This window comes from Macrotis lagotis, chromosome 3 (genome assembly GCF_037893015.1).
Source record: "Macrotis lagotis isolate mMagLag1 chromosome 3, bilby.v1.9.chrom.fasta, whole genome shotgun sequence".
NCBI lineage: Eukaryota > Metazoa > Chordata > Mammalia > Peramelemorphia > Peramelidae > Macrotis > Macrotis lagotis.
Window position 1 is genome coordinate 165,086,385 of NC_133660.1, and position 144,179 is coordinate 165,230,563.

General features: G+C 36.9%; 1 protein-coding gene across 7 annotated transcripts; it reads left to right on the forward strand.

Annotated features, from left to right (window-relative positions):
• The first annotated feature begins 24,742 nt into the window (after window positions 1–24,742).
• USP46 (ubiquitin specific peptidase 46) lies at window positions 24,743–98,908 on the forward strand. Of its 7 annotated transcripts, none has more exons than XM_074229443.1 (10): window positions 25,200–27,418; window positions 35,346–35,601; window positions 48,083–48,163; window positions 52,028–52,241; window positions 56,067–56,296; window positions 74,571–74,647; window positions 81,318–81,401; window positions 85,958–86,155; window positions 88,779–88,857; window positions 91,265–98,906. In XM_074229443.1, the coding sequence occupies exons 2-10, from the start codon at window positions 35,599–35,601 to the stop codon at window positions 91,364–91,366; spliced, it is 1,068 nt and encodes a 355-aa protein (XP_074085544.1). In that variant the 5' UTR covers window positions 25,200–27,418; window positions 35,346–35,598; the 3' UTR covers window positions 91,367–98,906. The 7 variants fall into 7 exon arrangements, with proteins under 7 accessions (XP_074085540.1, XP_074085546.1, XP_074085547.1 ...); XM_074229444.1 differs by lacking the exon at window positions 25,200–27,418 and adding an exon at window positions 27,425–27,959; XM_074229439.1 differs by lacking the exons at window positions 25,200–27,418; window positions 35,346–35,601 and adding an exon at window positions 24,743–24,854.
• Window positions 98,909–144,179: the final 45,271 nt, after the last annotated feature.

The window sequence follows — 144,179 nt, forward strand, 5'->3', positions numbered from 1 at the left end:
ATAAAATCAGCAATCTCCCTGAGTTCTATTCTTTGTCTGAAGGATTTGTTTTCCTCAGAGAGCTTTCTTATCTCCTTTTCCATCTGGCCAGTTCCTCAATAACTTTTTGAACTGTTTTATTCATTTGACCTATGCTGATTTTTAACATGTTATTTTCTTCAGCATTTTTTTGGATCTCCTTGACTAAGCTGATGACTTCATTTTCATGTTTTTCCTGCTTCTCTCTCATTTCTTTTCCCAATTTTTCCTCTATCTCCCTCACTTGATTTTCAAAGTCTTTTTTGAGCTCTGTCATGACCTGAGCCCAATTTCTGTTTTTCTTGGAGTCTTTAGATGCAGGAGCTTGTACCTCCTCACCTTCAGATTTAGTGTTTTGATCCTTCTTGGGATCACAGGCAAAGTATTTCTCAGTGGTGTTCCTCTTTTTTCTCTGCTTACTCATTTTCCCAGCCTGAGCCTGGTTTTGGGGTGCTTCCTGAGCTTTTGGGACACCCCCACAAGGATCTCAGTGTGTGAGGCTTTGTCCTCCTTCCTGGTCTGTCAATGATCATAAGTGCCCCCCCCCCCCCCACCATGGGGCTGAGGTAAGGGGGGCATGCTGTTCTCTGGGGGGGCCTAGACTGCCATCAGGATCTAAATGTGGTCAGAACCCCAGAGTCCTGTTCCAGGGGCAGAGAACAGAGCTCGGCAGTCTGTCTCTTCACTCCCCTCCCTAGGTTCAATGGGCTTGGCCTGAGGGCTCCTGCTTACTGACTCTGCCTGCTTCTGGTTCCTGGATCTGGGCTGCTGTGACCACACTGCTCACTGTGTGCTCTGAGGGCTGGGCTTCATGTGCTCGCTCTGGTAGAGGTCCCCTGCTGTTCCCCCAAGTTGTGCTTGGTGCTCCCCAGAGTGTAGATCATGAAACTGCCCCCACTGTTGTAAGCCACGGCTCCCAGTGCCCTGGGGCTGCCTCTGGGAGGCTGAAGTTCCTTTGCCGGGCCACTCGTCTGGTGGGCCACTCCTCTGATCCCGTGGAGCCGAGCCTCTCCACTCTTTTCCAGATTACCTTGGGTTAGAGAATTGCCTCACTGGATCCCTCTGTGGGTTCTGTCTCTTGAAAATGTAGTTAGAGTCCTTAGTTTATAAGTTTTGCTCCATAGCAACTGAGAGAAGGTCCTTTCCTGTCATCATCTTGGCTCTGCCCCTTCTTACCATTTTCAATAAAATTTCTCTATCTTTTCAATGTCTTTAGAAAAAATTCTTCATCTAGTGATCTGTCTTCTGGTAATGAGTCTTTCTGTACTTTGCTGAGTTAATCCTCAGACAGGAAACACTGAAATCAAGCCTTTCATAATATCTTAAAATTATAGATTTAGAACTGAAAGGGAGAATGCAGATCATCTGTTCTGATGTGTTCATTTTATTGACAAGGAAAGTGAGGCTCAGAGAAGTAAAGGTCCTTTTCCGAAGTCACACAGATAATAAGTTGCAGAACCTGAATGCAAAACCAGATCCCTTGACTCCAAATATCACTTACCTTTGCCCCACATTGCTTCTCAATATGGTAGAATTTGTCAAGGCTTTTGCTTTACTGGAATAGCCTTCAACAACTCAGGTTCACTTCTTTTCCTTGATGGGGGACTAGGGTAGTATTTTGTGGGAGAGAATTAAATATAAAACTAAAATAATAATAATCTAAGGGTCAAATAAATTTAGATCAGAGGAACCTAGAAATGGAAAAGAAATTACATCCTTTCCCTCAAACCTATTACCCCTTAATTTTGACTTATTGTAATACTTCAGAATTTGTTGCATTTTTTAAAAAGTGTCATTGAAGAGAACAGAAGGAAGTTCATGACAAAACATAGACAAGTTTTGGTACTGTAATGTTGACCTTACTGTATACTTTAAGAAACAAAAGTCAAACTATATGATGGGGATTTGTGCTTTCATGTGTAATTCCTGTAGAAATACCTATTTTGTTGGTGTCTGTCAGGTATCAAAAAGAAAGAAAATAAAATTCGGGTTATTTGATTTCATCAGTGCTGGCACTTCTGTCATTGACAGAAATCATATACACATCTTTGTAGGTAACAATGAGTTGTTGGGTCCCAAAAAATTTTGTCCCTTGTCAACCTTCCTTAAATCTGAAGTATGAATGGCATTACATTGTTAGATCCATACTTGAAGCTTTTCCATCTTAGTTTAACCTGCCAGAGCTTTTATATATTGGTAATAGCCTTTGAGATTCCGGTGTCACTTTCATGTCACAATAAGACATCTGAGTAGTAACTCAATGGAGGAATAAGTTGACTGAGTTATCTATGAAGACAAGTAACAAATCCTGTTTAGTTCTTGCCAGTGTATTAGGGTAAGGGATGATACAGGAAAAATGAGGATGAAAGAAGAAGGGTGGTCTCTCCAGTGAATGAAAGATGTCAATAGTGACAATTTAGTGTATTTTCTATTCTAAACAGTTATCTTTTCCACTCCAAGTGGAATAGTTTGCTGCTGTTGTTGGTTTAGTTTTGGTTTTTGCCTGTAGAAATATTGTTATTCATTTTTCATTAATGTGACAATTACTTGTAGCAAATGTGACAATTACCTGTAGCAAAAAGGAATATTTTAAATCTATGGCTTGCTTACATTTTTTGCTGAGTTAGACATCTGTATGTTGTAGTTCCCTTAGTGCTGAATAGGCTCCTTAATTATGGAAGCCAATGAATATTTTTTATTGGGTAATGCCCTAGAAAAGCTAGATAACACAAATGAGTGAGGTTATCCAACCAGAAGCAAAAGCTGATTCAGTTAATTCTGTTGCACAGAGCTATTAATTTACATAGAGAATACAGTTTTGTCAAATTTAAATAAGCAATAACCTAGAAAATGGAGGGGCTTTATTGTCAGCAAAGTGCCTACTTAGGATATTTCAAAAGCATCAAACATATTTTAAATGTTAATCTGATGGAATTGGGTTTTCAAAAGTATCATTGGTATGCCTATAAAAATTAAGCCCATTTTATTTAGTCATCCTCTTAAAATATACCAGTTAGATAAAATACTTATAACAAGCTGTGGAAATCAAAGAACAAATGTGGAAAACAGTAATTGTCTTAGAGAAATTGAAAAGAATAGTTCTGAGGTATCTCCCCAATAAGGATTTGAGTTCCTTCTTTCCCCCTTCTTTTCCCTTCTTTCCCTCTTATCAAAGCTTTTAAAAGCAAAATTATTTTTGCATGGATGGGCTTCAAATTATAGTTCATGATAGAAAATTTTGCTTTTAAGTTTTGAGGAAACTTAGAATATATTTACCTCAGGAAAAAAAATACAAAGTTCTATTTAGTTTACAAAACTGATGAAATGCAAAGCTTTTAAAATATAAGATGGCAGAAAACAGTTATAATTCACTGAAATGGGAAAAAGCCAATAAAACTGAATTAGAAATTTGTAAGAGTGTATTTGAATGTTCAATGAATGAAGAATTCTGCTTAATGAAAAGCTTGCATCAGAGTAAAATGAGAATATAGATTTTTTGGTTATTCTAAATGAATCTTATGAACACTTTTAAATAGTTCTTATGTCAAATGTAATTTTTTACAAAAAACTTGTGATTTTTCCTTTTATCTAAAAATATTTATCACTAGCACAATTCTAATGTCTACCAGTCACATAATTAAATAAATACATTTGGAAAAGTGAAACAAAGAGGGCAAAGGTTAAAAAGAAGGTATGTATATCTAATTTTTAAAAAATTACCTAAGACAGAATAAAGTGAACTAAAGGCAGTGAAAATGGAAGAATTGGAAGGACAATGTGAGTATGACATCCATAAGTGTCTATCCCCTTCTTCACTTAATGATGATAGTAGCAGTTTGAAGAGTACTTCAGTCAACAGGAATGGGAATGGATCATTCTATCACATGGTTTCCATGGAAGCTAATGAAGGCAGTGATAGCATGAGGACTATCCCTATACCTGATGTGGATTTGGTTTTGATCAGTTAGGTAAACTAGAAATTAGCATCTGAAGAAACAATGTGATGTTTAAATGTACAAGATTATAATTAAATTCTTTTTCTAGATTCACTGCTAGAAATGAAATGCCTTATTCGTGGATCTCCAGTTTTGACTGTGTGCCTATTTCTGAAGGTACATTCTGCTTGCCTTCTTTGCACTTCAACCAAACTTTATCAAAGATGAACTTCCTTAGCATCCTTCTTTCCTATGAGAAGTTAGGGTTCTCCTATTTTACTTTTTCTCCTACAAGGCAATAAAGATGTCTCTCAGACTTGATTGTTCATGGCTCAAGATATCTCTGGTAGCCTCTCTGTAGCATCTAACCACATTGATTTGGCTTCTTTGTCACAAAGGCAAAAAAGGTTCATTTTTTTCTGGAGTTAGGCCCTTTCAGACTTACAATTGTTCCAGAACTATGGAGTCACTATACCCTGTCAAGCTGACCAGGAAAATTTCCACTTGAAGATAAAGGGAGTCTTTCTACCCAATTTAAGGGTTGGAGTATACTGGTTTTGAATATCTTTTCTGCAAAGTAAGCCTTCATATGTTAATTGATGTATCACCTATGAATGCCTAATTTTGGCCTGACATGGAAGCTGAACAGATGCTTAATCCAATGCTAAGAATTCCTGAGAAACGAAAAAGCTATACTATGGAGCCTCCATCTGGGACTTCAAAATATAAAATAAAAGAAAGGAAGGAGTGTTGGAAAAGATAGCTCCAGGTGTCAACCTATAAGTGGCACCATAATCCCAAGACAGCTTGATTGCTCTCTTGAATTGACCTAGGGTGGTAGCAATATCAGAGTAGAAAAGGGATTGTTAGAAAGAGGAAACTGATTGACCTTGGCAACAGAATGGATGTGGGCGGGGGGGATGAAAAAGAGTGAAGAATCAAGGGTAACCCATAGATTGGAAGTGCCTGGGAGGATGGCAGTGCCCTCAATAATAATAGGGGGTTAGGAAGATGGAAGCTTTTGAAGTTGGCAAGAGGAAATATAAGTAAAAGAGTGAGGATGATAGAGGGAGGAATAGGATGGAAAAGATAGAATGGATTGGAATCAATTATACAAGTAGATTGGTTTGCCTTGGCAAGAAGTCACTGAGTTGTGTAAGGAATGGGAAAGCAACAGTCAATTGGTTGAGTACCTATGGGACTTTGGAAAAACATGCAAAATTTAGGGGATTTCTTTGTTCTAGTCAGAATCCAATTCTCTGATGAAACTTGTACTAGCCTATCTAATTGCAGTTTGGTCAATATCCCTAGCTAGGGAATGGAGAAAATAATAATTTTGGATTAGATTAACAAAAAAATTTTTAAATGATGATCTTTTGTCAAGGGAATAAATTATAAGTATAGAGAATCACAGATTTTTAGAAATGAAAAGGTTCTTGGCAATTGCCTAGTCCTTGTCCTTTATGTGAGGAGCTAAAGAGCAAGTGAGTTTAGTAAAAGTTTCAAAGTCATATAGTTATAATTATTAGGGAATTTAATATTAGAATGCAGGTCTCCTTACTGAACCATTTTCTCTTTACCTTCCCCCTCTTTTCACTATTGTATGAATAGTGCTTTAATTATGTTCTTTCAATCATACTAGGATTTTTTTCCTTTATATAAATGTTCTTACATTTAAATTTTTTCCCTTTTAATGTTTTATCTAAATTTTCCAGAGTATATTATTATTTTCTGTCATTTTACTACCTGATTTCTACCTTAAAAATGACAGTTCACTAGGAATAATTTGAGCTTCAGTCAAAGGAAATTCAGGATTAATATGCCTAGCTAAATCATAATTAGGATTTTTTTTCTATTCCTGGGCAATTGAGTTGGTCAGATTGCTTGAAGGTATGCCAGATAGCATTTTGGCAGAATACTAAATTCTGGATGTGACAGTCCTTACTTTTCATTGTAAAATTCTTCTGCAAAGTATACCATAAAGTAGATAATATTTTCCTACAGAAAAAATGTTCTTATTGGGAAAGGAAGAATAAAATTCTTAAACAAGATTTTGAATCTAATGAATCATAAATAGGATTAATGATTCACTATAAAAGTACAGAAACTATAACTATAATTATGTTAATTTTAAAGAGTAAAAATATGCTATTAAAGTACTATGAAATGGGCATAAATGATATATATATATATATATATATATACATTAATTATGTGAGAAACCCTAATGTACTATACTAAACTATCCATAGGAAACAAACTTGCTTTCATCTGAAATCTTTTCCTTTCTCTCTCCTTGCTTTTTGGGCTCTTACTGAGACCTGGCTTCCTCCCCAAAACACAGCTTCCCTGACCTTCTTTCCCATAAAAGGTTGTACTTTCACTGCTTGAGATGGGGAAAGGTAGAATAGTCTTTTGCTACCTCTTGCGCCTTCCAGATTTTCCTCTGCTACCATCACTCAGTAATGCCTTCACCTTTCAGATTCACTCAATCCATATCCACCCTCAGTTAAAATTCTTGTAAATTCTCTGCCCTCCTGGACACTTCCCTTTTTTCCTCAGTTAAGTTCAGTCCTTGGTTCAATGACTTTATTTTTCTTCCCAACTCCTACCCTCATACTAGGGGACTTCAGGATACATATTGGCATTCTTTCTATCAGCCTGACCTCACAGTTTCTCAGTTTATTCATTTCACGTGTTCTGTTCGTCCATCCCACCTCAGTCATACACGATGATGGTCATGCCCTTTATCTTACTGCCACTCACAAAGACACCAGTTCCATGTTCATGAACTCTGAAATTCCCTTATATGATCACAATATCTTGTTAGTCTTCCTCTCTTTTGTCTTGCTGTTCTTTTTCAATATCATGACCTCAATCTCACAAGCTACTTTCTTTTTTCCCCCATTTTACTCCATGTTATTTCCAGATATACCCCTAGTATTTATCTATAACTCCTTTCCTTCCCCTTTCAAATTCAGGTTTTACTAGTTGTGCCATTTAATCTATGCCTCAGTTATCTTCCCTATAAAATGGGAATATCTTCCAGGGTGGTTATGAAGATCAAATGAGATGATATTTGTCAAATGTTAGAACAGTGTCTGGTATATAGATGCTAAATGAATACTTGTTCCCCCGCCCTCTTTCTTCCTCTTTTACAGTTTCCTATATGTTACATGCTTCTACTGGATAATAACAAGATGTTTCATCAGTATCTGAAACTCATTCTGCCCAAAACTGAACTCATTATTTTTTCCCCCAAATCTTCCCTTTTTGTTAACTTCCTTGTTACTAGGGAGGATATCATCATTCTCTCAGTCACCTAGGTTGAAACCTGTGTCTTCATTTATTTCTCACTTTTTTATCTCACCCCATATCCAATCTGTTGTCAAGTCCTGTCAATTCTACCTTCATGACATCTTTCCAATAGATCCTTTTCTCTCTCTGATACTGCCACTGCCATGGTCCAGTCCCTCATCAATTCCTGCCTGGACTATTGAAAAAACTTGATAGTTGTTCTCCCAATGTTAAAGTTTGTCTAGGTCAAAACTTTAGCAATTAGAGTAACTTACTATCTCCAGGATCAAATGCAAAATACGTTTTTTAGATTTTAAAAGCTCTCTCTAATCTAATTCCTACCTTACTAGTTTTCTTATACCTTATGTTTCCCCTTTACTATCTACTCTGTGGTCTAGGGACCATTCCATTTTTCAGCTCTGGGTATTTTCACTTGTTATTCCCCCATGGCTGGATCTCTTTCTTTCCTCATCTCTGTTTGCTAACTTTTCTGACTTCCTTCAAATAGCATCAAGAAAACTTTGCTGAGTTCCCTTCATGCCTTCCCCTGTTGTTTATCTCGTTTGTTTTGTATATATTTTGTTTGTACATAGTTGTTTGCATGTTATCTTCTACCAGTAAACTCTGAAAGCAGGGACTAGGGTTTTGAGTTTTATTTTGGTTTTTTTTTTGCCTTTCTTTGTATACTCACAGCTTAACACAGTGCCTTGCATATAGTAGAGACTTAATAAGTGCTTTTTTAACTAATATGTTGGAACACAATACTCCAGACTTTCTGAGGGCAATCAAAATTCCAAAACACATTATTCTTGAGAATGATAGAAGATAAAGCTTTAGCACCATCTTATCTTATTTTAAGACAAGATTAATAGTATCCATATAACCTAAGGTTGGTACATTAGACTCTCATAGAACATAACCATCATGTGGTACTTAGTATTGAGGCAATACAGTGGATCCTGTACTGAGATTCAAGTCAGGAAGTCCTGCATTCAAATCCAACTTTGGACAGTACTAACTCTGTAACTCTAGGCAAGTCATTTAACTTTGCTTTAATTTCTTCATCTAAAATGGAGACAATATACTTTTTCTTACATATTTTTTTCTTAAATTCTATAAGGAAAGATAAACTTTCCTTACAGAATGAGTATGAAGATTTAATGAGATATGTGTAAAGTATTTTACTATGGTTAGCTTTTGTCATTATTGTTTATTCAAAAGGATGCATATGCCCTCTCATTAAAGGTCCAATAGAAATGAATAATATTCTTTTTTTTTTTTTTTTTTTTTTAGTTTTTGCAAGGCAATGGGGTTAAGTGGCTTGCCCAAGGCCACACACCTAGGTAATTATTAAGTGTCTGAGGCTGGATTTGAACTCAGGTACTCCTGACTCCAAGGCCAGTGCTCTATCCACTGTGCCACCTAGCTGCCCCAATAATATTATTCTTCTAAGGAGATTCTATATTTTGGATGAGAGATATCAAATTTCTCTATATTTTTCCTTGTGGTAATTTTAACTGTTTGTTTTTAATTTATTTATTTATTTTCACATTACTACAATAGTCTTGTTGTAAAAGTAAACATAATTCTCAAAGATAGAAAGATTTGAAGAAAAAAAAGTGAGATGAAAAGTAAAGCGAGAAGAAAAACAACCTGTATTTCCATTTGTGTTCAGTTATCTGGGATGGATTGCACACTTTATCATAAGTCCATCTGAGAAGTTGCTTCAATATTTTTTCCCCACAACTGCTATTACTAACTGTATTTCCTTCTTTCTTATTCCTCTCCACCTCTTTATCTTCCTTTATCCTACCCCATACAGAAGTATGTTGTATCTGACTACTCTCTCTCTCTCAAATCTTCCCTCTCTTCTATAACCTACACTCCCCCCTCTCCCATCCCCTTTCTTCCATCCCTTTCTTCTCTTTTTTCCTCTAGGATAAGATAGATTTCTATATACTATTCAGTGTGGATGTTATTTCCTCTATGAGCCACTTCTAATGAGAATGAAGCCTTACTCCTTTCCCCTTGCCTTCCTCTTCAGTTATTTTTTCCAATGAGATATTTCACATTTTCTTCTAGTTTTTCATTATTTTGGTTCTGTTATATTGTTTCATCAGCTTCCCTTAGCACCATTCCACATTTGAAGGAATCATTTTCTCCAGAAAGCTTTTTTATTCTCCTTTTCCAACTAGTCAATTTTGCTCTTTAAGGTTTTCATTCTCCATTGACCTTTTGGACTGCTTTTTCCATTTGACCTAAACTGTTTTTTTTAAGAAGTAATTTTCTCCAGTATTTTTTATATCTCCTTTCACTCCATTGCAAAAGCTTTTCCTTGCCTGTTTTACATGAAATATCTTAGCCCATTCTACCTCTCCTTTTCCTCTCACCCAGTGCATTCCTTTCTCACCCATTGACACCATCTTCATAATATATTATACCTTCATATTCAGTTCCTTCCTTTACCTTGCCTATATATACTCCAACTACCCTAATAAATGAGAAGGTTCATATTAGTTATCAGCATCATCTTCCCATGCAGGAATACATGCAGTTCATCATCATTAAATCCCTCATTATTTACCCTTCTCACTCACTGTCTCTATGCTTCACCTGAGTCCTATACTTGAAGATCAAACTTTCTGATCAACTCTGTTGTTTCAACAGGAAAGTTTGAAAGTTCCCTATTTCACTGAATGTTCATCTTTTCCCCTGAAGGAGGATATTCAGTTTTGCTGGGTAGTTGATTCTCAGTTGTAATCCAAGCTCTTTTGCCTTTTAGAATATCAAATTACAAGCCCTATGAGCCCTTAATGTAGTTGCTGTTAAATCCTGGGTAATCCTGACTATAGCCCCATATTTGAATTGTTTCTTTCTGGCAGCTTGTAATATTTTCTCTTTGACTTGGGAATTCTGAAATTTGTCCACAATATTCCTGGAAGTTTTTATTTTTGGATTTCTTTTAGGAAGTGATTGGTAGATTCTCTTAGTTTCTATTTTCCCCTCTGGCTTCAAGGATATCAGGGCAATGTTCCTGGAGAATTTCCTGAAAATTGCTGCTAGGCTCTTTTCCTGGTCATGACTTTCAGGTGGACCAATAATTTTTAAATTATCTTTTCTGAATCTGTTTTTCAGGTCAGTTGTTTTTCCAATGAGATTTTTCACATTTTCTTCTAGTTTTTCACTCTTTTGGTTCTATCATTTCTTGATTTCTCACAGTCACTAGCTTCCCTTAGCTCCATTCCACATTTGAAGGAATTATTTTTCTCCTGAGAGTTTGTTTTATCTCCTTTTCCAACTGGTCAATTATGCCATTTAGGGTTTTTGTCCCCCATTGACCTGTTGGACTGCTTTTTCCATTTGACCTAAACAGATTTTTAAGAAATTATTTTCGGGTGGCTAGGTGGCACAGTGGATAGAGCACTGGCCCTGGAGTCAGGAGTACCTGAGTTCAATTCCGGCCTCAGACACTTAATAATTACCTAGCTGTGTGGACTTGGGCAAGCCACTTAACCCCATTTCCTTGCAAAAACTAAAAAAAAAAATTATTTTCTTTAGTATTTTTTTTGTATCTCCTACACCAAGCTGCTGACTTGATTTTCCTGCATTGCTCTTATTTCTCTTCCCAATTTTTTTCTATCTCCCTTACTTGATTTTAAAAATTACTTTTGAGCTCTTCCCTAGCCTGAGATCAATTCCTATTTTACTTGGAGACTTTGGATACAGAAGCTTTAACTTTTCATCTTCTGAATATATATTTTGATCCTCCATGGGACTATAATTGTCTATGATCAGATTCATTTTTCTCTGTTTGCTCATTTCCCCAGTCTATGATTTGATTTTAACACATTTTTCCCAATCTTTTGAGGGGGGTTTTGGGGATACCTCCCTCCCCCTGTAAGGACCTCAATTCCTTCAAGATCTTATGAGAGGATCTGACTACTCTCCTGGCCTGTGGATGATCACAGCATGCCCTCTTCCCTGGAGGGACCCTGTTCCACTATGGCAGTATGGGACCCCAGACTGAGACCTAGATCTGAGTTTGGGCAAAGCATCAAAGTCCTGCCCCAGAGACAACAGAGAGACCTCTGCAGTCTTCCCTGACCCACTTACCTTTCATGCATTGAGAATTCTGGAAGCAGCTGCTGAGTGATTCCTCAGGCCTGCTCTGGTTCCCAGGATGGGGCTATACTGAGGCCCGGCTGGTCTGGGTCCATGTTCACTCTGGTGGGGAAGAATTTTCACACTGACCTTCTAACTTGTCCTTAGTGATCCTGGGTTGAGCAGTCTGAAAACTGCTCCTGCTGCCATTGACTCAGGTGCCCCCAGGGACCCAAGCACCCTGTAGACTGTTCCTGGAAGGTTGGACCTGGTGGCCCAGGCTCTGCTGTGGCACTTTCTAACTCCTGTGGAAAGTTGTCTTGGGCCAGAAAATTATTTCACTCAGTCTATCTGTGGGTTCTGTCATTCTAAAATTTGGATAGAGTCATAATTTGAAAGCATTTGGTGGGATCTAGGGAAGAGTTTCTGGGAATTCCTGCCTCCATTCCATTATCTTGGCCCTGCCCCCCCTGAAATCTCCATATTATTAAAAATTTAGGAAACTTTTATGATTCAAAAACATTTCCAGCAGAATGGTTTGAAGGCACTTTTCTCATTCAGTTTCTACTTCTAGATTAAATACAATATTCCTGTCTTCCATAGGATTGCTCTTTTTCAGCTACAATAAACTACCTTAGAGGATTCCAAATTTTATACTGGATTTCATTGTGAAATTTTTTTTCTCAACCATTAGGAAAAGGAGCATGATGAGCCTTGCAATTAGGGCATTGATACAAAATCCACTTGGGATGTCTAAAGTCCATGAGTCAAGATGGAGAAAGAATACTGAGATATACAGATCTGAGTCTCTGATTCTTTCCTCCCTTCCTCCAAATGATTCCTTCTCAGAGGCTTAGTTGAAATACTTTCTTCTCTCTGCTTTCTCAAATCTTCCAGGTTCTGAATTAGCTCCTTGGTTTTATGCAAACCCCCCATGGTATTATCAAATTTCTTCATCCAATTGAACTTGCTTCCTGTAATATAATCACTCCAGTTGATCAAGGACTTTCTCTAAATTAATCTGAAAGCCATGATTGACTGATTAAGACATTCTCATTTGATTAAGGTATTAACAGAATTTTGTCATTTACTTTAGGTGGGGTGAAGTAATTTGCTTGATACAGACATTCAACTCCTACCCTTACAACTAGTTATATCTGGTGCTTTCCTGTCCCACCTCCAACTGCCATCCCTCATCTGGTGATTATCAAATGTTGTACATCTGTTAGTACATTGGATGAAACTGAAATATAGTATGAAGCAAGGAAGAATATATGGCTCACATTCAAAACATATATTCTTTTTTCTTTGACCATATTATAGAAGCACTCTCACATCATCTGTTACCACCATTTCCGTTTGGCATTTAACAGGTCATGAGTTGGCATAAATTGGGCAATGTGAGTTGAGCAGTGTTTTTTTGTGTGTTTCATTTGAAGGTTGGGTAATTTTATGTTTTACCCAGTTGTATTATCAGTCATAAAATACCACATTTTTTCTTACTGCCTTTAGCCTGTAGGGTAATTTAAATTATATTCCAGATTCAGAAATTTCTGCTTTTTCTTTAATAGTTTTTTTTTTTTAGGTTTTTGTAAGGCAAACAGGGCTAAGTGGCTTGCCCAAGGCCACACAGCTAGGTAATTATTAAGTGTCTGAGACTGGATTTGAACCCAGGTACTCCTGACTCCAAGGCTGGTGCTTTATCCACTATGCCACCTAGCCACCCCTCTTTAATAGAGTTTTAACAAACATCTTTAGGAAAAAATGCTACATTATATCATTATAATGTACTTTTTTAGTTTGAATTGCACATCTACTCTAGTAAATGGATTTTTGGTATTTATTAGGAGACTACAATGCTTGACACTTCAAGCATAACATTTGTATACTTAGTCCTCCATAAAAGTGCTGATCAGATTCTGGAAATGTTATTACTATTTATTTATTGACTATAAACTAAGCCTTTTGAGTAATAAGACCTCCCTAAAAGTACATACTTTTTAAAAAAGCAAACTTGCAGATATTCTTGCCAACAAGATTCATTGCCCATTCTGCAAACTAACATCTTTAGCACTGACATACATTCTGGGAGAGGAACAGGCAACTACAATGATGCGTCCTTTTATTCCTTCATTGGAGGAGGATACTTGGCTAGCAGGTAGCCATCAAATTCCCTGCTTAATGAATACTTGTTCATTAACATGTGGCACAATGAATACATGGCATTCCCTGCCAGGGGATTAGCACCTATTTTTCTTTCATTTGCTTGTTTTTTATCTTATCATTATGGCATAAAGCTGATTCTAGAAGAGTATTCTCTTTGTCTTCTTTTAGGAGCTACAGTATAGGGTAGATAGAATTGACTCCTCTTTAAACTTCAGATAGTTCACAAAACTAATGTTTACGATTTAAATTTTTTTTTTTTACTTGGTTTGGTACCACTTTAGGGAAGGTCACAGACAGAATTTTTGTATGAGACCATTAGCTTTGCTCTGTCCAGGGCCATAAACTAAAGTTACATCTCAATCAATATTGAATTCCATTCAATAAGCTTGCATTAGGCATCTATTGTGAGTGAAGCATTGGAGATATAAAGACAAAAATAAAAAAACAGTCCCTGCCCTGTAGGACCTCATTCTACTGGGAGACACAATTTGTAAACTCAATTTATTGTTGAAAACAGGTAAAAAGAAGGTAATTTTAGGGAACAGATAACTTCAGAATTTCATTTTTGTCCTTTCATCTCCAATGTCTATCATGTAATAGGTGTTGAAAGAATGGATGAATGAACTGTGGAAGGAGAAATCAAGAAAAGTTTTTTGTGGGAATTGGCAACAGAGCTTACACATGAAGGAGGGAACTAGGAATTCTCCAAAGCCAAAGTGAGACTAGACTACAATGTCATATAGAGGGGACAATCTGCAGCAAAGTACAGAGATAGGAAATGGATTGTTAAGTTTGCAGAAAAGCAAGCAGACCTGTTTTTCTGGAATATCGTGTGGACAAAGTGGATTGATGTAAATAAATCTGGAGAGGCAGGTGGGACTCAGAATGTAGAAAATCTTTCTTGTATGTATAAATGTGTATTATATATATATATATACATATAACTTATATCTATATATCTATATGTATATATGCACACACATATATCTGTATATCTATATTCCATTATAATAGAATTGGAACATCACAAATAGAACCATAAGACATTAAATATTAGATGGCCACTGGAAGGAACCTTAGAGATTCTCCAGTCTGACCTCTTATTTTATACATAGGATAACTGAAGGGATCTGCCTAAGGTAACTTAGGGAGGGTTTGGTGTAGAACCCAAGTCTCCTGACTCACAAACCACATGATTCCCATATGTATCTTTCTAAAACTCAGTGGTACATCATAGCTGTTAAAAATCCATTACCTATACCAGAAAAACAACCCAAAGATAATTGTGAGTTGCTGGTGATATCTTCATATGTAAAAAATATCATATCACATGACTAGCACAACTTGTGTGCTTGCAAAGATAATGAAGTATCTTTCCTTGACAAGTTGTTTTTCATTTATTTATTTATTTGGTTTTTGCAAGGCAAAGGGATTGCCCAAGGTCACATAGCTAGGTAATTATTAAGTTTCTGGGGCCAGATTTGAACTTAGGTACTCCTGACTCCAGCATCAGTACTCTGTCCAGTGCACCACCTAGCACCCCTTGACAATTTATTTTATTTATTTATTTTTAAGATTTAGCTATTGGGTTTTATATTGTTACAATAGTCTTGCTATAAAAGCAAACATAATTCCCCCTCTCCCTCACAAAGATGGAGAAACCTCAAGAAAAATAAAGTGAGAGAGAAAAAAGTATACTTCAGTCTGTATTCAGATGCCATAAGCTCTGTCTCTGAGATGGATCACATTCTTTATCATAAGTCCATCAGAGAAGTTGCTTCAATATTTTTTCCCACAGTTGTTATTGCTAACTGTATTTCCTTCCAGCCTATTCCTCCCACCCCTTTTATTCTATTCTCTCTCTCCTTTCACCCTGTCCCTTCTCTAAAGTGTGATGTATCCAACTACCTTCTCCCATGATCTTCCTTCTCTTTTATCACCTACCCCCCACCCTGGCCCATCCCCTGTCCCCTTTCTCTCATCTCTTTCCTCAGGGCAATTTTCCTGGAGAATTTCTTGAAAAATGAAATCAAGTCTCTTTTCCTGCTCATGACTTTCAGGTAGCCCAATAATTTTAAAATTATTTCTTCTGGATCAGTTTTCTAGGTCAGGTGTTTTTCCACTTAGATATTTCACATTTTCTTCTAGCTTTTCACTCTTTTGTTTCTTTTTTATTGTTTTGTGATTTTTCATAAAGTCATCAGCTTCCCTAATCTCCACTTTACATTTGAAATAATTACTTTTTTCAGAAAGTTTTTTTTTAACCTCCTGGTCAATTCTTCTTTTTTCAGGTATTCTCCCCATTAATCTTTTGGTCTGCTTTTCCCATTTGACCTAAACTGGTTTTTAAGAAGTTATTTTCTTTAATATTTTTAAGTATCTCTATCACCAAGCTGCTGATTTGGTTTTCATGATTTTCCTGCATTGCTCTCATTTCTCTTCTCAATTTTTCCTCTACCTCTCTTGCTTGATTTTCAAAATCTTTTTTTTTCTAAAAAAACAAACAAAAAAACCCCAAATCTTTTTTTTTTGAGCTCTTCCATAACTTGAGCCCAATTCATATTTTTTTGAAGGCTTTGAATACAGAACTTCTGTCTTAAAGTAATTGTTCATGGTTAGATTCTTTTTCTTCAGTTGTTTGCTTATTTCCCCAACCTATGCCCTGATTTTTAACTCTTTGTTAAGTGAGATTCTGCTTTCAGGGTGGAGGATGCACTTTCCCAAGTTTTTGAGGGTTTTTTTGGACACTATTCTCAGGACTTCAATTCCTTCAAGGTCTAATGAGAGGCTCTGACTGCTTTCTGAGCCTGTGCTCTGGTCTGTGGATGACCAAGAGCACTCCCCTCTGTCCTGGAGCTGTGAGGAGGGTCACTACTCCACTATGGTAGTATGGGGCCCCAAGCTGAGACTTGGATCTGAGTATGGGAAAAGCAACAGAGTCCTGCCCCAGTGAAAGCAGAGAGACCTCTGTATTCTCCCCAACCCCTTTATTTTCCTTGGGCTTAGCACTCTGGAAGTAGCTGCCTAGTGGCTCTAAAAGCTTGCTTCTCATTCCCAGGATGGTGATATGCCCAACTGGGCTCCACACTAACTCTGGTGTAGCAGAGTTTTCCCACTGACCTTCCAAGATGTCCTTGGCAATCCCTGGGTTGAGAGGTCTGGAAACTGTCCCCACTGCCAAGGACCTAAGCACCCCCTGCCTGGGCTTTGCTTTGGCCCTTTCCAACCTGGTGGAACAGACACTTCCTGCAGATCTTCCAAGTTGTCTTGGGCTGGAAAAGTTTTTCACTCAGTCTTTCTGTTGGTTTTGCTAGTCTAAAATTTGCTTAGTCATAATTTTTAGGTATATGGAGTGATCTAGGGGAAAGTTTATTGCAATTCCTGCCTCTGCTCCACCATCCTGGCTTTGCCTCTTGACAAGACTACATACTTAAAAACCTTGTTCTACTAGGAAGACAAGTAGCAAAAATGAGAGATGACAAGTGCTGTCTGTTTCTTTTCCAGATAGGGTCATAGATCAATTTTGAGTTATGCATTTTTTAAGATCTTATTTCATATATATATATGCCACACTCCCACATATTTTGGAATTTAACTATGAGATATATATTGCATACAAATCTTTGCATATAGCATATTCACAATTAATCATAACTTCTGGAAATTAAAAACAAGCCCCAAGTCTCAGAGTTCAAATCTAGGTAGAACTTATTTATTTGTTTACATTTGCATGGAGAAAAAAAAGTGAGGCAGATAACCTCATTCTTGTCTTACTTTAATCTTGTAGTCTTAGTAGGTTGATACTCATTTCTCTAGCAAGTTATATTTCAAGGAAATAACAAAAGAAGCCTTCAAGTAGCCAGATGGTACAGATGAGCCTATCTCATTTCTAACTGTTATCTTAGTATCACTTGTGACATAAACCAATGATCAAGATGAGATTAAAAGGAAATCAAGAGCTTGGTATGGACCTCCTAACAAAAGTAATTTATTACTTTTGGAGTTAGAAACAATTCTCTCTATTTTGCTGTAGAATGAAAACATAAAGTTAAGTAAGATAAACACAGTTCTTTGGAGGAACAATGACCCTTTTAATATTTGTTGCATTTTGCCAACCTATAGATTTTTAAAAATTTTTTTTGAATCCATGTATTTATAGTTATAATTTTGTAAAATCTTTAGTGGACTAAATCTTTAATGATTGTCTATAAAAAAAAGACAAATTGTGTATGTTACTGGGGCAGAGAAATGGAGGGAAAAAAGATGGGAGAGTATGAGACATGATGTGCCATGGTTTGGTTTATAGATAACTTGCCTTGGTTTCAAGAACTAGATTCAAATCCTGCCTCTCTCAAAATACTAGCTATATTGGTCATTCACATGGTCTTTTAGTGAGATTATAAAGTTACTATAAATCTCTATATTACAGGAGCTATTGGTCAGTATTTGCAGGAATTCCTTACATGGATCAAATTTTATGTCTGAATTTTAACTTTCACTGTCATTTTGTTTTTCCTGGTAAATCCCTAGTAGGAATCAGAGACAAATCACAACAAGCTCATTCTAGGTTTTTTTGGGGTTTTTTTTCCATTCTCTAGGGGTTGTCTTAGGGCCAATGCACCTTAATATTACCACTCTAAACCTTGGGAAGTTTCAATAAAATGTAATGAAAAATGACCTTCAAAATAATTTCAATGATATAAGATACTCCTTTTTTTTGAATAAAGACTAAATTCTGTGGTCATAATATTCTACTAATATGGCAGGGAAATGGATATTTTAAGGAAGGGTTTTTTTTATAATAATGATTAAAAACTAAAATTTAGCTGGAAATTTTAGTAGAATACTTCATTCCTTTCTAATTCAATGAGTTTACTCTTTCAAGTATACCCTTAAAGAAATAATGAAAAACATCATTCCCAACATAAATCCTATGGCTATGATGTGTTACTATAATAGAACTTGTCATGTCAGTAAATTAACTGCCATTAAACTGAAGTAACTAGTACCTTAGGAATTGTTTGAACCAGTTTTAGGACTGTTGAAAGACAAGAATAGTAGGCTTGATGCTTATACTAATTTTAGCCTTGGCCAATTGACTTTGTCAATTTATTGTTCATGTGCCAAGAAATGATTGTAAATGGAATATATATGTTTTTTTCATTATTACCTCTTCCATTGATTCCATTGTACTAACTGGGAAGTTTACTCTCTTGCTTTCTCTTCTATGTGTACTTTTCAATTTGATGCTAAAGGCAAGTATTTGAAATTATAGACACTACAGTTGAAATATTATTCCTGCCATTATTTTTAATATTATTACTAATGCAATTAATTTTGGTCTTCCGGGATCCTGACTCTTCCTACTGGTGCTATATACATTTGTGGGAAAGTGTTCCTCTGGTTTATGGCATAAATATAAATGTATGTATACACATATATGCAGGAACATGCATATGTTTGCATATATGTGTAAATATGTATATAAGTTTGTATATATGAAACATTTTTAAACCAAGACAGCATTTAACAATGTTCAGGACATGAGACAGTCAGACACCTAGACTTAGAGCTTCACATTACCATTGACCAATCAAGGCCTTCTCACATTATTCTTTAGTAATTGAAATAAAACTACTAAGGAAAAGAAAATTTTATTCATTTTATATCATAATTATTCAGGGTCTTACTGGGTAAGGAATCAGAACAACTATGTTTTCATTCCAGTGCTGCCATTAACTAGCTCTGTGACCAGGACAAGTCACTTAACCTTTTGGCTTCAATTTTCTCTTCTGTAAAATGAAGAGGCTGAACTAGATAATCTCTAAGATCCCTAACACTAAGAACCAGAATTCTCGTATGTTATGATTCCATAATGAATATCTGTTAGCAGCATCAAGTCCAGTGAACATTTCCATTGTCTATATATCTTCTGATGTTTTATATATTTAAATAGGAATCAAAGGACTCGAGAGGATTTATTGGCAGGATTGTACTTCAAAATAGTTCAGAGAAATTGCAGTTTACCCTTCAAAATTCTCAATGAAAATAAAAACATATTTCAGTAATTCTTAAGTAAATGCATTCATGGTTTTTGATGGTTCCCTTTTACATTAATGCTATTTACTTCACAATCATTATTTTATGCCTTATGGCACATGAATCACTTATAAGCAGTCACACTGATTATATTACCATATTGGGAATTGTTTTTAATAGACAAAAGCAAAGAACTGACATTGTACTAATTATATCAAGTATAGTATTATTATAGTATTATGACAAACTCAAATTCCTAGGAATTCAAAAGGACTTGCTCTATGAATATAGGAAGCAATAAAAAAAATGCATACTGACTATGTGTGTGTGTTTGCCAATTCGAAATCCCCGCTCTATTGAGAACCTGCTACTTCATGTTTGGAATGTAAAGGACAAATAACAGAAGTAATAGGGTATATATTTTAGTTTTTTCAGTATCTTACATTTATAGGATGTATAGTTCAGGTAACAGAACAATGGAATATGAGGTTTTGCTCCTTTCAAACTTGGATTATTCAATGAGTAATATATAAGTTGAATTTTAAAGAAGTCTTTATGATGAGTAAAAAAAAGTTCAATAACTTAAGGGAATTATAGGGTGGATAGTCATAGATTGGCTGAAGGATTACTCATCTCCTTGATGATTTTTAAAAAATAACAGCAGGTTCTGAGAAAAGAAGCATCTCTGGAAGTTGAGGTCATCTAGGTACTTAGAATGCAGTTCTAGAGAGCAAATCATTCTTCACATCTCTTTAAAAATGCATCTGAGGGGAGAATGATTTTCTTTTTCTCTTCCTTTGGCAATGGAATCTTGCAGCAGAAGCACCTAGCCATAAGACACCTGACCCAGTGCTGGATCCAAGAGTGTAGTTTTGGGGAGGAGCAAGCCCACAGATGACAGCAGAGTGACTTGCTTAGCACATATCATACCCAAGGAAAGTAATGTGAGGAGTTTCTAAGGTATAAGTGGCTTTTGATGATCTATTCCTTACATTCCTTACATGTGTGATTTTCTATTAATATACTCTTATAAGTAAGTGCTGATTCTTCCTACCAGTACTATATACATTTGTGGGAAAGTCTTCCTCTGGTTTATGGCAGAAATGTTTTGTAATACTTTTCCATTTCAATAGATGTTTTTATTTTGAATTAATTCTTTGAACTTGGTGACATATTTCAAGTCCTCATGAGCTATAGTTTTAGGAGTATGGACCCACAAAGTATCTTGAGCATTGAGTAGTTGTTCTCTTGAAGACCCAAAATATGAGAGTGAGTATTCCTAGAAGGGGTACTACCCTTAGATTCTGAGCAATAGCCTGTTGAATTAGTTTACAAATATATAGTGCATATTTACACATGTATGTATTCATGTGTGCATGTATAAGTATGTATATAAATATTTGCACTTTTTTTGGCCAGATCTGTAACTTTTTTTATTATAAACAATTCCTGATGTGTAAACATGTTCTAATGCACACCAGCATACATTTTGCTATGTAAAGGCTTACAGAGTTGCTCAGGGGCATGGAGAGATTAAATTATTTGTCATAGATCACATAAGTTAATATGTTCCAGAGAGACTTGAACCCATGTCTGAATTTGGGAAATTGTTCAGCACAGTTTTTTCAACAATTCTAAACTGTCTGCTAGTACAGAAGTCTCTCTTTTTAAAATACCAATATCCTCCCATTGGATATGGATATGGCTATGAGTCATAGAACACCACCATGATCTTGGAAGAATGAAAATTATGAATCATTCAGCATATTACCATTGATAACTCGGCCGTGATGAGTTGTATAAAAGGCAACAGCAAGAATTGGAAATGTCTGCTCACGTTGTGAGAAAATGAGAGATAACAGAACCAAAGAAATCGTTCTAATACATAAGATAGATTGATCTTCAAGCTTTGAAGAAAGCTATGGTCAGGAATCACAGAGGATGAGAAAGAAAAGGTGGCTTGTTATCTACTTTGCCTAGACCCAATTTTGAATCTTTAGACATGCTATTGTTTTCTAGGTTTCCTGAGAGAAGATATGATATAATACAAAGAGAACTGGATGTAGAGTTAGGAAACTCTACATCTAAGTCAGTTCTGCCACTTTGCCAAAGATATTTTCCCATTTGAGGATGGGCACGTCAGACTTCATTTCCTATCTAATTGAGTTTCGAATAGGGAAATGTTCTGTAAACTGATATAGAAATATAAATTACTTGTATCTATCTCAGAGGCTTGTTATGAAGATTACATGAGATCACATGCATCAAGTATCATAAAGAGAAGTCAGGACAGCAATGATGACAATGCATATGACACACTTTGCTCTGAGCTCTGCCAGGACCTCCCCATTACTTCAAAGCTTTACATTCCTATCTCCTCCTTAGAGTCCTCCTTTGTAGTGAAGTGAGTGGCTTCTTCTCCCATTCAAGACTCTGGCTTCAAAGCTATATCATTGCTGGCTAATCTCTGCTACATTGTAAAAATGCAGTTAATTATTCATGACCCTGGAGAGGTCGGTTGTGCTCTATTGATTTGTTGTACATCTCTTGGCTTGAATTTCCTTCTATTTGTCCATATTGATGATGTTTGTTTTAGCCATTAAGCTTTTAGAAGGCCACTGAACATAGTCATTTTACTTGCTTTTATAGAACTCAGTGATATGATGCCATACCATATGGAATAGAAACTTAATGATTATATTATTATATTTTCTAACTTTGACACACACATATATGTATACACATACACAAATATATATGCTATTTGGGTCCATGAATTTTGCAGTCTTTTGAGCTAACACTTGGAAAGAAAATTAAATTCTGATGGAGAGAGAATTTTAAATGTTAACCTAATGTGAATTTTGTCTGTACTGTGAGAATTTGGATCATATATTGAGAAACACCTTCAGAGATGTTAAGAATAGTTAATATTTCAAGTAATCTCCTAACCTATTCTATTCCTGAAATATTTTTGAAATGTAGAGCAAACCCAACATTCCAAATAACTAATAGACTATAGCTGCTAGATAGTAAGAAGTTGAATTGAATTTAGTTTCTTTTGCTTCAGTGCTTAATCATAGGTACACTACTGATACAACAGAAGCTAGGGAAAGAGGACATTTTAGTCTGCTTTGTTTTAAGTTTTCATAGTGGACATTTTTAACTTTGTTCCTTTCTCCTAATATCACCATCACAGACATAGTGCTGGAAGGAATGTTATCAATTAAGGGCAGCTAGATGTGGCAACATAGTCAGATAGTCCAGTCTTGGCAAGTCACTTAACCCTGATTGCTTCACATCCAGGGCCATCTCCAATTATCCTGATTTGGCCATTGGACTCAGATGACTCCTGATGAGAAAGTGAAGTTCTGGGACTTGGCATAGCACCCCCTCACTCAAATCCAATTCATGTGCATGCCCTAGTATTACTTTCCTGATGTTATGGTCTTTGTGAAGGAAAGACAAACATCAGCATTATCATTTAGTCCAGCTCCTTTCAGTCACATGATTCTTCAGCTTTATAAGTGGCAGAGACAAGATTTGAACTAGGGTCTTTTGACTCAAAAGTCAATAGAACCAAGCTGCCATTAAATTACTTGGTTTATGTATGGTCTGTAGTTCTGATTTCATATGGCCTTAATTTGAGATTTGGGGTAGGCCTACAACACTCCATAGAGATCAAAACCCTCCTACAAATCTTCCAGCAACTGAATGTGGGAATGGTTGACTGAACATAGCAGGCACTTAATAAATTAACTGTAAAAATACTCATTAGTTCATGTTGAGATCCCTAGAGGCAAGCATTTTTATTTCTCAAAGCCAGGGAGAGAAATAGGATTCTTTGGGCTTTATTCTGATGTTGCTGTTGTGTTTTGGGGAGGGGTGGTGGTGATGGAACCGTTGTTAAATATTTGCCCAGAACTCCCATTTGTTAATGACATGGATATATAATGGTTGGGCATATTATTTCTGGCCTCTGCCCAAACCCAGATTTCTCTTTCCTGCCAGGTCCTTTTATCCAACCAACTAGTCAGCCCCAGGGGTTGAGAAGCTTCCTGACCACTCCCAAGTCTTGACCCTATTTTGCTTTCTCTAATATTCAATGATGCCATCTGGCAGAAAGACTAAGGGGAAACTTAAACATATACCTCTGGCCCTCTTTTCCCATCCTCCTCTCTCCCCAAAAGGAGGAATGCATTGGACTCACAATCAGCCCCAAGGGCCATACTTTCACTTTGTGTGTGTGTGTGTGTGTGTGTGTGTGTGTGTGTTGGGTGAGGGGGCAGGATTCTTTAGTCTTCTCTCTTTCATCTCCCCCTCAGGTGCCAGGCTGAAGCAACAACAGAGAATTCCCCTCTGCTGCCGGGCACCCGATTGGCTGAGTGGGCAGCTTCCCCTCAGTCCGCTAGGCTGGGTTGGTGCCAGCCTATGCCAATTAGTGGTGTTGCCCCCTTCCTCCCCGGCGGCACTTGTCAAAGTCCATCCCCTGGCGATGAGCCGAAATGGAGAGAACAGCAGCTAGGACCAAGCAGAGGCGGCGGCGAAGGAGGAGGAGGAGGAGGAGGAAGATGTTAGGGGTCTGGCGCTGCCACCGCAGCTTCTGAAAGCCGGGAGTTTTTCGAGTCCGGAAGGAAAGTCCATCGCCTCCCCTCTCCCCCACGGCCTTACACCCGAAACGGTCAAGCCGAGAGGCAGGGGTAGGGTTGGAGGGGCGTGGAGGGCCAGCAGCAGGAGGAAGGGGGGCATGCGAGGGGCGCGCCCCTAGCCGGAGCCCCAGAGCCCCGCAGCGGGAGGAGGGGATGCTGTGGGTGGGGAAGTCGGCGGAGGAGGCAGCGCCCACACTTCGGGGGCTCCGCTGCTGCAGGCAGCGCGGGGAAGTGGGCCGGCCTGGGAGGCTGATCTAGCTTCCCCCCTCCTCCTCCTCCTCCTCCTCCTCCTCCTCCTCCTCCTCCTCCTCCTCCTCCTCCTCCTCCTCCTCCTCCTCCTCCTCCTCCTCCTCCTCCTCCTCCTCCTCCTCCTCCTCCTCCAGCTCCTCCCGCAGCTGCTGCTGCTCACTCCCGCCACTCCCCACTCCCCCCGCCCGCCTTCCCTTCCTCCTCCCCCACCCCCTCCAGCCCAGAACCAAATCAAACCGAAACCCGGACCCCGATCCGCCTCCCCCGCCCGTCCCTCCCCCCCCCCCCCCCCAAGCTCTCGACCATGGGCATTTCTGTTTTCACCTCATAAAGATGGCGGTGCGGGATCACTGCAACCTTTAGACTAATGACTGTCCGAAACATCGCCTCCATCTGTAATATGGTGAGTACCAGCCGGCCTGGAGGCTGACTGGAAGGAGTGGGGAGCAGAGGGAAGGAAAGGAAGCTCCAGGGGAGCAGCCCTTCCCGGGGCCCAGGGCTAGGTGGAGGGTGGGGGTGGGGAGGTGGTCGCCGGCGAGAAGGGCAAGGTCTAAAGTGGCCCGAGCAGCGGCAGGGGGAGAAGCCTTCCTCCGCAGGGTCCCGCCGGGTCCCGCCACGCTGCTGCCCCCTCCCGCGCTGGGGCTGAGCCCGGCGGGTGCCCGGTGGGGGGTGGGCTGGCGTCTGGGGGAAACCCCAGCCCTGTGACCCCGCCGTGGGAGAATGCGCGTCTGGAATCCCGACCCTCCTCCCCGCCCCCCCATCCTGGAGGATTGCGTCGCTGAACTCCGTTGCAAATGTTGATGACATTTGCAAGGTTGAAAAATATGCAAGAATTTGGTAAAAAGTATGCTGCAGAGCTTTCCCTTGGGTTCCTGCCTCCGTGCCTTGATTTGTTCAGAAAAATCCACAACAAAACCCCCAAACCACTTCGTTTCCACCCAGGTGCCTCGGCTTTTCCCCATCTGTGAAGGGGAGGGATCATGTTATCCAGAAATCCGTGGCATTTGGAGGCCCTCTGGCCCGAGCTGCGTAATGCCATGCAGTTGTGGTCCTCCCTTTTCTAGCTCCTCAGCAAATCCTGGGGGGTCAGAGGGGAGATAGCGAAAAGCAAGCAGAGTTATTGCTTGCCCTCAGGTGGGGCTCGGCTGCCCACACCAGTTACTTTAACTTCTGCTTCTCTTCCCCGGGACTTCCCGAGCCTTTGCAGGTTCTCCAACGACAGTTTTCCCAAGTCTCTAGCCCACCCTACGGGAGTCTCTGTGTCCACGTTGTTGGCATGGATAGCACTGCTCTGGAGGATGCCAGCCTGCCCTGGACTGAGGCAGTCATTCTCAGCCTGCTAGCCGCCTGCGGTTCCCCTCCGGCCTTAGGATCCTCTGCTGGGTGTGCCATTCTGTTTGTTCACTCTCCAGTTCCTATCAGCATTCATTCAGCCATCCTAGGATACATACTGCTGGGAACCATTGCGCCAATTCTTGTACTATCTTTTATTTAGTAATCTCCGTATTTTGGAGCTCTCAGGACACTGGTAGAACAGGCTTCTAGATGGAATTTGAGGAGGCTTGGATGAGAGTAGCTAAATTAAAAGTGAGACTTGAGTTGGGAACCCCTGACGTAAAGTGATCAGACCTGCCCTTCTCTCTCCCACCACCCCATGAGTTTATCTTCTATTTCACACCTGGCATGCCAGCCTAACACATGGCAAAGGAGAGTATTGGTGAACCCTGTTTTATCTGTAGGATGGAACACAGCATCCTCTTAACTGTTAGGCTAGTGTTTCTATGATCACTGACATGGCTTGCAAAGTGTATACTAGAACTTGGAGAAACCAGAAATGGTTACTGGCACAGAGAGAATTATAATTGCTGTGAGACTCTTCTTAATTTTCTTCTTCCTTCTCTTCTGAAGGAGATCGGGTCTCCTGGTCTTCTCTATATGTGCATTCATGCATTGAGGAAGAAAAAAAAATGTTACCTGCCTAGAAAAAGGAAAACTGTTGTTTCAGTTTGCTCTTCATTTTTTATGATTCCTGGTGGATACTGTTTCAGCGTAGACTGGCAACAGTCTCACAGTGAATGGTGGTCATGGGAATGAAAGAGAAATTGGCTTTTTCAGGGGACACTGAAATATTTTTGTGGTTTTTCTTGGATGTGCCTCTTGTACTGTCCTTTTTGCTGCAGAGCTGTTCTCCACTGGGCATCACAGGCCAGAATGGCAAAGCAAGAAACCAGAGGAGGAAGCTGACAATATTTTGGTGGAGATGATTCAGGATCTCTCTCAGCCCCATCCCCTTCTACCTTTGCTCTCAATATGGGTAGGGGGAAGGTCATGGAGTATCTTGGCAGTTGAGAATCAGTTTCTTGCTCTTCCCTATACAACTTGAGTCTGTTTGTACCTGTCAGTGAATGAAATGTTGAGAGTTACACACTGGGGGCCTGTGTGGAGTTAGAGAGATGAGGTGACAAAGGCTCACCTGTCTCCATATCTTCTTACAAAGAGAACTAATGAGGAATCAGATTTAATGGTTCTTTTTCAATTCAATAAATAGTGAACCCTAAATGGAATGCCAAATACGTCTGTGCTAACTCTTTTACTGGTCAAGCCATTTAACTTTTCTTGGCTTCACTTTTCTCTGGTATTAAAATGGAAATTTTACTGTCTGTTGGCAGTCTTGGTGGCAACAGTTACAAATGCAAATAATCCTAAGTGTCCAGTACTTTGCAAAGGAGATGCTAGTCAAACAAAATAATAATGTAAACAGGGAGGTGGAGTGGAAAATCATGACCACTCCCCCTTTTAAAAACACATAAGTAATTTCAGCCCCTCCCTATCTGACTGAGCCAGAGGAGAATGTTTGGTGAGATGAGTTTACTTCTGACTGAGATGCTGCTTTTTTCATCTGATCAGACATAAATACTCATTGGACTTCACTTTTAGGGTTTGCATTTGATGATGAATTGTTTTCAGGTAGGTTTTTTTTTAATGAGTCTCCTCCTTCCTTCATTTTAACTCTGAAATCTGTTTTTATTCATCCATGTCTTATTCCTTGTCAAGGTGTTTGTTCAGCTCTAGTTTCAGTCTCTCTGTAACAAATAGCAGGGATAACTGATTGACTTTGAGGTTACTTTTTTAGACAGGCTGGGTTTGGCACATTCAGTTTGAAAAGGCTGATGTGTATTAAGGAAGGATGTAAAAGGATTTCATCTCTTTATTTGAGATTCAACAAAACTAAGACCTGTATTGAGAAGAGGATTTGTTTTCTTGACCAAAATGGAAATAAGCTGGGGAGATATAAGAAAACAGCAACTAATAGTCACATGATTGAGAAATAAAATTTTTCTTCTCTACACAATTTAAATATACAATAAAGACAAAATCCCAGAAGTTTTCCCAGTTGATTGGGAAGTTATTTGTATTAATATTTTTTCCCCATTTGAACCCTTGTCATAGCACTTCTTGATAAACTTGCTTAAGGAATGTCATCCTGGCCACAGTGTCTAGTTCAAAGGTAACAAAGCTTGCTTGACTGGTGTGTTGTAATTTCAGAATGCATTAGTTACTAAATTATGTTGAAATGTTTATGGCTGGTTAAAGAAAGCTTTGCTGGATCTTCAGCATAGTCAGTATCCTACAAATTGATGTATTGAGCTTTAAAATATTGACAGATGAAAAATGAGAACTTGATTGCTTTTCAGAAGAAAAAGAAAAAAGAAGCTTTTGTTTGGAGATGTCAAATGATATTTAAAAATGTGACTTTAATTGACACAAATGGTTTAAATGTATCTCATTACCATTATTGTTGGATTAATGGCTATATCTTGCTTTCTCTCTATTCAACTGATATGGAGATGTGATATTTATTTCTTTAAAAACCATATGATGCGTGCTGAATTTATGGCTTTTGTATTAAGTAGAGTTTAATTAGAGTCAATAAAATCTAGAGTTAGAAATAGTTTTAGTAAAAATTGGGCCTTTTCCCTATGCAGCTGACTTAGATTATGGTTTAGGACAAATTACTGTGCTTCATTTTTGGTCTCAGTTTCTTACATTGTGATGCTAAGGAAGATCTTATCAAAAACTTCTATTTGCTAAATAATCAGATATAATTAGTCAAAGACTATAAAAAAGATACACACACACACACACTACCTGATCAATCAATGTTTGTTGAGGTCTTTCCTTATGTATTATGTATTCATTATAGATTATTATAAGATGTTGCATGATGGAGATGGCATTGGATTGAGAGGCCAGAATCCTCTGGTTCATCTTGACTCTGCCAGTTGTACAAATTTGGCAAATCCATTCATTTCTCTGGATCTATTTTTCCTCATATGTAAAATAAGAGCATTAGATTAGGTGACTCTTAAAGTCCCTTCCTTTATTAAGATTTTAAGGCAGTGGGGTTGTGACTTGTCCGACTTGACTAAGATTTTTCACTGCTTTTTTCTAAATATTAAAAATTTTTAGTGATCATTATATGTTTTTTTAATTGATTCTTTAAGAAAAAAGTAAATATTATTGCCTTGAAATGCCATTTTTGAATACCATAGTAAATAGCTAAAGCTAAAAATTCCTAAATCTAGATGACATTTTTGGAGATTTTTTTCATCCATCTGGACAAATAAATGATTTATTTCTCTGAGGTCAGAGTTGGAAAAAAATGTAAATTTAGGAAATAACTAATTTAGTATAGTTAGTTGCTACTTATCAATGATATTCTTTTTTTTTTATGCATGGCAATGGGGTTAAATGATTTCCCAAGGTCACACAGCTAGTAAGTATAAGGTTTGAGGCTGGATTTGAACCCAGATCCTCTTGACTTCAGGTCTGGTACTCTATCCACTGAGCCATCTAGCTGCCTCTATTCATGATATTCTTGAAATAATTAGGAACTAAGCCCACTGGATAACTCTGTGTTCAGTTAGTTTAGGAGAATCAGCTATAAGTCCTTAAAATCAGATTATAGGGTTTCAGCTGCCTAGTTTATTGATTTGGGAAACTAAAACCTGAAAGTGGATAAAATGAAAGGGAGATGATAGTTGTTCCAAAGTTCAAATATGAGAATGGAAATTGTGTTAAAGGGAAATGCTTGTAAAATAGATCCAAATCAAATCAAATAATGTAATAAGAGGGAATTACTTCCATCAGTTCTTTCCCCAATTATTTCCCAGGTTCATGAACTCATGATGTAAATATTAAGATATATTCAACCTTCTTTTATTTGGGATTTAGCTAATCATACCACTGTCATGATATTGAATGTGTACTGTACATAATTAAAAAAATCTCATTCATGTAGATTTGTCTATGACAGTTGATATTTGCATATAATTGAAAATAATTTGTTTCTTTTTTTAAAATTTTATTTATTAAGGCAGTAGGGTTTAGTGACTTGCCCAAGGTCACACAACTAGGCAATTATTAAGTGTCTGAGGTCAGGTTTGAACTCAGGCCCTTCTGACTCAGGGGTGGTGCTATATTGACTGCACCATCTAGCTGCCCTCTGTTTCTTTTTAATTTTCTGTAGTTTAGACTGTTCATTTTTTCATTCTTGCCTTACTCCTAATCAGTATTTTAAAAAGCTTTGTCAGTCATTATATTTTATGTAATATTATCTTCACATTTCTATTTCTCATGAAAGGTTTATTAAGAACTTTCCTCACAGGGGAGGCTAGGTGGCACAGTGGATAGAGCACCGGCCCTGGAGTCAGGAGTACCTGAGTTCAAATCTGGCCTCAGACACTTAATAATTACCTAGCTGTGTGGCCTTGGGCAAGCCACTCAACCCCATTGCCTTGCAAAAAAACCTAAAAAATAAAAAAAGAACTTTCCTCACAAAAACCTATGAGATAGGTTTCCCAAGTTCATTCAGAGAGATCACTAAATATTTTTTCCTTAGTTTTCCACTCTGGTTAGCCATTCACATTTGACCATTGTAGTTTTGCAACATTCAAGCCTCTAGTTGTGGTAAAGTGAAACATTGGTAGAGTATGAAAAAACATCTGCAATGATTCTTAATTGCAAGACCTGAACTATTTAGATGAACTAGCAAAGGCATATTTGAGTGTTTTTTAAAGAAAAAAAATCTAAGCTAATAAGTAGTTGTGAGGCCAGAATGCTTCATACAGTTGGTTTTTGTTTGTTTTTGTTCCATAGAGTTCTAGCATTTACTTTGGGTTCTAATTTAGTTTAAGTGTAGAATTACTCATTCTGAGTTTCATGGTGATTCCAAGATGGAATCAGCTTTTAGCCTAATTGAAGGCAATGCCTTTGATCTTAAAAGTTTAAGGTGATTGATCACTAAAGGTCCTTACAGCTTAAATCCTTGAAGTTGTACCTTGACTGCCAGTCTTCTTTCTACTACCTCTAAGGATATTTTAGTCCTTCCCTGTCTTTGCACTTAACAGGCATTTAATAAATATTTGTTGAATTGAATGTTTAATGAAATGCTCTCTGATATCTTCTGGTAAAAAACATTCAACCTTGGAACCCTTCTTTGTGTGTGTATCTTAAGGAAGAGACATGACTGTCTTGTGATAGTTAAGGGGATAAGATGAAGGAATGACAGCTGAAAGGGAAAAAGTTCAACTTGGTATTAACAAAAAGATGATAGATTTTAGGACAGACTTTTCCTTGCCAGTCCTTAAATGAAGGAAGTCATTATTATTCCAAACCCCATCTCAGTTTAGCTCATTGTTGTTAATTATGATAAGTAACTTTGGTTCAGTTAAAGTGAGTATAAGAGAAAAGTATGTTTTTAGCAGTTTTTATGGAAGTGGAGAACTTATAGATTTTTTTTTGTGTTTACTTAAAAGCACTTTGGTATCCTTCTAGGAAGTAATGTTCAGTTATTATCTTATTTCCACATAAATGCAGTTTTCTTCAGTTAAGTTTCATGCAGTGTTCTTTACCATTTCCTGCCTGAACACAGATTTGTGAGAGGTATTCTGAGGGTACTTTTTTAAACCTACACTTTATTTTTCAGAATCTTATGTTGTCTTGAAAACTAGTATTCTAGATGGATTGTTACAACTTTTACTAGCCATTAAACTGGGGTTTGATCACTAGGAGCAAATTGAAGAGCATTGGAGTTGATATCGAAAAGAATCAGTTGTAGATACCACTTCCAGAAAACCATTCTAACAATTCAAGTAGAATGGACATCCTTGAGAAATAGTGGATATCTCCATCCCCCTCACTGAGGCTTTTTGAGGCATCACTTGCCAGGGATGTTGCTTTAGTGTGGATTCTTGGTCAGCTATATATGGGACTAGATGACTTCTGAGGTCACTTCCAATTCTGAGAAAATGTGATTCTCTGTTCTTTTTTAATTATGTAAATCCATAGCAAATTCTAGATATCTATATATTTTTTGAATACAAGGCTACAAGCATTTATTAAGCACTTTCTAGGTCCTGAGTACTAGGCAGAACATTGGAGATCCAAAGGCAAGCAAAAAGATAGTCATTCTTCTCAAGGAACTTCCATTTTAATGGGGAAGGTCTTCTCTCCAAAAGGAGAGAAGGCTGGGGAGAAGAGGCCTGCATAGAAGCTTGGGGTCAATCAATTAATAAACATTTATTAAACATCTACCAAATGCTAAGTACTGGCGGGGGGGATACAAAAAGAGGCAGAAGAGAGACCTTGCCTTCAAGGAGCTTACAATTTAATGGGAGAGACAACTTAAAAACAGCAAGATATAGAAAGCAAGCTATATTCAGAATAGATAGAAAATAATTTAAAAAAGGAAAGGACTGAAATTCTGAAAAGTCAGAAGCACAGTGAAGGAGGGGATTGAAGTTTGGCTAGCCTAGGCCCTTCTCCAAAAGGAAACCAATATGAAGAATTAATTTATCAATGGAAGCAGGGAATCTGCTAGATCCAGGCAGGTCACAGCTAGAAGAGTTCCCAGGTTCTAAGGTTAATTCAAGGTAGAGATGGCAGCTGAGAACTGAGGCAAAGTCTATCCAGTTAGAAACAGAGCTGGAAAAGGAATGAAGGGAATATGACTTATAAAATCTGCCATAGAAAAGACTTTTTTTTTGATGCATGTAACCATTCAGGCAACAGTCAGCAGTCATTTCCAATCCCCTACAAAATGGAAGACTTTTTAAAAAGTCTTTCAGAGTTGTTTATTTTTACAATATTATTATAGTATAAATTATTCTTATTTTGCCTGTCTCACTCTTCTATCAGTTCACACAAATCTTCCTAAGTTTCTCTAAAACTGTCTCTTTTGTCTTTTCTTATATTGCAATAGTAATCCATTGCATCCATAAACCATAATTTGTTGAGTCATTTCCCAGCTAGTATTCTAACTGAACAATAACAAAAAGCACTCAGTTCTTATCCAACCTCTCAGAACCCTGGATAGCTATCTACCGATCTGGATATATTTGAATCACATTTTACAAATGAAGACCTTTCCACCTGTAAAATGATAGGATTGGACTTGATGACTTCTAAAGTCTCTTCATCTATATATCTATGATCCTATGGTAATGGAACATTTTAAGACACCAGTCCAGAGCTCAAACCTCCATCACTACGGGGAACAGAAAGATGGCTATGACTATCTGATTAGCTCCATTTCTTCTAAGGACCCTACTGTCAAATGTTATTTGACCGTACAAAAACAATTGCTATAAATAGGTCCTTTTGGGTTTTCTTTAACCTTCTTTGAGGTATATGCTTTAGTAATGCTACAGATGGGTTTCTTTAATCTTTTAGATTTTCTCTTTTGTGCTTATTTAGGTAGACTTTCTAGTTTTTAAAAAATTTAAATATTTATTTTCTCCCAATTACATGTTGTTTTGAGTTCCAAATTTTTTCCCTCTCCTCTTGCCTTTCCTTGAGACATTCAGCAATGTGACATGTGTAATCACGGAAAATATTTCCATATTGGTGATTTTATGGGGAAAAATTTGAACAAAACCAAAAAAAAGTGAAAAATGCATTCAGTATGCATTCAGTTCTTTCTTTAGAGGTGAATAGCATTTTTCATCATTAGTTCTTCGGGACTGTCTTGGATCCATTATGTTGCTGAGATAGTAAAGTCATTCACAGTTGTTCATCATACAGTGTTCCTGTAGTATTTCTGGTTCTGTACACTTCACTCTGTATCAATTCATGTAAATCTTTCTAGGTTTTTGTGAAATCTTTCTGCTTGTAATTTGTTATGGCATAATAATATTTCATTACAATGAATGGCTTGTTCAGTTATTCCTCAATTAATGAATATCCCCTCAATTTCCAATTTTTACCTACTACAAAAAAGAGTTGCTATAAATATTTTTGTACAAATAGGCTCTTTTCCCTTTTTAAAAAATCCCTTTGGGATACAGACCTAATAGTATTGCTGAATCAATGGATATACACAGTTTTATTGCCCTTTGGGCATAATTCTAAATTGCTTTCCATTATGGTTGAATGGATTCACAAGTCCATCGATAGTGTATTAGTGTCCCAGTCTTCCCACATCTCCTCCAACATTGATAGTTTTTCCTTTTTTGTCATATTAGCCAATCTGATAGTTGTGATGTGGTCGGTCCCTCGGTGTTATTTTGAGTTGAAGGCCACACAGCTAGGTAATTATTAAGTGTCTGAGGTCGGATTTGAACTCAGGTCCTCCTGACTTCAGGGCCGGTACTCTATCCACTGTGCCACCTAGCCTCCCCTGAGTTGAATTTCTTTAATCAATAGTGATATAGAACATTTTTTTTGTATAGCTATAGATATAAACTTGATATATATACATATATACATACATCATCTCTCTCTCCATCCTTCTTTCTCTATCTCCCCCTCTCCCCCTCTCTCAGAAGAAGTTGCTATCAAACAAATATAAGATAGCTGGGGGTCAGAAAAGGCTGTGCTGTATATTAGAAACATTTTCTCTTTAAAGTAATTGTTAAATTCTGAATAACATTTTAAAGTGAATGAAGTAAATCCAAAGGTAATTCTAAAATTATAAAACAACATTGGATATTTTTTCATTCAATAAACCTTTGTCATACCTATGAATAGTTGACAAATTTTAACTTCTCCATTTCAATTTTCCTTTCCTTCTAATGGATAAAAGATGAATACTAGGAGGCATCTAGGAACCTTCTAGACTGAACAATCCATAAATTAAATAATTGGCTCTTCAAATGATCTCATATTGACTGAAAGGACAGCTTATCACTTATGTAATGTGTGTTGGCTTATTCCATTGTTCTTTTCAGGAAGAAAAGCTTGAGTCTAAGAAGTATCTGCAAAACAATGATATTTCCAAAAGAACACATACACATATTTTATTTAACAAGACTGACAAAATAGGAAAAAAAATTGCAAATATTACTTTAAGCTGTGATTTAAATAGTCACCTCTGAGCACATATGAGTCAGGAGTGATTAGGGGATTAGATGGAAGCAAACCTGTACTAACCTCCTCCCTAGAAACTACAGCCACAGCCAGGTGGGACCAACTTCTTACCATGCCCCATTGTGAAAACAAACTTGACAATGAACCTTGCTTCTGCCCAAAAGCACTTATTTCAAAATGAACCTCAGATTTCTCAATGAAAATGAAAGTGCCATAGTGAATTTTGTACTATTTTTAACTTTTCTAGAATGTAGTTGTGCTGAGCCATCAGAAAAGAAAGGGGAAAAGGAGATATTGGTGGTGATTATTCTTTGGAGAAGTCACTTTACCTCTTCAGGTCTCAGTTTTCTCTTTTCAAGAAAGAGGGTTTTTGTGTGTGTTGTGAACCCCTTTGACAATAGTGCTTTTCAATGTTTAAATGCATAAAATAAAATACACAGTAGAAAAGAGTCAGAAAGACCTAACTTCAAATGTGGACTCAGATACTAGCTGTGTAACCCTGGGTGTCATTTAATCTGGTTTTCAGCCTCCGTTTCCTCATCTGTAAAATGAGCTGGAGGATTTCCAAGAAAATCCTCAATGGTCTCGCAAAGAGTTGGACACAACTGAAACAACTCAACAAAAAGCACCTGATTCTCATTCAACCTCTCAGAACCCTGGATAGCTATCTACAGATCCAGATGTTTGAATCACATTTTACAAATGAAGATCACCTGTAAAACGATGGGACTGAATCTGATGACTTCTAAGGTGTCTTCCATCTGTACATCTATGATCTTATGGTAATGAAAGATCTTAAAGACACCAGTCTAGAGCTCAGACCTCCATCGAAAGATGGCTATATTTACATCTGATTATCCCAGTTACTTCTAAGGGCTTTAAATAATTACTCAAAGCCTCAAAAGTCTATTAATCAAGGTGGGATAGCTGAGTAACAGTCACCATCCACTGGCTTTCTTCAATATTAGTAGATGGATAGTTAGGGTCTTGTGTCCTAAAAATGGATGACTGAATTTGTGTAGGTTCAGATTTTAGAGTCAAGTATTGAATTTTGAAGGATAGTGCTTTGAAAACAGGAACTTGATAAGGGGATATCGGGTTTGTAAGGAACTTATGACTTAATGACTTCATTTGTTAATGTAGAAAGGTATTCTAAGTAAAGAGAGGACTTTTTTGGGGGGTTTTTGCAAGGCAAATGGGGTTAAGTGGCTTGCCCAAGGCCACACGTATAGGTAATTATTAAGTGTCTGAGACCTGATTTGAACCCAGGTACTCCTGACTCCAAGGCCAGTGCTTTATCCACTATGCCACCTAACCACCCCAAGAGAGGACTTTTAAAGAAGAATTGGAGAAAAGGAAAATCAGTCTCCAAATTCAGATTGAAATGTAGTTGAAACGTAATTGTTGATGTGTTTGGCAAAATACTTCTAATAAAAAGATATTTTAAGATATGATACAGTTCTCCTTTCCTGATAATAAGGGTATATCATGTAGGTAAAAACTTTTGGTTATTTCTTTAGATTGGAAATCAAAATATTTTGGTGCAGGCAATTAAGTGATCCTACCTGGAGAAGTATATCACTCAGATAACTCAATTGCTTTAAAATGTTAAACTGATTACCTGAAGAAAATAGAGAAATAATTGGAGAGGGACTGGGAGAGAAAAATTTTCACTTTGTTCTACTTTTGAGGATTTGGGGCAAGAGTAACCAACTTGGGTTATTTAAGATGAAAAAAATCTTTCTAAGGATATGCTATTTATGGAATCTCTGACTGGGAGAGAGAGAGGAATAGTGCAGTAGAAAGAAGGCTTGATTTGGAAACCTAGGAGTTGGTTCAAATTCTGCCATTTTAATTCAGCCTTTAATTCACCTTAGGTGAACTGATTCATCTCTGGAATTCTAATGTACTCACTTATAAATGAAAGAGACTGAATTTAGCAGATAATTGGTAGTGTCTCTTCTAATTCCACATCTATGATCATTCCCCAAAATAAATCAGATGCAATTACAGTAAAAATGAGTTAGGTAAGATGGCCAGTAAGTTTTGTAATTTAGAGAACCAGGGCAAGATATGAGATTTGATCTGTGACCCTGTTTCCTGTAAGCAATGCCCAAGCAAATTTATGTTTTTTAATTTCCATGAGTAAAATAAGCATAAATTCTATTTTGAAGAAAACAAAATCTGACTATAGATTATAGGGTTATTGCTCAAGAATAAATATAATGTATTTGATAACAGCAAAGTGGTAGCACACACTGCTATTTCACTTTTAAGTTAATTGCTGTTTCTAATGATTGCTTTTACCTGTGCCTGCAAGGAATGCATTTTTTTTCTGAGCTTGGTCTCTGACCCTAGGCGTACTTTAGTTTTCTGTTTTCTCTGTTCCAGCCTGATCTCAGGTTATTCTACTGTATCTCATGTCCTGGAGCCATCTTTCTTTGGCAGGAGACTTTGTAGCTCAGGTGCATGAAGCAGAGACCATTAATGAGAAAGTCAGGTCAGTGGATTTCCCAACATTTGTTATTTTTCTTATACACAAATAATTAAGATTTGGAAAAAAATGGTAAAGGATCAAAAGTGCCACTGGCCTATACTTATATGAATTGGCTTTGTGTTATAGCCTGGAAGGAGTATGATGCAGGGCAATTGAAGAGTGATCGTCTAGGACTCTGGGTTCTGGTTTGGGTTTTACCAGTAATTGACAGTGTTACTTTGAGCAAAAATGACTGACCATCAATGACTTTCATGTTCTTTATAGAATAGGAATAAATAATCCCTGCTTCTACTTGTGTTTTAAGCATATTGTCAAGCTAAAATTTAATAGTGGGACATGAAAATGATTTATACTGAATACATGAAGGATTCGTGATTGTGTCATTATGGGGAAAGCCAACCTATCTGCAACTTAGAAGATCAATCCTAGGATAGTATTTGAGGCACTTGGAGGACCAGAGGCCAGGGTCTCATCAAATAAGTGTCAGAATGGATTTTGAGCCTAGGATTTGAACTTTCTGCAAATTTAATATTCTATTTTGACAAGTACTTTAAAAAGCGCCTTTTGAAATTTTTTTAGTTTTTTTTTTTTTTTTTTGCAAGGCAATGGGGTTAAGTGGCTTGCCCTAGGCCACACAGCTAGGTCACTATTAAGTGTCTGAGGTCACATTTGAACTCAGGTCCTCATGACTCCAGGGCTGGTGCTCTATCCACTGCGCCACCTAGCTGCCCCCCACTGCACCACCTAGCTGCCCCCAAAAGTTTTTTTTAAAGCTAAGACAAAGTGGTAATAGAGCCCAATTTACTTAACTTTTATCATATTTTTGCTAGCATTCAGTGAAGAGTATTGTAAGAAAGATATAAAGTTAGAATAGAGTATATAGTTAGAAACAAGAATACCTCAAAACAGTGTTAAAAACACAATATTCTACATTAAAGAAAAAACCTTTTTCCTTTGTTAAACATGGTGTTATTGCCAGAAATGAGTAAAATCGGGGTGGCGAGGTGGCGCAGTGGATAGAGCGAGGTGGCGCAGTGGATAGAGCACCAGCCCTGGAGTCAGGAGGACCTGAGTTCAAATCAGGCCTCAGACACTTAATAGTGACCTAGCTGTGTGGCCTTGGGCAAGCCACTTAACCACATCTGCCTTGCAAAAACCTTAAAAAAGAAAAAAAAAGAAATGAGTAAAATTTTTGCATTATATAATTGTAAATGATATTACATATAGATACATTCCCATGTTCTGATTTGCCTTTTTAATTAAGTACTGAAAGGTAAGATTAAATTCAGAAATTAAAAATTCCAAGTCAGATCTTTTTCCTGAGGATAATTCTATAATCAAATCATTTTGGTACAGGATTTTCAAATTTTCCTGGATCCTAGCCTCTAAATCAGATTTAAGAGAATGGTATTGATATTATTGTCTTTATATTGCCTATAACAACCAGTTCAGTAGTCAGAAAAACTTGAGTTTCCTGAGTTCAAATCTAGTTTTAGACATTTATGTGTGTGACCTGGACAAATCATTTAACCCTATTTGCCTCAGTTTCCTCGTCTGTAAAAATGAGTTGGAGAAGGAAGTGGTAAATCCCTGTAGTATCTTTGTCTTTTTGTTGTTGTTGTTGTTTTTGGCAAGGCAATGGGGTCAAGTGACTTGCCCAAGGTCACACAGTTAGGTCACTATTAAGTGTCTGAGGTTGGAATTGAACTCAAGTCCTCCTGACTGCAGGGCTGGTACACTACCTAAATGCCCCAGTATATTCGTCAAAAAAAAAAAACCCAGAAACAAATGGGAACATGAAATCATATATAAATGAAAAATAATTCAACAAACATTTTTGGTTCTATATTGCAGTTACTAATCTCCTGTGAAAATTTGACCACACACACTCTTTTATCTCCACAGTTATTTACAATTAGACTGAGGTCTTTCAACAAACATTTCAACATATTTCATATTTCAACAAATAGAGCCAGCAGCCAAACTAGATATGTTCAGGAATACTGTTTTTACCATTTGCCTGGCTTTTTGTACATTATCTCAAAATTTATCACTCAGACTTTATTTTTGTTTTTTGCAAGGCAATGGGGTTAAGTGGCTTGCCCAAGGTTACACAGGTAGATAATCATTAAGTGTCTGAGGTTGGATTTGAACTCGAGTCCTCTTGACTCCAGGGCTGGTACTCTATCCACTGTGCCACCTAGATACCCCTACTCAAACTCTTAAATAAAATATTATCTCCCAAATTGATTTAGAATTAGCTTTTATCCTAGATCTCTTATTCCAATAACTCTGTTTCTTCAGGTAGTTTCTAAGAATATGCAGAGTTTTTGTGCATCTAGGGTAAGGGAATGAGTGGGACTAAAAAAACTAATCTGGGATACATGGTTTGTGGTGGGATATGTGGTGAAAGGGAAATACTTCCTTGAACAGTACTTTCAGTATTGGAACAGAGCCTAATTTAACCTTCTCCTAGTTATGGCTGTGATTACATGGTTGAGTCTTTCTCCCCTCACCTCTATTCTTTTCATTCCTCAGTCTTATTTTTTTGAAAAATACTAGAGACCAATGAGGGAATTTGTTTTATTTGACTATGCATATTACAAAATTTTTTTTTTTGTTTCTTCCCTTAATAGAGTGGAGAGATAAAAGGAAGAGAAAACAGTTTTTGAATGAAATAAATAAATGATAGCATTCTGTACTTCCTTTAATAACTCTTGTAATGAAATGGTCCTAAACTTGTTGGCCCTTTGTCTCTACCATTCTGAAAGGGGGCCCAACACATAGATTTGGGGGGGGGGGTGGAAAATAATATTTGTAGTGTGGTTTTTCTTTAAATTATTTTTGATTCAAATATGTAAGTTACTTTGGGTTCTCTTTCCTCAGAAAATGCCTGAATCAAGAGTTTCAAACAAGTAGGATAAGAGGAGGTAAATGCCTTAATTTTTTAAAAGTCATTTTTATGTAAAACTAACTTTTTATACAATAACAAGTTTTTTTGTGTGAGATTAACGTTTATATAATGAAAAGTTGATTAAACCTAATATTTAACTAATTAAGTTTTGAAAAATCTGTATATATATATTTATAATCTAAGTTTTTCCTTTCTCTTCTACTCTTTATTATCTCAATCCACATTGGTAGACGTAAAATTTGTCCACATTTTAAAAAAAATTATATAGTTTACTTGGAGGATATTAGGCAAAGTCATTCTCAGAATGAAAGACTTTACAGCAAATATAATCTGTATCAGTAGAGGTAGTTTCTTCACTGGGAAGTTCCTGTATGATTTTATGAAATCACAGATTCAGCCCAAAACAAAAATATAAATATAGCTAATATGTATTCTGATATTCTGACTTTATTTTTTACTTTGCATTATTTCTAATGATTTTCTTTCATATTTTAAACATATCTATGTTTTTCTTTTTAAATTCAGTCTATCAGTAAACATTTATTAAGTGCTTACTATAATCCAGACATTGTGCTAGTCTGTTAGGGCTACAAAAAGAGGCAATTCAATTACTAAATTTTATTATGTCACCATTTTTCTATTACTTTGAGTCAATGTCTCATTTCCTAACTATACATTCTCCCTTTAATTCCTTGAAAAGTATTTTTTAACCTCACCACTGTATTGGACAAACATTCTCTTGAAATTTTCTTGAAAGTCACCAGTGAATGGAAAGTACTTGTTCTTCATGCCATCTTTTCACACTTTTAGTGATTACCCTCCTTTTGGATACTTACTCTTCCTGTGCCTTCCGAAATATCATACTTTCCTGTTCTATTTCTTGAGCCACTCTTTTATCTTCTTTATTAATGCTTCTTTTTTTCAACTCCCTAAGGTGAAAGTGCCTCTGATACTATACTGACCAAGTCTTCCGGAAAGCTCTTACCATAGGGAATTCAACACAACTCTCCTGATTGGTGAGGCTTCTCTGTACTTAGCTCCAAACCCACTGCAATGTGCTCTGATCATCTTTCTGCCTTGCTACTACTGTTCACATATCATTACTTCCCCCGACACACTATTTTTGTGCTTCAAAAAATAATCAGATTAACACAATAATGAGAGAACTCTTCCTAGGAGGGATGTGTCAATCAATTGCCCAATGAGACTGACTGACTGACTTGACTGTATGTCTCTGTCTCTCTCTCTCTCTCTCTCTCTCTCTCTCTCTCTCTCTCTCTCTCTCTCTCGGAACTTCCCTCTTATTTTGGAGATACCCCTTTCTCCCGTCACCTATTATCAAAATTTTCAGGTCATTCTTGTTTCCTTATTCTTACCCCACATGTCTAGTAATCATTTATGAAATTTTGCCACATGTCTTTCCACAACATCCCTCAATTCCATCCTTTCTTCTCCCATTTATTTACCCATAACCCTAGTTAAGGTCTGTATTGATGATGGTGATGTTTGTCCTTCATTCTCCAAGAATATCATGACAACAGGGGAGGTGATGCCATGTATGACAAGCACATGAATTGGATTTGGGTGAGGGGGGTGCTGTACTTAATCACCAGTCTCACTTTCTCCTCCAGAGCTATCTGGGTCCAGTGGCCCAATATAAATCAAGACAACTGGAAATGTCTTTGAATGTGAGACAATCAGGGTTAAGTGATTTGCCCAAGGCCATACAGGCTAGTAAGTGGCAACTGTCTGAGGCTGCATTTGAATTCCCCTTCTCCTGCTTCCAAGGCCAGTGCTCTAGTCACTGAATCACCTCATTGCCCCTAAAGCCTAATTACCTCTCACCTGAACTATTTTGGAGAATTTTTGTTTGCTCTCACTCCAATCCATTCTCCACATGACTGCCAAAGTGATTTTCCTAATGCACAATCAAGCCTGGCTATGTCTATCTCACCCCTCCCTAACATAATCCAAGAGTTTCTTACATCTGGAATCAACTATAAAATTCCTCTTTGGTATTTAAAACTCTTCACTTTCTGGTCCCTTCTTATCTGTTCAGTCTTCATATACCCACTATTCCCTTCCACTCACTGTCATGTGCAGTCATATTAGCCCATTTATTGTTCTAAACAAATATTCCATTTGTCTTTGTTCTTTGTGTCTTCATTGGGTTGAATTTATTCTCTCCTTATTCATTTTGCAATTCCTAGCCTCAGCTCAAGCACTACCTTCTACATGAAGCCTTTCTTGATCTCTTCCCTTCTCCCACCTGTTCTCTGAACTTTATCCCCTCTATGTGTCTTATTTTTCTCTATTGGATAGGAATTTTCTTTTTTGTATTAGTATGTCCACTACCCAACATAGTGGAGTTTAGATGGTGAAGTGGATAGAGTGAAGCTTCAATTTCAGTCTTAGATGCTTACTTTTTTTGTGACCCTGGCAAATCACATAATCCTCATTGCCTCAGTTTCCTTATCTGTAAAATGAGCTAAAGAATAAAATGGCAAACTACTCCAGTGTCTGTCAAGAAAACCCTAAAGGGGATCAGGAAGACTCAGACATGATTGGACAACAACAACCCAGCATAGGCACTTACTAAACACCTTATAAATGCTTTTTTCTTATATTCATTCATTCATTCATTCGTCCATCCTGTCCTTGAATTATCTTGCCAAAATTACCATGAAGCAGATTGTGGTCCCATACTTGTTCTCAGGGAGCTGCATTTCCTCTCCCTAGGGTAATGTCTTCCTTAGTTGTTAGGCTTCCAAACTCATCTAACTCCATTTCATGCAATATCCGAATTGGAAGGGACTTAAGGCTGCCTAGACCTTTCCATATGTGTAAAACTAGAATCTTGTGACAAACATTTTCCATGTAAGTTTGTGTTGTCCATGAAGGGCTTTTAATAGTCCAAATGGGTTGTTAAAATTCAGTTAAAAGGATATTTTGTTTCCTGTCTAAAGAAGAGTAGGAGATATAACCTAGGGTTTGTGAGCTGCTATTAGGTAAGACTGCATTAGTGGACAGAAGGATTACTCAACACTGCATGCCTGTGCAAGGGGTGGAGTTGGCAGCTTGGCAGAGTTTGGGAGAAGTCTTTCTTCCTGCTTTGAGAGAAGATACCAGTGGTTCCAGATCCTAAAGAGGGATAGAAGTTGAACAGATTTTGGAAAGACATGAGCCCCCCCATCCCCAAATGTCTCTCTTCCCACAAATCTGATCTCTTTTTCCAGAGGGTTTGGAATCATTTATGTCTTTTCTTGAAGCAGGAAGGAAAAAGGACTTTCCCCAAATTCTGGCTCCTACTTATCCCTTCAGAAAAGCATACTATGTTGAGTAATCAATCTCTCCCTGGGGTTTTGAAACCTGAATTACTTCAACAAATGGGTCATTCCACTATTGTTTGAAGACCTCCAGGAAGGGGGAACCCACTATCTCCTGTGGCAGTCCATTCTATATGTGAATAACTCTTAGTTATTAGAATGTTTTTCTTGTAACCAAACCTAAATCTGTCTCACTGAATTTCAATTGGTTCTGCCCTTTAAGGCTAAGCAGATTAAATCCAATTCTTTTTTCTGTAGTAGCAATTCTTCAAATATTTTGAATGACAGTTATTGAGTATCTTTAAGCCTTCTTGTTCTATCCATGCACCAGATAGGGGTTGGGGGGGTGGGAAAGCAAAAGAAAAAATATTCCCCCCCCCCCAGGAACTTATGTTTTAATGGAGAAGATAGCATCTAATTTCAATAGTTTATGCAAGTTACACACAGGATATAGGAAAGATGCTTTTGAGGGGAAGACACTAACCACTGGGGATACTGGGAAAAGGCCTTTCTCTAGAAGAGGTCATTTTAATGAGTTTTGAAGAGAACCAAGTACTTCAAGAGTTAGAGGTGAGGAGAGAGAACATTCCAGGTATGGGGGGGGGCAGCTCATTAGTATACAGATAGGTAGATAGGTGATAGACTGTCATGTCTGAGGAACAGCAAATAGATCTGAATTATATAGGGGAATGATGTCTAAGATGAGTAGAAGGGGAGAAGGGGGTCAAGATCTGAAGAGCTTTAAATGCCAAACAGAAGAATTCATATTTGTTGATTCTTGAGGAAGCCACTGTGATTTGAGGAAGGGGTTTGACATAGACTATATTTGTGTTTTCAGAAAATCCCTGGTAGCCATGAGGATTCAAGTAGGGAGAGACTTGTGGCAGAAGATCCTTCAGAAGTCTATTACATTTAGTTGCCCTACCCCTAAGAGATACCATATTCTTCACCTAGTGTTATATTCTCCTCCAAAGGGTCAGTTAGGTGGCACAAGGAATAAAATGCTAGGCTTGGAGTCAGGAAGATTTTATTATAGTATTATAGGAATGATGGACACAGAAACAAAGGATGAGAAAGATTACCCATTTCATTGTTAATCCATTTTTGTGCCCTGGTTCTTGTGTGTTAATTCATCAGTTGATCTTTTTCTTATCTATACACAGTTCATTTTTTTCATTAGGACCAGGAATTTTCAAATAACATGCTTCTTAGATGATTAAATCAGAAAGTAACTGATTTGAGGAAGATAATTATTGTGTGAAGTTTATTTTGTTTATTACATTTTTGAGATTGAAAATATTTCTGTCTCAGGGAGAAACCTTTTGTGAGGTCTAAGCATTATGATTTTATGTTAGACATGTATCCTGCAAAAATCATATTCAGAATCACAAGGTGATATTGCCTGGGAAATAATTCTATTTAGCCAACACATTAAATATCTATTCTATATAGGGTTCTGGAGACACCAAAAAAAAAAAAAAAAGGATAATAGTCCCTGACCTCAAGAAGCTTCCATTCTATCAGGGGAATACAATATATGCTTAGATAAGCAATTATAAAGTATATAAAAAGTAAATTCAAAATAATTTCTGGAAGGGGACAATACTAATAACTGGAGTCATTAGGAAAGTCTTCTTCAAGAGGAGTTTAATAGTTGAGTCCAGAAAGAAGCTAGAGATTCAAAAACAGCCTTTTTTTTTTTTGCCTGGGGATAGGCCTTTTTGTTTTTGCATTTGTAAACCCCCAGAGGCCTTTGAACATGGTTGATACTTGATATTTTTTTTAATTTGAAGTTTTTATTTTTATTTCTTGTCCTGTGATTTCATGCTGATACTGATGGTGATCAGAACAAATCTAAGCCTCTAGGCTTAGAATTTTTCTTGGGATGTTAAGTGTTTTGTGAAGGTGACAAAGCTAAAAGCAGTACTTGAAGCTAGTACTTTCAGACTCTGAGGCTTTCTATTCATTGCATGAGCTAACAAGGAATAATAAGATTGAAATCATGGTGAGTGAACACTCATTTTGATCTCTTAGGGCTGGAATTCTTAATCTGAGGTCCATATACTTGTTTTGTTTTTAACTTTATGAATAATTTTTTTCCAATTATATGTAAAAATACTTTTTAACAATCTTTCCTTTTTATATTTAAGCTAGACAGGGTTAAGTGACTTTCCCTTCAGTCACAACTAGTAAATGTCTGAGGTTGAATTTGAAGTCAGGATCTCCTGACTCTAGGGCTGTTGCTATATCACTTAGCTGCCCCTTTAACATTAATTTTTTAAAATTTTGTGTTCCAGATTTCCCCCTTCTTTCCTTTCTCTCCTTCCTGAGATGTTATGCAATTTGATATACATTTACAATAATATAAATATATAACAATGCATGCATTTTTTTTTTAGGTTTTTGCAAGGCAGACGGGGTTAAGTGGCTTGCTCAAGGCCACACAGCTAGGTAATTATTAAATGTCTGAGACCGGATTTGAAACCAGACTACGCCACCTAGCCGCCCCTATGCATATTTTTAAAAAATATTTTGATAACTGTATTTAAATGTAATTGATTTCCTTTTGTAATCCTATTTTATATTATTTATAAACATTCTGAGTAGGAGTCAGGAGACATGTGCCACAGATGTGTAAGATGGGAAAAAAGGTTAAGAATCTTTGTTCTAGGGGACATGAATTTCTCTTGATATCTTTTGCAGATATTTGTCTTAAGAAGAGAAACTGGAGGTATTTAGGCTCATTTTTTACTAGAGACAAAATAGATTTAAACAGTATTATATTGAACTTCTTTCCTAAATGACAGGTAAAGAAATTAGATTATTGAAACAGGAGATAAAATATGTAGATTTAGTGAGGAGGAAAAGGCAATTTAGATGAGGGTGGAAAAATTCCATCCCTTCAAGTTACTATTTGCTTTCTAGTGGGTTGTTTTTGCATTTCAGCTTTTCAAGGTTGCTAATAGCAGTTGTGTCTATTTTCACTCCATTCATTCAGCTCTTTAGAAGCTATTTTACTCTATTATCAGGAAATGATAATTGTGTGTAGCAATACAAGCTAAAATGACATTAAACAAATTTTTTTTTTTATTGTAAACTTAACCAACAACCAAAACATAAGATGCTTTACAGAATAAGAACAACTCTCAAAGAACTTTAACATTCGACAAGGTAAAAAATATATCAATGAACAACAAACCTTTAAAAGACTTTTATTCTGTATCTTCTTACGGGTCTATGTATAGTTCTATCACATCATGTTTTTTTTTTTTCAGTAACAGTTATTAAAAAGACAGAATTCTTGCCTTTAAAAATATCAATATTTTAGATCCCTGAAGACCTGAAAAAGCTGAAGTATTGAAAGTAAGAAGGTAGGCAGGTACATATATCCTTGGATGAGTTCCTCAGTTTTGCTTTGTCACTGACCAGTTTCATGCAAAGAGAACTTGTTCATTTACTTGGTTTGGATTCCATTCTTCCTGACATTGTTCAAGTCATATTGTTGCATAAACTTTGACTCACTTCTCTTTGATGCCAATAGATTCATTGTTGAAGAAGCTTTCTTTCCCAAGGTCAGGGAAGAGAAATAATTGTTCCTTGAGCAAAAGTTTGAGGGACTGTTTTAGTTGGCTCATTGAGTAGTTGCTATTGGGAATGTCTCAATTTTACATGGGGGAAGGGAGAAAGCATTTATTAAGTTCCTGCTGTGGGTCAGTTATTGAACTAAGAGCTTTTTAAAAAATATTACCCTATTTGATCAGCTAGTTGGCACACTGAATAGAGAGAACTGGGCTTAGACTAAAGAACACCTCAGAAATGTATTAGCTATGTGACCCTGGGCAAGTCACTTAATCTCTGTCTTCTTCAGTTTCTTCAATTATAAAAAGGAGATAATAATAGCCTTACCTCCCAGGGTTGTTGTGTGGATCAAATGAGGTAAATGAACTTTCTCTTTTAACTTTCGTAACTTCCCTTTGTTTTTAAAAAATGTCTTAATTGTTCTTTCCTTTCTTCTTTCGTTTCATGTTGAAATTGATGGTGTAGCCCATATTCCATTCTCAATGATAAACTTGCATATAAATCACCATTTTATTCCAAAGAAATTTTATGATCATTTATCCACTTTGTTGTTTTACACCACTTCTTTCCTAGAGTTCTTTTAGAACATAATAGAAGATAAGGAAAAAAGGTATGAGGAAACGAGGAGCATATTGCCCAGACTAAGGAAGGGCAGCAGAATATGAGAGATACTCTTAATTTTTGTCCCTTTTTTATTTTTGATCCATTATTGTCCAACATGAAAGAGTAATATGGAAGTAACATCGTGCTTGCCTGTTATTTCCAAACTTTGAGGGCTGGCCAAGTCCCACTACTTGGAATTCATTTTGCTTTCCTTTTATTCTACTTACTAGATTCGATATCTATGACCAAAGAAAATGTTTCTTTTGGGAGCTGACTTTTTTAGGTTTTGTTTTTTCATCTTTCTATTTTATTTTAAAATGAACATATCATTTTTCTTTCTTCAGGGCACCAATGCCTCTGCTCTGGAAAAAGACATTGGTCCAGAGCAGTTTCCAATCAATGAACACTACTTTGGATTGGTTAATGTAAGTATTATTTTCATTTACTGCTCTAGTCTGTTCTCCCACATAGAATCCATTGCATGATTTTCATTGGTAGTTTTAGAGATCAGAAAATGGCATGCTGGAGGTAAGGACAACTTCAATTCATCGTTTTAAGACAGTTTTAGATACCTTAAAACAGACATTAGCTGCTGTGTCTGGGTTAGTGCCTTCTGTGTTCCTGTAGCTGTACTTTAGGGATCTCTCACACCTATATAGCTTCCAGTAGCTAGTGATAAATTACACAATTCTACAAGAAATTTAAATTTATTTTGATGGCCCTTCCAGGTAAATCTATACAGGTACACTTTTACCTAAATCATACACACACATATTTTACATTAATACTGAATGTTTTGCTTAATTAAATTCAAGTTCCAAAGTATTTATAAAATAATATAAATTTATATAAAATACTATGTTAGATACTAATGAAGAGTAAATAAAACATTTTTTCTTTTTAGATTCTGAGATTACTGAGGGTAAAGGATACATAGAGGAATAAATACAATACCAAATAGAAAAAGATAATTCCATAAAGCAAATATAACAAGTTGTTATTCAAAGTACAAGTAAATAAATATTTCCAACCCTGAGAGATATGGGGACAATTAGGTCAGACTTTATGGAGAGAGTAACATTTGAACTGCATCCTGAGAAGTAGATGGGATTTCCTAACCTCAGTGGAGTGAACATAGAAAATATTCCAACTCCTGGTGGGGTAAGCAAGACTAGATATTCTTTGTAAACTCCTATTTCACTATGTAAACCCCATTTCACTTCTGCTCTAGGAATATCCCCTTTGAACTGCCTCAGAGCAAAACCTTATGCGCCATACGATCTACCAGGCTCTGGTTTCCAGACCAGCTGGTTACAGCCAAATGATCAAGTAATATAACCCATCTCCCCTATAGTTTCCCTTCCTGATCTGCCTCTTTGGGTGAAGGACTTAACAGAGCATAAACACTCTCTCAGAAACATCTGACTCTCCTGTACAGCTACTCTTGTAGCACTCTCTGATAATGTGGCTGAAGGTTAATGTATCATTTCCTTTGTGGAAGTTGAAACTTAAGAAGAACTCTGAATGCAGCTCCTTTCCTTGTGTGTGACAAAGCAGGTGGCTTCCACCTTAAACTCTCCTTCTAGGGGTAATAGTGAGAGACTGGAAGGAGAGAAGAAAAGTTTTAGAATTGGAAGTGGTGGTTGTGGGTTGGAACTGAAGCCTAAAACTGAGTGAGAAGTGGACATTTTATATAAATATAATGTCTTGGACTCTTGTGTACCAGTCCTTACCTTAGATTTGTCTAGGTAGGCCATTACTGAAATCACTGGGAGTTTAAGTCTTTATAAAGAGAAATATATTAATGATATGTGGAGAGAAATGACAATTTAGGTCATTGAATGGAAGAAGGAAGAATTATGGAAACTGATGCTTATTTTCTTTCTGCATAGACTTGTTAATTTTTCCATATTCATAGCTAATGTTCCATCTATCTTCTTAAAAGAAATCATTCCTTTCCTCTCTTCCCTCCCTTTCTCTGTCTCATACTCTCTTCCTATCCTCTCCTTCCTCTCCCTTTCTTCTTCTTGCTCCTTTGACCCATCTCCCTTCCCTCTTTTTTTCTCCATCTTTTCCATTTTTCCTCCATTTCCCTCTTTTTTTGTAAGTACAGACTAAAACCTGGCAAGATCATTCAAGTACAGAGAAGGGAAATATATTACAGAAACTTGCTCCATTGAAATCCTCTCCTAGGCACTGTCACTGAAGTCATGTGGGGCTCTCACTCAGGCTATAGTCACAGGTGTAGTAATACTAAGAGGTTGGAAAGAAGCAAGGAGGAGATTATAGGACTTTGAGGTGTTAATGGATTGATATTACTACTAAGTCAGAGAGTCTATCTTCCTCTTGGTAAACACAAGTCACAGGCTTAAAGAATTAGGGTATGTTATTTACTATTTCAAAGAGGACAAGGCACTGGGTCTGAAGTCAGATTTGAGTCCCTGTTCTGTCACTTATGAACCCTGTAACTTTGGGAAAATTCCTTGCTTCTTAGCTTCCGTTTCCTGATATTTCATAGAATGGTGTTGTTGAGAGGTAGAGTGACACAGTAATCAGAGAACTTGCTTTCAGAAAGACTTTGGTTTGATTCTAACCTCTGAGATACATTGACTGTGTGACCTTTGATAAGTTACTTAATTTTTTGGTGTGCTCAAACCTCTAATATTATGAGATGAAAAGCAGGTACTAACTTTTAATGGTAGAGGAATTTTCTTCATTGGAAATTTCTTATGCCAATGAAATCACAGATCTCATCAAAAATGAAAATAGTAATAAAACAACCCCCAAACTCAATAGTTGTATTACTTACTTCATGGGGTTGTTGTGAGGATCAAATGAGAAAATACATATAAAGTGCTTTGTAAACCATCAATACCATTTGACCTTGAATGAACTCAGATTTAGCAGACAGAGAATTCTGTCTTCAGCTATGAGATAAGAACATTTGAATGATCTTTCTGGGCTTGATAATATCTCCTGTGACATTGTGTACCAAAGCTAGAGTCTCCCCCCTTCTCCAATTACTTCATTTGTAAAGATAAAGGCTAAGAAAGCATTTATTCAAAAGATTTTCCCCCTTTTTTGTGTTTCATTTTATTTTTATCTACTCTATTTATGATGGTGACTAGGGACCTCAAAAGCTCAAAGTCACCAGTATCTCTCCATTTCTCTAAGAGCATCTGACCCTCACAAGTGAGTGGTGTTCAGCTTCTGCTAAAATGACTTCTCTGAGGGAGAAATTAGTGTACCTCTTTTGATTTTTGGACAGCTGTAACATTTAGAAATTGCTTCTTTATCAGCAGTTGAATTCTACCTCCTCTAATTCCCACTCATTGATCTTAGTCTTATCCTCTGGGATTATAGAGATTATCTAATACCCCTTCCATATGGCAACTTTTGAAGTGTTCAAAGATAGGTATCGTGTCCTCTCTTCCCCCACCCCTAAGTTTTATCTTCTCCAGGTTAAGCATCTCTGGTTTCTTCAATGTTTCCTTATCTGATATAGTTTCAAATTAATTATCCTGATTAATCTTCTCTTTATCATGCACCTGTTGGAAATATTTCTTTAGATGTGGTCTGGTCATAGCAGAGATCTATTGAGATATTTTTTCCAGAACCTGTCCTGCTATTTATGTAGCCAAAGATAGTATTGCCATTTTGAGTCCTTCATTTCATGTTTATATTGAATTGGCAGTTGGCTAAAATCCTTAAGTCTTTTCCATAGGGAAAAAATATCTTTCCTTCCTGTAATGTCCTATACATAAGTACAGGATTTAAACATTTGTCCTTATCAGATTTCAAAGTGTCATTACCAGATTTCACCTGTTAGATATGGCCCATCATCCTAGTCAACAAGACTCAACCAGTTTTTCCATTGGGTTATAGTGCTAATTGTCACCTTGAAATATTACATCTGTGAGAGAATTTTGAGAGATACAGTATGTTACCTGTGGATTGAAAGGAAAGGACTGAAAGAATAATGCTAATTGTCATCTTAGAATATTATTATCTGTGAGAGAATTCTAGGAGATTTAGCATATCACCTATTGACTGAAAAAAAAGATCCAAAAACCATCTGTGGGGATATCTGTAATTTTTAATCTATTTTTAATCCATACTGACTTAATTGATGCATAAAAAGATTGTACTATGGTTCTAGTACATGTAGACTGATGCAGATTGACATACCTGGATAGGAATTGAGTATTAAGGTCTGCAGAAGCAAAGATCTTCTAGAAATTAGATCTCTTTGGGAAATGATTCATGATATTCTGCTTTTTCTCTGGCAGTTTGGGAACACATGCTACTGTAACTCTGTGCTGCAAGCCTTGTACTTCTGTCGACCATTTCGAGAAAATGTATTGGCATACAAGGCCCAGCAGAAAAAGAAGGAAAATCTGTTGACTTGCCTGGCAGACCTTTTTCACAGCATTGCTACTCAGAAGAAAAAAGTTGGCGTGATTCCACCAAAGAAGTTCATTTCAAGGTTAAGAAAGGAGAATGGTGAGTATAAAGCAAAGCCTTGTTTAAAGCAGGACTGGTCTTGCCTGTTTTCCTATAAAGTGAGAAAAAGTTAATGCTAGGAACTGAGCGAATCAAGCTACTGCAATCTCAAGGGTCTGCCATTATGTTGTTGGTGGCATTTCTTCTGCCAGTGGAGAATCCAAATTTTTTTAGATATTTAAAAAAAATTAACTTATTGGTTTTTTCTCAAGAGCTGCACCTCCTCCTGCCTACCCCCTCAAACATCATCAGCCTTTGACTCACTTAGTTATTAGGCCTATTGTCAAAGCCCCTCTCTTAGCTTGATAGATTCTTTTAGAGCTTGTTTTCTACTGATAGACTTTGAGGAATGTGGTACCTCTTTTTATAACAAAAAGGGTTTAATGGAGGAATGGTTTCCATATCAAGGCAAAATTTATAATCTCATTTCTATAAAAAATTGAACTTTTAAAAATATACCTGTATTTCAATAAATTTGGTTTTCTTGTAGTTTATTTTACACATTTAAAAAAGATTTTTCTGAGGGTCCATTTGCCTCATCAGATTGTGAAAAGGGATCATGGCACAAAAATTGACTAAGAATGATCTTTCAGAGGTATTAGATGTATTCTGTTTGGTCTGAGTGAGAAGATAAAGAGAGACAATTTTAGGCTTTGATGGAAAGTAGGTCAATTATCAAGTAATTATCAGCACTTAATGTTTGCCAGACCCACTAGGAATACAATTAAAAGCAGAAATAAAAATAGTTCCTGCCTTCAAGGACCTTATATTCTAGTGGCAGAAGACAAAAGGAATAAAAGGAACTTGGAAAGGTGTGTGTTGCAGTTAATCACAGTTAATCACAAAGGTATGTGGTCCAGGTGCTTTGTTGAAGATGTTGGGATATAAGGAGAAGTTGGCTGACCTGGATGTCCTCCATGAGAAGCTCTCTGCTTAGATGGAAAGCCCAGACCTTGGGGTAGAACTTGGTACTTCCAGTGTGTGATTTCCAGGTTTCAAGGAAATTTTAGTATAAAGAAGGACATGGAAGAGGAAGTCCAGCAGGAAGCTTGGAGAGGAAAGAAGAAACTTTGAACACTGGAAGCGATCTCCATGTGTAGTGGGCTGCTTCAGGAAGTGGAGGATTTCTCCTTATTGAAGGTCTTGAAGTGGAGGATGGGGATAACATCATGAAAAGTCGTTTTCAGGTACAGCTTAGACTTGATGGTTGCAGAGAGTCCTTTCTACTCTAAAATTTCTGTAATTCTTGTACAGGGACAAACTCCCTCTCCCCCTCCCCAAAATAACTTTGTCTTTTTTTAGGATCATATCCAGAATTGAATAAGAGAGATATTTACCCCAGGCATCTTTCTAAATAGAACACTAATTGAAAGAAATACTTTGATCCATTATTCAAACAAAACTGTAATATCTTGTGTACTTGTCATAAGTAATTACAGCAAATGAGTATTATCTCACACTAAGTAATGCTTTTAAAAAAACAGCTCTTTTTAATTAGACTGTCTGATCCAATTGAAGGATATCAGTGTGAAATGCTGTGTTGTGTGTTCAATTGACTTGTTGCTACTCTGCTTTATTTTTTTTTTCCCTTGGAAGAGAAGAGCTCCATGGGATGAAAAACTATTTGCTGAGTGAGCTAAACTTTTTGACTTAGGGCAGTTGTTTATTTATGTTCAGATATACTTTATCCTTCAGCACTATTCAGTTTAGCAGAAGCTCAATGTTAGATGAGCTGACCTTAAAGGAAGCAGTAAGACCCTGTGGAACAATGTTAAGAATGAACAGTAATTCAGGTGCTAGCCTGGCAGAGTCTCATCCTCAATTTCTCTCTCTCATTCTACATAACTAGACCCTCACCATTTCATTTCTTCAACATCTCTTACATCTGTCTCTTCTCTACTCACACACTTTAATTCATCTCTCACCTAGATTTTTTTAAAAAAATCATGTTTTATGATGAACTTAGCAAAATTTCCAAATATACATGCATTTCTATACACACATATGCATATCAGAATACAAAAAGATTATACATGAAACCTTCCTTGAATCTTTGGTGAATCTTGTTTGGACTACTGAGAATCAGGGGTGTGTTGAAGCCAGGGATGTACTTACAACATTTGGGTTGATTATTAAATTTACACTTTGGAAATTGGCAAAAGCTACAAACAATGTTGAACACAGTTAGTTCCACGAGGAGACATGTCTGTAATGTAATATGAGTTGTGTATCCACCATAATCAGCCTTATATGCTTCATCTGATGTACATCAGTAGATAACAACTTTGCTTTTGTTCTGGAAATCTGTCATCAAATTTAGAAGCTAGTTACACGCTCCTTTCAAAAATAGATTCATCCCAATTGATTTACACAATCTTACCTCCCTCTTGTTTCAGTCTTCATTTTTATGGTATACAGTAATCAAACATTCTTATGTTAGTATAAGAAGTTTCTCCACCCTCTCTGCTTATCATCTTCCCCTGTCCAACAAGTCCTGTGACTTTGGAAATCCTTTGTTCTTGTCCAAATATATCTCCATTTCCTTTCTCAACTTAACTGACCCACATTAACATGATGCTTGACCCACAGTAAGCATTTAATTACTAAATTCTTGTTAACTTACTGCATCATAAAATGACAAATATGAAGAATTCCAAGAAACTTGGGAAGACTTGGATGAACTGATAACAGCAAAATGAAGAAAGCAGAAGTGACAAAGCAACATACATAATGAATAATAAATGTAAACCAAGATCAAAATGCTTTAGAACTCTGATTTTATTTGAGACTTCCAAGAGGAAGAAAGATAAGCAGAGGGAGAATTCCAGGCATAGGGGTGGCCATGAAAGTGCCTTGAGTCTGGAGATGGATGGTCTTGTCTGAGGAATAAAAAGGGAACCAGTATCACTGGATTGGAGAGTGAGAAGATGAAGCAACTTGTAAGAAGATTTAGAAGATCTGTTGATCTTGGAAGTGAATGGGAGCAGCTGGAGTTTATTGAGGGAGATGACATGATGAGACCTGTAATTCAGGATGACCCATTTGACAGCTGAGTGGAAGATGACCTAGAGACAGACAGAGAGACCATGTGGAAAGGGAGATTGAAGTTGAGTATTGATGAGAACCAGGAACTCCTCCTTCCACACAAGAGAAATTTTTATTTCTTTCTAATTCTTGTTTCAATATCCTTTAGCTTTGGATCACTAGAATATTTAGTAGCGACTGTGATTCACTGTAGCTAACTCACAGTAGCTAACTCTCTGTAGCTAACTCATATAATAACCCTATATTCCTTCTCCCCCACCCCCTGCCCCAGGCAATAGGATAGTGAATTAGTGAATAGGTTTCTGGACATGGGGTCAGGAAGCCCCAAATTTACATCTTGCTCCAAACATTAATTAGCATTGTGATCCTGTACAAGTCACCTCATCTCTCTGCCTTCATTTTCTCACATGTAAAATGAGAGGGTGCATGGCCTTTTTCAGTACTTGAGCTGTGAGCCTGTGCTATATAATTTTAAACTTTGTTTTATCAGGAAGTCAAAATTTAAATATTCATATTGAAAACAAAAATCATTCATTGCACCTTGGAGATTTTCTTTATAATTCAAATGCAATTCTACGGAGAACTTAGGTCTTAGAAAATAAAAACTGAAATGGCTAAGAATTTTTCTTAAAGATTAGCTGCATAACACAGGTAAGTCTCCTATTATTCTATACTTGTTTATCTTTTAAAATAAGTGTTTAGGCCTGGTATTTGATTTTAAATATACATTTCCCCCCAGAAAAATGGAGAGCAAAATGATGAATTTCTTTTTTTTTTCAGATCTCTTTGACAACTACATGCAGCAGGATGCCCATGAGTTTTTAAATTATTTGCTAAACACTATTGCAGACATCCTGCAGGAGGAGAAAAAGCAGGAAAAACAAAATGGAAAGTTAAAAAATGGCAACATGAATGAACCTGTGGAGAACAATAAACCAGAACTCACCTGGGTACATGAAATCTTTCAGGGAACACTGACCAATGAAACTCGTTGCTTGAACTGTGAAACTGTAAGTGTTAGAATTTTTTTTTTCATTTTGAAAAGTGTGTGTGTGTGTGTGTGTGTGTGTGTGTGTGTACATCCACACATTTAAATTTGTGGTCCTTAATTGGTAATAAAAATCTCAAAACCTCCTATAGGTACCAAATTGAATGTATGCACAATATATATGTTTATATATTTATATTTTTATATATGTATATCTCAGAATATAAAACATGGTCACTATCCTTGATAAACTTAAATCTCTACAAAATTTAAATGCTTAGCTAAGTCTGCCTGACCTAGCTAATTCATCACTTTTTCTTATGTCATATTTTTCTCATTGTGTATTGTGAAATCTTTTTAAGCCCACCTATAAAATTTTCCATTTATCTGTAATGAATTTCACCTTCCAAGGCTCATCCTGTTGCACTATTTTTGTATCCCTGCCCAGTTATTCCATAGGATAACCTTTTTTCCATATTCTGTTTGTTTGTTTGCAAATTTGATCACATACCATTTATGTGTTTATCTGATAATAATAAAAAATATTGAAATGCAAATGGCTAATCATAGTCCCTGTAGGACTGTACTAGAGATTTCCTTCCAAGATGGTAGAAAAGTACCAATGATTTAGTTTTTTTAGCCTTATCCATTCATATAGTTTTCAATTTATTGAACTGATCTCTCATTTAGCCCTTTGCATTTTTTTTCTCAATAATAGCTTGAGAAGGGGCGGCTAGGTGGTGCAGTGGAGAAAGCACCGGTCCTGGAGTCAGGAGGACCTGGGTTCAAATCCGATCTCAGACACTTAATAATTACCTGGCTGTGTGGCCTTGGGCAAGCCACTTAACTCCATTTGCCTTGAAAAAAACCTTACAAAAAAAAGAATAGCTTGAGAAGCTTTGTCAAAAATGTAAAATAATGATTATAAAAGATTGTGAATTTTGAAAATTTGTTACATTAAGTGTTAGCACATATACTCTTTCATTTAACTTATTTTATATTATTATAATTATCTTGTGAAAGTAAACATAAATCCCCCTCTCCCCAAAAAAGTAGAGAAACCACAAGAATAGTGAAAGAGGAAAAAAAATGTACTTCAGGCTGTGCTCAGATTCTAATGACTCTGTCTCTGAGATGAGCTGCCTTCTTTATCATAAGTCCACCAGAGAAGTTGCTTTGATATCTTTTCCCACAGTCACTATTCCTAGCTATATTTCCCTCCATTCTATTCCTTCCCATTCTCATTTATTCTCTCTCTCTCTCCTTTAACCCTGTCCCTGCTCTGAAGTGTGTTGCATCTGATTACCCTCTCTCATGAACTTCCCTCTCTTCTATCACCTACTCCCCCCCTTCCCCATATCCCATCCCTTTCCTCTCATTTTTCTCTAGGGTAAGATAGATTTCTATACCTATTAAGTGTGTATATTATTTCCTCTTTGAGCCATTTCTGATGAGCATGAAGATTTAACCCCTTCTTCCTCTCCTTTCTTTTCCTTCCAGTACTTTCCTTTATTACCCAATGACTCCATCTTTATACTATCTTATACCATCATATTCAACTCTCTCCTGTGCCTTGTCTATATATGCTCATTCTAACTGTTGTTATAAATGAGAAGGTTTATATGAGTTATCTGTATCTTCTTCCCAGGCAGGAATACAAACAGTTCAACATCATTAAGTTCCTCATAATTAGTCCTTCTCATACACCCTCTTTATGCTTCACCTGAGTCCTGTACTTAGAGATCAAACTTTCTGTTCAGCTCTGGTCATTTCAACAGGATAGTTTGAAAGTCCCCTTTTTCATTGAAAGTCCATCTTTTCCCTGAAAGAGGATGTTCAATTTTTCTGGGTAGTTGATTCTCAGTTGTAAACCAATAACTTTTGTCTTCTGGAATGTCATATTCCAAGCCCTACAAGCCCTAAATGTAGTTGCCACTAAGCCCTGTGTAATCTTGACTATAGAGCCACTGTAACTGAATTGTTTGTTTCTGGTAGCTTTTACTATTTTCTCTTTGACTTGGGAATTTTGGAATTTGGCTATAATATTTCTGGGAATTTTTATTTGGGAATCTCCTTTAGGAGGTGATCAGTGAATTCCCTCAATTTCTCTTTTACCTTCTGCTTCTAGGATCTCAGGGAAATTTTGCTGTATAATTTCTTGAAAAATGAAATCTAGGCTCTTTTCCTAATCATGATTTTCAGGTAGCCCAATAATTTTTAAATTATCTCTTCTGGATCTGTTTTCTAGGTCAGTTATTTTTCTTCTAATTTTTCATTCTTGTGGTATTGTTTTATTGTTTCTTGATTTTTTTCACCAAGTCATCAGCTTCCTTTAGTTCCATTCAGCATTTGTAGGAGTTATTTTCTTTAGAGAGCTTTTTTATTTCCTTTTCCAGCTGGCCAATTCTGCTTTTTAAATCATTATTTTCCTCATTTGCCTTTTGGGTTGTTTTTTCCCATTTGGCCCAAACTGGTTTTTAACATGTTATTTTCTTCAGCATTTTTTTGTATTTCTTTCACCAAGCTGCTGACTTCATGATTTACCTTCATCCCTCTCATTTCTCTTCCCAATTTTTCCTCTGCCTCCCTTACTTGTTTTTCAAAGTCTTTTTTGAGCCCATCCATAGCCTGAGCCCATTTCCTATTTCTCTTGGAGGCTTTGGATACAGAAGCTTTGTATACAGAAGCTTTGACTTTGTCATTTTCTGAGTGTGTATTTTGATCCTCCATGGGATAAAGTAATTCTCTAAGTTCAGATTCTTTTTCTGTTGTTTGCTCATTTCCTCAGCCTATGATCAATTTACCGTATTTCCAAGATTTTGGGGGGGGGGAGTTGGGATACCCCACAGGGACTTTAATTCCTCCAAGTTCTTGTGAGAGGTTCTGACTGCTCTCTTGCCTGTGCTCTGGTATGTGGATGACCACAGGCCCTCCCTTCTGCCCTGAAGCTGTGAGGAGGGTCCCTGCTCCACTTTGGTGGTATGGGGGGCCCAGAGTGCAACCTGGATCTGAGTGTGGGCAAACAGCAGAGTCCTACCCCAGGGAGAGCAGAGAGACCTCTGCAATCTCTCCTCATCCCCTTACCATCTGTGGGCTGGAGCTCTTGAAGTGCTGGGTTCTTTTGAAAGTTCTCACTGCAGGGCTGCTCTGAGGCTGGTGTTCCATGATCACTCTGGTGCCACAGAGTTCACAGCCCCTTCAAGCTGTCCCTGGTGATCCCTGGGCCAAGAGGTCTGGAAATTGCCTCCTCTGCCATGGACCCAGACACCCCTATGGACTCAGACACCCCCAGGGACCCAGGTGCCCTGTGTGCTGTTCCTGGAGCTGGTTTACTCTGGCCTGGCTGCACTGCAGTTGTGCTTCGGTGCAGCTACTCTGGTTCTTCCATCCCCTGGTCCTGGTGAAACAGACTTTTCCTGTGGATCTTCTAAGTTGTCTTGGACTGGGAAATTATATCACTCAGTCTTTCTGTGGGTTCTGCCCCTCTGAATATTGACTAGAGTCATAATTTGACAGCTTTTGGAGTTTTGGGGGGAATGAGTTTCCCAGAATTCTTGCCTTCTTTCTGCCATCTCAGCTCCGCCTAGTACATAAACTCTTTCATTGTTGTAGAAACTAGTTTCTGGGTAACAAGGAGTATTAATTGAAATAGAAAACTATAAAACGATATGTGCTTTGATCCTCTAATTCTCCTTTCCATTCCATTCAGTTGTCTAAATTATTTCTTGTACTGTTTTTACATTATGAATTATAAAGTTGATTTTTTAATTGAAATTTTATTGTATTTTCCTAGCTATATACAGTAATAGTTTTTCAAGATTCATCCATTTCCAAATTTATGAGTTTCACATTTTTCTACTACCCTCCTTTCCCTCCCCCTTCCCCAATCTGGTAAAAGTGGTATATGTATATATATTCCTGCTTAATATATTTGCATATTAATCATATTGTGATAGAAGTAAGGGGAAAGGAAAAAGCATGAGAAGGAAAGTCAAAACATAAAATAGTTTTAAAAAAGTAGAAACATGGGGTGCTTTGCTCTGATTTCAGACTTGTAGTTTTTTTCTCTGAATGTGGATGGCATTGTCCATTGCAAGTCTCTCAGGTTTATCCTTGATCTCTCAACTGCTGAGAGGAACTGCATCCATCATAATTGACCATCTCACAATATTGTTATTAATGTGTACAGTGTTCTATTGGTTCTGCTCACTTCACTGAGCATCATGATGTCCATGAAATTCTTTCCATGCTTCTCTAAAATCGGGTTCTTTTGTAGAAGAATAGTGCTCCATAACATTCATGTATCAAAATTTATTCAATCATTTCCTAATTAATGGGCATCCCTTAATTTCCAATCCATAAAATTGATTTGGGGCATGTTTTGTGCTGGTTTTCCCCAGCACCATGATTATTAGTTATGACTCTGCCTGGAAGAGCTTTATAATATTCTATTAGGATAGGTAGGTGATGTTCAGGACCTGTGGGAGTTATGGTTGAGATAGCAGAGAATAGGAGGATGCAGTCAAGAGAAATTATTACAGTGGTGGAGGTAAAATCAACTGATTAATGATCAGAGGTCAAACTGGGAAGAGTCAAACTTTGTGCTATGATTTTGAAGACTAAGTGAAATGTGATGAAGTGATTGGCAGAAATACTGAAATCAGAAGGAACTGTAGGTTTGGGGAGCAAGATGATAAAGTTGATCTTAGACATATTGAGTTTCTTGTAATTCTCTGCCCATTGTGTAATGCTGTTGACTATGGAAAGGTTAAACTTCTATTGACATGTTAGAGTTAATAAAGATGAAAAAATAGATCATATTGAGTATGTGTTCTGTTTGAGGCGGGTGTGGAATGGAAAATACTTCTAGAGTTAAGAAAAAAAATTATCAATGACTGCATTTGTGAAATCTCACAGTGGAACCAAACTGCAGGAGATTTGTGCTGAGTAGATTAGCCTCTGAAGAGTTGTCAGCAGGATAAAAAGGACTCAGCATTTCTTCTAATTGTAGAGAAACAGCTTTCAGCCCTGTGTTCTGAAAAACAATGTTGTTTTTCTGGTTTTCACCCTTTGGAAGTCATTTGGGAATGTTGCCTGTGCTTGTTGCACAAATGTCAACAAAAGTATTAGCAGAGACAGAGCTGCTTTCACAGTCTCCTTTCAGAAGTGCCTTGGAGAGACTATTTTCCAGCTAATTTTGGTAAAGTTACTTTGGAACTGAAAAACTGGGTTAATTTTCCCAGTTTTACACTGATTACTCTTTTGCTTCCTTCTTTCCATACCTAGGCCTATTGAATTATAGTATACATACTTTCTTTATGTTTAAATTTTGTCCTTTTACCTCCAAGGTCAACTGGATTAAGATTGCAAACTAGATTTGCCACTTTTGTTGATTCCATGGTTTTTAGTGTGGATTTATGGCTATACTACAATTAGAAGTTATTGCTTTATTTAGTTCTTGGTCTATAGCGGCAAGTTTGCAAACAGTTTCCTTAGAAACTTTTTGAAGTATCTTAGTAAGTGCCAGTTATTTACATCTCCACCTTTTCTGCAAAACCTTGCAGGAGTCAGGGAGTACTGTAGAAAGAGCACAAGATTTGGAGAGGAGGTAAGAGACTTGGAGTCTAATCCCATTTCTAACTTTAATTAAATAACATTGAGTAAGCCATTTCGGTCCTGTACTTCATCATCCATTAAATGAAGGATTTGGATAGATGTTCTCTACAGTACCTTTCAAGTCTCATCAGTAGTTTTTCAGTCATGGCTGACTCTTTGGGAAGATTTTGGAGTAGTTTGCCATTTCTTCTTGCTCATTTTGTAGGTGAAGAAACTGAGGTAAATAGGTTAAGTGATTTGCCCAGGGTCACACAGATTTGAACTCAGAAGATGAACCTTCCTGATTTCAAGCCCAAAGTTCTATCCAGGGCACCACTTACCTGCCCATTGTTCTAATAATCTTTAGTACCCGAGGACCTATTGCTTATAGGCTTCTCTTTAGCTATATCAGCTTCCAGGAATTTTGTGACCAGAATCTCATTCTTACTATGTAGTTTATTAGTCCCCACTGATAGTACACTTTCACCATTTAACCAGATTTAATTAACTAGGAATGTACTAACAGTAACAGTAGACCATTTCCTTTTCCCCTATAATAAACTTTGAACTTACTCTCCCATAAATGCAAACATTCTTAGTGGGGAGAGCAGAGTTTCATAGGAGTCACATGTACAGTATTCATATAAGGGAATAGACACAGGAATTATTTGTGTATGCATAGGGGTGAGGAGGACAACTCATGCTTCTGATGCTGCAAACTTGCCATTATCATCTTCTGATATCATTGAGAGCTCTCTGCTCAACCTTCCTTCTGACAAGCATTGCTCTCTGTGGCTATCTGCCAGGTGTTGTGTCTCAGGTGCTCCCTGATGAATGATGCCACTCCCTCAGCTGTTCTCTTTGGCTATGTCATCAATAAAGATGGGGGATGGGCAAGTCTATTTTAATAAGCCTCCCTTCTTTGGGGAAGGCTACCGTTCTTTTGTCTTGCTGAGATTTTGATCTGCTTTTTCTGCTTCTTATATCTTAGATATGATTCCAAACTTGTTCTCCCAACTACTTGATTAATAATCCCCTTTCATGAAGTCAGGGCTATGGAACTCTTTAGCCAGCATTCTCAATCAATAACTGAAGTCCTGTCTCCAGTTCTCAGGTATTGGAGTTGGAGTTCTTCCCTTCACCCAGGCTATCCTAGAAGATACAGAAAACCAGCTTGAAGTCAAGTCTACTCTTTGAATTCTTCTGTTTGACTCTTCTGAACTCCCTTGGCCTCTACTGTCTCTTCTGAGTCTCTCAGTTCAATTACCTTTTAACTTCACATCAGAAACTCATTTTGTTTTTAGTCATTAGAACATGCCCAGGACTGCTTACTCAAGTGGAAAAGGAGTTGAGTAGTGAATACATATTGCAAGAAAGATGCTTTCACCTCTCTCCAGGAGCCCCGCCCCCCAATACAAATAGCAATGGCTGAAGACTTTTGTCTCATTTTCTCTCAGCTCTATACATCTTCAACCTCTCTCTCTTCAGCTTTGTGATCAGAAGTTGAATTGAGGAATTTGAGATTAAGCAATACTGTTGAATGAAAGCAAATTTTAATTTAGACTTAATCAAATTTAAAGGAGAACAGAATGAGGTTTTGCTGGGAAGTTTTTTGCTTTTGTTTTGTTTTTAAATGGCATGTGTGACTGTGATCCCTCCTGTAAGAACTAAGTTATTTCTTTGATTATTGTTCAGTCATGTTTAATTCTTCATGACCTCAATTGGGGCTTTCTTGGCAGAGATACTGAAATAGTTTGTTATTTCTTTTTCCAGTTCATTTTATAGATGAGGAAACTGAGCTAACAGGCTTAAGTGACTTTCCCAGGGTCACACAACCAGTAAGTGTCTGAAGTCAGATTTGAACTCGGGAAGATAGGTCTTCTGACTCCAGGCCCACTGCTCTATTCCCTATGCCTCTTAGCTGCCCTGCACCACTTAGTTGTCTGAGATACCAACTGAAATTAATAGGAAATAATGCATCTGAATCTAGATGGGGAGAGGAAATAAATGATCTGGGTTTGAATCCTGACTGATAATTATTCCTTTTACAACTTTGGGCAAGCAACTAGCCACTCACTCTTTTTCATTCCTCATCTGGAAAATGAGGAAACTGGATAAGATCCTTTCTTGGGGTCTTCCTAATTCTATGATTCACTAAAGAAAAAAAGAGAAAGGAACCCTTTTAAAAAATAGCTCTTGAGAAGGAATCAGGAATTTAGGGGAAAGATAATAATTCTGGTTTTGGATATTTTAAGTGATGTGTTGAATGGAGAACATTCAGGTAGAGATGACTTGAAGTAATTTAGAGATGTAGAACCATTACATTTGGGCATTACCTACATAGAAGGAGGTAGTTGAATCCATAGGAATAAATGAGATTGTTGAGGAAGAAAGTTTAGAGAATAAAAGATGACCAAGATCCAATTCTTGGGGAGCATTTTTATTTATGACAAAGGAGTTGTGAGTAAAGAGGAAGGAAGCAAACCAGTAGAGTATGAGTAATGAAATGTATGAGTAACGAAAAGGAGGGAGTACCCTATAGTAATGATAAAACCTTCAAAAAGGTCTGAAGGACTAAGGGAAAAAACCTCTAGATTTAGTCATTAAGAGGTCATTAGTATCTTTTTAAAAATTGAATATTTTTCACAATTACATTAAAAAGCAATTTTTAACATTTGTTTCTTAAAATTTTGAGTTTCAAATTCTCTCCCCTTCCCCCTCACAGATACAGCCATGCAAAATACATTTCCATATTAGTTATGTTGTGAAAGAAAACACAGAACCCCCCCCAAAAAAAAATCCAAGAAAAATAAAGAAAAATTTTAAAAATATGCTTCGATCTGTGTTTATATTCCAATTCTTTCTCTGGAGATGGATAGTGATTTTCCTAATAAATTCTTAGTAATTATCTTGGATCATTGTATTGCTGAGAATAGCTAAGTCATCTGTAGCTATTACAAAATTGCTGTTACTGTGTATAACATTCTGATTCTGCTCACTTCACTCTGCATCAGTTCATGTAAGTCCAGGTTTTTCTTAAAGCATTCTGCTCATCAATTTTTATAGCACAATAATATTACATCACAATAATATTACATCACAATCGTATACCAACACTTGGTCAGTCATTTCCCCATTGATGGGCATCCCCTCAATTTCCAAATCTTTGCCACTACTAAAAGAAGTGCTATAAATATTTTTTGTATAGACAGGACCTTTTTGTTATCTTTTTTGTGATACAGCAAGAGTAGTATTATTGCTGGGTCAAAGAATATACCCATACAGTATTATAAAGTTACAAATTGCTATACAGGGGCAGCTAGGTGGCACAGTGGATAGAGCATCAGCCCTGGAGTCAGGAGTACCTGAGTTCAAATCCGGCCTCAGACACTTAATAATTACCTAGCTGTGTGGCCTTGGGCAAGCCACTTAATCCCATTTGCCTTGTAAAAAAATAAAACTAAAAAAAAACCCAAACAAAAAAAAATTGCTATATAGATTGGTGGATTCAGTTCACAACTCCACCAACATTTTATTAGTATTTAAATTTCTTCACATCCCTGGCAACATGTCATTATCCTTTTCTGTCATATTAGACAATCTGATAGATTTAGATGATACCTCAGAGCCGTTTTATTTGCATTTTTCTAATCAATGGTTAGAGCACTTTTTATATGATTATAGGTTTGATTACTTTGAAAACTGCTTGTTCATATCCTTTGACAGTTTATCAAGTGGAGGATGGCTATTTTTGTAAAATTTGCTTCAGTTCTCTATATATTTGAGAAATGAGACTCTTATCAAGAGGTCCTTGCTGTAATTTTTTCCCCACAGTTATGATAACTGTACTTCCCTTCATCCTGTTTCCCTTATGCTTATCCTATTCTCTCTCTCTCTCTCCTTTTACCCTATACATCTCCAAAAGTATTTTACTTCTGGCTATTACCTTTCCCAATCTTCCCTTATGCCAGCATCCCACCCTTTTCTCTTATTCCCTTTCCCTCCTACTTTCCAGTGGGGTAATATAGATTTCTATACTAAAAGGGAGTGTTTGTTCTTCCCTCTTTGAGGTATTCTGATAACAATGAAATTCAAGTGCTCCCCCAACTTCCCCCATCTTCCTCATACTGTAAAAGCTCTTGTGTCTCTTTTATGAAATAATTTATCCCCATTCTACCTCCCCCTTCTGCCTTTCGCAATGCATTTCTCTTTCTCTCACCCTTCAGTACTTTTGTATCATCCCATCATTTTCAACTCATACCTATGCCTTGTGTTTATAGATTCTCCTTCTAACTGAACTCATAATGAAAAAGTTTTTAGGAGATCTAAATTGGAATGTTATCAGTTTAACCTTATTGAATTTCTCATGATTTCTCTTTCCTGTTTACCTTTTTTATGCATTCCTTAAGTCTTCTATTTGAAAGTCATATTTTCTATTCAGCTCTGGTCTTTTCATGAGGAATGCTTGAGAGGTCTCTATTTCACTGACTGTCCATTTCTCCCCCCGCCCCCCCCCCAATCTCCCCATGAAGGATTATACTCACTTTTGCTAGGTAGGTGATTCTCAGTGTAATCCTAACTCCTTTACCCTTTGGAATACCATATTCCAAACCCTCTACTCCTTTAATATAGCAACTGCTAAATCTTGTGGTATCCTAACTATAACTTCTTGATATTTGAATTGTTTCTTTCTGTCTGCTTGCAATATTTTCTGACCTGGAACTCTGGAATTTGACTATAATGTTCCTGGAAACTTTCGCCTCTTTCAGGTGGTTGATAGATTCTTTCAATTTAATATTTTATCTTCTGGTTCTAGAATATTGGACTCATTTTTTTTTTTAGATTTTTACAAGGCAAATGGGGTTAAGTGGCTTGCCCAAGGCCACACAGCTAGGTAATTTTTAAGTGTCTGAGGCCGGATTTGAACTCAGGTACTCCTGACTCCAGGACTGGTGCTCTATCCACTGTGCCACCTAGCTGCCCCTCAACTCTGTTTTTTAAGGAGTTCTTCTCTACATTGAATTTTTGTACCTCTTTTTACTATCTGACACATTTTGTTTTTAAAGGTATTTTTTTCAGTATTTTTTCCTTTTTTACCAAGATGTTGACTCTTTTTTTAAAAATTTTTTTCCCCTTGTATCACTGTTATTTCTTTTCTCAATTTTTCTTCTACCTCTCTGAAGAACTTTTTGAGTTCTTTCAGGATTGTTTTGGCCCTGAAACCAATTCACATTCTTCTTTGAGGCTTTGAATGTAGCAGTTTTGAGTTTGGCTCTTCCTGGTTACCAAGACAGACAATTTCTTTGTTTGGTTGCTCATATTTCCAACCTATTTCTTTTCTTTCTTTTTTTTGGTGGTTTTTGCAAGATCATGGGTTTGAGGATCTTGCCCAAGTTCATACAACTAATAAATACCAAGTGTCTGAGAACAGATTTGAACTCAAGTCCTTCTGAGTCCAGGGCTGGTGTGCTTTCCACTGTGCCACCTAACTTCCCCCCCGCCCAACCTATTTCTTAACTTTTAGTTTATATTAAAATTGAACTTTGCTCCAAGTGTGGAGAGTGTATTGTCTCCAGTGCAGTTGTTTCCAGAGCTGTTTCTGGGAATCTGTAAGCTTTCAATTCTTCTAAGGTGGCATGATCTAAGGAGAGGTATGTATACTACTGTCCTGGCTTAGCCTGTGCTCTGGTCTCTGAATGACCACAAGCAATCTTTTCTACCCTTAAACTGTGACCAGGATCTTTGATCTCCGACAGCTATAAGCTCTGATGTGCTAGTGCTCTTCTTACCCTGGAACTGTGACCCAGGGCTGGATCTGAGTATGGGTAATGCACCAGTCCTACACCCAATGCCAGCAAAGGATCCCTGTAATATCTTTCTGACTGGTTCTCTGACCCCCTCGCTGTCTGTGAACTGAGAGCTCTGGAAGCAGCTGCTGCCACCATTAATTCAGTTACCCCAAAGATCAGTTTCTAGAGACTTTTAATGGAGGTTTTTTAATAAAGAGGGGTAAATGTAGCAGGACTCTAAAGTATTTATAGGAAAACAAGGCTTGAGAAGAAAAGAAGATGGGAAGGAGCCACCACAGTTTATTGAGTTGACCTGCTTAGACTTTATTTAGGGAGATAACTTGGGCAACCAAGGGGAGGATGGACTGGAGTGGTTAAAACTTGAGATGAGGAGACAACCCAGAAGATTTTTATGGTATAAAAAGTATAAGATTATGAAGACCTGTACCAGGTTGCCAGACATATATGAGAGGTGTGGTAAAGGTAGAAATAACAACATTTGGCAATAGATTAGATATGTGAAATTAGTGCAGGTGAGATGTTGAGGATGACACTCAGATTTTAAACCAAATGTTTTAGGGGAAAGTTAATGAGTTCTCTTTTGAACTTTAATGAGTTTTGAGATGGCTTTTGGAAAATCCATTTTGAGATGTGTAAGAGGCAGTTGATTTAAGATCAGAGCTCGGGAGACATTAGGGCTGGATATATAGGTCTGAAATGGAATGGAAACCAAGGGGCTCAATGTGATCATTAAACCCATGGGAACAGATGAGATCGTCAGTCAAGATAGTATAGAGGATGAAGAGAAAAGGGCCAGACAGACCATTGGGAGACATATGTGGTTAATGGGTCTGATCCACAGCAAATGGGAATAGAAATGGGAATTATTGTGTACTCCACCTAAACCCATAGTATCAACTAGATGAGGATGAAATTTGAACTGTTTTTGATTACATCCAAGTCTTTCTGACTGAATAATGATGTTGCTGACAAGTCGTCATTCAAGCAATATTGTTATAAAGCATAAAGATTTATCTGAGTCTACTATCGGGTAACTCATTGTAGCTACAAATTGCTGTCAGGTACATTCAGTTCAATTCAGTGTGATATGCTAAGAATGGTCAGATAATTGGTCTTGGAGCAGGTCAGTTATCCTAAATACACTGTACCTGCTTTGCTGGGGAGAAGCAAACAGTTGGTCACAGACATCACTCCTGGGTGGTTTCAATGACATTTAAAGCTGGAGTGAAGAGAGCAAAAATCTCTAATGCTATAGATCAGTATGTGACTGGCACCACTGGTGAGGATGATGATTCAGCCAAATGAAAAACAATGTTTAATGAAGTTCCTAAACTTTTAACTGAGGTAGAAGAGAAAGAATGGATTGATGCATTGAAACTAGTATGTGTCTGCTCGGATGCCTTTTTCCTTTTTAGAGATAATGTAGATAGGGCTAAGAGGAGCTCTCTCAGGTCCAGTTGCTGACAGATAGTGATTGAAACCTGTGATGAACTTGGAATAACAACTCAGTCATACAAATCTTTGATTATTTTATCACTGATTCTGATGTATACTTTTCTGAATTTTTGCAGAAACATATCATAAATAATTGTGGACAATCATGATGAAAAATTTTAATGAATATATTTTAAAATGTTTCATCAGTATTTGGTTTTTGGAATTTGAAAAAATATATTAAGAATGTTTTATCAAAGAAATTGTCATGGGAATAAGTTTCATTATATAATTTTCTCTTTGAGGATTGAGCGTCTGATGTATATGATCTCTACTGTGTATCTATCTGTTGGAGAAGATGGGATGAAGCAGGACAAAGGGTCCTTTATAGGGGCTTGTCTTGGTAAAGAGAAGGGCTCCCTTTTCAAATGAGATAGAGGTGAAAGAGACAGTGGAGGAGGATATCTGAGTGGTGTAAGATGAGGAGGAGGAAAAACAGAGCTCTTGGTGCATGACCTCAATTTTTTTTTTTTGAAGTATGAAGCTTGGGGACCTTTGGTGAAACTTGTGAGGTGAGCAAAACAGCCAAACAGGGAAGTATAGAAGTATAATCTTGTTTCATTGAGGCCCAGGTGAGATTACGTTACATAAATTTGTACTGGACACAGTCAACAGAGATCTTGTTTTTTTCAATCACTTTTAGTAGTTTAGTTTAGTATAGTCACACTGTGAATAGGAAAGAAGGCAATATATTTATAGAGTAACCAAGTTTGGGTTTTGGCAAAGTCTGATTGACATTAGGCCACGGGACTTGAGTGTAAAGAATAGTATACAGTTGAAATGACTTACCCAGAGTCAAGATAGGGAAGGGAAGAAAAGATAGCAAATGCAGAATCAATGGACTGAGGAAGAACTGAGTATGAAAGGACTGGAGGTCACAATGAGGATGAAGAACAGGGTTGAGAATTGTAAGGAGGAGGAAGCATAGAATTATACAAGATTATGATCAAATTAGGGAATTTTGGATATCACAATTATGGAACTAGAACACTTATGAGTGATTGCAAAGTCAAGTATATGCCTTTCTTGGTGTGGAGAAGTAGCCCTTGGGAAATGAGTAGAGTGAGGGGCTTTTGAATTAAAATATAATTAGTACTGACTAGAAAGGGTGGCTATGGATACAGGGTTAACAAAAGAGAGCCAGAACTAGTAAGTGCAAGAAGATGCCATGATGATGATGATGATGATTGATTGTGGAGGTCCAGCCTCTGTGGGGTCCTTGGAACCTGACAGGAGGGATAGAGTCGGTGAAATGAGTTGAGTCAACAAGTGGGTAAAGGCAGGAGCAGGTTGACTGACTGTCAGCTGCTTAGATTTATTTTTATAGTTTCAGAATCATGTATGTTTCAAGCAAGCAAGCTGAGATCATTTCCTTGGTTACAAAAGTGTACAATTTTCATCATCAATCATATAGTTCATATGGTTATAAGTTTTAATCATGTGATTACAAGTTTAAGTAATAATCATATAGTTAATTGATTTCTTATCCCTACTCAGACCATGATGACCTTAACCTGTCTGTTACCTTATTTATTACTATATTGTATAATTGTTAATTCATTTAAAGTTATTAATTAAGCAATTCTTTTAATGGAAAGTTTTTTTATATTTTTTGTGTAATGTTTTTCGATACACTCCTTTAACAATCTATAGTGAGGGTCTTTATGCTTGTCCACCCATCCGTTAACTCTTACAATAACCAATTTTTCTTTCAGGCCTTGTTGGTAGAAGCCACAGTTTCTGTGACTTTTTTATTCTTTCTCATGAAACTAAGGCTGCTGGAGTTCACATATCGGTCACCTGTACTATTTTCTCACCATCTTTTTCATATATTTCTGTGTATTGTAAGGGGGGCAAAACTATTAATTTCCCTGGATTTCTATCTGACCCATCTTGTATCTGTTTTCCCTGCATATATTCTGGCATCTCCTTGGAATTCCCAGTGTTGGGTTTTCCAGAGATTTCATAATGTTGAAGCCTTTTGTATGCCTCAGGGAGAGGCAGTTCTGTTAAATTTGGACAGAGTTTACAATCTGTTTTATTCAAGGAATTTCTCTGAAATCCTTCCTTTATAGTCATTCCAGTATTAGGGTGAGTAAATATTGCAATCAATAATAAACCTATAAATATTGGTATGTATGAAAACTCTATATATATTGAAGAAGGAAATGTTGTTCCATCAGGCAGTGTGACTACCTTGAGTCTTCTTGCTGTGACTGTGTCAAGCAGCTTAGAGACCTTGACTCCCAACAATTGATCATCATCATTATTATTATTGTTGTTGTTGTTATTATTGACATATAGTGGAAAGTTAGGAAATAGGTACACAATAGATAGTGTACCAGGTCTGGAATCAGGAGAACTATTTGTCCTAAATTTAAATCTGGCCCAAGACACTTATTAACTGTGTGACCCTGGGCAAGTCACTTAACCCTGTTTACCTTAGTTTCCTCACCTATCAAATGAACTGGAGAAGGAAATGATAAACCACTCTAGTGTCTTTGTCAAAAAAATTCCAAAAGAGATCATGAAGATTTAGATACAACCAAGAATGACTAAACATCAATTACAATCTATGTATTTTTGGAGTCCCCTACTAAGAGGGTAGGAGTTGAGGTGGAGGCAGACATTTCACTCATTAAGGAAGGAGAATATTCTGGGGATTAGTAGATAATAGCTACCAGGATATTGATTGTATGACAAATTTGGATTGAGTGATGGTAGTAGAGGGATTGTCTAGATGTGATAATGGAGAAAAAGAAATATTCTGACTTCCCCAGTAAGATCTAATGAGCCTGGTGGCATAAATAAAAGTTCAGTCAGTCAAAAGCCATTTTAAAACATATAAATATATTTTTATTTATTAAATATTTCTCAATTACATTTAAAAAATTTTTAACATTCTAAAAATTTTTGAAGTTCAAATTCCCTCCCTTCCTCCTCCTACACCTCCATTGAGAAGGCAATTATACTAATCATCATATCAAAATATATTTCCATATTAACCATGTTGCAATAGGAAAGACACCAAAAAAAAATCCTAAGGAAAATAAAATGAAAAAGTACTTCCATCTGCACTCAAGAGTTTATCAATTCTCTTTCCTGAGGTGGATGGCATTTCCCATCATAGGTCCTTTGGAATTTCTTGGATCTTTGTATTGATCAGAATAGCTAAGTCTTTCACAGTTAATCATCATTACATTATTGCTCTTATTGTATATGTTGGTCTCCTGATTCTGTTCACTTCCCATCCTTCTCATCATTTCTTAAAGCACAATAGGTTTCTATCACAATCACACACTATAACTTTTTCAACCATTTCCCAATTGATGAACATCCCCTCGAGGTCCAATTCTTCACCATTGCAAAAAGAGCTGCAATAGATATTTTTGTTCAAATAGATCCTTTTCCTTTTTCTTTATCTCTGTGGGATATAGACTTAATAGTTGTAATCCTGGGTCAAAGATTATACAATTGTATAGCCCTTTGGTAATCGTTTCAAATTGTTTTCCAGAATGATTGAATCAGTTCACAACTCTATCAACTGCGCATTAGTCTCTATTTTTCTACATCCTCTCAGCATTTTTCTTTTTCTATCATATTAGTCATTCTGATGGGTGTGAGGTAGTATCAGAGAATTGTTTTAATTTGTAGTTCTCTATTCAATTGTGATTTAGAACATTTTTTATGTGACAATTGATAACTTTGGTTTCTTCTTCTGAAAATTGCCTATTCCTAGTCTTTGATAATTTATCAGTTGGGAAAGGTTGAAAGGTTGTGCATGACCTGTGGGAGAGCATTCTGAGCTCATATTGGTCTGATCAACCACAGTCAAACATATTGTAATTTGTCTCCGACTTAGTCATGTCATTTTGGCTTTCTTTGATAATAAAGGACAAGAACCATCAATTGAGGAATGACTTGTTTTCTTATAAATTTTATTCCATCTCCTATTTAAGAAATGAACCATTATAAGAGAAACTTAGTATAAATTTTTTGCATGTTTTCCTTTTAATTTTGGTTGTATTAGTTTTGTTTGTTACAGAACTTTTTAAATTTAATAAAATCAAAATTATTCATTTTGCTTTTCCTGATCCTTTCAATCTCTTGTTTGGTCATAAACTTTTCCCTTATCCATAGATCTGACAGGTAGCTTTTTCTTTGTTCCTCTAGTTTACTTCCGAAATTATTCTTTATGTATAATCAATCATCCATTTTGAGCTTATTTTGATTTATGACATGACATTAAAGCCTAGATTCTTCCAAAGTGCTTTTCAGTTTACCCAGCAATATTTGTCAAATAGTGAGTTCTTGCCCCAAAGGCTTGGATCTTTGGGTTTATCCAATATTATATACTACAGTCATTGACTACTTTCTATTGTATACCTAATCTATTCCACTGATCCACTTCTCTTTTTCCTAGTCAGTGGAGTTTCATAAATATTGCTTTGTAATGTAGTTTGAAATCTGATTATAGTTAAGCACTTATTTTTATTCTGCACTAAAAAGGGTAGACAGATATGCAGTGTTAACAGCAGGGAGCTAGGTTTTAATGAGTGACAGAAGCTACTTCTATTAAAATGAAAATAAACAATTGAAATTTACATAATGTTTTAGGCTTGCAAAACACTGCATAATATTTGATCCTTAGAACAACTCTGTGAGGTATTATTATGGTTTTATAGATGATTAAACTGAGGCACAAGGCAGTGAAGGGGCTCATCCAGCTTTACACATCTTTTACCTGTCTGAGAAAGAATTCTATTTCATATGTTACTAATTCCAAGACCAGCTCTCTGTCCACCACAGCAAGCTCCCTCTATAATTGCCCAGAGTCTTTGTATTGGTCTAATTTCCCCAGATCGAATTTCCCTAGCAGATTCTAAGCATATTGAGAATAGAGATTGTCATTTTCATTTTTGTGTTCCCAGGTAATACATGTTGAATTCAAAAGGATGGGGGGGAGGGCTGTTTGGCTCTCTAAGCCCCTTGTTCTCCATTTTATCCATCTTACTAATTGCTAGTTTCTTTGTCATTTTAGTGCTTTTCTGTCACTCCATTTGAACAAGAACAGGAAAAGCAAGAGGAGCAAGGAAACAACTAGCTTGAATTATAGTTATAAATTCTCCACCAGAGGTTTAAACTATTTAGTGAAAGGAGAATTTTAGATGTATCCGCAGAGTATTTTATTTTTATTCTAAACTTCTCTCCTGTTAACTCCTTTAAGACTTGGTTGTAATTATTTTGGAAGTTACATTGTGTCTTAGACTAAAGAAAATGCTGTGGAACAAGAAGATTGGAAGGACTTCTCCCTGTGAGGGAACCGCAGGTTAAAACTGGCTACTGAAAACCTTATTATGCAACCTTGGGTCTAATATGATTTTTTTCTCACTACAGGTTAGTAGCAAAGATGAAGATTTTCTTGATCTTTCTGTTGACGTGGAACAGAACACATCAATCACACACTGTCTAAGGTAACAGATTCTGTCGTGTCCTTATTTATACTTTTTTATGGTTAATTTAGTGATGTATAAATTAACAAAAAAAAAACCCCAAAGGTTCCATCTCATTATTCAGGAATTGCTTCTGTCCCATTCTTCTCAAGTCTATCATTTCATTGCCTTTGCTCCCTCCTGGAATGAATTAATAGTAAAGAAGAATGGGCCATGAAAGAGGAGATCTGTAGAGAGCAAAAGTAAGAAGATATTTTAGAAATTTTTTTAAAAAGTTTTAAATGTTTGATATTCTATTTAATTTCTTAAGTATGAGTTGTATGCCTTTTGCTTATATCAGTCACAGTTGTACAAATGTATTGGCTTTGGAAGGAAGGAAAGCAAAGGAAGAAAAAGAAAAAGAGAAGAAAGAAGTAAAGGAAAGGAAGAAAGAATTTTAACTCTAGAGTTTCACTGTGTCAGTCACTGTGCTAAGTACTGAATATAAAAGTAAAAAAAAAGTTCCTACCCTCAGGGTACCTATATTCTAATTAGGGAAGACTTTACTAAAAAAAACCCAGACAGAGCAAATATAGTACCCAAAATGGGAAGGAGTATGGTTTTTGAAGTCTTAAGACAATCAGGAATTGAGCAAATTGAGTGGGGAGTGAAATGAAGGCAGACTGGGCTTGGGGCTCTCTGTCCCAAGAAGAACTCCCCAATGAAGGGAAGCTAGGTAGATGTTGTAGCTATTTTAGATGCTGAGGGAAGTTCCAAGATAAGCCTAAGTAGAAGGGATATGAGTTTAAAATCTAGAGTAGGTTAGGAACAAGACTGGAAGATAGACATGGACAGACATACAAACTGATATGGTCAGTAGAAAGCAGTAGCTTGCAGTGCAATCCCAATAATTTTTTTTAATCTAAGTTCTTCCATGTTACTTTTTTCTTTTCCTTTCTTTCTTCTTTCTTCTTTTTTTGCTTCTTTCTTTTCCTCTTCCTGCCCCACTGCCCATCAAGTGTCAAGATCAGCAGGCAGCCTCAGGGAAGATGTACACAAATGACAAGAGGAGTGAGAGGAATGCAGAGGGGTGGGGGTGGGGGTATGGGTGAAGTGTTCTGAGAGGAAGGAGAGTTGACTCTCTCCCCCCAAAGGGGCTGAAAGACAGGCTGGGAAGGCTCTGTAGAGGAAAAGGTAGAATTTGAGTTGAGCTTTGAAGGAAGGGAGGAAATTCACCACATGAGGATGGATGGTGAACCCATTTCAGGAACAGAAGACTGAGCAGAGGCATGCTGATGAAGAAGAGTCCAATGAGATCAGATAGAAGAGAAATTGTGAAGCAATTTAGATCCTGACCTCAAAAGAGTCTTTAGTCCAAGATGATGAGTAGGTTTCCTTTACAAATAACTGATATTAGGCAGAAAAAAAAAGAAAACTACCATAGGCTATAAAAGATGGCAGATTGGATTGATCACTTTCCAGTGGGAACATCAAGAAGACTTCATGAGCAAGTGGGCTTTAAAAGAGGGGAGCAACTTTAAAGATGGAAGTAACTAAAGTAGGCATTTAGTGAATGCTTGTTGACTGATTGACCTACCAAGAGAGCAATGTCTTGGAGAGTTGGTAGAGAAGGACAAAAAAAAAAAAACAAGAAGACTACCAGTTTTGTTGTGTCATAGACTGAAGAGAATGTTGTGGAACAAGAAGATTGGAAGGCCTTGAATGCCTGGTAAAGGAGTATTACACTTGATAATCACCAGGACATAAACCTGGGAATGTCTCTTATAAATTACTGTTCCTTCTAAATAGAAAATAAATTCAGAATGGTATGCGTCTTTGTATTTCCTTCTAGCCATCTTTCTGTTTTCTTCTTATCTATGTTTTTTACTGACATTTCATTTATTCTCCTTTGTATATTTTATTTGTTTAGTTTTTTAATTAATTAGCATTTATTTTCTCTCTCGCATCAATTTCACCACTGGAAAAAAAAAAGGAAAAACACTCTTGTAGCAATTATACACAGTGGGCAAAACAAATACTAGAATTGGTCATCTTCAAGAATGTATGTTTCATTCTGCATTGTGAATCCATTCCCTCTCTATAAGGAAGTAGACAGCATAGTACTTCAGTAATCCTTTGGAATCATGGTTGGTCATTGCATTCATTGATCAGAGTTCCTAAGACTTTCAGAGTTTGTTTCTGCAGGGTTGATCTCTTGATTCCTGTATAGTTTAAAAAATGCTTCAGTGACCTTTTCTTTTCTTTTTTTTGACAACCCCTATCACTAGGCCTCTCTTGTCTTCCCCTTTCTTTTGGGGAAAAAAAATCCTATATTGCCCATCTCTATAAATATATGTCTCATTCCATACTTTGAGTCCATTATCTCTTTCTAAGGAGGCTGGTAGCATATCTGATCTATCTGTGTGTGTTCCAGTCTCTTAGTTAATCATCACATAAAACACAGTTGTTAAGTCTTTCAAAGTTGTTTTTCTTTACAGTTTTATTATTGTATAAAGTGAACTCCAGGTTATGCTCACATAATTCAGCATCAGTTCATCCAAGTCTTCCTGGGTTTCTCTGAATGCTCTCTTTCCTCATTTCTTAAAGTACAATGGTAGAATATTTCTATATCATAATTTGCTCAGCCATTCTCCAGATGAAAAGCATCCCCTTAGTTTCCAGTTCTTTGCATAACAGCATTGAAATAAGCTACTATAAATATTCTTGTATATAGGAATAGTCCTTTCCCTTTCCCTTTGATTTCCTTAAGGAACTAGTAGTAGTAGTAGTATTGTTGGGCCACAATTTAATGCTTTGGGGCACACAGCTCTAAATTGTTATGACTTTGTCATTAACAATGCATAGTGAGTAGAGTGCCAGCCCTGAAGTCAAGACCTGAATTCAAATCCAGATTCAGTTACTTATTAGTTGTGTGACCTTGGGGAAGTCACTTAACTCTAATTGCCTCATCTCTAAGGCTATCTCTAATTGTCCAGATTCCTATTAGACCACTGGTTGTAGAGAAGAAAGTGAGACTGGTGACTTAGTACAGGCCCCCCCCCACCCCATCCAACTCACATGCATGTCATGGCTTCATCTCCTTGATATGGTCTTCTTAGAGAATGAGGGAAAACATCATCATCAGAGAGGAGAGGTTATTCAGAAAACTGTGCACATTCTTTCACTTTGTTCTTACAAAATGTATCTGTGCCCCCTGTTGGTCAGCTATGCTTGAGAACATCTGGAATTGTTAAATTACTAAGTGGGTTACTGTGGAATCTTTTCTGAATGCCTTTAAGAATGACTCAGATTCTCATCTGTCTGGGGTGGTTCAGGCCAAGGAATCAATTCTGAAAATTTTCCTTCCCCACAACTCTCCTCCCTCCCCCCAGGAATCTGATTATGCCCCACCTGTACATATTAGCAGTCAAACCTATCTGCTCCTGTATAGACACATGCTCTTCAAGTTTTACAGTTTTAGAACTGTGCAGTGTTTTATAGTTTCAGCAGTTTTAAGACCAGTTAGAAGGGCACTAGGGAACAATGCATTGTGTGGTGGTGTGGTCAGTAGAGAGTCTTGTGGTCAATAGAAAGTATGATCAGGCTAGAAAATCCAACTCTAGTCAAGTTTCACTTCCTGTGTGACCTTGAGTGAAGAAGTTTTAACTCTTAGGGTCTTAATTCTCTCAGCTGCAAAACAAAGCAATTGAACTAAATGATCTCTAAGGTCCCTTTCTAGAGCTAAATTTCTTGCCCGAATTCCTAAGATCATTCTGGAGGAAGAGTCAGAAAGTGGACTAGAAATTTCTAGTTCATCCTCCATATAATATCACCACCAAACAAACGACTGCAGAACTCTGAAAATTCTTTGAAACCTCTTCTGTCCCACTTGAAGAAACTAGGTATAAGCTAGACAGGGAAACTCTCCATTTCTATTTTGTGTTTTATTTCTATTTATGTTTGTAGAGACCTCGTTTATGTAAGAAATTTGAAGAATCTTTCTTATCATCATGGCCACATCTTTTCTGAACTAAATATCTCTTTGATGATTAAAAAAAAATAAAGGGGTCAGACCTCCTGTACTCTGTAAAGTATTTAAGATAGCTAATTTCAGCAATATGCTAGACCATTCTCATTAAGGTATAAGGAGCTTTTCATTCCTCATCTGTCACCCTGAGAGCTAGTACTCTTTTTTTTCTTTTCTTTTAGGTTTTTGCAAGGCAAATGGGGTTAAGTGGCTTGCCCAAGGCCACACAGCTAGGTAATTATTAAGTGTCTGAGACCGGATTTGAACCCAGGTACTCCTGACTCCAAGGCCGGTGCTTTATCCACTACACCACCTAGCCGCCCCTCAGAGCTAGTACTCTTTCAGAAATACTAATCTCCACTGGGAAACAAGATCCCTATACTGCTTGACATAGACATAATTAATTCATTCATTAAAAACAAACAAAAATAAAACCTCTTTTTTTCCTCAGGTGTTTAGCCAGGCAAATAAACCTAGATTAGCAGGGAGAGCTAGAATGGGAGGAGGGAGTCACAGATGAAACAAAACATATTTCATAGTTCCAGTAGGGATCATTATATACTCAAGGAACACATTATTGACAAAGCCACTCAATGACACTAAATAGAAAAATTATGAATTTTGTTTATTACTTATAGCTTGCTTTTTCTTTTAACTATACAATGAATTATACTTGTCATTTTCAAAATTGTCTCACTTGTTTGGGCTTCCTTCTGGAATTTTTAATAATGTTTTTCAATTAACAAATATTTGTTTTCTCTCCCTCCTGTCTCTCCTCATAATTAGCACTCTGGAACCATGAATTAGAGTTCTTAAATCTTTCAGAGTTGTTCAATTTTGCAAGATTGATGTTGTTGCATAAATTGTACCCTTCAAATAATGATTGCTTACAAAACTTTTCAAAAATATTTGAAATATGTAAAAGAAACTTTGCAAAGTATATTCATCTATTATTTCATTTGAGCTTCTGAGATATTTCTAGCCTAATTTTACAGATGAGGAAACTGAGACTCAGATTAAGTGAAATGATACTGGTGATTGGAAGTATCAGAAGTAGTATTTGAAACTAGAACTTCCTGATTCTGAGTCAATCACTTTGCAAACTACAAAGTAATATCCCACAAATATCCTAATAGCTAGTTGCTTTCTATAAAAGGTTTATTATTTGCATTATATGTTCTGTGTGTTGTGTTTACTATGCAGAAGGATATCTTGATTAAAGAATCCAAGCATGGAATCTGGAAATCAATTTTAATCCATGCTCTGTGGGACTTATCATGTCTTTTGCAATACAAACATTGCATTAAATAAGGGTTAGGTTAGTTAAGTCCCCAAAGTATTTACATTTAACCCAGAATATATCAAAATACTAATGGCATTAATAAGTATATATTAGGTATATGATATGTATAATGAGATCTGAGTCAAGGAGAAGGATCCATATGGTATTTCTAAATATATCTTTTTTCTGACTTTCCCCCCTTGAAACAAGAAAAATAAAAGAGATGATGGGAGCTAAAGGGAAAAGACAGCAGAAACTACCCATTGCATCAATGGAGTCTGAAGGTTATGCAGTTTTCTGCATTTCAAGTCTCCCAACAATGCAGGGAAATGGGGGAGGGTAGAGAAGAGGGAGTTAAGAAGGGAAGTCTCTTTTCTGGGCTCACACTTCATCATTACAATTTTACAGCATTCAGCTTTGTTCTTCTATCCATTTGTTGTAGTCATGGCAACTAGTCTGCACAGTTGGATAGAGTGCTGGGTCTGGAGTCAGGAAGACCCAAGTTTAATTGAATCTCAGACACTAAGTAAGCTGAATGACCCTAGAAAAACCACTTAACTTCTTTCTGCCTCTGTTTCCTCATCTGTAAAATGGGGATAATGAGATAATGATTGTAAAGTGTTTATTAACACAGTTCCAGTACATAGTAAGTGCTTCATAAATGTTATTTGTTATTGTTATCATTAATGATGTTTTCTAGTTTGACTTTAACACTGGTGCATCGATTCATACAAATTGAAGCATTATCTCTAAAAATGTTTTTCATTTTTATTATGATCTTAACAAATGTAAACATTTCAATATACTAAGAAGAAAATAAAGGAGGTATCTGCAGACTTCTGTTATTTATGTTTGTAAAAAAGTTTTTAGCGTTTTTTAATATTAAATTTAACATGAAAGTAAAAAAACCTTCCTATTTGCCTGAATTTTCTTAAAGATGCTAAATACTGTTGTCAGTAGCCTAAAAATAATATTCCCAGTATTACTTTAAGTAATGATTTAAGAACTTTTTTAAGGAGCTTTGAAAAGGGGAAACTTGAAGATATTTCAAGTATTGCAGTAATATTATTCTGGTGTATCTATTTGATTTTCCATTAAAAGTCCACTCAGTGGAAGACTAGAGTTTTCTGAACTATTAGAGGATTTAAGGTTAAAGCTCTGATCCATTCAATGTTTCCTTGTTTGAAATTGTCTTTTATACTCTGAACGTTATCTCCAAGCTTCAAATGAAAAAAGTCAGTTTGCAACTTTTTTACTTTTTTCAATTATCTACTTTTCTTCCTTCATTCAGACTACAAATCTTGAATGCCACAAAGAATTTTGCAATGTGACATAGGAAATGTCTTTGAGTAAACTAAATATATCCTGGTCCCTTTTAAAAATGAGATTATGTTTCTCTGCAGAGACTTCAGTAACACTGAGACACTGTGTAGTGAACAGAAATACTACTGTGAAACTTGCTGCAGTAAACAGGAGGCCCAGAAAAGGTGGGTAGAAACTTCAGATGCTCCTTCTAAGTTGACCTTGATCTTTAGAGACTTGGGATGTGGATTTTTATCTGATGAGGAGTGGAAATGTTGTTGCAGAGTAGAAAGAGGGCAGGGAATCCATAGCCTTAGATATGGAGGTGGTAGGTGGCAGGGATTATAGAATTTCAGACTAGGAAGGGCCAGATGTGGCCTTTAAAAAGGTTGACGAGGCATAATTTTGGGGTAATTTAATAATTTTTCTTACTAATGCCTGCATTTTAATAAAAGGATCATTATTTGGCTGTCTCTCTTTTAGACCCAAGACAGTCATGGCAGCAGGCTCACAATTTTTATACCCTTTGAAGAGTAGGTGTTCCCCAGGGTGGCAATCAACTCTGATTGTTTAACAATTATAAAAAGGGACTGGGCCTGAATTTTGATAAAGTCATTTAATTTTTAGGTTATCCCCAATGTTGGGCAATTATTTAAAGAATTTATTCCCACCCAAACCTGAATAGAACACAATAGCTGCCCTACTTGGGTGGGGCGTGAATATAGGAAAAGGTTAGCTCAACCTTCAGAGATCCAAGTCTTAAAACAAAGATTAAGAAAAGGGGGAAGGGGTGACTAGGTGGCACAGTGGATAGAGCACGGCCCTGGAGTCAGGAGTATCTGAGTTCAAATCTGGCCTCAGACACTTCATAATTACCTAGCTGTGTGGCCTTGGGCAAGCCACTTAACCTTGCAAAAAAAGGGGGGGGAATCTGAAATCTCCTTAAATCATGGGTTATTAATAATTTCCTCTAATAGATAAATCCCTGCCTGATGCAGAAAACCTTCTATAATATTCTCAACAAATGGAGATGCCAAATTTCTGCTTGACCCTTTCTTATAATAGATAGCTTCATCAAAACGTGCTTCCTTGTATACAGAGAAGCACATTTTGTCTTGACATAAGAAAGAACCATTAGTCTATACTTCCCCTCTTGGATACTCTGGAACATTTAGTCCTTTTTCTACATGATTTTCTACATTTCTTTTTTTTTAAGGTTTTTGCAAGGCAGATAGGGTTAAGTGGCTTGCCCAAGGCCACACAGCTAGGTAATTATTAAGTGTCTTAAGCCCTATTTGAACTCAGGTACTCCTGACTCCAGGGCCGGTGCTCTATCTACTGTGCCACCTAGCTGCTCCCATTTCTACATTTTCTACAAACTTTGAACACTGGGAGATACTCCCTAACCAAATCTTTTCTCTAGGTATACTATCCCCATTTTCTTCAACTGGTCCTCATATAACATGGTTATAGAGTTTTAAGTTGCCTTTCTCTGAATATATTTTGCAAAAATATTTGGAAGTGATCTCAGCAATGAGACTATCATATTCTTATTCTGGACACTATCTGTAAATGCTGAATAAGATCATTAAAGTCTTGTTCTGAAACCCTTATCTTGGCTTGAAGATGACCTTGAGTTCTCAGGGTCTGACAGGTTCTAACAAGATTGACAGACTTTCAAAACCAGCAAGTCTGCTCTGATGAGTCTGCTACAGTCAGAATGGCAGCTGTCTAGACTTCTTGGACCTATCCAACATGCACTTTGGTCAAGCCATTTCTTCCAATTGATGATAACTACTTTGTTATCTGAATCATTAGTACCCAAGAGCTTTTCCCACAGCTTCTCCTTATATTGAATACTTCAGGAATTTGGATTTTTATGAATGTAGGTATTTCTTCTAATAATGCAGACTGTAAGACCTCTGTAACTTGCTAGAGGATTCTTGAAAGTCTTGAGCATTCGTTACCTTATTGCTTCTATGGTGATGAAGCTCTGCAAATTATCTAAGACTAGACCTTGTATAATAGTGCACGATTCTTTATTGAACTTGTACTTGAAACCTTTCCAACTCTGTAGAATCTTCTAAAGATTCTGTTCCATAGGAGAACTTAATCATAGACAGTCTCCTATTCTTTTTTTTTAATATTTAAATCAGCATGATAGGTTGGTAAGTGATCAAGGAGAGAAATGTTTTGATGTCCCTCAAATTCTCTGTAATCATACATCAGCCCAATTTATATTTTATCATCAATCTCTCTTCTTTTGTATCTTCTATGTCCTTGCAAACTAGCTTTGAATATCACTACTTGACTAAAACTTTTTTCCCTAAGGCTTCTAATAATCTCTTAAATTACCAAAATCAATGATTTTTTTTTCCCTTACTCCTCATCCTGTTTCACAATGTTAATCACCCACTACTAGATGCTCTTTTTTTTTCTGGGTTTTCATTACACTGTTCTCTTCCACCCGAGTGACCAGTTCTACACAATCTTCTTTTCTGGATCATCATTGCGATCACATGTACTATTAGTTGACTTCATTGAGAGATCATGAAGTCACAAGATGGTAAAAAGAAAAAAAAAGAGAAGAGGGTCCAGAACTGAGACATGGGACACACTCTTACTGTAAAGGATGGGAGATAGATGGATGATGGCCTAGCAAAGGTCAGACAGCATTCAAGTAGGTGAAGAACTGAGAAATAAGAGATTTTTAACTGAATGATTTGGAGAAATTTCCTGAACTTTCTAGTTTGTTTTACTATATCAGATGAAGATATCACTTATCCATGCCTGGATTGTATAACTTAGTTTTACTGTGGCACATTTGGGACCCTTGTCTTGGTGTCCTTCTCCATGTAACATACTTTGATTCATCCCTTGATTCAGAACTGTTGTCTTCCTTGGCAATTTTTCTATTATCCTGAGAAAATAACTCAGGAAGTAAATTCTGCTGCAGTATAGTAGAGAGGTAGTAGTCAAGGTATCTGAGTTCTAATCCCAATTTAGTTACTAATGAATTATGTGAACAAGTTATCTATTATTTCTCTTGGCCTGTTTCCTCATTTATATAACAAGGAGACTGAACTAAGTGGTCTCCATGGTTCCTTCCAGCTCTAAAATTCTGATTGCAAACCAAAAACAGTAGGACCTCACTCATCCAATATTTCCAAAGAATAATATATACCAATTTTATTGAACTCTGAAGATACTTCTAGCTTAAAAAAAGTTTCATTTTAACTCTTTCAGTCTATTTTAAAGTGTCACATAGTTTCCTAGGCTTTACACAGCATTGACTGAACATGATTTGACCTCACCTTGATAATTGAAGGGTGTTATGAGTATCCATTTTTTAACTACTTGTGGACTGGACTGGGAATCAGGATTGATTTACTTCTAAACTTACACACATTTCCACTTCAATAAAAATGGAAGAGTTAGAAAGGAAACTTTAAGGTTCCCCCCATCTCTATTATTTTGAGTCCTGCCTACTCTTCAATAAGAGTATAATGTCCTCAGGAGCTATGGGACATGGGTTGGCCTGCTTATCCCTACATTCAGTGGCTCCAAACTGTACCATTCTTATTGATGCTTTTTGTAATTTTTCTGTCTCTTCCCTTTTGGCTATCACATCTTGCTGTTGAACTGAGGAAGTTTGATTGAGAGTAGCTGAATTAAATGGAAGACTCAAGTTGAAAGCCAATGGGACAAGGTGATCAGGCTTGGCCTCCCCACACAAAGGGAATCATATCTTCTGTTCCACTCCATGATATAAGACTAATTACATGGCAGAGGCAAATCATGAACCCTCTATTAACTGTAGGGTAGAAACAAAGCTCACTGTACCTGTTGGACTAGCTTCAATTTTTATCACTGACATTGCCAGTAGAATATATACCAAGACATTACTAAAGAGAAATTAGCAATGGCCCTTATTATAAGGAGAATTGTTAAAAGGGGATGTATGATTTATGTGAGCCTTCTTCATCCTCTGGCTCTTTCTTTCCCTGCCTCAGGGAGGGAAGTGTTGTAGTGCAATTGAAAAATCCCCTGGTTTTGAAATCGGAGAACCTGGGTTTCTTGCTACCTGTGACCTGGGACAAGTTACATCACCTCACCTTCCTGGGTCTCAGTTTCCTTATCTTTCAGAGGGGATGAAGCTTGATGACATCTCTAAACTTTGATTCTATATTGACCATGTCTTCTTACATGACTCTCCCCCTTAATGATTCTAATCTGTTGTGGACAGGGAAACCAGATAACCAAATTTGTTCGACTTGAGTCCTGAACTGGTCCTGTTTATTAAGTATGTGGATTGCATTTAATGAACAGATTTGTGCCAACCATTTTGGCTGTTCAGATTTTTTCAGCCAGCCATGTTCTGTATTGCTGTTACTGTACAAGATGATATCTAATACAGGGCTATCTAAAATGTAATTGTATGCAGCCCACCTGTGGATTTGCAAAATACTTTAGTAAATGAAACCAAGCTACTGCAGAGTTCTCACTAAAATGGCAAATCAAAATATATTGTCTATTGTTTCAGTAAAACCTTTTAAAAATAAGATTGGACAGTCCTGATCTAGTAAATAAGTGAGACAGTAGTTTATAATTTTTTTTTTGTTTTAGGCTATTTTACGTACCAGGGCCATGTCTGCCCTTCATGAGCAATACAAAAAAGAGAATGTGCTCTTTTCCCAGAAAAGGATGAAGTTTTACTGACAACTTATTTATGACTTCCTAGGATGAGAGTAAAAAAACTTCCGATGATCCTGGCATTACATCTTAAGAGGTTCAAATATATGGAACAACTCCACAGGTATACCAAGCTCTCCTACCGTGTGGTCTTCCCGCTGGAGCTACGTCTGTTCAATACATCTAGTGATGCAGTGAATTTGGACCGCATGTATGACTTGGTGGCTGTAGTAGTCCACTGTGGCAGGTAAAGGGCAGAATCATTGCACCTTGAGTGGTCATTATTCATGTCTTTAAAGGCTGTTAAAAAATCTCCATAGTCTAGGGAAATTCTTAGCGGAATTTGAAGAACACCACTGACTGACCTACATAGGCAAGGTTGGTACCTATTTTTATAATTGTAAAAAATAAGGAGAATTGCTACAAGGAGATGTATGATTTATGTGAGCCTTCTTCATCCTCTCACTCTTTCTTTCCCTGGCTCAGGGAGAGAAGTATTGTAGTGCAATTGAAAAGTCCTCTGGTTTTGAAATTAGAGAAGATGGGATTCTTGTTATCTATGACCTGGGGCAAGTCACATCACCTCACTTCCCTGGGTCTCATTTATAAAGGCATGTAAAGGATTTGTTTCATCAAGTAAGCTCAATGGGCAAATACATCTTCAAGATCACAAAAATCTAGAAAAATTAAAAAAAAATCCACTTTATTTTCTCATTTGGACAAGTTTGATTTTGCTCATTTTCTTTGAGAAAAGTATTTGCCAATCTAGGGCAACATGTTGAAGTTTCAAGGAAATAGTTGAAGTTTCAAGGAAATTTGTGACTAATGTAAAGGCAAAGAAACACATTATTGATTAGGAAATATAGAAAAGTATAATGGATTATCTTTTTTTTTTCCTTTGCAAGGGTTAAGTGAGTTGCCCAAGGTAACACAGCTAGTAAATGTCAAGTATTTCAAGCCAGATTTGAACTCAGGTGCTTCTGATTCCAGGCCCAGCGCTCCTATCCACTGCACCACCTAGCTGCCCCCGGGTTACTTTCCTTTAGGAAGTTTCTGAACCATAGCTCAGAGACAACCACTCATAGGGAATCATTGCAAGGGAGACTTTTTTCTTTTAGTATGGGTGAGGACAGCTAGACTTTTCAAGCCCATTCTATATTCTGATAGTTTACAATCCTTTAATTCAATAAATTCAATAAATTTCTCCTTTTTAGTGCTCAGAACATATTGAAAAGTCTAAGGACTATGAGTTAACTACTTACTATTTTATAGTTTGTAGCAGGAACCATTTGACATTACTGTTATAATGTTTCAGTATTTAGAATTGTAAAAATGGAAATTACTGTAAGCCTAGTTGTTATGTTTCTTCATAATAATCAAAGTTAATCATTAGAAATTGCTTCATTGAAATATATTAACTTGTCCTATAGAGACAAATTTGATAATTTGATTTATCTTCTCTCTAATTCTAAAAAAACACATATGCCAAAAAAATTTTTTTAAATGTGCTTTATAACATGGTAATTTCTGATGGACTTACCAGGCAAAGCAAGAATCTCTGTTTTTAGAGCATTTGCAAACAATGTAATGAATTAATGTAAAATTAATTTAACTGTGACCCTCTTCACATGTGACATCCAGTAAATGATGTGTTGACATGCTATTTACTGAAAGATGTAAACCATACCAATATTGATATGCTCACTGTAAATGAAAGCAGAAGTCATAAAGAAATTATGACTAAATGGAAAGAGGGAGAGAAAACTTGAAACAAAGGAAAATTACCGTCACAGCAAGTAGCCCAAAAGAGCTCAGATACGTCCTTGATTGGCAGATATGTGTTTGCCAAGCAGAGAGAAACAGCATCCAAAGATACTAATGAAAGTTCTTCTCATGGAGTCCTTGAAACCAATTTCAGAGAGTTCATGAACTTGAATAGGAAATAAAATTACATCTTTATTTTCACTAACCTCTAACTAGCATTTTCCTTCAAATATGAATGTAGGCAGGAGACCACAGTGTATTAGGTTTCACCAGACTGGTAGAGAGGTCCACCATACAAAAATATTTAAGAACCCCTGGGATGGAGTGCTCATCTGTAGACTATGACAGAGAAGAATGACAGAAGTTCACAAGAATTATCATGTCATAAAATAGTGCAAACATAGTTGATGATGAGCCTATTGGAGAGTTTAGGAGACATCCAGCTAAGCCAGATTATACAGAGAGCATTTATAGACAAAACTGCAAGAAACACAACAAATCGAAAAAAATGAGAAGAGATCCATTTGTGTTTTTGAGATATATTTTCATTAACATTACTAGGTGATTTTCGATTTATCAACCCTGGGATTCTGTAATTTTGAAAACCCCAAATTTGGACTTTTATCACCACAGTAGTCAAGGCTCTATTTGAAGAAGAAATAATGACAGTTTCATCTTAAGATTCATACCATAAAGTTCTTTGCCAATTACATTATTTTTCATTAAGTCTTAAGTTTTTGGAAACTTCATAAATTACTAAGGAATTATTGTTGGCCAGTGATTTCAGTATAGGTAGCTCTAGGGGTCAACTGAGCTGCTAGTTTTCTAGAGAAATGTTATTAGCACTAGTGGTCTTTTGAAGACATCAAAGGGGATTCCAAAGCCTCATTGTGCTCTCTTATGATGTGCATAATCTCATGTGATTTTTGAGCAAACTGCAGGGAAATGGAGCTTTTCAGTTTAGACAGGGCAACTAAAAAAAATTAAATCAAGACTTTTCATTTCCACAAATCCAATAAAAGCATATAACAATCAAAGAGAGATAGTCCAAGATGGGAAAAAATGTTCTTCCAGTCATAGCTAATGATTTGTCATTTTCTTTTCAGTGGACCTAATCGAGGGCATTATATTACCATTGTGAAGAGTCATGGCTTCTGGCTTTTATTTGATGATGACATTGTAGAGGTCAGTATGAAGATTGTTATGGTAAAATATCAAAACATACCCTACCTCTTCCCTTTCCTGAAGGTATCTTAGAACATAGGGTCTTGATAGGAGAATCATTTTTGTTAATCTTCTTGTTTCATCTTATCTTGAGAGTTCTTAGGAGATCAAACCTCCTCCCTTCATCCTATCCCAACAGGAGAATCCATGAGGAAACTGAAGGAGACCAAAGAAGCATTTAAAAGGGTTCATTTGGTTTTATGGGGGGAAAAAAGAATCTGCTTCAATTTTTGTACTTGAACACCATCATGTATTATAGGGGAAAGTGAGCTGAACCACCATACTGGAAATATTACTAAAGAATATTTTCAGTTGATACATTTGAGGAGAAAAATTCTTAGCTTGGGGTGGACTCCTGGGGGCAGATTTCAGGGAATTCATGAGCTTGAATAAAAAAAGAATTCTATCCTTACTCCAGTGTAATTGATTTCTTTTATAATCCTATGTATTTTATTTTGTTTCCTCTAAATATACCAAGAAAGGATTTTAGACTCCAGACTGCCAAAGGGTTTCATGACACAAAAAAAACTTGATAACCTCTGGTATGGAACATGAGGAGATTTTAAGATTTGGTGGAAAGAGTAAGACTTATTACTGAACAATTCCTCTGAGCAGTTGTTACATTATGTTACATAATTGACCAAATCATAAGTTGAATTTTTTTGAAGACTGGAAGCTTGAACATGGTGAGAAACATGTGGAGTTTTTAAAGTCAAGCAGATGTTTAAAAATCTGTGTTTAAATATGACTTAAGTGGGCTAGGTCCCATTTTCCTGGTATTTTATATCCCACTGAATTATTATTAGAACTTTTATAATCACTGTTTAATACCAGTTATGTGCCTAGGAGCCATAGGGACTGCATGACCTATATGATCCCTCCTTTGATGAATTCTGCTCGGGAATAGGGGGATATAGGAAATGGACCCCCCCGTAGATGTTTGTGAATAATCTGCTGTTCACCTCTTTTTACAAAGCAATAAGAGAACACAACTTTGACAAATTTCTATGGCAATTCCTATAAGAGTTGTATGGAATGATTCTGTGCAAAGAATCTATAGTTAAGAAAATTTGAAATAGAAAATCTACAAATTGTATGTTGACAATTCAAAATGAAAGTTTGAGATTCAAATAACTTTTGAAATCCAATATCCCTGGTTATTGCAATGAATGGTTAACATTAATTCAATCAGCCAATATTCTTTGAGCAAATGCTATGGTGCAGGGCACCATAAGGGACAGAAAAAGAGAAAATAGGACTTGGTTTTTATCCTGATCAAGTTGGGAGATAGGACTTAGCTGCTTCAGTCTTCTTAGAGGACAACATTTTGATGAAAACATTGAAGAGACGTTAATCAAGTTTAACTCCTAAAAGTGCTTATTAGAGAATTAGGGAATGTTCATAACATAAGAATAATTTACCAGTTTTTAGTTTTATTGTTCCATAGCCATAAACAGAAAAATTTAGGGAAATAATTTGATGAAAAAACAATTTCTTAATGAGTTTATAATAATGGTTCCTGGCATCCCTGGGCAGAACATTCACTTGGACTCATTTTCCTAATCGTAGCAATGGGTTCTTTTGAAATATTAATATCCTTTCACTTAAAATTCACTTTAGGCCAAGAAGGACACATTTTCAGAATAGCTAACAAGGGTTAAGACTATTTGTAGCAAAGAAATTAAAAATAGCTAACTGATCTGAGCTTTGATCTAACTTGTGATCTTGATCTCATTAGTATTATACAGTCAGTTGTACTAATTGACTATGAGTGGTCTAGGTGCTATTCTTAAGTAGGATAAAATGCATTCTGGTACAGTTCAAAACTCCATAAACTTCAAAGGTCTGTCCAAACTAATTTTTGTCCCAGAATTTTATTTTACTAATTATTTCTCAAGTTAAATGAACCATTAGCTGGAACTATAGGATCTTTTGTTGTTGGAATAGGGACATTTTCTATGTAATGATTTTGTTGTAAGGAGAGTATTTATATGTGTTGAGGGACATAATAAATTTGAGATTACTCTTTTATTAGATTATTCTTCAGGGCACTAAATTGATTCCTGCTAACAAAAGAGCTAGTGCTGATCTGTTTCATTCCCTTTTACTATTAGAAAAACTTACTTAATATTTTAGATTAGTTCTAGTTCTTTGAGTTACTTCTTTATTTCTTTATCTAAACTGCTAAATTAATTATTTACCTGATAAGATTTTCGAAGTATCCCCTGGCAAGTATAAATATATGCTTTTACCTTTTTGCTGTATAATTTGTTTGTATTATTTTCTTCCAATTAACAGTTTAAACAGTTGGGTCATTTTAATTTTTTTCCTCTCTTCTCTTGTATCTCACTTTCATTCCTACCTAAAGAAAATAGATGCTCAAGCTATTGAAGAATTCTATGGCCTGACGTCAGATATATCAAAAAATTCAGAATCTGGATATATTTTATTCTATCAATCAAGAGAATGACTTGAAGAACTGCAGAACTACTTTAAGTGGGAGTTATGGAATAGAGCCCACAATGACCTGGCTTCTCCGCAGATCAATCACCTTCCTTCTTAATGGCCCACCAGTGACATACCCTGAGCCTAAATAGTCTAACTGAGTTAGGCTGTTGTCCTCTTCTTTCCCCTCCACCCTAACCCCTGACCATTTTGATATGCAGCACTTTTGGTTTTATTTCAGTCAGAGGTAGAATTAAATGTTATCCAATTGTAGTCAGATTTACATGAATAACATTTACAAATTTTTAGGATTGAGTACACACTATGCCATCTGCTGCCTCCCAGTGAACTTGAGTAATGTTTTTTAAAAATGGCCATGTTCTCTTTTGGGGCTTTTTACTGAACTTTGTAAATGGCTTCAGGGGTCAACTTACAATGCATTCCTCTTAATTGTGTAACTCAGAGGCTTTGTGGCTCTCTATTTTTAGCTCATAAACCAAGTTTTCTATAGAGTAGGCTTAAAGAATTGGATAGATTTCATGTCCTCCAAGGCTGAAACTATAACTTTAAGTTGAAAAACTTTTAGAAGTGAGTAATCTCAATACTAAAAATAGCCTCAAAGTAAAGGAGTGGGATATGGAGTTTATGATGATGACAACAATAGCATTAACACTTTGGGTACTGGAACCAAGCATTAAAGTTCAAGGTTCTAACAAGGTATGGCATTAAAGGTAGGTGAAAGAAAGAGGATGAAACAGGAGAAACTTTCTGGACAATGATAAGGTCCTTATCTTAACAATATACTTAATGAAGTTTCAGTTCCACCAAAATTTTCTCTTATCAAGTCCTCTGGGTAGTGTCTGGCCCTACTATTTTTTTCAGGGTAACTTCAGCTGATCCTATGATACTTCCTGCAGTAGTGGGAATTAAAACACCTGACCCTACTCCCCCAAGTCATTTAATCCCTGCATCACCCTTATGTCATGGAACTAAACAGGGAATCACATTTTTATAGCTATCCAATCACATTATGGGACTGTTAGTAATTTTTATTTTTCAGTTAGTTTACTGAGGTCCTGGCAAGTGTCAGGACTGATAAAGAACTGTTCCCTAGGGGGAATACTGGAAATATCCAAGTAGGAATGAGACAAAGTCCAGGAAAGTGCAAGTAGGGCTAGGAGAAGGAGGAAAACTAAGTGGTGGACATTTTTGTGGGTTCAGTCAGTCCCTAGGCTGTTAGAAAAGACAGATTTCTAAGAAAGAACCTCATCTCACACATTTTCTTTTACTTATTTTCCATTGTTTTATTATGTATATTTATTAGAACATTTGACAATTCAGTACTTTTCATTAAAAGGGTCAACTGCCTTTCTGACAGCTGGTTTTGCCTTTTCCTTTTTTCCCTCCATCCCCTTTCCTTCTTTCTTCCCCCAAGTCTCTTAGCGAATATGGTTTGAAATTCTCATTTTGGATTTCTGTTTCTGTTGAGGAAGTCAGTTAACTTTTCTATGTTATAATCTACTGTGAATGTGATATTATTTTATACCTTATGATTCATTAATTTGTAAGTCTTTTGGTATGATGCTGTTTGAAATGGAATTGTAAAGTGATCTGCCATTTTGTATCATAAGGAGTATAGCACTTTAACTAGAGAGAAACTGGATTTCTTATCTTTGAAATACCTTGAACTGTTTATTATTCTAACCATGACTCAATAGTCCCATGTTTTGTCATGCTAAAAGTGAAATGTTCAGCTTTCCATCAGAAGACAAAAACAGGGTGATCCCCCCCCACTTCCTTAGTGAGCATAAAATGCCTTACTTTGTTTAGAGGCAAATTCCTATTTTTGAATATTCATACCTCACTTTTTTTTTCCATTGAAGTTATGCAGCAATCACTTGCTTGGCAGGTGAATATTGGTCTCTGATTGTGACTGAGTGCACTTCCCAGACTGAAGGTGACTAATGGAGAGAGATTGTGCTTAATGTATCCCAGAAGCTTGGCTGTAGATGGCAAAGCTAAAGAAATGTATAGTGAGCCTCTACCTTATACAATCAGAGCTGGGAGACTGAATGATAGCTTTGGGGAGAGAAATTAGCAAAATTGTTTTAAAATAGATTTTTGGAAATAAATGTTCAATTTATTAGAAAGAGTAAATGGTAATGAATTAAGATGTGATGAGTGAAGCAATATTTAAATGTTAAACCAGGGTTAGAGTCTAACCTTTTATGAGGTTACAAACAGCTTTTCCCAATGACTTTTACTATGATAGTTTATTTTTTTCAAGCAAAAAAGAAGGAAAATGTAGAGTTTATGAACAGATTTTGGGTATTTGTAAGAAGGTATTTTGAAAGGTATTAGAGAAACATGTAGGCTAGTGCAAGTAAACAATTGGGAACTAGTCAAAAATTAACTTGCCCACTCTGAAAATTTGATCAGCATTTACTTTATTTTAGGTCTGTGTCTACTCACCATTCCCTTCCCACCATCCATCCATTTCTCCTCTATTAGTAATAAAGAGATCAGCCATATCCTTTTTTTAAATTGTATTTAAAGATGACCATCACCCATGTTCTTTTTCCTTTATTCTTCCCATTATGAGAGAACCTGAGGATGGCACAAAAGCAAGTAAGCCCGTCTTAAAAACCACCTAAAAAATTCAGAGTTCAAAGTTCAACAAAAGTCTTGTGGCTTTCATCTATATCTGTTTGGTTTTCTGACCCTTACAGAAATTGTTTTGCAGCATTGTTCTTATCAGTTGTATATTTTAAAACAAGCTTCTGTATCTTATCTTGATAAAGGAGAAAAGAAATCTTTTGATTTTATTGGCTCCTAGATAAAAGTTAGAATGTGGTGGAGTTCACAACAAGATTCTATGGGAAGATACATTTTAGAATGCACTTTGATAGGGAGACTGCTAACTTCTGGTTTTGGTTCTGCTCTAGACTTTCCTCATTTTGAGATGTTCTTCCATGCAACTGAAATGAAGGAGAGCTTAGAAGCAATGCCAGTGGAAGGTGTGTCTGAAATGAGGCTGGCACCTTTTAGGGGTTGTTTAGACTGAGGCAGTTGAAGATAAGATGGGAAAATGATAGACACATTCCCTATACATTTAATTTTATGAAACTACATAATGGTGAACCAAGTTCTAACAGGTTTAGGGCTTACTTTAGATACATGGATTCTTACATTTTGCCACCGATAAATTTTGTCTTCAAACGTGATTTTTTGTTCAACTTGTATATTCATGTGAAATTAAATATCATGCACTAAATATTTTGCCCTTGTTTGCTATTATGTAGCCAAGGTATTCTTGGGCACCATTCTGAATAATTTGCCCTTGCAAATGGTGTGGGTCGGGGGAAAAAATGGGTATTTTTTTCTTGCTCAATTTACATTAGTAAATTGTTTTCCAGTGTTATATTAATTTATTTCTCCCTCCTGTTTCTACATAACTAAAGTATTTGCTGTATCCATGTAGTTTCTATTTGTGTTGCTAATACCTATAGTTTTAATTTTAAATAAATCTGTACTTTCATTTTTTAAAATGTAACCAACCCAAGCACTTTAAGCAATAATTTCAATTGTGTGAAAATTCAATCAGTTTAACCCCTTGCCTCTAAAATGGAGTTTGCAAAAAAAAAAATAAATAAATGAATCAAAATTCTCTCTGTAGAGAACTATGTTGGTAATATTCTGCACAAACACTTTGAGACATGATGGTATCAAAGGAAATGATAGGTAATATGGACAAGTAAGTATTCATAATTTAATCTTGAAATGGTTGGAATTTGAAAAAAGTTTGGATCATTTTTATTTCCCCATAATAGCTATGTTCTTGTTAGAACTGATGCATTGTTCCACGAGACAGCTGCTTTTTTTTTTCCTTAAACACAAAAAAATCAACACGGAACCTGTAACCAAAGTCTACTGAACAATGTGTTGAGTTAACAAATAAGGAATAGTCAAGAACTGGCAATTAAGAACCGAAAATAACTGCACAGCTGGGATCTACTTTGATTTTTTTTTTATGCAAAGTGATTTTATAATGTATCTTTCTGAAATGGAATGGTACATTTTTTTTGAAAATTGACTTTTGAAAGTAATTATGTCTCATGGGCTTATGACAGATCAAGCTTATGCTTTAGGTTATAATTTTGGATCTTTCTGACAATGGAATGTTTGAATATATTTGTGAATTCTCCAGTGGAATTATCAGAAACTAGACTTGAAAATTCCCAAAGTGTATTTACACCCTGGCCTTATGTGCCACTCCCAAATCATCCTCCTGGCTAATGTCTCAAGGCACTTGAGAAAGGATTCAACCTATTTTGAAAATACCAGTGAATGTTTCTAATAGCCTGTTATCTACTCCTTGATGCTGAGGAGTGAATCTAGTGTGGTCACCAACCCTCAGGACATGCACATCTTAAGAGAACAAAAATCTCATTGTAACCTCCTTTTCCATAGACAGCTATCTTTTGTAGTGTTGGTCCTTCAGTCCAGAAGATCTGAGTTCAAATGTAGTCTTTCTAGCTATGTGAACCTATTCAAATCACTTAACTGCTGCCTCAGTTTCCTTGACTATAAAATTGGAATTAATAATAGGACCTATCACCCAGGTTTGTGAGGATGAGATGAGATATTTGTAAAGCATTTAGCACAGAGTAGGCACATAGAAATGCTTCCCTTCAGCATTTACGTGGGTAAATGCTCTTGGACCCTTCTTACAAGAAAGTGAAATAAACTCACATGTAAGATTTGTCAAACATTTTCTTTGAATTTCTTACTACCTATGAAGTAGGTAGAAGAGTATCCCTATTTTATAAGGAGTAATGACTTGTCCATAGTCACATAACTAGTAAGTATTAGTTTTTTTTGGAAATTTAGATATAGGGATTTTTTAAATTTCCTTTTTAAAAAAAACATTTCCACATGCATTTTAATTTATTCCCTTAGTGGTAAAATAAATTAAAAAATCAAATCATAAATATGGACAGTCTAACAAAACATTAACATTGGGCATGCTTCCTCTTAGAATTTAGAATCAGTAAGTGATTTGCCTTATTTGCAGTCAAACAGGAAAAATTCAACCTCAGTTCTCACCTAAAACATACTCAACTGCATTTTGGATATGAGATACAAAGCTGACTTTTTTTCTCAAAGGATTCCTAATTTCATCATTGGTACAACTAGGTAGACCTAGAGTCAGGAAGAACCATCTTCCTAAGTTCAAATCTGCTCTGAGTCACTCATTGTGTGACCCTGGGCAAGTCACTTAACTCTGCCTCCATTTCCTCATCCATGAAATGAGCTGTAGAAGAAAATAGCAAACCACTCCAGTGTCTTTGCTAAGAAATGCAGTCATAGAGAGTTAGACATGACTGAATACACAACAAATTTCATGCCTACTTTCTGTTCATTTTAACATTTCATACTTTAATGCTCCATGCTTAAGGATCTGGGCTCTCATCAAAATGGAGTTTTCAACAGTGCAGATCACAACCTTTCCATGTTTTCTTATTCTGTTACTTGTACATATTTTCTGTAAATATACCATAAAGAGTCACTCAGTGTGCTCCAGTCATCTAGACTTCCTGGCATCCTGTGGACACCCATACTCATATGGGTTGTCAATCTGCTATACCTTCCTCTTGCTGTGTGATTTTATTACCTCCTTTTTCCAGACATAGTCTATAATTAATTGTTCATCATTATATAAATACTAGAACATGAAGAAATATGAGGCACACTTTGCAGTAGATTACAAATAACTGTCTCAATCTGAGACAAAATCTGTTGTGGTTCTGACCAAACCACCAAAAATGTATAAACCATGTGCAAGATGCTATGCCTTTGGGGGGTGCTAGGTGGCGCAGTGGATAGAGCACCGGCCCTGGAGTCAGGATGACCTGAGTTCAAATGCTGACTCAAACAATGATTACCTAGCTTTGTGGCCTTGGGCAAGTCACTTAACCCCCTTGCCTTGAAAAAAACCTAAAATAAAAGATGCTATGCCTTGTGCTGGGAATGCAAAGGTAAAATTAAAATCAGCCACTACTGTCTAGGATCTTATATAGTTGTTGGGGTGGGGTGCATCTTCATAGAACAGATAAATACATGATAATCTGAGAAGTGAGAGAACACATAAATGAGATGGTGCTTGAGTTGGGTGCTGTATAAAGAGATTCTAGGAGGCAGAGGTGAGGAGGAGGCCATTCCAAGAATAGGGAGCCTGCAAAAAGGCAAGGATTCTGAGTTTGGGGAATAGTAACAAGTGGTCCTCTTTGCCTGGAACATAGTGTGGGTGTATGAAATAACCTTGGGAAATCCAGGTTCTAAGGGGAAATATTAGGGAAAAAACTGGGGACCCACATTAATGACCCTTAGATTTAGATCTGGAAGGATTTTGGAGGTCATCTAAGTCAACCCTCAAATTTTGAAGGAGAATGAGTCCCAGAGAGGTGGAGTGATGTGTTCAAAGGCATGCAGATAAATAATGGTAGAGCAGGCATGTGAACCCAGAGCCTCATCTGTGTGAGCAGGGATGAAGGGAAAAAAACAAGATGATGTTTCCTTGGCTTTGCATTTTATTATTATTTTTTGGAAGGGAAATATTTCTTTTTTTATGTTTAACTTGATTTTTCTTTTTTTTAAATTAAAGATTTATTTATTTTGAATTTTACAATTTCCCCCCAATCTTACTTCCCTCCCCCCACCCTCCACAGAAGGCAATTTGCCAGTCTTTACATTGTTTCCATGGTATACATTGATCCAAATCCAGTGTGATGAGAGAGAAATCATATCCTTAAGGAAGAAACATAAAGTATAAGAGATAGCAAGATCGGACAATAAGATATCAGTTTTTTTCTAAATTAAAGGTAACAGTCCTTGGTCTTTGTTCAAACGACAGGATTCTTTATCTGGATACAGATGGTATTCTCCATTGCAGTTGCACTGATGAAATGAGCAAATCCATTCAAAGTTGATCATCACCCCCATGTTGCTGTTAGGTGTACAGTGTTTTTCTGGTTCTGCTCATCTCACTCAGCATCAGTTCATGCAAAGAAGGGAAATATTTCACCTACCGGAACTACTTTTTTTGTCTTTGGTATTATCTATATATTTAAGGCAAGAGAAGTTTTATGGTCCAATAGCTTGCAAAATTCCTTTAGCTTTTTCTCTGACCTTGCCTCAGGAAACCTTAATGATTGAGAAGCACTGAATGGTACTAATGAAAAGTGAGCTTTTATCAACCTAATATAAGGGGATTTAGGTAGAACCTGTTCCCAGGGAGTTGTCTCTAGTCTGAGGTAAAAGGTGTGGAGGAGTACTGATTTCTAACATGGTTTGAAATTATGCTTCCTAGAAAGGTCCTTCTACCAAAAGAAAAATATGTAAGTGTTCTGCTAGGTCTCCTAGAAACCCTGAAAAGTTAAGTGACTTGTCCAAGACTATACAACTACTATGCATTTTGGGCAATTTATGCACCCAAGTCTTTTGGTCCTGAAGCTAGCTTTTGAATCACAACCCTATACTTCTGCTCCAATATTATTGTTATTTAAAATGATTTTGTTTGCAGTCTCTTTGTAGATTTATGGATAGGAAGAGCTAAGTCCAAGGATGAATAAATTGAACTGAGTCTAAGTTCTAAATACTTTCCTGAGAAGCGAAGGCAACAAAACGTGAGACTTAGCATCTGTCAACATACCAAAGGCATTAAAGTTTTCAAACCTATTAGAAGTAGGACTCTAGAGATGACATTGAGCTAACTGCCTTAAACTCCCAGCTGGGCCCCTTACTGATTGGATTTTCACCTGGGCATGTCTGAACAGCCACGATTTCATCTGTGTGTTCTCTCTGCCTTTCCACAATCTGATCACAACCTGAATATGTTTTTTCATCCTTTGTGAATTCTTATCCACAAATTCCCATAAATCCTCCAAAAGACTCTGTTCAACATTTGGAGGTCTTTCTCTGGTTTGATCTCACTGTTGATTTTAATAACCAAATCTGTTGATAATGCTAAAAAGCAATTTAATTTTGATGAATTGTTATGAATCCCCTCTGCCCTAGAGAATTGTAAAGGAAATAGCCCATTTTCTTTTTGGAGAAGTGGGGATATATGATGACTCTCAGATGGACTGTGTGCAGTTAAAGCAGCTGCCATCTTGGTTGATTTTTATATAAGAGGTTTTTGTTTCTGTGGCTATAGGAAAAGGTTAAGTGTTGAGGTGAAATGGCAGAGATTAATATGATGAATTCACAGAAACACAGGAGATGAACTGATGTAGAACTAGAAAAGCAACATAACACTGAATATAATTATGTTAATGGAAAGAAGAATAAAATTAAACCAAATACTATGTAATTATAATGACCAAGCTTGGACTCCAAAATTTGAGAAAATGTACCTTCCTCCTTTCTTAGTGAAAATGGGGATTATCTATGGGTACAATATTTCCCATACTGTCAGACTCAACTAATGTGTCTATTAGTTTTGCTGAAATCTCTTTTTTCTCCCCTTTTTATTTTTTAGTTGTTACAAGGGAAGATACTAAGGGACATATTTGAATATAAAGATAATATAAAAACCATGTATGCTAAAATTTTTTTTAAATTAAAAGTTAAAATTTTTTTTTAGGTTTTTGCAAAGCAAATGGGATTAAGTGGCTTGCCCAAGACCACACAGCTAGGTAATTATTGTGTCTGAGGTTGGATTTGAACTCAGGTACCCCTGACTCCAGGGCTGGTGCTCTATCCACTGTGCCACCTAGCCACACCATAAGTTAAAATATTTTTAAAGGAATTATGATAATAGTTATCTTCTTTCTCTCTGAATTCTACATTCGTATCTGGGATCTTTCTCCAGGTTTTTAGTCTCATAATATTACCCTAAGGTTGGGAATTCTCTAAGAAGGAAAATGAACTCAGAGTTGAGAGTGAGGCAGTTACCTTACCATGTAACTTCACTGTCCAAAGAACTTAGAAGTGGCAGATGGGTAAAGACTAGTTTATTTACTTAAGTGGCTTGCCCAAGGTCACATAGCTAGGTAATTATTAAGTGTCTGAGGTCAAATTTGAACTCAGGTCCTCTTGACTCCAGAATCTGTGCTCTATGCATTGTGCTACCTAACTACCCCAAGACTAGGTTTTTGATATTCTTCATTAATTGTGGTTCTGTTGTAAGCTTGTCAGGCTTTGGGGCCACATGCTCAGGTCTCTTCTCCCTATGGGTCTTGAATGTTTCAAGGTCTCTCTCTTTTTTCTCTACAAGACCAGGTCTTGGAAATCATTAGGAAATAGGTTATATGGTTCTATACTTTCCAAGAGGGATCTCCATAAGCCCCCTCTTCAGCTTGAGGGTGAAGTCACTGTTCCCTTAAACTGCTATTAACTGATTCAAGGGGGAGATTATACAGAGCAGAGGTTTTGTATCTTCCACTAGGCTAGTCTTCTCCCCATGTTTAACTCCCACAGATGACTCACATCACTCTAAACCTTTCTCTTGGTTGCAGTTCTCTTTATCTCTAGCAATTTGTGATAAACACTCCGTCTGGATCTCAGTAATCCCATTTTGTACAACTGGAGTAATAATAACATTTCCCTTGCTTAAAAATTCCCTTCTATAATCCATGCAAAGAAGTAGTTTTAATCTACAGTAGCCTGAGCCAGATTTCCCCTAGTTGCTGAGACTTAGTCACTCCTCAATGAGACATCAGGAAATTGATAGGTATCTAAGGCTAGGAGATATCTTTAACCCTCTCATGGGGCACCCATTGGCATGTAGATATTTTCTAAAAGAAGATGTAACAGAAGTCCCAAGTAATAGCTCATATTCCTGAAGGTTCACCAAGTTGGTAGAGATCACCTATCATACTTTTCCATGAAATATAGGGAAAATAAGACATCTCCTGACAAAGGAGTGATGGAATCAAGATGCAGAAATGAGACATACATTTTTGAACATGATGAATATGGAATTTTTTTATTTGACTATAAATATTTGTTACAAAGGTTTGGAGATAATCTTAGATCTTTATATTCTACACCAGAAATTTATAACCTCTTTCATTGTGTGCCAAGGACCCTTTTGGCAATTGGTAAAATCTCTTGACCCCATTCAGAACAATGTTTGTAAATGTATAAAATAAAATACAGAGGCTTACCTAGGAATTCAATTTTATTGAGATAGTCATTTAAAAAATGATTCTTGGACCCCAGGTCAAGAACCTCTGCTCTAGAGAAATATGAATTATTGTTAAGAGGATGGAGTTTTCCTACAAAAATTCTAATTCATTCTGGTTAAGAGGGTCTCAAATTTAGCCTGTAGAAATCAGCAAATTCACTAGGAAAAAAAAGTCAGGGTGAAGAAAACTGGAAATAGAGATAAATTAGGCCTTTCCTTTGGGGGGTGAAAAACAGGGAGAAGGAAGGCTACAATATTATGCTTTAACACTGCATTGGAAGAATTAACCAACAGACACTAATTTGGAGATATCATTGAGTGGAACCTCAAGGTCACAACTTGAAAGCAGTGAGTACTCAGATTAAATCCATACCACTCCTTAGAGTCAACTGAAATCAGCCTGTTTTATAACTATTAAGTCACAGAATTCTGAGAGCTGGAAGGGAATTTAGTGCTCGTTTAATCCAATCCATACAAAAAAAGGAATCCTTATTTAAACATATGCAACATGTTGTCCAGACACTGTTTGAAACCTTCCAAGGAGTTATCACTTCAAGGTATCTCCTTCCACTTTTGGACAGCTACAATTGTCATCAAGACCCAATTGGTCTCTTGTAGGCTTCTGACCCTTACTCTTGAGGCTGCTCTCCAGAGTCAATAAAAGAAGTCAATCCTTTCTCACCTTGAAGACTTGAAGACACTTCTCTTATTGGTTCTTCTCTTCTTCAGTTTAATATGCCAAGTTACCTCCAAGAATTCTCATCTGACATTGAGCCAAGGCAGCATCCTTATTGCTCTCCTCTGAATGCACTCTATTTGATCAAGGTCCTCAATATGCATTGCCCAGAATTGAATTCAATAGCTAGACAAGATCTGAGCAGGGCAGAGTAGAATGGGACCATCACCTGTCCACTCTTGCAATCTGTGAACCTACTAATGGAGTCCAGGATTAATTAACTTTTTTGGTTTCCTGTCATACTGCTGACTCATATTGAAGTTACAGTACACTAATACTCCCACATCTTTTTTTTCCCGAACAACTGCTGTTTCACCATGCCTATCTTGTGTACTTGTGAAGTGGATTTTTTTGTACTCAAGTGTGAGACTTGTGGTGTAACCAAGCCCTTCCTGTGGTAGCTGTCTTGTTTTGATCAGGAAAAAGCAGTTTCTTAGATGGACTTAACCGAAAAAGATTAAATTTTATATTTCATCCTCTTCAACTAAACATTTTGAAGGCAATCATTTAATATGTTGTTTTGGGAATTGCAGGTTATGATAGAATTAATTCTTATGACCATTTTTGGACAATTTCTTTAAGACTCAAGTCAAAGCTTAAGTCAAATGATATTTCAGCCAGATTCTATATGAGTGAGTTTCTTTCTCTTCCTACTTTAATACTTCTTTTTGACAAGCATGTAATGGTGACAGAATATTAATAAGCAGTCACATTTGTAGAATGCCTTACAGAGCTTTTGATTTTCAAAATAACACTATAAAGTAAGTAATAAAGGATCATAGATTTTGAGCATAATAAAGGATTGAGGCAGTTAGGTGATGAAGTGCAGAGAGTACCAGCCCTGGAGTTAAAGACTCATCTTCCTGAGTTCAAATCCAATCTCAGACACAAACTATCTGTGTGACCCTGAGCAAGTCACTTAATCCCATTTGCCTCAGTTCTCTCATCTGTAAATAAACTGGAAAAGGAAATGGCAAACTATTTTAGGATTTTTGCCAAGAAAACTCCAAATGGGGATCACAAAAAGTCAAACATGACTAAAATAACTGAACAACAACAAGCAAAACAAAGAATCTTAGAATGAGAGCTGAAAGGGACTCAAACCCTCACCTAGTTCAGATTTGCCAGATTCACTATTTTACCTCCAGCAACACTCTTCAATGCAACATGAACCAGACTGAAATGTAACAGGGAAATTTTAAACAAAACAAATAAAAATTCAAGAGAAACAGATTTAATATTAATATGTGGTTTTCTGAGTCAATATGTATCCTCTTAAGTATGGTTTATTGGTCCCCATTAATATTTGAGTTTTGTGTCACTGATCTAGGCCAACCTCTTCATTTTAAAAATGACAAAGAATCAATACTTGCCCATGGTCACACTGCCAGAAAATAGTTAAACTAGGATTACAATTCAGGTTTTTGTAGCCAGATTTAGCCTTTCTTCAACTAGATCATATCTACCTTCAAGGATTATTACCATCTTGATTTTGTAGATGTAGAAACAGAGAAAAAATAGCCTGAACCAGGTCACATTGTGAGACATTGACAGAGCTGAGACTTAAAGTCAGTTTGTTTCAACAAACTTTAATCTACAGCATGCAGAATGTGGTGCTATGTCAGAATGCAGGGAAAGATGCCAAATTTAGCTAAGAATCAGACCCTTATCTTGTAGAGGTACAGCTAAGTAGAGGAAAATATGACATAGATACAAATAACTAAGACAAGGTAGATGAGTACAATATAAAGGTGCAAAATCATAAGCTGTTATTAACAGAGAATTTCCATTTCATATAATAAGCCTTCTTTATTTTATTTAGTTGTTTTTTAGTTGTGACAAAGATCCTGAAGTAGTTTGCCATTTCCTTCTCTAACTCATTTTACACATGAGGAAACTGAGGAAAACAAGGTTAAATGACTTGCCTAGGGTCACATATTGTTCCTGACTCCCAATTTGAAATTCAATAACACCTAGTTGCCCTAATCCTTTTTTCATATTTTATTTTATGTCAATATTTTTGTGTTCCTGAAGTTTATAATAAAATAAAAATTTATAAAGAAAGATGAAGGACTCAGAGGGAATATTATATATATATATATATATATGTATATATGTATTGGCATCTATATAGGTATATAATATAGAGTCATATATATGGATATTTATATCTCTATATATTTATATATCTATATCCATATCTATCTATACAATATATATACTTCCGTATTTTGAACTTGGTCAATATGGGAATTTGTTTTGATTGACTCTGGATATATATATATAACGAGTTTTATTTTCCTTTCTATTTTAATGGGGGGAAAGGGAGGGAGTGAGAAGGTGAATTTTTATTAATTATAAAAATAAAAGTACAAAATATTTTGTGAAATCTTTGAGGGGATAGGTGACCCACTGAGAAGGAGAGGGCATTTAAAGTGGTCTTTGAAATATGGGTAGGACTATATTTGATCACTTAACCCTATTTGCCTCAGTTCCTCTATCTGCAAAATAAGCTGGAGAAGAAAATGGCAAACTACTCCAGTATCTTTGTCCAGACAACCCCAAATGGGATCATGGAAATTCTGACATGACTGAAATGATCTAACAAAACTGTTTGGTACTAATTCATGGTCCCAGAAATTATAAAATTAATAAAATTATAAAGTTATAAAATTCCTTTGAGCACCTTTTTACACACTCAGTTGGCATTTTGTGTTCCCTATAACCCTTCTGGGAATGCTCTACAAAGGAAAAAACTGCAATGAGAAAACACAAAAGTTACTATGTCTCTTAAGCTACTTCTCTTCTAGGATCCAATTTGGCATGCAAATGAAGTCAGTCAAGAACAAAAAGTGAAGGAAAGAAGACAAGGTCATTGCCTTCCACCTTCTGGTTCCATATTTTTCCCTTTATTCAGCAGAAATTTAAACCAGAATAGAGGCTAAAGAAAGAGTATTGTTATTGTTGTTGCTCTTTGAGATTATTCCAATGTATAGTTATTCTCTCTCTCTCTCTCTCTCTCTCTCTCTCTCTCTCTCTCTCTCTCTCCCTCTCTCTCTCTCTCTTTGTCTCTGGTAAGTCAATGGTGTTAAGTGACTTGCCCAAGGTCACATAGAGGCCATTATTAAGTACCTGAGGATGGATTTGAACTCAGGTCCTCCTGCCTCCAAAGCTGATGCTCTATTAGTTATTCTCTTCTTCAGGATATTGTGTTTTAAATATTCCTTGTTTTATAATATTTTTTATTGTTGGTCTTTTATTGGGCTTACTCATTTTTCCTGTCTTAGTTCTTGAATTAGGACTTTGTTATAGAGATAGTCTTTGTGATCTTTTGGAAGGAATGGTAAAACATCCTTTGGTATGAGGGGGTTAGTCTTCCCTCAGATCTCTGACTGATGATCTTTAGATCTTGACACCATGGACTTCTGACCCCTTCTTGGAAAAAAATCATCACAGATAGAAATCACATATTCTTGGCTAGATCTTGATCTAGCCTTCCATTTCCCTTTTCCTGGCTTAGAGCTCCCTGGACTACTGTGGATCCCAAGTGGAAGGTTGCTTTATGCTAGGTTCTTAGGCAAATTTATCTGCCTGGACCATGTCTTTCCTAGTGCTCCTAGTCAGCTGATTGTCCCTTTGTGGGAATCTGGGCTGGAAAAAATGCATTTACTAGTTTCCCCTTGAGTTTCTTAATCATTTCTTGATCTGGTCCTTCTTATTTTTATTCTATTAAACCTTTCTGGAATTATTGGGAGAGAGAGAGAGAGCTAGATTTTTCTGCTTCCTCTTTACCCTCTAAGAAAAATAATGAAATATGCCTTTCTCCTTTTGGCAGAGATGTGAAGAATTATTGAGGCAAAATGTTGTACGCACTGTCAATTGTAATTACTTTAATGTTTATTTTTCTTAATTATTTTGAGATTGGAAGAGGAAATATCCAGAAATTACTGGGATATTAAACAAAAAGCTTCCATAAAGTTTATCTTAAAAATAAGTAAATAACCCATGTGTCTTTGCCTAGAACGGATATACAATGTATTGTTAACACAATTAAGATTAATTTCCCTGGCTATTGCTCTTTCTCACAGTGACATACTGATTGTAAACTATAGCATGGCAATGAATCTGAATTATGTTTAGCTATAAACTCTGGGTTGTAAGCAGAAGCTATTTTTTCCCCTTTGTTTAGCTAGGGATGGGGAGTGGCAGAAGAATAAAGGACAGAAATCGAAGTGATGATTCTGGAAACTGAAGCTGTGAATATGGAATAAAAGAATGTTAAATAGAAAAAAATGACATGACAGAAGGAAGGGGATGCTTTATTATGCTTACTTAGTGATGATTATCAAAAGAATTCTGTAGCACTCCATGGTTCTAATTGAAGTAACTGATATTTTCATTTGACATTTGAAAGCAAAAACAAATTTAACAGAAAGTAAGTATTTAAGATCCCAAATCAGAAAAAAGATTTTTAAAGATTTTAATAGGGGTCAAAGTCATATGATGAGCAATTCCAAGGAACTACCCACATTTTGTATTATATTGATATGTGCTTAAACTTAAAACAAAAAGGATGTGAAAATGCTCTCTCTCTCTCTCTCTCTCTCTCTCTCTATATATATATATATATATATATATATATATATAGTTTTTTATTCTACAGGAATTTTTCCAAGCATTAAAACTAAATGCAATGAAATTAGAATATAACTTTATTCAGTAATAGCAAGATGGACATCTGCCATAAGAAATAATCAGCTAATCTTAAAATTGGTGAAGAAAAAAAGGTGTCTATCAGAAAAGTCCTCTAAATCATGATAATATTAGTTCTTATCAGAAGATGTCCATCACCAGAGGGGAGAATGGCATTTTTACAAGAGCAAGGTTATTGATGAATATTTATGGAATTGTAACTGGCAGAAATAGAACAGAGGGCAAATTCATTTGAGGTGGCACGGATCATGATGGCATAAGGATTGTTCCATAGCTATGAAGAGACATGGAAGACAGACTAGAGACTCCCATGGAAAAAATTATGCCCTCCATTTCCAAAGGATCAAAAATGAGGTTTGGGATGGACTGAAAATGTGGAAGAAGGGGAGGAAATTCAAAGCTTCATCCATGCCTGGATTATACTCCTCATTGCTCTGAGTATTTCCTAAGGGTAAACAGCCTAGTTCCAGGATAATACCATCAAGGAGCCAGAATGAGCTTAAATTCCAGACCTTAGGTTGTTATTGAGAGCTTTATTATTACACAGAAAATATTAATAGTAATAATAACTTTAACCAGGTATTTGCTGGATGGAGTCAGTTTATACTGGTTGATGAGATCCAGTTAAATTTAAGTAGGAACATTTACACTACAGAATAAACAAATGCTATCAATAAGGTTTCATACGTATTTTTTGTTGATTGCCTTGACTTAAGAAAGTAGTGAAAAAAGTGTTGATAATACAAATTAAACTTAAAAGTTTATCTTGTCACATTTTCTGACATTTGTCAACATGCCCCTGACCATAATTCACATTTATTTATATAACACTTGATTCATAGTTCCCAGTACATGGTAGGTTCTTGTTAATTGACTGAGATAGGTAGCAGAAGCATGCCCATTTTATAGGTAAAGAAACTGAGATTCAGAGAGGTTAAGGAATTTAAGATATCAACTAGAATCAAAGTAATTTTCAGGGTTGAGGTCAACATAATAGAAATGGATTTTATGAAACTATTATTTAAATAATTCATCCCATGTGTAAGACACATGTGGGGATAGATAAGATAAGCCAGAATTTTAGAGCTGAGGGGCGGAACCAAGATGGCGACAAGAACCTTTCATGTCTTAGGTGCTCTCTCATAAAACTTATAAGCTAAGGACTCTAAATTTGTGAGAGACAGAACCCACAGAGGGACCCAATGAGGCAGTTCTCCTACTCAGGGTAACCTGGAAAAGAGCAGAAAGGCTCTGCTCCCCAGGCAGCCCCAGGGCGCTGGGAGCCATGTGAGTTTCCTGAGCTACACCCCATGGAGCACCAGGCACAAATTGGGGGAACAGCAGGGGGACCTCTGCCAGAGCTAGCACATGAAGCCCAGCCCTCAGGGCACACAGAGAACAGCGTGGCCAGCTGGCCAGCGCAGGCAGCCCAGTTCCAGGGAACAGAAGCAGGTGGAGCCTGTAAGCAGGAGCCCCCAGGGCATGAGCCCATTGAACCTAGGGAAGGGAGTGAAGAGAGACTGCTGAGCTCTGTCCTCTGCCCCTGGAACAGGACTCTGGGGCTCTGACCACATTCAGATCCTGATTGCAGTCTAGGCCCCCCCATAGAACAGCAGGGTGCCCCTCACCTCAACCCTGTGGCAGAGGAAGGTGCATATGGTTATTCACAGACCAGGAGGGAGGACAGAGCCTCACACACTGAGAACTTTGTGGGAGTGTCCCAAAAGCTCAGGAAGCACCCCAAAACCAGGTTCAGGCTGGGAAAATGAGCAGAGAAACAAGAGGAACACCATTGAGAAATATTTTGCATATGAGCCCAAGAAGGATCAAAATACTCAGTCTGAAGATGAGGAAGCACAAGCTCCTGCATCTAAAGACTCCAAGAGAAACAGAAATTGGGCTCAGGCTATGACAGAGCTCAAAAAAGACTTTGAAAATCAAATGAGGGAGTTAGAAGAAAAACTGGGAAAAGAAATGAGAGAGGTGCAGGAAAAACATGAAAATGAAGTCAGCAGCTTAGTCAAGGAAATCCAAAAAAATGCTGAAGAAAATAGCATGCTAAAAACCAGCTTAGGTCAAATGGATAAAACATTTCAAAAAGTTATTGAAGAGAAGAATGCTTTAAAAAGCAAAATTGTCCAGATGGAAAAAGAGATAAGAAAACCCTCTGAGGAGAACAAAGCCTTCAGACAAAGAATAGAACTCAGGGAGATTGATGAATTTACGAGAAACCAGGACTCAATACTTCAAAACCAAAACAAATGAAAAATTAGAAGAAAATATGAAACATCTCATTGAAAAAACAATTGATATGGAAAACAGACTTAGGAAAGATAATTTAAAAATGATTGGAATTCCTGAAAGTCATAATCAGAATTTTAGAGTTGAAGGAACCTCAGTTATTACCTAGTTTAACTCCCTCATTTACAAAAATCAAGGTCCAGAAGTATAAGATGATTTACCCAAGGTTATCCAGTAGTTTGTGTCAGAGCTAGGCTAACTTGTTTTCCATTTAAGATCTTTTCATTACCATAGATGAGAGAAAGTCTTTGGATATAATTTCTTTATTAAGACATAAAAACAAAATTGTTATTGATTCTACATAGAATTCAGAGTGTTAGAGCTAGAAGGGAACTTAAAATCAACTAGTCCAAATATCTTATATTAGGATAACAAATATAGAGCTTGGATGGATTGTAGGGTCCTCTAAATAACGATAATATTAGTTCTTATCAGCGGATATCCATCACCAAGAGGGGCGAATGGCATTTTTATGACAGCAAGGTTATCCAACCCTCATATTTAACAGATAAAGAAACAGAGGTCCAAAGAGGTAATTTGCTCAAGGTCACACAAATTCTTTTTTTTTGGATTTTTTAAATTTATTTTTTATTCTCATTTTGTACAAATGTTTTTTTACATTAATAAAATATTCTTGTTTACAAGTAAACAAAATACCCCTCCCCCCATGAATATAGATAGACTTGCTTGGGCAAAAAAAGTGAAGGGGAGAGAAAAAAAATTAAAATTAAAAAAATAATAGTAATAATTGTAGGTATGGACAGGTGGTGCAATGGACGAAGCACCAGCCCTGGAGCCACAAGCACCTGAGCCCATATCCAGCCTCATAAACCCAACAATCACCCAGCCATGTGACATGCAAGCCACCCGATCCCCCCTGCCCTGCAAAAACCAAAAAGAAGGAAAAAAAAGACCCAAAATAAAATAAAATAGTAATAATAGTAGGGGTGGCTGGTTGGCAGATAGAGCATTGGCCCTTAAGCCAGGAGCACCTGGGTCCAAATCCGGCCCCAGACACCCAAAGATCACCCTGCTATGTGGCCCCAGGCAGGCCACCCAGCCCCACTTGCCCTGCACCCTCCCCCAAATAATAATAATAAAAAATGTGCTTCAGTCTTTGTTCCAACACCAACAACTCTGTCACGGGTGGATCACATTCTTTATGATAAGTCCATCACAAAAGTTACTTCCATATTTTTCCAATGTTGCCATTGCTGATCGCAACTCCCTCCTTTCTTATTTCTCCACTACCATGTACTATATTTTCTCTCTCCTTTCATTCTGACTCTTCTGTAGGGTCGCTGAGTGGCGCAGCAGACAGATCCCTGGTCCTGGGGCCAAAAAGCCCTGAGCCCCCATACCACCCTTTAGGTCCAGAATCCACCTGGCCCTATGGTCCTGGGCAGGCCTTCCAATCCCAGCCCCTTGCAAGGAGTAAAAAAGATAATGTGTTATATCTGAAGGTCACACAAATTCTAAGCAGCAGAGTCAGCATTTGGACTCAGGTCCTTCTTGAAGAAACTGAGGCCTGGAGAGATTAGATTAGAATGTAGGTCTTTTGATTTCCAATTCAGTGTACTTTTCTTTATTCCTCATGGTTAAATAAGCTCACATACTCTAAGGAAAAAAGCCCAATTCTTAAGTTAGAATGGTTAGGTCAAGTCCTCTGACTTAATTTAAGTAAGAAAGGAGAAAACATCAAGGAATAAATTTTCATTCTTTTATTGTGTATTCTTCTGATTCATGTTTCTCTTTCTCAGAGAGAGATGCAGAAATCAATTTTGTTGCCTTATTTTTTCCATCACTTTAAAGTCAACTGTGAACACTTTGTTTTTCTTCAGAACCCCCTGAAGTCAGCAGATCTGTGTCACTGAAAGAGAATGATGGATAGATGCTATTTTGGCCCTGAGCCATATTTAATTGCTTTAAGAGAAGACACAAAAAGCTGAGATCATCAAGCAACAGTTCAACTTTTTACTCAACTACATTAGAGAGCTGATTATTCTGGTTGTGACTAAATAAGATTTGTATTTTTCATCAAGTCCTTCACTGACCCTGCATTTAGCATGTGGCAAAGATTTTATTTCCAGTGCATGAGAGCTAGATCCTGGAGTTCCACATGAAAAGTGAACCTAATTTGACTGACCAACAGTGGATCTCAGGCTAAACCCATTTAACCATTTTAAGTCCTGATTCAGAGTGAATTCAAACAGCACTTGTTTCTGTTTTGGCCAAAAACTCCCCTCTCAGAGTGATTTTTTCTTTTTTCCATTTTTGATTTCCTACCTACCTCAATCACCAAGATATCTTGAGGGTCCTGCCCTCTCAACAGTTTCCTCCTTCTTATTTTTTTGGAAGTGGTCATTCTTGACCTCTTTGCCTCATCTCTCTCTTACTTAACCTTAATGACTAAATGGGTATTGCCTCAGTCAAACTGTGACCTGGGAAATACCTAGCTTCAAAAAACCAGGGTCTCCCTCTGCATCTAGGGTCATCCCCAGTTGTCCTGATCCATATCTTGTCACTGGACCCAGATGGCTCCAGAGGAGAATGTAGAGAAATTACACAGATGCCCCTCACTTAAGTCCATGACAAAAACTTTCATGTTATGACATCACCTCCCTCATATCATAGTCATCTTTGAGGAGGACAGACAGCAACAGGCAACCCACACCCACTGAATTATCAGATTCTTTCCAGAAGGTCAAGGGGCACAAAGAGCAGTGATATAGGCACTGCTGAATGAAAGATGAAGGTCACCTATACATATCCAAAGCCTGAAGTAACTTTCATAAACATTGATGACCTGGCAGTTGCCATCAGTTATGAGGTTGCACTTCTTGGGATCTCAAAGTTTATTGAAAATCTTCAGTTATCCTAGGTTATACACAATCTGAAAGCCATAGGATCAATAAATCAATCAAAAGGCAATTATAAAGTGTTTACTTTGTGCCAGTTAAAAATAGTACCTGCCTTCAAAGAGTTCACAGTATAGTGAAGGGAAACCACATATAAATAACTAGGTATATTAAAGATGTATTCAGAGTATTCTTCATTCAGGCTTTGCTTCAATTCTTTTTTTAGTCATTGCCTTCTCAGATTGTGTCTTGAGCTTCTCTGTCATCTTAGTAACTTTTTCTGGTCAGCTTGTTGTTTGTTGTTGTTTCTGCTGCTATTGTTTGCTCATTTTTCTAGTCTATATCTCAACTTTGGACTTTGTGCTAGATTTGGGCTCTGCTCACCTGTGAGAGGGATGATTGGTCTAAATTTCTTTTTATTTTAATGTCTGTTTCCTTTCACAGCTCAATGGGGTCTGTGAGTTGTCAATGCTTACAAGGGGGGTATGATTTGGGAAGAGGTGTGGTCACTGCTCCCCTGCTCTGCTTTAGTCCTACTCCCTTGTGATTGCTACTGCTCTCCACCCTGAAATTGTGACCCAAGGAATAGTACCTGTTCCAGGTGCTGATACAAGGATCTCCAGACATCTTTGTCTGAATTGGCCCTAAATTAGTTGTTCAACTTGCTGCTGCTGTTGCTCCCATGTCTAGCTCCTGCCCAGTGTAGGAAGACCTCTCTTTCTGTCTTCCTAAACTTCTCCAGGCTGGGAAAATGATTCACTGTGACTTTTTGTTAGTTATCTTGCTCAGGATTAAGTTTGGTGAATTTTTTAAGTTGTTGTAGAGGAAGTATCTGGGGAAAGATTGTCAAAAATGCTAACTTCACTCTACCATCTTGACTTCATCCCTGCAAAGTATATACAGAGTTGATGAAAAGCAGTGTCAAAGAGGAAGGTGTTAGTAAATTAGGAACTATGCAAAAGGTAAGATTTGAACTAAGTCCTGGAGGAAGTTAGGGAAGTTAAGAGCCAGAGGTGAAGGGAGAGAGTATTCCAGACAGGGAAGAAAGCTTGTAAAAAAAAGGTGTAGAAGTGGAAGATGAAGTGTCAAATGCATGGGATATCAGGGAGACCAGTGCAACTAGACTGTAGAATAGGTGGAGGAGAATGAGATATAAGAAAATTATTAAAATAGGAAGGGGTCAGGTTTCATGTAGGACTTTAGAAGCTGAACAGAAGGTTTTGTACTTGATTCTGTAGGTTATAGGAAACAACTGGAGTTTATCAATTCTGCTATAGGAATATCAGTTTGAAACTGAGTGGAGAATGAGTGGGGAAAGGTTTGAGATAGGGAGATCCACTTGCAGGCTATTATAATAGTCCAAGGGTGATATTATGATAGCAGCGTAATGGGAATGTCAGAAGAGAGAAGAGGGCCTTTCTGAGAAATGTTTTGAAGGGAGAATCAATATGACTTGACAAAATGTTAGATATTGGCGGGGGGGAGTTTTTGAAGGTGAGGTTAAGTGACTCATTTAAAGTCACATAGAAGTTAGGAGTAGAATTGAGATTTCAACCTAAGTTGTCTTACTTCAATTCTTGCACTTTTCCCACAGCTCTGATTTAGTTTATGTTTCTTTTGCAATTCATTCCAAAGTCAAACAGTAAAAATTATAAACACCACAAAAGCTGATATTTTTATTCTGCTATTATTGGGATATCTGTTGTGAAAGCTATGCAATTAGTCTTCCAGAATCTGAACAAAGAAAGAGACTTGGAAAGGACTTAAGAAGTTATAATTATAAATGCCCCCCAGAAAAGATATAATTTCTCTGGCTTTCTAGATAATTGTGTTTATTCTGAAATATTTTTAGACTGAGATGATATGACAGTGTTCAGGTCAGAGGACTACGAACTGGATCCCCAGATTTAGAGTTTCAGCACTTTCATTGCCTATCTGAGGAGCTAAAAGCTATTTTACAGAAACACAGAATGTCAAGAGTTGGAAGGGATTCAGGACCAATCTAGATGAGTAGGAAACCAGACCACAATATCTCTGATGAACTGTCTCTGATCTCTGCTTGAAGGTCTTCATTGAAGAGAAACTTGCTACCTCTCGTGGCAGCCCATTCCATTTTAGGAAGACTCTGTCAAGAAACTGTCCTTGTATTGAATCAAATTCTCTCTCTCTTTTTATTCGTTGCTCTGAGTTCTGCTTGCTTGGGCCAAGCAGGAAAAGTTTAATACCTTTTTTATGTAATATCTCTCCAGATGCTTGGATCATGATCCCCTGAGACTTCTCTCCTCCAAGTGAAATGTTGAAAGTTCCTGTGAATCATCCTTGCATGACAAGGTTTCAAGTTCCCTCGGCATCCTGGGCATTCTAGCTTGACTTTCCTTATAAAAAGTGGCACTTCACAATATAATGTAAAAACTGTGGGTTTTTTTCTCCCACTCATACAAGGAGAGAGAGGGACAGCCTGTTGCTGCATATGGAGAGAGAGGATAGCTGATTGATGGAACAAATGTTGACCTTAACACTGCATACCAATATAAGAGACTTACTGAATGGGTGTCAGTTTATTAGAAAGATGTGGGGACTTAGGACCCTCTAGGAAGATGGTGAATAAAGATTTGGAAATAGCAGACATTCACAGGAAACTGGTCCCACTATGACTCTTGGACTTGCTGGAGACTGGAAACTGCTAGAATAGGCACCTTTGGATGAAGACATTTTCTCTTCTAAACATTTGAACTGAAATCACATCTTATTTCTAGCTGAAGAGCTTAATAGATCATATATTTTAATCGATTTAACTCCTCTGATTTCTGTTTGGTGTTTACTTGGATAAATAGATTTATTTATTATTCACTGCTTGTGATATTTTTTATTTTGTGGAAATAGAATCAGGTGGGAAGGAGTTAAGTTGTTTGTTGAACATAAGCTACCTTTCTTCTTAGGAGTAACCAGAGAAGCAGATTTTCTTCTGAATCTAGATTAGACAGATATCTGAGGCATGGCACATAGATATAATTCTAGCCCAATATCCCTCTAAGAGATGGGTAAAAGAGCATTTAGCCTTGGCAGCACTCCTGAAGACCTATCTGCTCCTTAATCCCAGTCAGTATTTTGGAGATGCAAGCATTAACTTTTCCCTTCTCTTCAGAGATAGCTTAATAAATCCTCAAATCAATTACAAGAAAAGGCTTACTCTGCAGGGTAGGGAAAGAAGGTTACATTCCAGAATGACTGTGATTTAAACCCAAAAGATATGAATTAAAAAAAAATAACAAAAAAATGCCTGACCCCAAACTGAGCAATAGATCAATGATAGTTTTTTGAAGGCAGAACAACAATGGGAGCATCATTTCTCTCTTGCTTTGGGGTAATATTCTTCAATTATTCAAATTCACTTATTCATTCACTACATCATGACAGACAAGGCATTGTGATGAGATTAAGATTTGAGACTTCATCCTATTACTGTCATTCATGTCCTGTGCAGCCTTGGGCGTGCTATTTAATCCTTTGAGGGCTCAGTTTCCTCAGCTTCAAAATGATGTTAGACAAAATATGGAGTTCTAGTGTGGCAAGAGTATTGGACCTGTAGTCAAGAAGACCTAGATTGAAAATCCACCTTGATACTAGCTATGTAACTTCTCAGAGCTTCATTTTCCTCATCTGTAAAATGAGAAGGAAAGACTTGATGTCTTCATAGGTATTTTTTACCTCTAAATCTATGAACTGATCCCCAATTCTCCTTATGACTCTAAAATTTTATGATTCAAGGAAACCTTTCCCCTAAATTAGTCTCAAAGAGCTCAAAAGAGGGAATATTTGGTTTCAATATTTGCAAACCTCTTGAAAGTTTTAAATTTTTTTTATTTAAAAAAATTTTTCATTAATTTTTTTCCATGAAAAAACTTCCTTGATCAATGCATAGGCTCTTCAAAACACTTTGGATTCTTAAGATATTGCTTGGGGCACTTAAATTATCATCTGTCCAATGATTATACTATGATTAATGTTAGTACTTCTTGAGGGCCAACAATGTGAAAGAATTATGGTGGCCAGAGTTAGGGGCAGGTAGGGGAATGCACAGATATCTAGGGCAAAATGTTTGTTCTTATGTTCTAATGGAGGTAGGAAGTTTTATGTCTACATTAATATAAAGCAATACAAATTATGCTCCATTCACAAAGGAGTTGTGCTCCAAAGGATCATTTATAAACTTATTGCTTAAAACCAAGTTGCCTTTCTTTTTCTATTCCTTCCTCAACCCTTAATATATAAAAATTACCTGTCTTCATTCTTATGCAACAGCTGCTTGTGGGAGCAGGTTAGACTATCCATGCCTCTTGCTTCAGTTAACTTTCCTTCTGCTTTCACTTCAGTTCAATTCTACAAATAGTTAAATACCTGCTGGTTTTCAGGCACTATGCTCAGGGCTGGTTACCTCTCCAGTGCCTCGTGATTACCTTCACAATTCTCTTTGCAGTCCAATACACACACACAAACTCTCTGTGTCCCTGTCTCTATATCGTTGTCTCTCTGTCTCTCTGTGTCTGTGTCTTTCTGTCTCTGTCTCTCTCTTTCTCTCCCCCTCTCATACACACACTCAGACACTTGTAGTGACCTTGTGGGGTCTGTCCTCATTATTGTATTTAATGTCTGGACTTTCTTTTTCCCTCATCAAAAATTACCTGTCTTTATAGCCAATGTGGCAATTTGTTTTGCTTGACTATGCATATTTGTTATAAGAAATTTTATTTTATTTATTTCTTCCTTTTCCCTCCCTCCTTTCTTTCCTTCCTTCCTCCTTTCCTTCATTTTCTTTTCCTTTCTCTTTCTTTCTCTTATGTCTTCCCTCCCTCTTTTCCTCCTTTTTTTGTTTACTTTTCTTTACAAGAAGGGGGAGATGAGAGGGAAAGAAAAATGAATGGTTAATTGGGTAAAAACAATCCTCAATTAAAAAAAAAAACAACTTGTTTGTCCTAAATTATGGGATCACAGATCTAGGCTAAAGGGACTTCAGAGATGAACTAAATTCAGATCTAATTCAGAGATAAGAAACACAAACTCAAGACAGGTTAAGTGATCACAACCTTAGGTTCTTACTCTCCAGTTTGCAAGATAACAGCTAATCCATTCAACTAATCTGCTTTTTCCATATTGTGTCCTAGTGGATCAGCACATTCCACTTCTTGGGCAAAATACTAGCATTTAATTGGAGCTTTCTGGAGATATAGTGGTTTAACTTAAAAAATTACTCTGATAAAGGGAGTTGTTAAGTTATTGGAACAGACTGGTAGGTGAGATATTTTCAGGGCAGACAGGCAGGCTTTTAGGTGTCTATCAAATGACATCCTGGCAATGGGCTTTCCTATTCCTGTAGAAAAGACTGAAGGGATGTAGGCACCATGCAAATGAAGTTTTCTCTTATTTGCATACTTGAGCTCAGAGGATCATCTGGTGAATTGGCTCAATTTTCAAATATGATTTGAAAATGTCACACTTTTTTTTTTCCTCTTGGGATGTAAAGACCAACAGTTAATGATTTTCCCAGCTAGGCTATGCTGGTTTGAAGGCACAGTTTTCTTAGAAATAAAGTAATATGAAATGCTTCTCTTCCCTTACCAGTCCAACCCCTTTTGCTAGCATCTGCCAAAAGGAGAACAAAGAAAGAAACCTTATCTAAAATTCCTTGTGCCCTACTGATTTTCAACTCATTAGAAAGAGGTAGTAATTATTCCAGATATCCTAGAAGAGCCAGTAAATGTTTCATCCTTTTATAGTGGCCAGAAGATTTGTTTACATATATTTGAGGGATGAGGAAGGGAATGTAATGGTCTCTTATTAACAGCTGTTTGGAGGGTGATGTGTGTGTGTGTGGGGGGGGGTAGTATTTCTCTGTAGTCTTACTCTCAAAATACAGAAGCCTGTATACAGAAGGCTGTAAGGAATAGATTCACTTTTATCATAGAATATTTGCCATGCTTGAAGGTCAGATAAAAAAACAAACAAAATAGGGTTAAAGGAGTTTTTATATTTAAAATTTTTATGTTAACTGGAAACTTATGAAGAGGATATAATTGAGAGTGAGACTAGATGGGAAGAATGACTGCAAACTGACTCAGTGGTGGAGAGGTGTAGGCAATAACTCATACACGGGGCCATAGAAGAGGGGTATGGTGGATATGATCTACCAATGTGCCATTGAAAATTGGCCAAAATGCATCTTTAGCATGCAAATTGGCCTATATGCATCTCCACCATGCTTTAGAACTTAAAAAGACTCCTATTAAAAACAAAAAGGTCCTTCTAGTCTAGAAAAGTAATGGAGAGAGAATGTTAATAATGCAGATTAAATTTCAAAGTATGCATGTTTTCCCCCTAGAGAGCTGGTTGTTAAACATTTACCAACTTCACTGGTGGTTTGCCTGTTTGCAAAGATTAACCTTCCAGGTTTGGGGTGAAGATCAAATACAATATTTGTAATGCACTTTGTAAACCTTAAAGTTCTATTTAAATGTTGGCTATTCTTATCATTATTGGTTTTGCATTGCAAGCCCTGAATGAATAATGGCATATTGCCCTAGCCAGAGGAATTTAATAAAGAAATTGCAAAGAATTAAAAGTCTTAATCTAGAGAGCCCTCAAGGGAGTGGTATTGTTTAGTCCTATTAGCCATGGGATATGGAAATAATTTGCATTCTAAATTTCTAAATTTTTTGGAGATGAGGGGTGGGAATGGGAAGGAGGTATATAGAGAGGGAGCTGTTATTTACTTATACTTACATATGAAATATTAAGTGAAAAATGTATTTTCTTGTTTGGAAATTTTACCCCCATGGGGTCCAACATCCAGATGTTTCTGAATATTATGTTCATGCTGAGAATCAGAGTAAGGTTTCATCTTATTTGTAGGATCTCCTTCTGAAATGCGGAGTGTCCAAAAAAAGGCCAGCTTTTCTATGTCTTACCTAATGACTGACCAGATGAGTAAATGCTATTTTCCTGTATACCTTTTTTTTCCATTCCATAAAATGGGGATAGTTGTTGTCAACAAGGGCTATCCTCAACATTCCTGCAACCTTTAAGGCATTGTTGTAGAATTCAGAGGAATGGGGTTCATTATCTGATTTTCTATTGATATCAGTTTAATAGGAAGGAGAAGAAAAGAATCAGGGAATAGATTAGTGGAACTGGAGCAATAAAGTGACAAGGGATGTGACTCAAACCCAAAATGATAGACCGAGGAAGTAATCAGAGTTTTGTTTTTCACTTTTCCTTTTAACTTCCTTTTTTTTTTTTCAAATACCATAGTCAAAACTTCCAAAAATGCAGCCCCCAGATGATAGGACCCTGCAAGATACTAATAATCTATGCTTATAATTGACTGGCTCCAAAATTTTGGAAGAAAAATTAGGAATTTAAGAACAAAAGCAGCAATCCAACTACTATCTGGCAAAGCCTCAGCAATTATGGCACCCCAAAACTTTGCAAAGGAGTAGCTATTGGGCGAGCCACTTAAGGAAATTTGTAGGCAAGAAATTCTGTTATTTTTCATCTCCTGACTGAGAAGTAACAATCAATCAGCTCCAAACAACCTTGGGTAGTTGGGGATAGGATATTTATTACTTTATTACACTTATAACTTTTTAGACTAAAAGAGGCTTTATTTGGTCAAAAATAAGGTAGTATGGGGATAACAGATAGAATACTGAACTTAGAAACTGGAAAGTTCAAAACTCATCTCTGGAAAGAACAATATGGTACAATGAGAAAGGGGCTGCATTTGGATTTAAATGGCTAGGTTGCTCTTTACTATGAGTGTGACTTTGGGTGAGCCAACTCAGCTCTCTAGGCCTCAATTTCTTTATCTGTAAAATGAATAATTTGGATTAAATGATTTCCAAGTCCCCCCTTGACTCTATGTTATAGTGCTAGAATGTGTATTGTTTTGGGCAGGTCCCACAGTTTCTCTGAACCTCAAAAATCATTTCTGAGACTTACCTACTAAATCATGGGAAGGTTGCCATCTGAATCTTTGAAGTTTTGAAAATTGGACAGAACATTAGAAAAGATATGAAACTCCTTTACAATTCAAACTTTTACAAGGAAAGGAAGACTTCATTTGTCTAAGAGGGGTAGAGTTCTCTTTTTCATGTCAGGAGATTCCCTTCCTTGTGTCTAGGATATTAGAGATCCTTAAAAAATGTCCTGGGAAAAGTCCTGGGTGATTCTATCCTCCACTCACTGATGCTAGGAATTTAGGCCCTGTGGCCTTACCAATGGGATTAAAGATTGGTCACAGGAGCAGAGCACTCTGGTTCCTCTCACTGAGCAAAACGGCTCCAGCAGCTTAGAATGTGCTGACTGGCCAGACGTGACAGTGGCGGCAGCAGCACTAGCTCTGATGTTATGGTCATGGGGAATGTATTAATAGGCTTTGAAACAGATCAGTAGCCCTGGAAGAAAATCCTTCTTTCTCTGGCAAATGAAGTTCTTTCCCTTGAGGGCATTGGAAAAGTGACCAACTCTGAGCCCTGATAATGTGTTCCTGCTTTGGGTTTTATCCAGTTCCAATTTAGCTGCCAATAGGACTGCCTGATCAGTATTGGCTCTGTAACAGAACTGGAAATAGGCAACTGTTGTGTCTCCTTTTTTAAAGGAAAGCTGTAGGATGTTTTGATTTGGCCAAGAATTGCTCTTCCATCAAATGTTTATGAAAAAAAGAAAATGGAATGCGAGGGAGATAGGACGTTTGGATGAGTTAAGCAATCAACCAATATTTATTAAGTATCTTCTATATGCTGAACTTTGTGCTATGTGCTGTGATATAAATACCAAGAATAAAACCTTCTATTTTCAAGGAATATACCCTGGTGAGGTATAATAGATACGATAAGCACTTTAAAAACACATATACAGCATAAGTATAAAGTGAATAAATGTAAATATGTACAAAGTACATAGTGGTTCAATTTATTTGCAAGGGAAGGAATTAGCAATTGGGAGATCAGGAAAGGCTTTATTCAGAAAAATGTTGTTTTTTTTAAACTTTTATTGATATCTTCTGTTTTTAGCATCATCACAGTTATTCCAAGTGTCCTTTCCTTTTCCCCCTCCCAGAGAGACATCCCCTTTAAGAATTTTTGTTTTGATTTTTGTTTTGGTTTTTGCAAGGCAATGGGTTAAGTGACTTGCCCAAGGTCACTCAGCTAGGTAATTATTTAGTGTCTGAGACTGGTTTTGAACTCAGATCCTCCTGACTCCAGGGCCAGTGCTCTATTCACTGTGCCACCTTACTGCCCCCTCCAACAAGTTTTTTAGAGAGGAAAAAAATGAATACATTGAAAAAGTCTGAAAACATAAAGTGAAACACCTGGGTACTATCTTCCTCCTCTAAGGGCTGAGTTGGTAGTATCCTTGAATACCACTTTATTTGACTCCTGATGGATCTTTATAATTTGTTTCATTTATTTCCTATATTTTAATATGTAGTTTTTCTTTCCATTTGAACCATATGGTCATATTTTACTCAGAGAAAAAGGTCTTTATGTGCAAGTCTCAGAGACATATGTCCAAACTATACTTTTCTATTTACATATTTATCTTTTATGGATCAATCAAGCAATAAGCATTTATTATTCACCTACTGTATATAAGAACTGGTGCTATGATTTTATAGTGATGACAAACAGCCTCAGGGAGGTGGCATTCAGCTGACAGAGTTTCTACAAAAAAATTTCAAGGTTAGAGGCAATATGATTAGTGGATAGAGGGCAAGCTTTGGAATCAGGAAGACCTAGGTACAAATTTTGACTTAGATACATATTGGCTGTGTGACCCTAGGTAGAACACAATACCTCAGTACAGTTAGATAATTCCCTAAGACTTTAAGTTTCAGAATTCGTGCTGACCTGCCTTCCTCTACAAGTTTCTTCATGACCTATTCCAATGAAATGACATGTCCAATCCCTGCTCCCCCACCCCCAATCTACCCAGGCTAATTTGGAAGCTTGGGAAAGTGGGACTCAGACTAGTGCTGTGGGGGATCAATAATGTTGCTTCTAAGTTGAGTTCTGGGGCCAGGGATTCCAAGAAGGAAGTAAAGAGTCCATTACATTAGCTTGGTTATTAGTGTGATAAAGGAGATTAAATTTCAAGTGGAAGGAATAGCAACAAGGCTCCGGCATCTATCCACTAAAACCACAAAATTGCCTCTGCCTCAGGACCACACTCTTCCCTATAACATCTTGACCCTCAGGAGATGTAGATTCGTCTTAGATTTCTACAATGTATTCCTCATTTTGCAGGGCCTCTAAGCTGGATCAACTGGCTATAAACCTCATCATGGACTTAATTTTTTTTTTAAGGTTTTTGCTAGGCAAATGGGGTTAAGTGGCTTGCCCAAGGTCACACAGCTAGGTAATTATTAAGTGTCTGAGGTCGGATTTGAACTCAGGTACTCCTGACTCCAGGGCCAGTGCTCTATGCACTGTGCTACCTAGCCGCCCCTCATGGACTTAATTCTTGAACAACTCAAAGCTCACTAGGACATAGAACCAATCTTCTTCACCTAAAACAAAATAAATCCTGAGGCAAAGAACTAAGTCTTCTATTTGTAGGTAGCTGGTCTGCCTCATTTAGAGAGGACTTAAAACATGGTTTCTTCTCTCACTGAAACACCACCAGCTTGAAAGAAGTCAAAACCAAGAGAAGCGACATGCTTGGCTGGTACTTTTTGAATATATCCCTAGTTTCCACAATTCATATTCACCCTAAGGTTAGTAGGGGAGCCAGATATAGAATTTCTGTACATGCTCCAAACCTCTCCCAAGTAGTTCTATAACATATCATTACAGGGCTCCAGGAAGCAGCACCTCCCACTTCTACTACATGGAAAATTTCATCAACTGAACAGGTAGTTGCTTTTCAGAAGAGTAGACACCATGAAACTGCCATGATTTTACAAGATTCTGAGATAGAAGAGATGTTGAAGTTCTGTCAGAGCTATCTAGTACAACTCTCTCACCTTACACTGGGGAAACTGAGGTTCAATAAAGAACATTGATGGGTCATAAATGGTAGAGCTAAGATTTAAATCAGTTCCTCTCCCTAGAGAACCAGTGCCTTTTCTGTTACCTCACACAGCCTTTGGGGGGTCCAGTGATTCTCCTTGAAAAAATGGCTTTGTATGCATAACATTAAAATGATTGAAAGTATTTATAAATCCAAGAATAAAGTTTCTGTTTTTAGCAAATCTCTGACTTGTTTTTCCATAATAAGAATAGAAGGAGAATGATAAGCTAAGCTTAATGTAGACAAGTAAGGCTTTCAATTCATTAAATTGTTTTTACTCTTGGTAAATTTCCAGTTCTCATTCATGTGGTCAGAGGGCCAGATTAATTTGTCCACAGCTGCTCTTTAATCTCAGTATATTTTCCTGCTCTTTGCACATCCCCACATAAATTATCATCATCCTTTAAAAGAAACAAGGGTAGCAAGCAGAGTTTTGTGTGCTTCTCCATGGCAACGCCTAAAGGAGCAAACCCTTTATTCCTACTGTGTTTATATATAAACTACATTGTATAGCTGTTGAAAACCTTTGATTTTTCCTAGTGAACTTTCAAAAGAAAAAAAAAAGAACTGCATTAGTTTCTGTTTTGACAACAAACATGAGCTTGATGCACTTCTATATCCTGTTCTTTACCTTGAAATGTCTCTCCAAAAGACTAATCCCTATAAAAGTTTGTTCATTTGTACCTTCTTGATAAGATAAGAAATTATGCAAGTATCCCAAGATGTTCAAGTGACTAAGGATCTTATTAGACCTTAGCACTGTACCCATACCTCAAATGAAAAAAATATATACAGTATGGTTGGGGGGAGAAATGTTCCAATACTACAGGTGTAGTAAACAAAATATTGTGTTTAACCAAGAATTATCCTATGCGCTTGAAAATCAGGATCAAGTGAGTTTTGTCTTTCTCTTTAACTTCTGCTTTTGTGCCTGGGAAGCAGGATGATGTGGATTAGAGAACCATCCTGGAAAACTTAGGTTCAAATTCTGCCTATGATATTTACTAATTGTATGACTTTGGTCAAGTGATTTCACTTTGACTTTGTAGGACTCCCCCTCCCCCCAAAAAAAATTCTCTAAGACTTTAAATTGCAGCTAAATTACAGGTAGAAAAGGGACATTCTTTGGTGTGCTCAAATCATAAATCCTAACTAAGCCAAACCAAAATCTGTGCCATTCACAGGTTGTCAATTTGCATGAAATAAGACTGCAGTAATATCCATAGCAACCTAAATAAAACCAGAGTAAACATAAGCAATTCCTTCTTTGATGATTTAGAAGGTACTTTAGGATCTGGGAGTGTTTCAAGGTCATCTTCATACTTCCATATTTATACTTAATACACTTGAAATTTCATCAATAAAAAAGGTTTTCTTTTCATCAAGGCAAACAGAAACTTACCACATCTGCACTTATGTAATTCCCACCTTTGTTTTCCCAAAGGGCCTCCACAGACACCCTGTCCTAACATGCTGAAAAGCTTCTTTTGGAGCTTTTCGAATTTTATCAGTACAAATCATCATTATAAAAAAAAAAAACATCTTTAGAAACATCGGATATTATGGTATGAGGAAAAAGAAACTGGGTTCTTTTTAATTTGCTAAGGTTCTTATTATATAGAAATTTCCTGGAATATTGATTATGGCCCATATTGGGCACATCATTCAAACTCCTTTTTTGGACACTTTAACACAAATTTGGAGAAGGTAAATTTTTGTTATGGGAAGCCCACTCCCTTGGTGTGGGCAGCAAGTCAGTGTGATGGAGTCGGGAGCGAGAAGTCCAAAGATTCTGGAATTCCAGCCCAGGTTCTGTCATTTAGAGTTTGTGGGATCTTAACAAATTACTTAACTAACTCAAGTTTTTGTATCCTCATTTGTAGAATGGTGATCACTAATTTTCTCTATCTTAATAAGTTGCTGAGAAAATCAAGTTAGGTAATACAAGTCAAAGAAGAATTGTTCAGGGTTTTATCTAGTTCACATATTATTCTTATAGTGGGAAGTGAAAAACTTTATATTCAAGATGCTGTCAAAGCCATTCTTTTTTTTTTTATTTCAAAGACATTCTTAATTGCAACTTCTCTCCCCTTTCCCTTCTGTATTTGATTGTGGGTAGATTTGAAGACAGCTATATTATTTGCTTATTTTCTTAAGGCAAGCTTTTAATCAATTTATTTATTTTTGGTTCCAAATTTTCTCCAGATGTATTATTTTGGCTGATGAGCAAAAAGGACAAAGTGGGGAGGGGCAAAGGAGTAGCAGATAAATTATTATTCTTTAGCTACAAATGTAAAGGAAGCCGTCTTACTCTGAGAAAGGGACTTTTTAATATTACATCTCAGTGGTTCTTGAGAAACAGAAAATATCACTATGAGCAAAGGAGCAGAGGATTTTTATAAATGAAAGGGACCTGGAAGATCACAGGATCATAAATTAGAGCAAGGAAACCAAGAAATCACCTAGTTCAATCCCCCCATTTTGAAGATGAGAAAACTCAAGTCTAGAGAGCAACTTGCCAGAGGTCATACAGGTAAATGGTAAAGGTGAGATTTGTACCCAAGTACTCAGACTCCATTTTTTTTTCATTTTGCCTGCTTTTTCCTCTCTAGATCAAAGAAGATAGGATATATATAGTGCTTAAGAATCAATAAGAAGGGGTGGCTAGGTGGCGCAGTGGATAAAGCACTGGCCTTGGAGTCAGGAGTACCTGGGTTCAAATCTGACCTCAGACACTTAATAATTACCTATCTGTGTGGCCTTCGGCAAGCCACTTAACCCCATTTGCCTTGCAAAAACCTAAAAAAAAAAAAAGGAATCAGTAAGACATGTTCAGACCCCCACTTCAGATTATATTTACTGACTCTTATCTATAAAATAGTGATAAAAATTGCAGCTATTTCAATGGGTGATTATATAAATATTTATTGCTATGTTGTTGAGCAGCAACTTGGTATAGTGGATGGAGAGCTGAGTGTAGAAAGACCTCAATTTAGATTTGTTCTCTGACACACATACATGGATTGTGCTTCCTATGAACTGTTTCACTGCTCCCATTTCTATTTGCATTTGACATTATTGCTTTTGGTACCTAAGGTAAGATATAGATAAAGTAATGATCTGCTTGGATAGAGGAAGTTCCTTATCTGATAGTGTCTTATTCCCAAAAAATCCAGGTGCAGTTCACATCTCTATCCTATTAGTGTTGTAATGTGGATAGGAAATGGGTTTAGAGATATTAAGTCACTTCCAAAGATCACACAGAGGCTTTGGCTAGTTATCAGAGTTGCAGTCTAGAAGTTAGTTTTTAATGAATCCTTACTGGGTTTTGACATCTTTCATATAGTCTATGACTGAAAATATTTGGAAAGTTTGAGTCATAAATTTCTATTCCCCATACAGTTAAGAGGCACTTACACTCTTTTTTTTAAAATTAAAATTTTATTTTTTCCAAGATAATTTTCAACATTCTTTTTTTGTAAGATCTTGAGTTTCACATTTTTTTACCTCCCTCCCTTCATTTTCCATGACAGTAGGTAATGTTCAATCATGTTAATTGTATTTCCATATTAGTCATATTGTAAAAGAAGAACCAGAATAATAGAGGGGAAATAACCATGAGGAAAAAACAACATAAAACAAAAATTAAAAAGTGAAGATAGTATGCTTTGTTCTGCATTTAGATTTCATTGTTCTTTTTCTGTTGGTGGATGGTATTTTCCATCACAAGTCTTTTAGAATTGTCTTTGATCATTGTACTACTAAGAAGAGCTAAGTTTGTACAGTTGATCATTGCACAATGTTGCTATTAATGTGTACAATGTTCTATGGTTCTGCTCACTTCACTCAGTACCAGTCCATGTGAGTCTTCAAGGAGGTATTTTTCCTCAGTTAGCTTTTTCTTCTCCTTTTCCATTTGGTCAATTCTATTTTTTAAAAAAGCTGCTATCTTTTCCCAACTGCCCAATAGTATTTTCAAATGACTTGTTTTCTTCTGTCACTTTTTGTTGCCAAGATGTTAATTCTCTCTTGCATTTCTTTTCCCAATTTTTTTTCATTAGATTTTTAAAATCCTTTCTGAGCTCTTCAAAGAAGTCTTTTTGGGTCAGAGAACAATTCATATTCTCCAAAGTATTTCTTCTGCTCTCCTTTTCTGAGCTTGTGTTTTTCCAATCTATCTCCCTTTCTTCCCCCCCCCATAACAGCACATATAATCTGATATAGGTTATACATGTTAATCATGTATCATGTTAATCATGTTAATTGTATTTCCATATTAGTCATATTGTAAAAGAAGAATCAGAACAATGGGGGAAAATAACCATGATTTAAAAAAAAAAAACATAAAACAACCCAATTTTTCTCTGACTTTTCTTATATCTTTTGAAATTTGTTACCTATCCCAAGGTTCCTGTGTTAAGGGAGGGCCTTGCTGCAGACCTTTGGTGATGAGAACCCTAGAGGCTTGCTAACTGGCCTAGGCTGTTGATATTGGGAACTCCAGGGGGTTCCTCAGTGTACAGACTGGTAAGGCTCGCCTAAGGTTCTCTTTCTGGGTAGTTGGGGATGGTGGAATGACTGGAACTATTTCTGGAGGCTGTCCACAGCAGTCCAGTCACTGGATTAAACAATAGGGACTCCTTTTGGTCTGTCAGAGCTGGGAAAGTCAGCAGCCCTGGGTCATAGGGATAGGTCATAGAATACCTAGGGCTGTCTTGGGCTATTTACACCAGGCCTTCTTTCCGACTAGGAACACTAGAGGCTTGCCTTCTGGCCTGAATGGGGTCCAGGGTCCTGTGCTGAGGCTTTCCCAACAACCCAAACTGCCAAAGCCTCCACTCCCATAGCTGAGGATCTCATATTAGTTCCCCTCTTGCCCAGCACTGGGTCTCTCTTCTCTGTCCTGGGCTGAGACAGACATTGCTGGAAGATATTTCACTCTGATTTTTGGTGTTTTCTGTTCCTCTGAAATCTGTTAAGAGGTTTGATTAATGTTTCTGAGGGAAACCTAGGAGTGTATAAGAAGTTTTCTGCTTCTTCTCAACTATCTTGACCAGAATTTCCATGTAAGTCTTTCCAGGTTTTTCTGAAATCCACATATTCACAGTTTCTTATAGAACTATAGTACTCCATCACATCACATTCATATACCACAATTTGTTAAGCCATTCTCCAATTGATGGGCATCCCTTAAATTTCAAATCTGCCACTACAAAAAGTGCTACTATAAATATTTTTATACATGTGAGTCTTTTCCCCATTTTTATGATCTCTTTGGGATACAAATCCAGTATTATTGGATCAAAGGGTAAGTATAGTTTTATTGCCCTTTGAACATAATTCTAAATTATTCTCCAGAATGGTTAGATCGATTCACAACTCCACCAACAGGCACTTGCTCTCTTGTTTGAGAATTTTCTAGTCATTAATAAACACTAGAATAACAAAAACCCACTAACCATGACTTCTACCAGACATTAGGAAATGTCAGACTCAGAGGGACTTACTGGATTATGAAAACTGGAAATGCAACAAGGAATTATCTTTCTGTAAATTAAAAGAAAAAATTTAAAAACCACATCATCACTAAAACCTTTTGATTTCAATCATAGAATTCTATTTGGGTCCCATCGCTTTTCTGAGCTGTTTCTACAGTGGACCAGATATCTTCAATCTGAATCCTTCTGTTCATAATATAAATATTCACTTCTAATTGTCTGGGGTTTGCTGAGAATGCCTTGAGCAGGGAACTTAACCAGAACTTAGTGTCTCCTTGTGAAAGTGATGGCTGGTAAGAACAAACATAGCAGATACATGATTAATATTGACCCCATGTGCAGAAAGTCAAATTAAGGTCTTCTGTTTCTAGTGGTGTATAAGTTAGAGTCTCACACTAACATTATTCACCCTGCATTCATTCTAGAATTATAGGTAGAAAGTTAAAAGGACTCAGCTCTTTCTTCAAACTTTATAATAAATCACAGGCATTGGTGAATCCAAAAGCAGCATATTGTAGTAGAGAGAGTAATGACAAGAATTCAGAGACATGTGTCCTAGCTCCAACTTCTGCCACTAATCAATTGTCTGATCCTGAGCAAGCTATTTCACTTGTGGGCAATCAATGTCTTCAATGTTTTCCACATCAAACTATATTGCAGACCCCAGAAAATACTTGAATTTTCTATGAAAGACCACATGGCCCTCTGCAGGCCACCTCACTGAGGAGCAGGGAAAGCAAAAAACTGTAAAGGAAGAATCAAGTTTTTAAGTTTAGAGAAAGTAAGAACTTTTGGAAATGGAAATTTTGAGATTAATAAAAATTTGCCTTCAAATGATGCTAATCCATGGATTAGAAGATGGGGGAGCCCTGAACTAGATAAATTATTAGATACTAGTGATATAGTTAGAGATTTGATTCATTGAAGGTCAAATATAATAATGTGCTATATGTAGAAACATTTGAAGAGTTTTAAATTCACATGTTGTTATGGAAGGAGTGAGGGTCTTAGAACTGGAGTCTGAGTTGGAAAGGACCTAAGAGGTTATGTAACCTTACCTGAGTAAGAATCTCCCTTACAACAGGACCTTTCGCCCATACCTCAAAATGGTCATTGAGCCTCTAGAGTCCTCTAATGAGGAGGAAATCCCTAGTTCCTGAGCAAGAACATTCCACTTTCAGATATCTCTAATTGCTGTTAAAAAGGATAGTGATATAAAGGAAAGGTGGCTGGGGTCAGCTTGTGAGGGAGGGGTCATCCACAACAGGCTGAAGAGTTGTTTTTTTTTTTTTAATTTTATCTTACCTGTGTTTAATATAGGGAGCCATGGAAGATTTTTGAACAGAGATGACTGATATGGTTTTGACCTGGGCTTTTGGGAGATTATTTTGGCAGATGTGTGGAGCATGGATTGAAGAAGAAAGTGATTAAAAACAGGGAGACTAATTAGGAATACTCCAAGTGAGAGATAATAATAATAAGAAGAACAGTAACTAATGTTTTATATATTACTTTATTAAGAACTTAATATAGTATTTATTTGAGCCTCACAAAAATCCCATGTGGTAAGTCATATTATTATTCCCTCTTTATAGATAAAAAAAAACCAAATCTGATTTATAGATTAAAAAAAACCAAGGTTAAATGACTTTCCAGGGTCACTCCACTAGTAAGTATCAGAAGCAGGATTTGAAGTCAGGTCCATCACTGTATCTACCAGACCTCCTAGCTGCCTCAGAGATAGTCTCATCTAGGAGAGTGGCTGTGTGAATGGAGGGGAGGGAGTAGAGGCAAGAGGTGCTGTAGACAGAGCTAACAAAATCTGGAAACTGATTGATTATAGAGCTTGAGGGACTGGGAAAAGGCCAGGCTGATTTTCAGATTATTCTCTTGGAAGGATAGTAATACCTTTGAGCAACTGAGTTTGGGATGGTGGAGTGAGATAAATTCTGTTCATATAAATGCTGGTTTTGAGATACTGATAGGACTCCCAGGAAGAGATGTCCAATAGGCACTTGGAGGTTAGAGCTGGAAGCAAAGATTAAGTATTTTTTTTCTGCAAAGAGAGATTATATTCATAGGAACTGGTGAAGTCACCAATATGTTGACTGTAAAAAAAGAGTAGAAAAGAATCCAGGCCTGCATCTCAAGGAAGCCCATGATTAGAGGTGGAGATGATTTGATGACCCATTGAAAGTTTGAGAAGGAGTAGGAAGACAGAAAAGTCCAAGAATAGCATCACCAATGTCAAGAAAGGTGGGAATACCAAAGAGGAAAGGGGAATGTATCGTCAGTGTCAAGAGCTTCAGGAAGATTTAAGGAGAATAAGAACTGGGAAAACTTTATCAGAATTTAGCTGTTAAAATGCCATTGACAATCTTTGGCAGAGAAGTTTTGCAGAGAGGATAAACTGGAAACTAGTTAGAAGGGCTGAGAGAATGAGAAAAAGAGCTGCGAAAAAGATGAGTCACTTTCTCCAGAAAGAGCTGACTGTAGACAACTCTCAAAAAACTGGATAGAGAAAGGGAGAAGAAATATCAGAGTGCTAGTATGAGGAGATGGCAGAATCAAGCAAGGATGAGAGAGACTAGGATATGCTTAGAGGTAGCCAGATTATTCCAAGGAGAACCACATTCTCTATACAAAGATTTGGCATTAGTCACCTAGAGGTCATTCATCAAATAAGGGGGAGTAGCAAAAGCATTTGAAATAGAAACTTTTAGGATTTAATTGGAGACTGACTGAATAAGTTGTGACTTGTGTACATAAAGACATATTATTTCTCCATAAATAATGATAAATGGAAGGCAGCAGTGTAGCAGACAGAATTGTTTTTGAAGTCAATAATGTTGGGATTCAAATTCTTTCCCTGATACTAACTGGCTATGAGACCCTAGGCAAATCATTTAACTTCTTGTCTACTCATGAGAAACTCTCTAAGACTTTAATATTTAGAGAAGTTGATGATCACCAAGAAACTTACTACACCCATGAAATCCCAGGTCCTGACCATCCTTCCTTCCCTCTCCCTCTCCCTTAAAAAAAAGAGTAATAAGAAATGTAAATTAGAAGAAACATGATAACAGTTGCAGAGTGAAGTCAACAAACCTAAAACCACAAGACCTACAGATTTCAGAATCCAGGGCAGTGCAATGACCAGTCTTGATTCTCCAAGACTAATGATGGGACAAACATATCTCCTACTCAATAAAAAGATGCAGAATGAGGCTTATACTGATGGACAAGATCAGAGTGAGGTTGTTTTGATCAACTGGATTTATTGGATATAGTAGAGATTTCTATTGTTGGTGAAGGGGGTGATTGACAGTTATTTTAGAAAAAAAACTTTAACAAAATATTAACAAATAAAGTAGGGGAAATTTAGTTTCACTTTAAAAAAACTCAGATGTCAAAAAAAGAATTAAATTGTTGATGTGGAGATTTAGAGAAGGGAAGATTTGACTAATTAAAAAAATTTTTTTATTTAAGGCAGTGGAGTTAAATGACTTGCCCAAGGTCACACAGCTAGGCAATTATTAAGTGTCTAGGCAGGGTTTGAGCTCAGATCCTCCTGACTCCAGGGCCAGTGCTCTATCCACTGTGCCACCTAGCTGCCCCTGACCACCATATATATTAGCATACATAACCTGTTAGACTAGTAGCAATAGGTAACATTTGATCAACATTCTTAGGATTTATGGAACACTTCACAAATATTATTTCACACCAACTCTTGGAGGAAGGTACTATTGTTAGTCCCATTTTATAGATGGGGAAAGAGGCAGAAAGAGATTGAAAATGTGGCTGGATTTGACCTCTCTGGTCTTCTTTATTTCAGTTCTATCACCTGCCTCCTAGCTACCAAAGGCAAATTGAGTGTATCCATGTTACCTATCTATGCCTTTTAAATAAAGCAAATGATCACCCAGAGAAAGACCAAGAACAAACAATAGATAATCTGATGGCCTACAGATACTGACATCATCCCTTAGTTGGAATATGAATAGGCAGGTATAAGGTATCTACAAAAGATAATAAGGAGAAAGAAGTCAATGAGTCTAAGTTTAAGGGCAAAGGATCCCATTCTAATGTGTTTCTCTCTCTCTTTTTCCCTTACTTATTCTGTTTCACATTAAGTAGAATTAGGTGGAAAGTGAGTGTTTCATTGTTGAGCACTAATATATTGCTATATTTGTACCACTTCAAATAACCAGACAGGTCTATATAGTCTTCCAATGACCACATTTTATTGGACCAATTACACACACTGTCTTAGAAAGAAAGAATTCATATCTTGCAGGGTCTCCTGGATCCTTGCATTTAATCTTCATTCCAAATCTCATTATGCCATGGAGAATCCTAAATGCCATTGACATGAACTTTGCTTTGCTAGGAAAAGGTGACATTTATTTATTTACTTAAAATGCCTACTTTCCCTCTGTGTATGACTTGAGGAATGTGGATTAAATTAAACTCTGGGCACCCTGGACTTTCTAGAGAATGAGGATTACTTTGTTGGTCAATGCTCTTAATGCTAAATTAGGTCAGGTTATGGAATGCAGGACAGGGCAGTTTTTCTGTCTGTAGAAGTAAGAACCAAATATGCAAAATGAAACCTATAGATAAATGCAGGAAGATTTTTTTTTGGGTGGCAGGACAGTATTAAACAGTTAAAGAAATAGGACCAAAGATGTTAACTAACTAATGAGTTATACAAAGTGGTGACTAATAGAGATGATCTTTGAGCCCAAATTTAGTGTTCTGAGTTTGCCAAGACATCTTTTGAAAAGCCAGAGGGCATCTGAAGTACCATGAAATTTGCAGCTGTAAGAAGTTGTGAATCATGTGGATATCCACAAAAATGTCCCAGAGGAAATGATTTTGCAGTTTCGTAAACAAGAGATTTGGGATTTATGAAGAAGAACATCTATGCTAGGAAGAGAGTGTTTTCATTTATTCCAATTTCACAAACATATTAAACCCTCGCTATGGATATAGAGGTCCTACTATTAGAGGTACTTGCATATGACATTTAAAACAATTTTTTTTCTTTATTTTTGTTTTTTAATTACATACAAAGATAGTTTTCAATATTTATCCTTTTGCAAGCATTTGAATTTCACATTTTTTTTAGGTTTTTGCAAGGCAAATGGGGTTATGTGGCTTGCCCAAGGCCACACAGCTAGGTAATTATTAAGTGTCTGAGGTCAAATTTGAACTCAAGTCCTCCTGACTCTAGGGCCAGTGCTCTATCCACTGCACCACCTAGCTGTCCCATATGACATGTTAATGACAATTGACTCATCTCCCCCTTCTGCCCAACTCCTTTCCAGAAACTGAAAAACCTATCCTACTTCTTTCTGGAAGGTAGTATTTGAAAAGACTCTTCATGGAAACTGAGGAAGCCAAGAAACAGAGGTGAGAATGGAGAGCATTCCATAGATGAGGGTAGCCAGTGCTAAGGCAAGGATGGAGTCAAGAGATGGAGAGACATGGACAAAGAACCACAAATAGGATGGTGTCTCTGGGTTGTAGGGTACATGAAAGGAAGGACAATAGAAGACTAGAAAGGCAGGAAGATATGCAAACTGGAAAACCTAAATCTTAGAGGTTTTCAAGTCTGAAATTTTGTTCAGTTGTGTATGACTTTGTGACCCCATTTGGGGTTTTCTTGGTAAAAACACTGGAGTGGTTGGCCATTTCATTTTTCAGCTCATTTGACAGATGAGGAAACTGAGATAAACAGGGTTAAGTGACTTGCTCAGGGTGACATAACTAGTTAAGTGTCTGAGATCAGACTTGAACTTAAAGAGATGAGTCTTCTTGACTCTAGGCCTGGCACTCTACACTATAGCACCACCTATTGCTCCCCTCTCCTATTCATTTTTTTTTTTAGGTTTTTGCAAGGCAATTGGGTTAAGTGGCTTGCCCAAGGCCACCAGCTAGGTAATTATTAAGTGTCTGAGGCTGGATTTGAACTCAGATACTCCTGACTCCAGGGCCGGTGCTCTATCCACTGTCCTACCTAGCCACCCCTCTTCTATTCATTTTACAAATGAGTAAACTGGGTCACAAAATGGAGAAATGACTTGCTGAAGGTTAATTGCTGAATGGCAGAGCCATAATTCTAACCCATGAGTTCAGACTCCTGGTAGAGAGCTTACCTTTCGTTTCATTATTTTTCATTTAGATAGTCCTGTAGGGTTACAAAACACTTTTTTTTAATGCATTATTTCACTTGATTCTCACAGATGACCTGTGATTTTTTTTCTGTCCCCTCTTCATCCTGAAAGGATGTCCCAAAGCTATGACTAGGATGAATAAATAAGAAGTTCACCCTACAGGTGCCCAATTAAGAGAACACTCAGAATTTTCAGAAACAACAGAGATTAACATTCAGTTAGCAAGAATAATTTGGTAAACTAGGAAGCTACAACATAGTGGTTTAGGGATAACTCTTCCCTTCTGAATTGTAGTATTCCAGCAAATATTGAATCACAGACTAGATCCTGGGATATCTGTCTCCCCTAAAAAGGACAATAGAGGGCTGAGCAAAGTTTTCAGTATTAGCCTATGGAACAAAAATTCCTCTTTATGGCTCTGATATTCCTGTTCTTTAGCTGCCCAGTGGCTCACAGGGGTTCTTCTCTGGAGACAATGACCTAGGTCATTGTCAATGACCAAATATTCTTCCCAACATCTCCAGACTTATTCTTTGCCCCTCCTTGTTAATCAAACTATGTTGCCTTTCTCTCATTCTTTCTCAATGAACTATCATATAAAACAGTTTGATAAATGAATTCTTCTCCAAACCCATAGGGAACAGAAGGTTTCATTTGGCTTCATCTTTCCTGGCTATCTGCTCTACACCCTCATTGTCTATATCAGAGACCATGTCCTGAAGGCACTTTCATAAGAAAGCATAAACCTATCATTAGACAAGATAATTTATGAGCTGTCTTTCCTGGAATATTATTTGAGGAAAATCTCTTATATTTCTCATCATTCTCTTTAACTTTCTCCTTCCTCCATGGGGGGAGACTTAGTCAATGAGCAATTGTGTATTAGACCCTGTGCTATTCCTGATCATACAAAGAAAGGCAAATATCAGTCCTTGCCCTCAAGGTCCTCTCATTCTAGTGGGCGAGACAACAAGCAAACCTATATGTACAAACTAGATAGAGTTGAAGGAAGGTAATCTCATAGGTAAGACAAGAACAGTAGGTGAAGAAACCAGAGGAAGATTTTTTCAGAAAGTGAGGTTTGAGCTGAGACGTTAAGGAAGTTAGGAAGCCAGGAACAGAGAGGAGAAGGGAGAACAACGCAGGAAGTGGGGCAGCCAGTTATGAGATTCGCCCATTTTCCTTGTAACTTACTGGACCAAAGTTCCCTTCCTTAGCCATCACCTTCCTTTGTGTGATATTCAGAGGGTGAGAAGGACCCCCAATCATATTCCATAGCCTAGAGCACAAGGAGGAGATAGTGAGAGATGATATCAAGTGCTGAAGGATGAGGAGATGGGGGGAAAGGAAAACTCAAAGTGAATCGTTGTCACTTAAGATTGAAATTTGATGAGGTATAAATGGCAGTAGGACACAGGAACAAGGGATTTGAGAGTAGAAGACAATTTGGAATTGATTGGGTTAATTAAAGGGACTAGAATGAAGAAGAAAAACAGAACAGGAGTGATAGCCTTGGAAATTACCAAGACATGGAAAGATGGAAGATTAACAGAGAAGATGAAAAATAGGTTTAAGGGTAGTAAGGTATAGGGAGAGATGGAAATATCAGAGGTTTTGCTTGGATAAAGGAATTTTGGAATTCTTTTTTTTTTAGGTTTTTTTTTTTTTGCAAGGCAAATGGGGTTAAGTGGCTTGCCCAAGGCCACACAGCTAGGTAATTATTAAGTGTCTGAGACTGGATTTGAACCCAGGTTGACTCCAGGGCTGGTGCTTTATCCACTGCGCCATCTAGCCGCCCCATTTTGGAATTCTTGATCAAGGAAGTGGAATGCTTGGGAACGATGGCAAGAGGAATTGAATGATCATGTCTATGTGAAACTGAAGTGGAGAAGAGAGGTGGGAGCTGAATGATTTGGAGAACCTGAAGGTTAGGTATTTGAAGGAACATTAACATATATGCTGAGGTCCTTTAGTATTGGGCAACAGTTGGAATGAAGAGAAAGGCTATGAGCCAAACTGAACTCATAGAAAAATTTTGAATAGAATGAACCTCAAAGGAAGAGAGGCTTCTGAGTGATAGCAAATCGAGAGCATTGAAATGGCAAAGAAGAGTAAGGAGCAGGAAATATTCTGACACTACCTTTGGGATCCCTGACTTGGAGGGGACATGGGAGAAGGTACAGTTCTGGAAGGATGACATTATCTTGTCTAATGCTAGGTTTATGCTTTCTTAAAAACAGAGGGTGACTTGAGTAAATCATTTCATACTATTTTTAATTTCTCTGAGGCATTCTTCAAGTGGAAGCAACCCACTAATCAAAATGAATGTATGAAGATGGTGCCAGTGAGAGCAGGAAATGAAAATAGGAAATATCATAGTTAAGTCTGTTCTCTGAGACTGGCTTTGTTGTCTGTTTTGTTAGGATGATTATAATTAATGAATGTGGGTGATTGACACTCTCCCATCATGATGCTTAACCATTTCAAAATATCCCACCAACTGCTTAAATTCATCAACAGGGTAGGGACTAAGAAACCATACTGAGACTGACTAGAGACAAAGAACACATTTTCCTTTTCACAGCAACAACTTATGTTCAGATAGTAGGAGAAAATTACCCTTCTGGTCTCCCTGAAAGTTACAGACAACATAATGCATGTATAATTATGGTCATTTTTCATTTTTTTAATATTTTAAAATAGAGCAGGTATATATCTAGTAAGAAACCCTGGACATAAGTGAATCTTCATTAGTTCAGAGCTTTTAACATTTGCATAGGAAAGAGAAAAAAAGAATGCATTCTTTCAGTGCTGTGCCTGGTTTCCTACAGAGTTAACAAGGAGAATGCCTATACCATTCTTGTAGATACATATGAAAATTTCCCAGCCAACAATTTTTTAACTATAATAGTAATTGTTATGTGGCACTTATAGGATGCTTCAAGGTTTGCAAAGCTCTTTACAAATATTATCTCCTTTGATCCTCACAGTAACACTGGGAGGTAGGTATGAGTTTATTCTCATTTTACAGATGAGGAAACTGAGGCAGGCAGAGGTTGAATGACTTCCCTTTCACACACAGCTAGTAAATGGTCAGAAATTTAAATTAGATTCATAGCCTTGAATATGAATTGAGGCTGATTATACCTTCATAAAAACAGAGAGTGACAAATAAATCTACAGATGAATAGAGGCTGACTCCAGTTTTGGTACTGTATACATTTCACCACCTACTTTTACAGTAACAAAAAGCAAGAAAATTTATTTTAAAACATTTTTTTTTATTTTTTGATCTGGATCTGTGATCTCACTGGTATGAAGAATTCCTGTTGAAGAAACATCCACAGCTAAAATGTGTCAGAGTTGGCCTTGAATCCAGTCCAAACCAGTTGGACTTTCTGATTTTAAGGTCAGCTCTTCATTTAATAGTGTGGTATAAATCTGCTCTCATTAGTCATGCAATAAGATAAATATAAGTACTATTTTTTAGTCATTATCAATTGACTCTAGTCATGTGAGCTGGTGCTTGCCTATCTCTCTCTCTCTCTCTCTCTCTCTCTCTCTCTATATATATATATATATATATCTATAAAAATAGTTATTTGTAGTGGACTTGAGAGATATCTGATATACCTTTCCCTTCCTGATCATTGTCCAGCCACTTGAATGGTAGCTATTGTTACTCAACAATTGCTTATTGAATTGATTTTAATTATTGGCATATCCTTGTGCTAGGTACAAAGGAGCATTGGAAATGACCTCTACTGCAAAGGACTAGAAACTTCTTAGGAGAAAAAATTTTATATACATGAAATAATTAAAGGAGTATACCAGATAGTATATGAAAAAGTACAAAATTGTGTTTCAAAGTGAGCACTCTAGAAGAATTCAGAGTCTTGGAGTAAGAAGATCATCTAGTTCAACCTAGATCTGAATAAGGATCTCTAGATAAGGGATCCTTTGTTCTATGCTTGAAAGCCTTCAATGAGGTTCTCATCACCTTCTGATGATTCCCCATTCTCCTTTTGGATGACTAATTGTCAACAGGACTTTTCTCATAACTAATTGAGAGCTCCCTCTATAACTTCTATCTGGTGCTTCCAGTTCTGCCCTCTGGGACAAGAAAAATGAGTCTAATCCCTTTTATATAGAACAATTCTCCTTCATAAGTCTTCTCTTTTCCATGTTAAGCATCCCTAGTGCTTTCAATTGGTTCACAGAAAGAGATTTAAAGTTAGAAGGACCCCTAGAGGTCAATTAGTTCAATTCCCTTATTTTACAGATGAGGAAACTGAGGCTCAGAGAAATGAAGTGCCCAGTGAGTATTTGAACCCAGGTGTTTTGATTGCCTCTCATATGACATCCTTTACTACCTGCTCTGTATCCCATTGTCTGTCCTTGGAATGTCCTTTAGTTCATCTATATCCTTGTTGAAATGTGACACCCAGATCTGACTATGACCTTTTCTTCTTGTTCTTGTTGCTGTCCAGACTCTATTAATGCCCTCCTGAGATTCTCCCTCCTCTCCCTCCTTTTTTTTTTTTTGACTACCTCGCTACACCATTAAATCACATTCAATTTGCAGTGTTTCTATTGCAGAAGGGACAAATCAGTTTAGGTGGGGGGGGTGGGGTATCTAGAGAAGATTTCCTGGAGGAAGAGGAACAAAAATAGACTTTGAAAGATAGGTAGAATGTAGATTTAGGGAAAAAAAACATGAAGAAATATGAAGAGATGGGGATCGGTATGGCATGTGTAGATGTTAAAAGTCATTGAAAAGACCCTCCCAAGAAGACTGGAATTTGACTTAGACTCTTTGGATTCTCAGAGCAAGTAAATAGAAACTTAGAGCTGCCAAAAATGAAAAGAAGTGAAAATCCTTATGTTTAGAATAATATCTGAGATAAAATATAAGAAGATCTATTTTTTATATTTTAGATAAAAGTATTCAGGCATTTGGAGGTACATAAACTGAGTAATGGATTGAAAATACTTTACTAGGGAACTTTTACTCTAGGGAACCTTGGGTCAACAGCCAATGCTTTCTAAGCTGCCATTTGCAGTATTTAGTTTTTGCTGAACAAAAATAGAGTCTTTCATAGAGATGGTTTATTCTTTTTTCATTTGTACTTATAACCAAATGTAAACGTCTATCTGTCAATAATAAATTCTAAAGTTACCAGGATCACTAAGGACAAAGTTCATAAACAAAATATTTGAGGCAGATTTATTTCCTAGTCAGGAATCTAATGTCTCTCCCTTGGAAATACCCAATGAAGATTTATAAATACTTAGAAATAATCTTTCTAAAGTGCTAATGAAACTAACAGATCAATAGCACTGTCTAGTGCCAGATATTATCGGGGATGGCCCCATCCTGCCATTCTCATGAATCTTGCCATTGTCCCTGAACCCTTACCTGTAATATAGCAGTCAGGATGTTGGTTCTGTGCCTGTCATGATCCAGAAGGACCGGGCAGGACAGCTTTGTGTTTCCACTGAAGGACATGACTTCTGGCTGTTGGAAGGATTTAATTAATCTTGTTCTCTCTGGGGAAAGGAGCTGTGGGTTTGTGGTGGTGGCCGTGATCCTCAAAATTACAGAATCATCAAATATAATCTGCAAAGATATTTAGAGATCAGTTAGTTTAATCACCTCATTTTATAGAAAAAGAACTTGGGTCTTCAAAGGGGAAATGATTTATCCAAGTTTACAAAAATGGGAAGTGAAAGAGTCAAGACTTGAAACCAGCTCTTCTGACTCCATATTTAGTATTTTTATTCAGATATCACACTAAGGGGCAGCTAGGTGGCGCAGTGGATAGAGCACTGGCCCTGGAATCAGGTGGGACTGAGTTCAAATTTGACCTCAGGCACTTAATGATTACCTAGCACTATGACCCTGGGGCAGTCACTAAATCTGATTGCAATAAATAAATTTTTAAAAAAAGAAAGATATCACACCAAGCACAACCTGAAAATTATTTTGGACTCTCAACTTCTTTCATGTTATCTTATTAACTATTAAGTCCTCCTAAACAGTTTCTCTTGAGCTGGTCTTCAACAATTTATGACTTAATCATTGCATTCATTTTCTCACTGATTTCTTTATTTTCATTTTCTTTTTGTTTCAGTTCATCCTGAATGATATTCCCAGGCTATTCTTTCTAAACAATAACAGCATCAGCCTATTTTCTATTGTCTTCCGGTCTAGGTTAAAACTTCTAGTGAGAAAGGTTAATGTCCATGAAGGTAAAGAAAAAGAATTTGGAGAGCAGCAGCAAAATAAAACAAGAGAGGTTGATCACATTAAATAACTTGAATTTTTTGCATAGTATGTATGTATGCATGTGTGTGTGTGTGTGTGTATCTTTGTTCTAATGTCCTTATGATTCATGAATCTGTATCTTGTTTGCTTCTGAATGTCAAATGGATTAAACCTTACCATCTTCCCAAGTAAGGACAGAGGGCCTAGCATCCAGGGAAGTTGAGGAAAGTATCTGGAGATGATTGTCAAAGGGGAATGAATTGATTAGATCTCATTAAATTTACATATTGCAAATAGAAAGTCTGCCACAGTGTTTAGCCACAAAGGATAGCCAAGAAAGCTACCAACAAGAAGACAAATGGTTTTGTATATTGCTTCAAATAAATATAGAGGGGAGATGGAACACTGAAGCATCTAGAAGATAGTGTACCATATGTGTTTTTTCTGCCAATATAATAAACCATCTTTCTCTCCTCCCTCTTTTTCTCTCTCTCTCTCTTTCCTTATCTACACATATAAGTAAATATATACAAGTATATGAAAAGTGCAAGCTGATCCTTATCCATTTGTCTAGTTCATAAAAAAATTGAAGTATTCCTTTCAAGAATGAAAATAATGCTTGAAGACAAAAACATAAAGGAAAAAAAGGCAGAAGAAATCACCTGATTAGGAGGTAGAAGGTAGAAGAATGACTTAGAGGAGGCCGAGGAGGAGAACTGTTGAATATTTGGAGCTATAAGAGAGTATAAAGTTCTTTATGAAGGGAGGAGCTCTATCTTCTCTGGGGGAAGCAATTTCTGATTCTTTAAGAATAATGACATAGATTGGTAGTTGCATCAGATGAGATAGTAGAGGGTAATGGCAGGAAGTACCAAGAAAGAACCGAGCCTGGCATGTTACCAATTACCCAACTGAGTTCCAAGAAACATGGGAAAGGCAGGGTGACCAGGAAAGAATCTGCAGAAGATGTGAGGAGTAGAGTCATGCTTTAATTGCTCAAGAACCCCTTGGAGCCAGTGCTCTCCAAGTCTATTTCCCCTCTTCAGGGTTGAGGAGCCTTAGGAGATGCTGAAGCTTCCCAAGCAACCATGGCTCCAGGGTCCCACTGCTTCAGAGTATAAAGTTTCTATGACCTCTGATTGTCAATATACCTTAGACAAAAGGAGTTATCAAGAACAATAACCAGTCTATGTATGAAACTCACTTCATAAGTGTTTCTTGTAGTATCAGGTAGCTCACAATATACCCCAATATAAAAACTTCCCTAGATCCATATTTACCAGATCAGCTGCACTCTCATATTTCTCCATTGAGTATTCAGATTCTGTTGCTGTCTTTCTATCTCTCTTTCTTTCTCCTTTGTCTCCTCTCCCCTACCCTCTTCCTCTTTCTCGTCCTTTCCCTCCCCCTCCTCTTCACCCTTCTCTTACCTCTCTCTTACCCTTTTGTCCCTTTCCTGTTCTTTCTCCTTTTTATTCCTCCTCAAGTTAAATAGAATAATCTTCTGCTCAGTTAAGGGATAATCACAAAAATGGTTCAAAATTCTTTTTTTTTAAGCTAGTGGCTTCTATTGTAAATGTCGCCACCATCACTGGTACCTCCTCCCCTCAGCTCTCCCATAGATTTCTTTATATTGATCTTGTCCACAAGTCCATATTGTGTCTTTTGATAAAATGAAAATTCCCTGAAGGCATAATTATTTTTACATTTGTCTTTGTATACAACAGAACCCAGCAAACAGTAGGTACTTAAAAATATTTATTGATGAGCATCATATCTATCTATTGTATTTTACATTTTTCAAGGCATTTTTTAATTTTTAAAAAATTTTTTTCTTTTTTATTTATTTTGAATTTTACAATTTTTCCCTCTAATCTTACTTCTCTCCCCCCACCCCCCCCACCCAGAAGGTAATTTGCCAGTCTTTACACTATTTCTATGGTATACATTGATCCAAATTGAATGTGATGAGAGAGAAATTATATCCTTAAGGAAGAAATATAAAGTAAAAGAGATAGCAAGATTAGACAATAAGATATCAATTTCCCCCCTAAATTAAAGGTAATAGTCCTTGGTCTTTGCTCAAACTCCATGACTCTTTCTCTGGATACAGATGGTATTCTCTATTGCAGACAGTCCCAAATTGTCCCTTATTGTTACACTGATGGAATGAGTAAGTCCATCAAGGTTGATCATCACCCCCATGTTGCTGTTAGGGTATACAGTGTTTTTCTGGTTCTGCTCATCTTGCTCAGCATTAGTTCATGCAAATCCCTCCAGGCTTCCCTGAAATCCCATCCCTCCTGGTTTCTAATAGAACAACAATGTTCTGTGACATACATATATCACAGTTTGCTAAGCCATTCCCCAATTGAAGGACATTTACTTGATTTCTAATTCTTTGCCACCACAAACAGGGCTTTTATGAATATTTTTCTACAAGTGATGTTTTTTACCCTTTTTCATCATCTCTTCAGGGTATAGGCCCAGTTGTGGTATTGCTGGATCAAAGGGTATGCACATTTTTGTTGCCCTTTGGGTATAGTTCCAGACAGTTCTCCAGAAACGCTGGATAAGTTCATAGCTCCACCAACAATGTATTAGTGTCCCAGATTTCCCACAACCCTTCCAACAATGATCATTGTCCTTTCTGGTTATATTGGCCAGTCTGAGAGGTGTGAGGTGGTACCTTAGAGATGTTTTAATTTGCGTTATTTTAATAAGTAATGATTTAGAGCAATTTTTCATATGACTATGGATTGCTTTGATCTCCTTATCTGTAAATTGCCTTTACATAGCCTTTGACCATTTGTTGATTGGGGAATGGCTTTTTAAAAATAAATTTGACTCAGTTCTCTGTATATTTTAGAAATGAATCCTTTGTCAGAAATGCTAGTTGTAAAGATTGTTTCCCAGTTTACTATATTTCTTTTGATCTTGGTTACAGTGGTTTTGTCTGAAGGCACTTTATTTATGCCATGTTATTTATTTATTTTTTTTAGGTTTTTGCAAGGCAAATGGGGTTA

What these genes read in the sequence shown, in the direction of transcription:
- USP46 (XM_074229439.1), top strand. Translation starts at nt 24,819, where the DNA reads ATGACTGTCCGAAACATCGCCTCCATCTGTAATATG. An exon ending in TCAATCACACACTGTCTAAG is followed by an intron (nt 74,648 to 81,317) that starts GTAACAGATTCT and finishes GTTTCTCTGCAG; the next exon opens with AGACTTCAGTAACACTGAGA. An exon ending in TTGATGATGACATTGTAGAG is followed by an intron (nt 88,858 to 91,264) that starts GTCAGTATGAAG and finishes TCCTACCTAAAG; the next exon opens with AAAATAGATGCTCAAGCTAT.